The sequence below is a fragment of the Tachysurus vachellii genome, chromosome 17 (genome assembly GCF_030014155.1).
Source record: "Tachysurus vachellii isolate PV-2020 chromosome 17, HZAU_Pvac_v1, whole genome shotgun sequence".
Classification (NCBI taxonomy): Eukaryota; Metazoa; Chordata; class Actinopteri; order Siluriformes; family Bagridae; genus Tachysurus; species Tachysurus vachellii.
This window is the reverse complement of record NC_083476.1, coordinates 15,368,730-15,509,780: the sequence shown is the minus strand read 5'-3', so window position 1 is coordinate 15,509,780 and position 141,051 is coordinate 15,368,730. Positions and strand designations below refer to the sequence as shown.

Genomic DNA, 141,051 nt, shown 5'->3' with positions numbered 1-141,051 from the left:
ATAATAATAATAATAATAATTAATAGCCAGGTTTTACAGAAAGCCTTTAGTCTGTTACCAGAAAAGTGTGATATTGTGTCATTGGTACAAATAAGCAGAAGCAGTGGTGACTATTTTTATCTGAAATGGTTCTTGTACTGTCCATCTGTATAATGATCTACTAATTACTTAATGAATAGGATCATCGCATTGCCAGAACAGATGTCTTGTACATGCAAATGCAATTAATTCTTTCTGGGAGAGACTTACTCAAATGAAATCAGCTCTGAAATTCATTTAGATCCCTAATCAAAGCAGTTTTTTCTCTTTCAAAAGATGGCTCTCCTGTGTTTTTTTGATTCTGTCATTAAGAAAACTTTGGGCTCCCTGACTTCTATATATTGTTATTCAATAGAGGGACAAAGTCTAATGAGGAAATGACAAAAATGTAAATTAGTCATTTCTTTGATTGGAAAACCAAATAATTTTCACTCTAGGTTTAGGTGGGTTTTAAAAATTTGTTTGATTATGAGGACGTTTTATTGCTTCTTCTCGTTGTTATACAAGTTATTATACAATTATAATAACTTTATATAATGCTTTTAAAACCTTAATGAATTTATGGCTATGGCTTTTTTTTTAAAGTATTTTTTAAAGTATCATTTAATGAAATGTTAACTTGCATTCAGTTGACAACACACAAACAATTGTGAAAGGAGCAGGAATAGATATAAGCTTATAACTTTCAGTGAGCCAGAGTCAGTGAATGAGTGAGTCAGATATTTTCACTTTCCCAGTTTGCCAGCATGTACAAGCCAGTTAACTAAAACTTTTTTTTAGAATTAAACTAGAAAACTAGAATTTTTTTTCAATATGCAACAGGCAAAATGACTTTATAATCACCATCGAATGGAAAGAACAGATGAAGACACCCTGCTGCGATCAAAGAGTTGATTAATTATTGATTAATGATTACTGAAATGTGTAATAATGCACACTGGGGGCTCCAAATACATTCTTCCATTATCTTTATAAATACCTTCTTTGTGTTTGACAGTTATTTTAATACCGTAACTCTGCTCAGTGTGTAAAGATAAAGAAACATATAGAGATAGAGACCAGAAATATGTACACAAATGCTGCTGTGGTGTTTAATATTTCTAGGTTTTACAGCTGCTAATATCTACATTAATTCACGTCCACAATTTTTCCACATAAAAATATGAAGCAGTGAACGTTACAACCACAAACACAAAGTGGCACAAAATTGCGAAGTGGAAGGAAAATATTAAATGGTGTCCTTTTTTTTTTTTTTTTTTTTACAAATCTTAAAAGTGTGGCATGCATTTGTATTCAGCCCCCCTGAGTCAAGTGAAATTTTTGCCCATTCTTCTTTGCAAAATAGTTCAAGCTCAGTCAGATTGGATAAAGAGTGTCTGAGAGATCATCCAAAAATTAAATTAAGCACTCTGTATTGTATTTGTATTAGCCATTTCAGGATTTATCAAGTTAAAGTTTCAAGTTTCAACAACCGTATACTGTTTCACACTTAACTCTTATCAGCTTGATACTCAGCTTCCTATGCATTTGCTATGCACCTTAATGTTATCAGTTTTGACACAATATTTCTGATGGTATTAAAATGGGTGAAAGATTTATGTGAAATAATAAAGTGTACTTATTGTTCACTGGCTAATATGGACTGTCATTGTGCTAACTGTGTAAAAAGCTTTGAAAAAGTGAACTTGTTTTTGGTAATAGTCTGTAGGGAGGTTGGGGTGGTGTAAAGTTACAGAACATGTCTACTCCCTGTGCGTTACAGTAGACTGAGTCATCACTTCAGTTTAATTTAAAATAATTTCTGTAATGATGAATCAGTATATAAATAACTCTCTTAAATGACATTGTTTCAGTTTATGTATGTATTTGTGTATATACAATTATGTGTATACTAATAAACTACTTTTACTACTTCTACTACTACTACTACTACTACTACTACTACTACCACCACTCATAGTAGTACAACTACTACTGCTACTGTTATAAATACTTGTACTACTACTACTACTACTACTACTACTATGACTACTACAACTACAACTACTACTTCTACTACTACCACCACTCATAATAGTAAAACTACTACTGCTACTGTTATAACTACTTTTACTATGACTACTACTACCACTACTACTACTACTACTATGACTACTACAACTACTACTACTACTACTACTATGACTACTACAACTACTACGACTACTACTACTACGACTACTACAACTAATACTTCTACTACTACTACCACCACTCATAATAGTAAAACTACTACTGCTACTGTTATAACTGCTTTTACTATGACTACTACTACTACTACTACTACTACTACTACTACTACTACTACTACTAATACTACTACAACTACTACTACTACCACTCATAGTAGTACAACTACTACTGCTACTGTTATAACTACTTGTACTACTACTACTACTACTACTACTACTACTATGACTACTGCTACCACGACTACTACTACAACTACTACTACTTTAATGCTACCACACAGGATACAACAGAGTGTATAAATCTATACATGAAGACAAGTTCCTCTGACATTTCATTTGATTGTTATCTAGGAACGTATCCAACTTTACCGCATTCCAGATTACCATAAATATTTATCTCCATAAACACAGTCCAGCTAAATAACACCATAAAGACTGTTTCAAACTGATAATATAAAAAGAAATAATATTTTAATGTTTTATTGGTAATTGTATCGTAAAACAGTTTATAACTTTACTTCATACTGCAGAGTAATTTGTAAATGTTTTTTTTTGGTGTAGAGAAATGTGACATTTTTCTGTTATTGCTTTGTTAAAGCGGCTATAAATGAGAAATTAGGTCTTGAGATTTTGCTTCAGGCAGCACATCAATTTGTAATTTGGGTTTGACGTTAAATAAAATCAAATCCCACAGTAGATTGTAATTTTGCTTTTGGTCATACATGAATCTTTAATTTCACTACATGTTGCCCAGCAATTTATTATCATGATTATATAATTTATATATTAGAATACAATATAATTTATTCTTTATTATGTTTTATGTTGCAAGCAACATTTAATTTCATTTCATATGCAAAGCACTGAATACGCACTATTGCATGTTGGTTGATTGTTGACATTGTACATGATCTTAACTGACTTTTATTACAAAGCAGATTGTCCATTAGATTCAGTCACTGCATCGCACTCGTACGGTGTGTGAGTCCTGGGCTGTTTGTCTTTTTGGCAGAAACACAGACCAGCTGCATCTCAGTTGCAATTAGGTAATGCAATCTGACAGGCTCAGAGTCATAGACAGACAGGAGTGAAGCGGGTTACCGGACGATCTCTATACTCTACATGCTACACTTTCCAGGACACTGAACCTGAGCAAAGCCTGGTATCATCATAAACTTTCTGCTTGTGGCTCCCCTCATATACAGTACCACCCAGGATTGAAGGAGTCACAAGACTAAAATAATTAAAAAAAGAAAAAAATAATTTAGAGTGGCCAGATTGTAGGAATAGTAAGCACTTGTAGTGTTTTTAAGAGAGATTAAGCATGGCGGAATCAATCAGGAGTAAAGCTGGTTGTTGTAACGGATCCAGAAAAGCTATTAGGGAATAATACAATGAAATAAGATGGGCTTTTTATTTTTTTTAAAGAGCATTAAACCTCTAAAGCTCTAACACAATTACTTGTAGCCCTTAATATAAAGTGAAATAATTCTGGGACTTTGTCATAATGAGCTGTTCATGGCTGTTTTCCTTAATCTCATAATAGAACAGGAAATCACTGAGAATTTGTGTTACACTGACATACTTACATATATTCATATATCACAGCACTGTTCAGTTGATTAGTTTATTTATTTATTTAAATAAAAAGCCAGCAGATTATTCACTTATTTTTAAACATAATGTTTTCTATAGTCACAGGATAATTTTGCAGAGACGACTTGGTGGATGGTAGAAGAGGAATAAAAGACATGAGTATGTGGCGTTATAGGAAATCGATCAACTGCTACTTCATTTTCCTCCATTATAAATCAGACACAAAGTGGAGTTATTGTTACCACCCTGAAGTTGATTATTAATTAACTGACAAGACCTACTTTTTCCATGCAATATTCAGAAATGTCCATTGAAGCAGTTAGCCCATGTTATCACATTTATTATAGACGTAATACACACATATTCCTTCACCAGCCTCTTTTTGACTCGCTTGCAGAAAAAAAACACAAACACAGACACACACACACACACACAAACACACACACACACACACACACACATTTCATTTTATTACCAAGAAACCAGAAAATGGACAGTCCTCTGTCCTGAAGACCGAACTTACTGACTATTTCAAGCTGCTGACACTGGAGACTCCTTACAGATCGTAATGGTTGTATAGCTTGCCTCTGTATAAATGGGAGCCCAAAACGGTCTGTGTCCTATAATACATCCTTGTCGTTGATTTTCCTGGGTCCTGTGTTGACTTGCTTTCATGTATTACTGTCAAATAGATTAGCAGATAAACAGACAGATCCCACAGATGCCTGGCACGTGATATAAAGGTGTGCCTATAACCGTATGGTTTCACTAACGCTTGCAGGCCTTACTCAATTGTACCCCTTGGCCTGCCAAGACCCTGGCATAGACACCGCTCACACATTCACAGCTGCCACAGACCCCTGGCATAGCGAGCATTCACTGTGTCAGCTGAGCAGGGCAGGGCATTCTGGCAGAGAAACTGCGATGTGGCATCTTGTGCCACTCAACTCAATTCCAATCCTTGTGCGCAAGTTAACATCTGCAGAACAGTAAATAAAAGAGAGAGAGAGAGAGAGAGAGAGAGAGAGAGAGAGAGAGAGAGAGAGAGAGAGAGAGACGGTTAATTTCTGGATGGCTGCCATGCATACAGATGCTCCAGTGCGTAGCACCTGAGCCTAGTGAAATTGTTAAACTCTATTATTAACCACAGCTAAACCCTATAGAATGCAGTAACCCCATGATAGCAATGCTAATTATCCTAAATTGTATTTATAGCTTTCTATGTTTCTATTAAGGGAATTTACATTGCAGAGAGAATTCATACACCTGAGTTGCATGGCAACCATGCTGAGCAATAAAGCCTGTTGCCTTAGAAAGCTTTTTTCTGTTTCTGTAAATGTCCTTGATTGCTGGCTACATAATAAAACCCTGATTTAGTAAGATGTCTTAAAGTATTGTGTAGCTGTATTATGTGAATAGGCAGAATGTTTAAGCTGAGAAGATTTCACATCCAATCAGTGGGTTCTGCATGAGCTATACACATGTGCTGAAACAGAAGAAGGCATCTGTGTCCATGCCCGAATAATGTATTACCATCAACGCCCCTTATCCATTGTTCTTAAGATCCTAATAGCATTCCAGGAACGTTGTCCAGGTAGCGAGGCCTTTAAGACCCTGCCAGCACCCCCAGCTCGGGTCTGTGTCATGTTTCCTCATCAGAATGAAATTCTCATAACTTTAGCTCAGACCTGCTCAACAGATGGTGAAGGATTCCTCAACTGTCTTTCAAAGTGAGCACAACATATAAAATTTAATAACGTTAAAAAAACAACAAATTAAAAATACCTCCAAAAATCCCCACTCTGTCAAGATGGACTTAACTCTTTGATAGCAATGCCAAACAATACCAAGCAGAGCTACATAAAATAAAATAACATCTGGCTTTTAAGCATCTGCACATTATTTGAGTTTTACTTTCCCCCAATAGTTTTTATTTTTACAAAAATAAATAATGCTCTACTTTCTACTCACTGTAATGTCAGAATTAGCATCAGACTCCAATTCCCAGAACACATCATGGTTTATAAATATGGCTGCCACACAATGAAACACCCATCCTATGCCCTTTCTGCGAATTTACATTATATATTTATTGGCTGTATTGCATTCTGGAAACTGAGGTTTGATGCTAATTGCGTCTGTGACATGACCTTTAATTAAATGTAATTATAATAAATCATGAAATAAAATTTCATTAAAAACATATGGAAATCAGGTAGTAACTGCTGCTGTCTGAGTGAATATGATGCACAGACATATTCTATTCTATTCTATTCTATTCTATTCTATTAATGCCGCTATTGTATTCTGTCTGTTAATCACTGTGCCATTGTGCCAATGTTTTATTCTTATTTCGTTTCATTTTAGTATACAAGAAAACAGTTTTATTGTTGTATTCCATCCTATTGTTATGAGAGCCATGAGGGCTCCCTCTGCTGGCCACGTTATCATCAGGACTCTAATTCCCCCTATCCATTGCACCACCAACTCAGTACACCTGTTTTCTGTTTGTAATCACCTGGTCTATTTAAGCTCACTCAGAACTCTCTTACGACGCGAAGTATTGTTAGCCTGTCTGCATACCGAGAGTATTTCTCTGTTCTGTTTATTGCCTCGTTTTGACCCTGCCTGTTTTTCGTGTTTGTGATTGTTTGCTACCTGCCCTGACCTACGCCTGGATTATTGACTACTGCTTTTGGATTTCCTTTGTTGTTGATGTTTGCCTGGTGTTTTGACCCTTGCCTGTTTTTGGATTTTGCAAATAAACCTGCATTTGGATCTAACTGGTTTCACGCCCATGACACCTATTCAATTAAAATCCATTTAATTCCATATTCCAATTATATTTTATTTGGGGTTATTTATTTATGGTTAATAGTGTACAAATTTTTTGTTGTACACTATTCTACTTTGTTCTGTTCACGGTTGTTTTGTTTTTTCATGCTATTCAACTGAAATCCAACATTTAATTCTATTTCATATTGTATTTCTATTCAATTTCTATTCTATTCTATTCTGTTCTTTTAGCACATATGGTTCTGACTTAAGTTTAACAGATAAACTGTGTTCCCAGTAAATAAAGATACATATTACCAACAATGAAAACAAATTAATTCAGTACTTTAGAACCAAACACAGTCTGGAGATTAGCAGCTTTTTAACCCATAAATATGTATTAGCTATATGAATAACCATAATCACATTCCACTGTCACTTAAATATTCTTTTGGCTCTTTTTATCCCTTGGATTAAAAGACAAATACAAACATAATACATGCAAAGCAGAAAGATCCAAACCTAAAAAGGCAAGCAGTCATATTTAGTTCGAAAACTGCAAGTGAGTATAGAAATGTGCTCAAAACACAAGACATGCTACCAGCAGAAAAGTAAATGTTTTATGGCTTTAAGTCTTGTGGATTATTTATAATGTTCATCTATTGCTAAAAATGTCGTCATTCAGAAAGAGGAAGGAAATTGTCAGTTCAAGAGAAATCTGTTGTCATGAGATCCACAGTGTAATTCTTCTCAACTCATAATCATCTTAAATATTACACAAATGATTAGAAATATGCATACAGTATTATGCCCATTTAATCCTTCACATATACAAACTCTTAATCCTTTATTCATGAATATTTAAACCATCCCAAATTTCCTTCAGACTGAGTTCTTCCTCCTAACGAGTATGCAGCTGAAATGTCTCTTTGATTATGAATGTCATGAAGTATGACATGCTCTTATAAATTTGTCCTCCTTCCTTCTTTTCCCTGTAAAATTCAATTCAATTCAATTTATTTGTGTAGCACTTTTAACAATTTCCATTGTCTCAAAGCAGCTTTACAGAAGTATGGAAACAGAAGAGAGAGAAAAAGAAATAAATATATAATAATAATAATAATAATAATAATAATAATAAGAAGAAGAAGAAGAAGAAGAAGAAATAAGAATAAAAAATAAGTGAATATAAGAATAGAAAAATCTTTTACTTACAAATAAATAACTTTGACATATTTAACGTAACTTTCTTTTTACACTTTTGTTTATACTGTAACTTGGTAGTTTATCAATTTATACACTGCTTAATCTTTCTTTATATATTTTTAAAATGAAAGTTTCCATACTGCCTAATGTTTTACTTATTGCTGAGAAAGTTATTGGATAAGAAACTACTTTTTAACAAGCTGTCAAACTCAGCAATCACAGAAAGAAAACACACACATATGTTAGTCATATAGACTAAACCCAGCTTACTGGTTTACTGATGAGCTATTACATTAAAACCACTGACAAATAAGTAAATAACATTGGTTACTTGTCATTGTGGTGTATATATTAGGCAACAAGTTACCTTTTAGATTGTAAAAGCAGGAAAAATAAGCAAGTGTATTGTGATTGTGATGACCAGATGACTAGATTCGACCGTCTCCAAGAAAGCATCTCCAGTATGCAGTGATTAGCACTAAAATTGATCAAAGGAAGGACAATCTGTGAATCGGACACAGGGTCATGGGCACCCAGTCTCATTGATGAGGGGATATGGTAGCCTAGTGATTAAGGTGTTGGGCTACCAATCGGAAGGTTGTGAGTTCGATTCCCATGTCCACCATTCGATTCCCATGTCCACTGAGCAAGGCCCTTAACCCCCGATTGCTCAGTTGTATTAAAATGAGATAAAAATGTAAGTTGCTCTGGATAAGGGTGCCTGCTAAAATGATGTAAATGTAAACAATGATGTGGGGAGCAAAGGCTAACTCATCTGCTTCAATCCCACACAGCTACTCTAGCACAAATTGCTGAAATCAGATTTGTGCATGAGCAATACACTACTGCAAAAATATTTATATATGTAATGAATGTCAAGTCAAGGGTCAAGTCAAGTCAATGTATGTATATATTCACAGAGTCTTTTATATAGATTTTTGTAACCTACAGATTTTTACTGATTTTCAGTCCTTTTTAGAGCAAAATTCTTTCCACTGCTTGTTGTAAAAAAACACTGAATATCCAACAACACATTATCTTATACTTTGACGCAATCTGAAGCCAAGACAACACTGAATATTTTATTACCTTACAACTTTGACAAAAACAATTGGCTCTAATCAAGAGAAGGAAATGAATCAGACTGGATTTATGATCATACAACTGATTGCCTTACACAGTGTGAATAACTTCTAAAGGGAATAATGAAATACAGCCCAAATCAACCAATTAGCACCATCATCATTAATAACTTTACAAATCCTAGAGCATAAACCCATTTCATGATTTTAGGGCAGAGTTTTTAGAGACAGTACTGAACCATAAAGGTTCTTCTCTACTGCCAGCACAAACGCTCAAAACAAATCATTCTGACAGCAGTGGAATTTGGGCAAAACACACTGATATGCACTACAATCATCTACTAGATTGTTCTACTCTATGTGATATTTTGAATAGTTTTCTTGCAGTGCTCTGTACTTAATAATCCTTGTAACTTAACTAAATGTGACAAGTTGCCCCTGACTATAACACAGATCCAGAAACTGGCATGTTTTAAGTGGTGGGAAGAAACTGGAGAACCAGTGAAAGTAAAAAAGTGCACACAGACACTGGGTGAAATTTAACATAGACAGTATTGATCTCAGATCAAACCTGTGACCCTGAAGCTGTTAGGAAACAAAAAATGGATATAATCTACACCTTAAATCTAACGAATTCTACTGGTGGAAATTTTCTGTGATTAAAAAGCTCATTGTCTCCAATAAGTAACCTGAAAATAATTGCACACTTTTAAATAATGACCAGTATATTTGAATAGATCTTGTATATGTTCCTAACGGTATTCGTTACATTTATTTTACTATTAAAGGAGTCCTTGGGTCCCTGAGATACCCCTTCTAAATGAAGCAATATTTTACTTACATAAGCGAGAAGGTCTCTCAAACCTGGTTTATCTGTGCCATCTAGTGGTATTGAGGACTCCTAACTTTCTCAAATGTGGCTGTGATAAAGCTGGCATTTTCAGTAGTACCTGCTAGCAACACAAATCTTATAGCTCCATTGATGAACTAAAGAATCAACTACAAATATTTGGGATCGGTTTCAAATATTTGGGGTTGAGGAGTACTTTACATTCATCAAAACTATTTCAGTCAGATTGTTGGCAAAATAATTGGCCAAGGCAAGAAAATGCTGAACGAAAAATAAATAAAAGTTTTATTTAACTTTTAATCATGTGACTATAAATACACAGCTCAATACATCCAAAATCACACACACAAGAAAGCACTCACATACACACACACACGCACACACACACACACACACACAGTCCTGTGTACTGATGTGTACTAAATTGTTGCTTTGATTTTATTTGTTGCCTTACAGCACTGTAACTGCAGTATCTGTCATGCCAATTTAGTTCACTGAATTTACATGAATTTGAATTAAATTGAATTGAACTGGACTAGAGTAAGCTGAATTGAATTGAAATGAATTGAATAAACAAATAAATGATACAGACAGTGACCTTAGGACCTGATCTTAAGGTAAAACTATGTAGCAATGTTTTACTTTGGAAAGTAAACTAACAAATGTCAGTTTTTCCTTGTTAATGATTATATTTATTGATCTTTTCAGTATACAAGAACACTAGACAAGAACAAGAACACAGACACACACATGCAAACCCACCCACCCACACACACACACACACACACATACACATGCAAACCCACACACACATACACATACACACACACACACACACACACACACACACACGCGCGCACATGTCTAGTACATATATATATATATATATATATATATATAGGCCTCACACCTCCAGGGTTGGGGGTTCGATTCCCCCATTCCCCATGTTCTCCCCGTGCCTCGGGGGTTTCCTCCGGGTACTCCGGTTTCCTCCCCGGTCCAAAGACATGCATGGTAGGTTAATTGGCATCTCTGGAAAAACTGTCCGTAGTGTGTGATTGCGTGAGTGAATGAGTGTGTATGTGCCCTGAGATGGGTTGGCACTCCGTCCAGGGTGTATCCTGCCTTGATGCCCAATGACACCTGAGATATGCACAGGCTCCCAGTGACCCAAGAATAGTTCGATTATATTATATTATATTATATTATATTATATTATATTATATTATATTATAAAATTTGTGTATTGACAAAAGACGTGTCAGAAACTCTAAAGGAGAGAGTCTGAGGTATGAAGGCTACAGATATAAAAAAGTCACAAAAGAAGCAACCAGAAGTCATCAGCTTTAGGATGAGACAACACAGAGATTGCATCCCTGAGTCTGCATCACTGTGCTGTGCGTCTATAGGAGTGGATAAAAATAATCAGTGCTAATGAATTTGGTGCAAAGTCACATTTCTATGGGCGTCCGCCTAGAATAGAAGATGATGTGAGAGAACAGCTCACAGATTGCCATGACGTCAGTTTGTCACATTTTCCTCTGGTGTTACGAGAGGTGTAATACGTTTTATTTAAATGCAAGAAATCCCAAACCCCTTTGCTTGAAGCTCATTTATTCACTCTTAAATAAAATAAGTATAGAATAAGAATATAAGCTGGCTAGTATCTAAGGCTTAATTTTCCATCTTAGAATATTGCAGCTACAGGTCGAGAGGTTCAGATATGTTGACGTTAAACATCAGAATGTGGAAAAGTGTGATCTCTGGGTGTGGCTGTTGGTGCCAGGCAGGTTGGTTTAATTAATTCAGAAACTGGATATGGGATATTCACACTCTGATGTTGACACAGAACAGTGTAAAAAATTTCAGAAATTGTCAGTTCCGCTAGCAGAAACTCCTTGTTAATGAGAAAGGTCAGAATGACCAGACTGGTGAGGGCTTATAGACAACCTACAGTATCTTAAATAACACCTTTTTACAATCGTGGTGAGCAGAAAAGCATCTCAGGACTTAACATTGCCCTTGAGGAGGATGTGCTACAACAGTTTCACTCCTGTAAGCTGAGAATCAAGAGTGTTTACTTCCAAATTCAAAATAATCTGAATTATTGTTAAAATGTAAAATGTTCATGATGCACTTTCAGTACACCCACAGCTTTTCTAATACTAGCAGAGATAAAAGCACACCGAGATAAAGGTTGTGTTCTTTAACGATGCCGTTATCTGCTGGAACAGAAGAGCCTTGCGCCACCATGTTAGCAGAACTAACACACGTTGCCAGGTGATTCATTCCCACATGAGTTACTATTATGAGGACCAGCATGCAAGGACATCCCAAAGGACAGCATATCTTACAAACTGCATTAAGCCAGCGGTTACTATTGAGTGGTTAACAATAAAGCAGAGGCATTTAAAACCTGATGACTTTTTGTACTTCAGCATAACACGCTGGCTTTTGGTGCAGGTTTTGTTTCTGTGTTTTTAGTTTTTTTCTTCTTCAAGGCCAGGAGTAAATCTACAGATCAATAAAAGCTGCGAATTGTTAAAAACAACTGTTAAAGGAAGGTGTCAGGTGTTTATATATATATATATATATATATATATATATATATATATATATATATATTTTTTTTTTTATAGCATTCGGTGATGTACCACAGTAATTAGTAGTAATTAAATGTTTAGCAAAGAGTATACTGGATCGGAAACATTTCACTCATTTTTCAGCAAGTAAGATTTTCATCTTTCCCACAATTCTCATTATTATCTGAAGCAATATTTCCATTTTATTTTAACGTGTTTTTCCATTTTATTTTAATGTGTTTGCTACCCAAAACAGTACTTCATGAGCATGGGTGTTTTTTGGTATGCTTTCAGGAGATGGAAGCTGAGATAGACGCTATTGCAGTTGAACAGCTTTAATAATAATATGAACCAAACAATTAAAAAAACACTAGGCAAGTTCAAGAAGAATGAACAGGCTATAGTCAGGCAATCAGCAAAGCCAACCGACTGAGCTGGGCAAAATCACAGAGGGACAGAAATCAACCAGGTTTGAGTCTTTATTAAAGTGTGGATGTGTTCTTATTAAAAGTCTTTGAATAGTTTGGTCTGGAATAAAACATCATATAGGATAAGTATTATATAAGAATAAATATGAAATTATTTTTGGCAGACTTTTAGCAAAAAGTGTTTATTTCCCTTGAAATTTTCCTTCAAAATGTTTCTTCTTTTCCTAGACAAAATGGTGTTTCAGAAGTACCTAGATAAGCAAATAAACACTGAATATCCCTAATGCCTCGAGATTAAAAGACAGAATACTATCTTGTTTAGTTTCTTAGCATCATAGTTATTGTCCTGCATGGATAGGAGACTAAAGTTGTGATTCACCTCTCTCATTCTTTACCCCGCTATTCAGGCCTACTGGGAGCCTAGCACACACACTGTCTGTGACGAACAAGCTGGAAACCATGGCAACTGCGGGGTGGGAGCAGGCTGCCGTAATTCCGACGTGCGTGCACAATGACGGCCAGATTGATTCAGGACTGTGATTCATGTCTGTAGGTCCAGCAGGCCTCTTGATTCCAGCGCCTCCTCTCGACATGAGGAGGGCCTCACAGTGACTCACGCCCAGCCTGTGAGAGGGCCATAAAGAGAAGTACAGTACTCCATCTCTCTCCCCATGAAAGAGCGACAAGTTGTGAGTCACCACGTGGAATATAGTACAGACTGTTCCCAGGCTGCACATTTACTCAAAGGCTGATTTAAAGAGTGATGAGACAGCAGACCTATGCATGCGATGAGAAATCAGCATGTGGGTGTGGTGTGGGCTGGGATGTAGGTGGCAGCTGAGAAGAACATGTCACGTTCAGTGACAGCCATAAGGAGCAAAGTGTTCTGGATTATGTTATTCTGAAAAACTTTAAAGGTCATCGGTGATGTCTACTTTACATTCTGATCTCTATTACCCCATATTTCAGATAGCATAGCCTTGATTTTGGTCCTTTTCCCAAGCTCTCTCAAGCATAATTTTCTTAATTTTAAAAAGGGTGCTTGACTATTTTGCAGCATAAAGAGTTTGAGGTTTCTCTCTGTCTGCATTATCCTTCTGAATATTCTGTTTGCTTTGACTGTCTGTTTGTCTGCATGTTTGTTTGTCTGTGTGCAGGTCTGTATGCATGAACTCCTCAGTTGTAAATCTATATATTACACATAAATTATTTTTATATAAAGTATTTATTGCTTGTTTAAATATTTCATAAATAAGCTCACAATTTCCTTTAATATTAGTACAGTTCATATCTGTCTGTTTCCTCTGTCTGTCCTATATGGCCTGTATGAACTCTGTCGATGTGCCTCAGAATCAATAATCCCCAAATTACTTTTTTTAATTTCTTTTTTTTTTTTTTAAATGTACTCATTCATTTAACTGTTTGTGACCAGCATGCCAACTACGTTCCAGTGGACTGCATAGCAGGGGTCAGTGTGTTGATGTGCGCTCACTGATGGCTCACCGCTGCGAGAAGTGATATGAACATACCCACTACAGTCAATCAGTGAGTCACAACGTCCCCCATGGTGTCCAGACCAGAGGTGTCCATATCACACTATAAACTTAATTTACACTCACTAAACTTTTGCTTAGCTAATCATTTTGTAATCATTTATAATTTTTATTATTGTCTGTTCTATGTCTTTATGTTTTGTTATTTTGTTAGTGTTGATTTATATAGTAAGTAAGTTGGGCAAAAACACCCAGAAGACATTGGTGTAAATAAATGTGTTTTACATCTGCAATTCATCTTTTGGTTTTATATTCATCATCCACATTATTTAGCAGTTTAGATTTTTTCACTTGATCTTTCCTCCTTCCTCCAGCATCTGTAATTCACATGGGCAGGTTTCTGATTACATTTTAGCACTAATCAGTGTCTTAGTGCATATTCTATTTCCTGCTATGGACTGACTATCCACTTCGAATACATAATACTTTCTCTGATGCATAACCACAATAGCTCATTTTGCACAACTGACAGTAATATTTGTACCTTGCTTACTGAAGCTGGAGTAGCCCTTAGGGAGGTATCAAGCAGCCTTGTTAATATTCAGAGCTGTGGTACGGATTTGCATGAGGATCATGAGAGATGAAGCAAGCTGTGGAATACTGGCCAAGTGGGCATTTTGGCTATGAGGTTGAGGAGGAGCATCTGTTTCAGAAAATAAGGCCAGTAAATAAAATAGTCAGATGGTCTTAGAAATTGAGACTCAGCAAAAGTTTTAACAGATGATGCAGAATCGTTCTTCAAGTAACTGCATTTAAAAAAGTAGGTTATCACTGCTACAAACATACATACATACAGTTATCAAGCTTGTAACTTTAAACCTCAGACACCTATGAACCACAGTGCATCTGATATCTTTTGTACACATTTCTAGCCACAAGCTTCAGGATCTTGAAGATTGCAATGCAATCTGATCACATCCATGCTCTGGTTTCCAAGGAGGAAATATGAAAAATGCAGCACAATGAGCTTTTTGACGAAACATATAGTTGATAATATTATATAGTTGATGTCAATGAAGTTATCAATATTGTGATTGAAGATGGAATATGGGAAAAAGCCTGTGACTTCTTGGAAATCTTGTCCACATTTATTTACAAAACTACCAGGCATTATGGTTAGTGAATTCTTCATGACACATCTGGGTCAGGGTACTCTGGTTTCCTCCCCCGGTCCAAAGACATGCATGGTAGGTTGATTGGCATCTCTGGAAAATTGTCCCTAGTGTGTGATTGCGTGAGTGAATGAGTGTGTGTGTGTGCCCTGCGATGGGTTGGCACTCCATCCAGGGTGTATCCTGCCTTGATGCCCAATGACGCCTGAGATAGGCACAGGCTCCCCGTGACCCGAGGTAGTTCGGATAAGCGGTAGAAGAAGATGAATGAAAAACATCTGGGTCAATAACTGCAAAACACCTTTGAAGGGTTATTAGATTTGATGACTCAATGTCGGTCATGAGTCAAGCTTGTTGATGTTGTTTTACTTGTAACCTTTCTAAAAGAGAAACAAGTTCTAGATTGAACCTTTATGGGCCCTCCAAGTGTCCTTATTCCTGTATGCCAAGGACTAGTCTGGCAACAGAGCTCATATTCTGCATTCTCCTACTGTATTTTCTCATCTGCAAAAGCAGCCTTGCATTTTCCTCTGCATTAATCTGCAGTGCATTTCCCCTTGTTCTCTCCACTGTGTTCCATCTGAAGTGAAGCTTGTGAATTTAGACTGGACACGATATCTACAGTAGCCACATCACAAATACTGATCAGGTTGGCAATAGAGGTGATTCATTTTCATCTCCCCTTCTTAAGAGGTTTGTTAACGGTATAAGACGACCATCATTTAAGCAATCATGTGTTATTATCAGACACAGAAAGAGCAATTAAGAAAAGCACAGAGCTCAAACAAGCCTGAACAAACAGGGGCAATTAGGCATATGAAGGCAATCATTGTGCATTACTGAAAAGTAGAATTGGCTGTTTGTGATGTGGGTCAGAGGACTGCTTTTAAAACATGTACCACTCCAAGGTTCAGTTACACAAGGAAATGTGAACTAATTTGATAATACTGTTAGTTTCTGAGTGTTATAAGCATGAGGAACAATGCATGGCTATTTATAAAGCAATGGCTTTATGTTGATCCAAAGCACAGAGAACTCATTGTATTTACGACTCACTAGAAGACAAATATTAATGATAAGTTTCATAAATATTCAATATTGAATTATTCTCTGGTCATCACTGAGTCATTTCACTTACTTATACTGCCATAGAGCCATTTTTTAAAGAATTTATGATCTAAAAAAATTCTCGCAGATACAGATGCTTGTACAGTATTATGCAGGAAACCGTGTAAAAATATTATCCTTTATAAGCAATGCATGTTTTAGAGGAGTGAAAACAATTAGCCTTCAAAATACTGTATGCAGAAAGAAATAGTCATTTATTGAATATAGTCATATTTATGTAGTTCCCTTTATACACTGTAGCATTTAATATTAAGGGTAACAAAATTATCTATTTATTAAACGTTGTTTTTGGCATTTAAAAAAATGCTTTAAATTGTTTTCTTCTATCCTGTTAATCTTAATATAAAATGAAATACTAGATGAATCTGACTATTCAAGATGGTTTAACCTATAAGAATTTCCTTTGCAGTATTCTTTGGGTGCAATAATTGAAATTTTTTGTGAAAACATCCAGTGCTGCTTACTGTACAAATGGCAATCAGGCAATCGCCCGCTGTAACTCAACACACCTTTCTCATAGCGCTCTTGGCTTTATGCTGTTTGGTGTTGTTTCTATCCAATAGTGCTGCATTCTCACTGGAGCACTTTCAGTTCATCTGCAAAAAAGGATTTCCCCCATCCCTCCTTTGTTAGCATTATGATATGCAGTATACTTCAGGCTAAATTATTGTGGGTGTTTTTCAGATTGCTAAATTAAGACAAAATATGTTAAATAAAAAACTTTATGACAATAAGCCTTAATATAGTATAGATTTTTAACAATTTTTTCACATTATTATTATGGAAGTAGGGGGCACGGTGGCTTAGTGGTTAGCACGTTCGCCTCACACCTCCAGGGTCGGGGTTCGATTCCCGCCTCCACCTTGTGTGTGTGGAGTTTGCATGTTCTCCCCGTGCCTCGGGGGTTTCCTCCGGGTACTCCGGTTTCCTCCCCCGGTCCAAAGACATGCATGGTAGGTTGATTGGCATCTCTGGAAAATTGTCCCTAGTGTGTGAATGAGAGTGTGTGTGTGTGCCCTGCGATGGGTTGGCACTCCGTCCAGGGTGTATCCTGCCTTGATGCCCAATGACGCCTGAGATAGGCACAGGCTCCCCGTGACCCGAGGTAGTTCGGATAAGCGGTAGAAGATGAATGAATGAATGAATTATGGAAGTATGCTCTCTGTTAATGTCATATTTGTAATATTGGCAGTTAAGTTTAATCAAGAACCTCATAGAAAATTCACTGACATTCAGCGGCTTAAAAATTCAATCCACACTGATGTGCCTGATAGACTCAATACCATGTCAGTGCCATTGATGTGCCAAGAATGAACTACTATCCAAATAATATCTAATCACTGGTGATTCTGTGGTGGTCACTTTACAGTGGGGAACAAACTGTTCAGCAATTGTATTCTGTATATGCAAAAAGGCCTATATGTTGACATTGATAACTTGTGGTGATAATTGTTGAAAAAGCTCAAATAAAATAGAACCATTCAACAATGAAAGTAGATTTTAGCAAATGTATTATTTCACAAAGTCATGGCAATCAGTAATATAGTAAGAATAATGGTGATAAGAAATGATAAAGTGCTCTCTATGATGCTCTTATGCTGAATATAATTTTATTAAGTACAAAATTGGCTGCAGTTTAAATGGAAGAACATGATGAAATTCCCTCTAGGATGCTGCCACGTTGGAGAATCTGTGATGATGTGCATTTAGGGGGTCACTACACGTGGGAAACATGTTGTGTTGCCCTTAACAGTGCCACTACTTGTGAAGAATACATGATGCAGCGTCCTATAGAGTTCCCCTACATGCAAGAAAATAAAACAAAGTGCCCTCTAGGTTGCCCTTCCACAAGAGAATATGCAGTTCAGTGCTCTACAGCATTCTTCTAGATGTAGGAACATAAGGTGAACTGCCCTCTAAATGTTCTTATGAAACATGAGTTAATGTTCTCCAAGTAACCCTGTTTTTTTAATTCCACAGTGTGTAGGAGATTCCCTTTTTATCCTCCCCCAATTCCCCACACCACCCCTCAGACAGGCTGTTTCAGCTCCTGCCAATTTGTCTATAGTAGTACATAGTACATAATTCATTTTAAGCATGCTTTATTGTCAGCACTATTCCTGTGTATGTTATAAAAGCATTACTGCTCTGATTGTAACAGCTACTGTATGTTGTTTCAATTCTCATTAGTTGCATGGTATATTGTATTGATTGTTTTCACTTGGACCAAAGCCATCCTGTATGGCTGGACATATGGGTCATAGTGGAGTCTGACATCTTAACGGAGGCTGGCTCTGTCTTAGGATAATCCTTTAAGTACTGTTTGTTTTCTGCCTAATTAGGCAGAGAGATAGAGAGGTACAGTAGTGAGCCTTGACTCACCGTCAGCCTGTTAGTATCCGCTTATTGAAAACTGCCTCTTCTACTGTGAAGCTCAGCAGGAATCGTGTGTCTAAACTTTTCTCATTCTCCTGCTTCTCTTGGTTTACTGCGTTGAACTGCCTTGATGTGTTTGGTACATAGTACAAACCTTGATTAATGTGTTTGGTACAGTGACATAATAGTTATATGATTTATGTGGGTTGATTCGTTAACATTCTTTAATGAGCTTTGGTAAAACACTGAGCATTTAAATATAGGCAGTGAGTAAACAGTCAGTTCTGGAAGTTGATGTGTTGGCAGCAAGAAAATTGGGCAAGTGTATAGATCTGACCCTAGAGGACTGGGTCAAAGTGTCTTAAAAAAGCAGGTCTTGTGCTGTGTTCCAGTATGAAATGGTTAATACCTACCAAAAGTGCAAAGAAGGACAACAAATAAATGAGGGTTATAAGCACCCAAGTCTCATTGCTGACGCCTATCCACTGTCAAATGCACCTACAATGGGAATCAGAGATATAGATCTGGACTCTAAAAATAATAGAATAAGGTGGCCTGGTGTGAATCATGAATCATTGAATCACTCTCACTCACTCACTCATTTTCTACCGCTTATCCGAACTACCTCGGGTCACGGGGAGCCTGTGCCTATATATATATATATATATATATATATATATATATATATATATATATATAATAACAGTCTCAGTTACTTTTCACTGTTCATGCTATAAGAAATTACAAGGAGGGAATCATTTCTTTTGTTGCTTGCATCATTTGTATTCAAAATATTTATATGTTTAACGTATCCACATCCCAAAACTTGTCAAACCACACAAATATATACATAAATACAACTCCTGAAGACTTCCATAAGCTTCAATATATAGCAAACAGGCATTAAGTCAATTACAGGTGAGATCAGAAACAGTCCAGTAAACAGAAAAACAGTCTTATCTGTAGATGAACAAGAAGGTGTTGGAAGTTAAGGCCTGTGGCATAGAATCCAACTAAATCCCAGAGAGAGTTTCTTCAGCCCAATAGGCAGCATATTTGTCCAATTTCCTTTTTTATCCCCTACAGGACATATCCCTATGTGTCCCCCTAGTGGCCAGGATGAACTGTTACCAAAACTGTTAAACCCTGTGACAGGCAGGGACTGTTACAATATATATATGTATCTTCTTTCTCTCTTCTGTTTCCATACTTCTGTAAAGCTGCCTCGGGGGTTTCCTCCGGGTACTCCGGTTTCCTCCCCTGGTCCAAAGACATGCATGGTAGGTTGATTGGCATCTCTGGAAAATTGTCCCTAGTGTGTGATTGCGTGAGTGAATGAGAGTGTGTGTGTGCCCTGCGATGGGTTGGCACTCCGTCCAGGGTGTAGTTCGGATAAGCGGTAGAAGATGAATGAATGAATGAATTGAACTTAGAGGACTTGAAAATCTGCTATCTTGATACCACATGCCAGAGCACACGTTCAGAGTCTTGATTAAATGCCTCAATAGATCAGAGTTGTTTTGGTGGCACAAGGAGAACCTATATAAGGCATTAGGCAATTGGTTTTAATCTCACGGCAGATAGATGTGTAATAGTGATAGGGAAAAGTGTGCCCCCCTTGGACCACGATACCTACATGATATTACTCTGGCACTTCTGTGGTAAGTATATGTCAATCCATGATAATACCATTGTTTAATCACAATACACCTTTGACTGTATAACTATAAAAATCAAAGTTTAACGCTAAATATGTATATAATACCATAGTAACCATTCTGTAAACATAGCTTGCATAATGATTTTCTTAAGGGTAATTCTCAGTAAATTTGGTCTACAGAATATAAAGAAAGTTATATCCCTTATTTCATGAATCTGAATAAACCGGACATAAAGAATAATGAAGTATTTAAGTGTAGTCAACAGTACCCTCTCTGCTGTGGAGAGCTTTGGGAGTAAGATGACCCCCTGCCTCTGCCCATTCTAGTAATTAAGCTTGAGCAGCACTATAAAACATTAGCAATGGGAATGAGACATGCACTGCTCTGATTTATCACTCAGTTTCCTTTGAGAAAATGAGAATGGATCTGTGATGGAAGTCCCTGTGAGGATTACATTCCAGTCATGACAAAACCGTAATGTCAGAGCTGCTGATGCTGTAGAAAACATAGCGATCTGTAGTCAATGTAGTCAACCATGCAATGATAGAAAGATTGATTAGTGCTCTTATTATAGCACTTTGAGCACTTTTCATACAGTTCTTCTATAATATCAATTGAATCTAAAGAAAAACAAATAAAATTTCTGACTCAATTACTTACAATTCATTTAACAAGCTACAAGTTCTTTTTGTGTACTTCTTTGCTAAGCAACCTAATACAAAACAAGCACAAAGGTTAATAATTAAAATCAAACGATCTGTCTTGATTGCGATCTAATTTAAAGCTTTAAATTATGACTTTCACATTGTCTTACTTACAATTAGTTAGTCCTTCTAACCACTGTACCCAGCTCCAGTTTACAGAGTGGCACTACGTGATTTTATCTATGCACGTAAGAATGCGACTGGTTTTTGATGTGTGAAATTCATCTCTTTCTGTCATTAATATGCTGCCTTCCTATTAATCAAATTGGAAGAATTTTAATGCAGCCTTAACTGAATTACAGGCTTCTCAGCATCCAATTATCTTGGATGACTTACGTAGCAAACGACAATGAGCATGCTGTGAGCATGCAAAGTTTCTTCACACTTCCCTACCTCAAAGATAAGCAAATTTGCAAATGTGTCTGCTATCTGGTGAATTAAGATAAGCAAACTATTTTTAATCTATATGTTTTTTTAGAATCTTGACGTAGGTTGATGTAATTTTATTTGGGTATTTTTTCACACGGTAACAGACATTTGCAGCGTATTTTCTGAATTGCATAGTAATCGATATGTGTTGTGTTGAGTATTTGACTAATTCTTTATTAGCAAAAGATAAGAATTGAGATCATCTAATATGATACCATATGGTAGCTAACAAATTTATCTAGCTGTTTAAAAAAGCTACTAAACATTCTAATGAAAGCTAACGAACATATTTGAATATCCGCCTCAGTCATCTCCCTGGTTCCTTTGTCAGGACACTGATCATTGAGTCGCATTTGCTTTCTAGAGAATCCCACAATGCACTGCAACAACAAGGAAGCATTGATGCTATGTTCCCTTACAGGAAATGGCATCATATTTTCTGAAACCTCTCAGCTTAAAAATTTGGTACAGTAGATGAGTTCTCTATGAAAATTCAAGGTTGCCTCAACTAGCCATCATAGAACTGAAATTGTGGTCTGTTGAAGTAACTACCAATGCTAGCCTGGCTGACTAAGTGGCTATCATTAAGTTTTGATATACATATAGTTTATATGACAAAAAACATGTACCTAAATGAAGTCTGGGGCTGATTTCTTTCTACCCCAATCTGTAGACCTTCTTATCAGGTATCAGGCGATTTCACAGGCTGAAACAGCCACAGAATTTGATATTTTCATGTCAAACATGACACATCATGAACAACAATGAACATGAACAAGATATTTTATTTAATCTATCATCCCTTTTCTCCCTACATACCTGGAATGGAAGAAAAACTAAAAGTAGATCAACTAAGCATGCAAAGACCCCAGAATAACCAAGACAAGGATGGGTTCCCTTCTGAGTCTAGTTCCTCTCAAGGTTTCTTCCTAATATCATCTCAGAGAGTTTTTTTTTCCCCACCGCTGACCTACTCATTAACACTAAATATTAAAAGTATAATTTACGTCTTGAATTTAAATGCTTCTATAAAGATAATTTGTGACAAAATTCATTTCATTGTTAAAAATGCTATACAAATAAAACAATGACTCGTTTTTTTTGAGTACCATTGTTTTGGAAAACATGGCATGAATCCACTAAATGTTTATGGGCATAAAACTTAAACATGATAGAAATTGCAACCTATACATACGATACTACATATCTGCTTTTGTGTGTGTGTGTGTGTGTGTGTGTGTGTATGTGTGTGTGTGTGTGTGTGTGTGAGATAGCACTGCATCTTTCATATTATGCCATAAGTCCAATCTCATGATATTATGTTTTGCTCAACGAGTTTCACTACTTAGCTGTCAATAACTATTACTGAATATTGGCTCATTGTGCTATAGAAATTACTTTTTTATTAATTGGCTAGCATTAAAATATTGCGAGACATTTCTAGTAATTATGCTGTTCTTCTGTCCCTCTATAGCTGTATTCCTTCTGCAGTATACTTGAGTCGAGTACAGATCAGTATGCACCACACACTTACTCTATTCACCAGACCATAGACTCCCATCAGTCTGTGGGGCTGCAGTTGTTAAACCTATAACATTCTCTTTTATCTGACTAGTATGCTATGCCTGAAAATACCATCCCTTCCTCACAGAAATGTGCATGTATTTAATAAGAGATGTAAATACACCATGTTCATTAGTGTTGCAGCTGTATGATCATGGTGTTATATGACTTATAAAATGACTTAGAAGCAGCTGCTGTGGAGGTGGGCGTTTGATGTAACTCGCACTCCATAGTGAATGAGTAATAAGCAAAATAAGTATGGAGGAGTTATTTTCAGCTTCTTTCGTTAATGATCACTTATCAGTGGCTGCAGTGACGCTGATCACACTAACAGTGTCATCTTCATTTTAAAGGGCAGTTTGTTTTAATGACATTCAAGGTGAGAGAAAGGAATATATTTATTTTCTTATGTACCTCAGACAAATGCATAACTGATATGACAGCATGATCACTGTTTATGACTAACATGTAATAATTAAGTAATTAAGATTGAGTGAGGTAGGTCTATGAAGGAGTAAAGAGTAATGCTCAAATCATCACATTAGCATTTTAATAAATACTTTGTCACATACACAATTTAAGAAAAAATCAAAAAACCTTTTATTCCAGTCAATTCCATCCTGGCCACCAGCTATTTGAATGAGCTTCTGAGCTTCTTCCCACAGGCAGCAGCTCTCATTAACAGTTCAGAATATGACACCTGTGGAATTGCACTGGTAAATAATTCAGATATGAAATTCCCTGCCAAATAAGTATATCCTGCTGTTGAGTATACATTTAGATTTTGGTCTTTTTAAACTTAAAAACTCAGGTGTGGAAGGAAGGAAGGTGTTGTTGTTGTTGTTGTTGTTGAACACTAACTCTATGTCCCTGGAAAGAGGTTATGGCTCTGACACGTTCTCAACCTGAGCTCAATCACTGAAGTTTATTATTGTTCTTATTCTACGATGATTTTAGAAATGCTTTTATAACATTATAAAGTGTAGTTTTATAAGAAGCTACATGTGATGCATTAGAAACGCATCCACAGTTTGCAGGGTTCATGTGTCCCAGCTACCGCTTTTAGCTGTTGTATGATCCGTGAGAGCTGGCTGGAGAGTGGGATTTGGAAGCTGGCCAAATTTAGGCAAAAAATGGAGCAGAAAAAACAAAGATGTAATTACTACTGATGCAGTAAATTGAAAAAAAAAAAAAAACTAAAAGTAGTAAATGAAAATGTTTTTTGACCTCAATCTGTGTCTCATTTCAATACTGCAAGCCACTAGGTAAAAAAAGGAACAAACTAGACCTTTCCTGTCATGCATATGGATAAAATCACTTTCTAAAAGGTTCTTTTTATTTTTTTATATCTCACTAACAATGATAACCATATACTGGACTGTAGGTTTTTTTTTAATCTCAGTTGTCTCTATCTCTTTTGTGCAAAAATGGTTTTTCAAGACTTTTTAGTTACAGAAATGCAACAGTCTGCTTCAATATGAAAATAATCATGCAGACCATGTGCACTTGTATGTATGTAATCAGTGTTTGAGTGACAGCAGTCAGCATGGGTCTTTCCTAAGGCAAGGAGAGATGCTGTATCCAGAGGGAGACTCCGTCAGGACCAGTGTTCTGCTCTGCCACTCAGGCCGTTGTCTGTTTTAGAGCTGAGTGCTGGGGCACGTGATCATGACTCCACTGTCAGATCAGTAAATTCACCCTTCATGAGTGGGCTGTCAGGGCGCTGTGAGGGTGGCTCTGATCAAGGTCACTGGACTCAACCACTCCCACAAATTTGACCTTTTTTAACCAATTCAAGATTCTTATTTGTCACATACACAATTATATAGAGCATATATAACCAGCAGTGAAATGTGAGTCAGGTCCGCTCCATGGACAGTGCAATTATTTAAAAAAATAATAATAAAATAAAAAATTCACCAATGTTCCTCAAATAACAAAGTGTTAAATGTGATTTAATTTTCAGTTAAATAAAAAGTTAACAAAGTTTAATCAAAATGTATTCAAATCAAAACTCATTATGGGGCAAAATAAGATTTTTTTAAAAGAAGATTACTTTTCAGATTTATGCACTCTGAAATATAGTATCGTATGGATTTATTGTTTTTTTTGCCTGAAATAATAAAAAAAAAAACCAAATACACAAATAAGCAATAGCCTGTTTAATAGCCTGTTTTTCCACCAGTTTTAACATTAAACGCTCAGATGCTCTTGTAAATATGATCAAAATGGGAGAGATTATACAATTCACAAATTCATAAACCTATTATTAGTTATTAAGATACTCACAAGATTTTTGTATTGAACATTTCTGTATTCTGGCCATATAAAATGGCTTTTTATAGGATTCAAAGCTGCTACTATCTTCTGGAATAAAGCAACACTAACAGGACAAACACTAAACCAGATTTTACAAATATGGGTCTTTGAGGTAGTGTTTAACAGCCTGTTACAATAAATGTATGTATGTATTGATTTCTTTAAACAAACATTTTTAATGAGTCTAACCTCCCAGAACTAACTTATTTAGGATAAAACTCTAGGAAGATATTCTTGAGAAGCATGCTCTCCTGCATGTAAACTTTGAAAGATCGTGCTGCTCCACTGTCACACACTGCCCACAACAGGTACATCACGTTTAGCACCCATGCTGCTGCTCACATTGTTAACCTTTCAATTGCTTAGTCAGAGGTGTGGCGTCATTCTTCACAGCTTACACTCAGCATGTAAGAAAGTATTTTCACCTAGAACTACATGAATTTAATCTTGATTAATTAACCAACGTTTATTTGTGACAATCACACAGTACTGTAAATAGACACTACTGTAAATGTTCTTTTTTCATTTGGTTCCATTCACCCTCCAAAGCTAGAACCATTAAATCCTAGGAAAAAAATCTAGGACCCTGAAGAACTCTGTGGAAAACCCACCATGCAGCTTAAAATACACTATATTTCAATATGTCCTTTTGGGGAAACCCTTAAAACAGGTTTTCAAACTAGTGTACACTTAAATTACCATTGATTTTTTTGAGTGAAATCTCTTTTGCTTTATTCATATTTTCATATTAATGTTACAAAATGCTCTAACTATGCAATTAAGAGAATATTTGTTATTCTACTCTTTTTATTGTCTTAAAATGCAAAAATGGACATAGGTGCCCATCTGTCTACCTCCTAGTATATAGTTCTTGAACCACACTGAGTAACTCTATTTCAGTGGAACAAATGAATAAGAAAATGTAATAAATATGGATTTAAAGTCCTGACAGTTAATAATGAGGTGAAACCAAATTGCTGGATGCATGAGCATATGGGTAACTTCTTATAACTATATAATAATAACTATATCATACGTTTTTTGGTCAAAGTTTTGAGAACTCCAGCCATTAATGTTTTAAATAAAACCAGACAGTTTTCTTTATTTTGAGAGTCTCTAAGTTGAACCAGTGGTGAATTCATTGGCTGAAATGTTCACTGTTGCTCTGACCTGAAATTTAAACACGAATCATTTTAAATCTACATTTAGCAAGTGCATTCTCATACCATTTATCTTCTACTGAGTGGTTATGTGATCAGTCAAAAAAAAAAACAACAAAATCCAATTCTTTCTATGTCTCTTCTCAGGACATTAAACAAAGCTTTGTAGCAGATCTGTTTCCATGTGTATGTAATTTCAAGTGTTGATTCACTACATTAGTTTCCCATGAGTCATCACTGAGTGGGAAGAATTGTGCATCATCTTCATACACACAAACACGTTACATACACATTAGCTCATTAATTAATTGTAGGCTGATGTGTCTTATAGCTGTTGATGATAAGTGTTGACAGCTAAATCCACTCCCCAGTAAACAAGAACAAACACTTGTAAAGCTCAGAGAATGCAGTTACAGAATAAGATCATTTTTAATGTACTAAATAAAAATGAATGTCCAAGAAACTGTAAAAATGTGAATTGTGAAATGTGAAATTTATTGTGTAGTGGTCAGATCTAATGTGAAAAAAAACAATGAATAATGTACAGTACAGAGCAGCCCATTAACTAATGATTGTAGCTAAATATTTAGCTGTGTAACCTTTTATATGTAAAGCCTAGTGATACAAAGACATTTGAAAATTTCCATACCCTCGGATTGGACTCTGCTAATCTAATCTAGTCTTGAGAAATATTAGCCGTGTATCACAATTTGTGTGTCTGGTGCTATTGGTTATCAGAAAGGATTCCAAAGTGGAAAGTAAATGACCCTTCATGTGAAATCTTCTCATTTAATATCTTCTCCAATGACAAACAAAACAAACAAAAATACACCATAAAAAATACTTATAGAATCTAGTCAATAAACATTATGTAACAATTTGTGCGGTAAAAAGTGATGTCTTTCAATTTATTTGGGTAGATTCCATCCCATGTATGTGTTTTATGTTGTAATTATTACCGTTATCATATAAGTAGTGCGGGTTTACCCAAAAATGAACCCATCATGTACTGTATTTTACTTAGTACTGATTAGTATACTTAAATAATCTTTTATTTTTTAATGATAAATAAGTAGGTGGTGGGATTATTTTTTTCATGAGCTTGGTTAATGTAAAATACTTCCCATATCCCATGTTCTGTGGTATTACAATGTAATGCACTCACTGTCCAGTTTTAGGGCCGTGTATCTGAGAATGCTGATCCTCGTTTTTTCGAGCAATAGCAAAATGAATCACATACCTGTGGTCTGTCAATAAGAGTTATAAGCCTGTAGTCCTGGCCTGAGGGCATAACACAGGAGATGGAGCCATAAAGGATGACATTTGTATCAGCATTAGGACAGATGAGCAGAGAGAAATTTATGGTTATATTACAGTAACTATGGCAATAAGGTGTACTGGCAAAGGAGAAGGTAAAGAAGGATGAGAAGGCTGTTGTAGGTAATTCCCTCTCAAGTAAGCAATATACAGAATTTAATTTAAGGGTCTTTGCAAAGAAGCAGTACAAATTTCAAAAGCTCAAAGCAGATACTGGATGTCCACTGAGAAAATCTTTATGCCTAATGAGGCTATATTTCAATTCAATTAAATTTAATTAGTCTGAATGCAACTTTACAAAAGCATAGAAACAGAGTAAACATTTTAATAGTTTAATTAAGCTACTATTACTAGAGGAACCAGGCTCAGAAGAGAACCCATCCTCATTTGGGTGACACTGGACAGTAATTAATATAAATATAAATAATGTCCTTTCGACAACAGTTTGTATTCTAAGGAAAAGTGCTTCTGAGGAATTAATAGGTCAGGGAAACTTCTGAGTTTATTACAGACTCAACACTAATTCCTTCCTGCCAAAGTCTTCAAATGTTCACCGATCAAGACTATACACAAAGCTGACAAACGCAACAGACGTTTCTAAGACTGTGTGATAGCCCTCAAGTGGGCCTATGCATAGCAGTCCCATGGATCATGGGCTGTTCATGCAGATATATCCTCAGCAGGGTGCAACACCGAGAGAGAGAGAGAGAGAGAGAGAGAGAGAGAGAGAGAGAGAGAGAGAGAGAGATTTTAGTTATGCTTGTAATCATGTGATGGTTAAAGACAAAGTACATTATGTGCAGAGTGTAGGCAGGGACTCTGGCAAGACTAGCCATAACAGCATAACTAAAAGGGAGAGCCAGAAGGTGACACAGACATGAGGGCTTCCTGAGACATAAAGCATCCAACCCCTCCATAGTCAGCAAACATTAGCAACTTGTGAGATTTGTAAGGTGACAGCATCCAAACATCCCAGTTCACCAAACAGACTATGCCCTTGAAATCTACAGATCTGCTCCTTTACCTAAGAAACACTATTCATAATAGTGACTATTAAAACTAAGCAAATGTGTTTTCAGCCTGGATTGTTTACTACTTGAGGTACTACCAAATAGTCTGCAAACTTTGATCGAAGAATGTGTGGTGGATCATAAAAAAACAAAAGATTTCTCAGGCACTGTGGCACAAGAACATTCTGTTCTTTATAGGTCAGCAATAGTATTTTAGAATTATTGTAGAACATTTTTGACTGGGAGCCACTGCAGTGTGATAAGTTCATATATTCTGGTCCTAACTAACTAGTGACATCATGTTGTGACATCATGTTTCTTATCTTTGCAATATTTATGAGATAAAAGAAGGCTACCCTAGTGATATTATCTGTGTGAGCTTTAAATGATGGACTGGGTCAATAATCACAACAAGGTCATTTACTGCTGCATGTGTTGAAACAGAAAGACCATCCAGTATTACTCTGTAATCAGAAAGCTTCTGGCTGCATGTGGTACTAGTACAGGGGTGTCCAACCAGTCAGAGACCAAGAGCCACATTTTTTCTGTATTACTGCAAAGAGCCACATCATACACATGGGCACACATGAACATCTTTTTTCCCCTGCCATTTTGATCTTTTTTCCCCTGCCATTTTGAGAGCGAACTTGACACAAATTGTTTACTCAAATGATCTTGCTCCTACTGGGAAACTCACATGCGTGTTTGATGAAATTACCGTATTGAATTCAAGCGAAGCGAACACGCATATTAAAAAGACACAAACACAAACTTCGATATGACCATAAGAGCCGCATGAAACCGGGCAAAGAGCCGCATGTGGCTCGGGAGCCGCGGGTTGGCCACCCCTGTACTAGTAAGTCAAGTCATGTCAAGTCAAGTCAAGAAGCTTTTATTGTAATTTCAATCATATATAGCTGTTGCAGTACATAGTGAAATGAGACAACGTGTTTTCCAGGACCATGGTGCTACATAAAAGCAAAGACAGAGCTAAGGACTTATACGACAGTACAATAAGACTTATAAGACAATACAAAAAAGACAATACACAAAAGACAATACACAAAAGACAATAAACAGAAACAGAGTCGACCAGTGTAGATACAGTAGTGTATGTTCAAAGTATGAGCACCAGTTAAGCAGGAGAAGGTTAGTAAGCACCCACACACAAACTACTGGCCTCTGATCACAACCCCGATAACAGGTCATTTACTATTTTAACCAGTGCTGTCTCCGTACTATGAGGAGGCTTATATCCTGACTAGTCCTAGGTATGTATGAGCATAACTTCTGTGCTAAAGGGGCGGCTGGATATTGGCCTTTAGTTAGACAGAAGGCAGGGGTCGAGGACCCTTTTTAATGTGTGACATTAATTAGGTTTTTAATAAGTAGACACATAGCCAGCGCTACGGGAAGAATTTATTCTTTTTAGAAGGGTTTCAGTAGCTACTGGTATTATCTGTTCAAAGAAATGTGTAGAGGTAAGTCATCCAGTAAGCAGGTTGATAATACTGATAAATCATTGCTGCTGCATATTGATGCTTTTCTACAGTGGTTTACTCCTAGTTCATTTTGCTACAGGATTAAATAAACATTTGGGATTATTTTTGCTATCCTCAATTATAGTGGAGCGATACACTGATCTAGTAGCACTAAAAGATTTTTTTGTAGCTTAGAAGGCTTTTCTTCCTTCCTTCCTTCCTTCCTTTCCTTGTATCTAATTGTTTACTTAAGTATTTAATCAATGCTTTATCACATTTCCACGTTAATTGTCTTTTTTCTTTAGGGAAATGAATAGAGCACATTGTTAATGGCCAACGGCACGCTCACTCTCTTTTCTCAGGAAACAAAATCCTTTCTAAATGTATCTGCAGTGTCATAGAATTTCTGAAGATTTTTAGACTTTCTAAGCATGAGATATTTTGAAGCTTACGTTTTGGAGACCACTAAAAATCACGTTCTGAACAACCTGACACATACAAGAACTAACATACACCAGTTTCTCCATTTTATCTTAACCAGAATATTGACTAATTCAGTCGCAAGTCTCTAAATCAAACAGATTACATGCTGAGAAGAGGAAACATACTTTCTTGTCAGCTTTTATGACGCACAATATGCGCCAAGTGATAGATTATGGCCCCGGTTTATAATATCAACATGATTATATGATTACAGCCTCCCAGTATCAGTCCTGTAGAGCTTTTAACTCCCCATGCATTTCCTGTAAAACGCAGCTTTCTCTGCGTGAACTGACATCAGTCACTTACTGTACCTCAGTGAAGGCAGGACGACTGATTCAGACTGATAATTTCTCTTGTGGGAGGCACAGAGCTGCAGTGAACTTTCACGACAGAAACCCTGGACTTATTGTGTCTCACACATCCTACAAGCTGCAAGGGTCTCTAAACTGGGCTAATTCATACAAAATGTACTTCGATGGTCACTGGGGATGTGATATTACATTTTGGCCCAGTTTCTCTGTTTAGCCTTTGACTGGACAATTTGGCTCATATTTTTTTTCACCTTCCCTTTCAGTAGCTCACTACATTCTGCCATCACTGTCACCCCCTATACCACCAAATAAAATCCAATTAGTCTTGGCTCCGACAGTAAATATATACCACAGAGCTGAGAAGCCCACATTCATCTTCTTAGGGTGACAGCTCTCTGAGCGCATTGCAGGCCTGGCGGATGGAGACAGGCATGGGGATGAGAAGCAAAAGAAAATCCTTAAATACTCTGCACCTGCCTTAATTTTAATACCATGAATAGGCAGAGAAACTATTTACTACAAAAGAATGTATTTATTTTTCATGCTTTATGTGTTATGTTTGAAATTAACAGAGTTTTACAAGTCTATAATTAAGCAATTTATTTATTATGCCACATTTTTCCCGTGGACAAAGATTAGAAGGTTATTTTGAAGATGCCCTTGTATTTACAGACTGAACCATGAATTTTAACATGAGACATTGTGGTTACATCAAACTTTTTTTAGACAGTATCACTGGACTAAATAGTGCTTCTTGCACAAGCTGGTTTTGTGCAAGAAAATTAGACTTAAGTTTAGAGTCAGAATTGAGAAAATCTTTTATGTATGGCATAATTTAAAAAAATAATAATGTTGCACGGGTTCTACACACTGCCTCATGCACAGACAGTGATGTGTACTGTTTCATTTTTGTGTTTAAATCAGACCAGTAAATGCAGTATTGCACTGTAAATAAAGAGGTGCATATGCGACACAGGGGATGAGCATAACACATAATATGTTTAATTTGAATCTTGTTTTAATAATGTTCATAATACATAAACTGTATTAATAAACTGGGATGCTCTTTTAATATATAGGCTTTTTTATGATGTCGAAATATGGTCAATAATGCAATTACATGATTGCATTATTGACCATATTTCGATATCATAAATAGTTTACACTGCTCCACTGATTGTATCTAGGCAACCGCTAATCCTTGAATAGTATTATCTTGTGTGTCTTGAACCATATTCCTACAGAGGACTTTGATAGGACAACACTAAGGATGACCCCTGCCCAATTTCTCAAGTTAGTACTAAAAAGTGAATTGAATTACTTGTGTGCATAAAAAATATCATGTCTATCCTTAAGCTATGCATCTTTTACTATTCTAAATATGTTTTTAAGACAGTTGTCATAAATATATCACAAGCCAGAAACACAGAACAAAATGTCCTTCCTGAGAGCCTTTAGAATTGTGGTGGAATTAACATAAAAACAGCATAAGAAAAAAGGATAATAACATAAAATGTGAATAGCATAATTTGAAATGCATTACAACATCCTTAAAAACCTGCAGTTTTTCTCTACCTACACATATGCCACTGTTATTTCTTTACTTTGATTCCATTTGTGGAAATATTACCAGGTACCTATGATTTATATCATGATGCTTAGCATGTGCTGAAAACACAGGTTAACATACACCAGTTTCTCCATTTTATTTCTCCACACTTTTTTGGAGTTTACATATAATAAGTGACGCTGACAGACTTGCCAATTTCACCTCCATCCTCTGTCATCCCTCATCTTCATAATGGCAAACAGGACACAGCAGCTTATTGCCTGAGTGAAAATAGCCCCATGTTTCCCCTAAATCACCCCTGTGCACACCAGAACTTACTAACATGCATGTAAGCACATAAAGGACATTGAACAATGCAGTACTGAGCTGCTTCATATGCGAAAGTCTCATGTTGTTAAATCTAACATGATTTTGACATGGCCGCATGCCATGGTGAAGATACAGTAACACAAAATACTATATAACACACAAATATATGGATTAAATCATAACAGAGAATGCTGTTAGCAAACAATTTGCGGTTAATTTCCTGTAACCGCACATCATGAAATGGTTTATTTCACTTATACAAGAGCAATTTTTCTTGATTATTTATTTAAAATTAGGTTAGGTTAGGTCAACTTTAATGATTATTTATTTATTGAAAATTACATGTCAATTTTTCCCACTTTTATATCTATATTTACTGTTGTAGATCATCTACAAATCAAGCTAGTTCCTTCTATTGCTTATGTTACAGTGTCTATAAACCTATATATGTATATAAACATATATAATGTTAGCTTTGATTGTTAGTAAGCGCTGACAGTGGAACATCCTTCCAAAAATGTTGCTAACAAATATTTCCCTGTGAAATCTATGCTTTTTTTTTATTATTAATAATTTTTTTCTAAAATGTCCACCATTTAAGTCCATGTGAATGAGCGAATGAGTTTCTTTAAATGATATTGTATTTAAAAGCACATTAATATAAACCTGTGATGTGACATGCTGCAGGAATTGAAAACGAATCAATACATTGTGCCCAATTTGAATAGATTACTCTGTTGCACTGTTGTATTAATTCATTTACTAAGCAGCTCTGTGGATGTCATTATCCACCACATTGAGATTAAGGCCATGCCTCTCCTAAGGGTACAATAAAGGCAAATACTCAGGAAGTGGATTTTGACTCAAAATGTTGTTAGAAACAGCTAATTTCATAATTACGCAAGCGCTTATTGAAGTCTTTGTGTCAGAAATGAAAAATGATCTATTGTTTGAGTGTGAGGAAAAAAAAAAACACCTCTTCCCAAACCTGGCAATGAACCATAGCATCTTCTTGCAAACACCACCCACACACATCACATACCCTTAGCTCTTTACTTCACCTCAACCTTCATTCTAATATGGAAATAAAACAAACAAACAAACAAATAAACAAACAAACAAATAAATAAATGACTGCAAAACCTTGATTAAAAAATAAATGACTGCAAGACTGGCTTGCTATCCAGTGGCATACGATTACTGAGATAATTATGAGAAAGTCAATAATCAATAGTCAGCAATGTCAATGGTACATTAAAGTCTGAAGAAAACTCAAGTGTTGGAGATGATTTCCTGCAGATGGAAAGACCACTGCTTGTATGAATCCATCATACTTTATATCAGGCACTGTATTTGCTTGTTTGAGTTAAGCTTGACATTTCTAAATAACAGTAATTTAGTCTCAGTTGATTATAAACCACAACTCAGATAGAAAGTCTGAAGGTTTAGTGATGTACAAAACAAAAAGCACCTTCTCAGCAGGGTTCAAGATCAGGGCTAGAACTGTGTATGGCTTTATTGATGATGATGATGATTACTGTCTGCAAATATTTAGTAAATAATGGCAGCTCATGTAGTGCTAGAAAACTGTTAGAACTGTCTGGAAAAAAAATGACGGATTCACACGTACCAACTAAATATGAATAAAAGCTTTTTAATTCAGCAGTGTACTTGAATTAACACTTTGTTGGAAAATATTCTGGATGGATGATGGTCATTGGTTGTTTTACATTTTAATGAAAGATCAGAATGCAGAATGTGTATGTATATGTATTCTATATTTTCTGTATATGTATGCCTGTATGTTTGATTTTTGCAGGTGGAAACAATCATATTCATGCACTATTTATTGTATATATATATATATGTATGTATATACAAATATTCTTAATGAAATTTATACTGCTGACCAAGAAACAAAGTCTCACACATGAAGCTTATACTAAGGGTCCGACACTTTCAATTTCAGCTTTTAAAACTTTTTCAAAGTTTTTCAAAATTTGCATATAAGGATGTGATCTGATTGTGAATTTAAGGCTCTGTAGCCAAGTTAAATGTTTAAAATGTGTCAGATGCTCCATGGGCAGTACTAATTTGGGGCTGCAAATATGAAGGTGTGGTTACGGTTGGTGGTGGTGGGGGGTAATGATTTTACACTTGCTAGCATGTCCAATTTGATTAAAATTTCTCTTGTTGTTTGTTGTTTCTATATTGTGTGATATGAACTGTTGATCTTCCTATGCAGGGCTCGGGGTGACACTCAGCCAGTGAACAAGATTTGTTTTGATCCCGTCTACACATGACCTAGTTTCACCCCCCCAAACTCCTCAAATCTAAAATTCTACAGCCAAATTTGATGCCAAGCTCCGCTTGGGTAACCGGATGAAGCTTTACAAGCCACTGGTAATGCAATTATTTGCTCTGCCCCAGTCAGACTATAGAGAGATTACTTTGGCTTGGTTGACTTATGTGAAAAGTTTTATTTTAAGATGGCTTGTATTATACTGAGAGAGACATTGAAAACATCAGTGCCACTTAACCTCCTTTATCTCTTGCTCTCTCTCCCTCGCTCTCTGTAGAGCTTTCACTGGATTACATTAGTCTTCAGTTGCTGTTGAAGGTATATTTATAGCATTAGTCATCTTGATATCATGTCACACCATGCTGCATTAGCAGATAAAAAAGTGAGTGGAAATATAGAATTACTTCTTATTCAACCAATGGAGATGTAACAGAACGAATATATACATAATCAGGTGTAGATTGGTGAACTCGTTGTAAAAAATATAAAAATAAAGTTTTAAATGAAGTACTGCAAGCTATAGAATGCCTCACACAAAGTGGCATGATGACTGGAGAGCTCTCTTGAAACTCAAACTCTTGCTTGAAGCAAATTCGCATCTATGTCTATCGCATTTCAAAAGGGATCAGGATGTTCTTCCATTGCAGCTGGATATAGCATGTGGTGTCTTTTGTCAATAAACCATGCATAACAAGCCAACACAGTCAGCAATCATGCTGTCATTACTATAGCTTGTTATGCTGCATTCAAAAGTTTGACAGTTCATTATTGCCTTGTGATTGTAGAACCAGCAATAAAGAGGGTAAGAAACATAATCATTTATTTTAGGTAAACCATGTAGCATAAATGTTTAATGACCACGTGTGTGATATGTGGCTGCATTTCAGGCTTACTTAACATTCAGGCTTACTTAAACAGGATAACTGGAAAAGGCAGCTCTATGAGAGAAGACTTTAAGAATGGCTAAAAGGTTCATGCTCCTGAAGTTTATTCATCCTTATTATCCACCTTCAGAATCCAAAAGTCCATTGCACAGCACCTGCACACACCATGTACAGTAAGGTGTACATGTTTTGGAAAGTCCGAAAACCGAAAGGAAATGAAAAGACTGTTCTTACAGTACTTCCTTTCCTTCCTAAAAACTTTATTTCATTCATTTCAGGTTTTAGCATCTGGGCCTGAATCTTGTGTGTTATAAGTTACTGAATAATTGACAATAGTTAGTGAAAATAATTAGAAACTGTGGGTTCATAGTACTCCAAAGAATCTGAATGGTAATAGTGTAACTACAGTAACTCCCAGTACACTGAAGGTAACATACTGTACAGTATGTGGGAATGATATAATTTAGCTTTACTGACTGCCACATAAGTCTGTGTTTTTTCTGAATAATGCTAGGCATTGTTGTATTTGTCAAGTCATCTCTGTTTATCATTTTATTTAATCCACTGTGTAAGCAAGGATAAGTGACAAACCTCCTTGAGGGCTGCTGGCTGCCCTTTTGAAATATGCAGATCCTCTAATGGAGAGGAAAAACAGCAGTCGTATTGGCGGTACCTCTTGGAGTTACACAAAGAAAGCTTCTTAGCAGTTCAGTGCTGTTTCTGAAATTTGCCTTTGCTTGCCAAAACTCATGAATTTGAATTTATGAGGAATGAGCACTATAGTTTGTAGACAGAGTGGGTAGACTGATGGCTCCAGGGTTCCTGGTTCTATTTGAGCTTGAATTACTGCCTGTGTGGAGTGTAGCATGTTCTCCAAGTGTCTATGTGAGTTTCCATTGGGTTCCCTGGTTCTCTAACAAAAACATGCTGGGAGGTTAACTGGCTAATGCTAAACTGACCCAAGCTGTGAATGAACGTGTGAATAATTGTAAGCATTTTGTCCTGCGGTGAAAATGATTTGCATTCAAGTTACATCCCCATTTTCCAGTATTCCCAGGATAGCGTCCAGATCTAACACCCAGACCAAGTCATTTACTGAAAATGAATGAATGAGTTAACATTTTATGGACCTATCCTGCTTACCAGGTCAGGGCATTCAATTTGGCTTTTTGCTCAACTCAAAATCTTCAACCAAATGAAAAATTCCCAGGAGGGAAAAACACACAAGCTTTATATTTTGTTACAAATCATTTTAATACAAACCTTTTTCTCAGAGTGTAGCTGCAGGAATATTAAGTTCATGTAATATTTGATGCCACACAAAACCAACGTTTGACCATGGAATAACTTTTTGTGCCTAGGGTGAAAGTTTTCACTGACAAAGTGAAATTTTCAGTGAAATAAACCAAGCAATAAAAAAAAAGGAGCAGGAAATAACAACCAAAAACATGAACATTAGCCATTGCAGTTTCTGTGGCAGACCTTTGGTTAGGGCATTAGCTGAATACCTAAATACTACAGAGCTTCCAGAAAATTATTTCCAGGAGTTCTCAGAAGTGTCTGATGAAGCATAAACCAAGCATAAGCTTAATGAGCTACTTAATCAATACTGATGTTCTACCCTTGGTGGTCACCCTGCCAGGGATTGATCTGCATGGTCAGTCAGTGTCTCGTGGGGTTGTTGTGGATGGAGCCACCCAGAGACTGTCATGCCTTCTTTGAACCAATGTTGTGTCAGTCAGCTGTATGGTCTGGTCTTTATCAGCAATCAGGTCTGTGCTGAACTCAGAGTTTATGATGACCCATTAGTTCCTTAGGAGCTCTCAGTTGCACTATTATAAACTGTTGTGGAAAGGACATTATTTACATTTACATTATTTACTGTTCATTGTCACCCGAATGAGGATGGGTTCCCTTCTGAGCCTGGTTCCTCTCAAGGTTTCTTCCTCATAGCTTCTCAGGGAGTTTTTTCTTGCTGCCGTTGCCACTGGCTTGCTCATTGGGGATAGGGATAGATAAATAGTATTTTAAATTTTAAGTTAATTTTTCAAAATTAATTTTAAACTTGGGGGGCACAGTGGCTTAGTGATTAGCACGTTCACCTCACACCTCCAGGGTTAGGGGTTCGATTCCCGCCTCCGCCTTGTGTGTGTGGAGTTTGCATGTTCTCCCCGTGCCTCGGGGGTTTCCTCCGGGTAATCCGGTTTCCTCCGCCGGTCCAAAGACATGCATGGTAGGTTGATTGGGATCTCTGGAAAATTGTCTGTAGTGTGTGATTGCGTAAGTGAATGAGAGTGTGTGTGTTCCCTGCGATGGGTTGGCACTCCGTCCAGGGTGTATCCTGCCTTGATGCCCAATGACGCCTGAGATTTCCCAGATTTCCCAGCACAGGTTCCCCGTGACCCGAGGTAGTTCGGATAAGCTGTAGAAAATGAATGAATGAATGAATTTTAAACTTTAATTGTATATATTCATTTATTTATTTTTATCCTTATTTTTTCTTCTTCATATTAAAGATATATTTCTTTTTTTCTCTCTCCTTCTGTTTCCATACTTCAGTAAAGTTGCTTTGAGACAATGGGAATTGTTAAAAGCGCTACACAAATAAATTGAATTGAAAATATGAGTCCAGCATTGACTCTGACAGCGTATGTAAAGTAGTACAATCATAGAGCTACCCCGTTCCCAGCAAAAAGTCGATTTGTCTTTTTTCTCCCATCATTAGATTTCACAAAGACATTACAAATCCAGAACCCACTGCAAAACTTAGACCTACAATTAGCTGACAAACTGATTTGTTTGGGCTCAACAGACTACACAGTTACTAATTTTATCCCCTGATGGAGATAGAGATGGAGAAAAGTTTGTGAAACAGTACATTCAGTATCTTTCTGCAAAGTCCATATGAGTCATAATGTATTATTACTCAGTAAACATGTAGGCTTATTTCAAAGAAAGGCGTTGAAGATGTAAGAACATGTTACTAATGTTGTACATGTGTAGGTAACTATGCTTCAACCCAAATAATCTAGGGAAGATACTTAACTCTTTATATCTTTTCACTGAGCAGCTCTGATGGAGGTGTTTTTATTTCAAGGCCTCAGAGCAATGTGTGTCATTGAGAGTGGGTCGATAAGGACAGCTTTCAAGGAAGTTTTCAACAAGAACATTTTTTTTAATAACATGATTATGACTACATGAGTACACTCTGGAGAACAAATCTTCCCACTGCGATCATGAATTGTGCTGATTCATGTGAATTACAGCTCATATAACATTAAGTTCAAATGCTGTAAGATGTGACGTGTATAAAGATGCGACTGAGGTTAACAATAATGCACTGGTTCTAAAATGTTATCGTTTTTATAGTAAGCACTTACACAATGATTTGTATTTCAGACACCATATATAAATTAGACAAATTAGATGAAAAAAAATTAATATATAAGGATTAACTTGTTTCATGGACATTTCACATCATTAAAGATAACTACAATGGATAAATTAAATATTTGACTTTTTTTTATTAATTAATTAGAACATGTAATTGTCAGCAAATACCTGTGACATAAAAGGGATGAACATTTTATGGAGGCAAACTCTTTCACATCAGCCTGAAACACCCCCCTGCCAATGATTATTTTCCTGTAACAACATGCCTCCATGTTTTTATTCATTTTTTTGGAAACTACTCTGAACTCAATATTGAACTTTAGAACAGGATTTCCATTTCAGAGACGGTTAGCTTACTTTTTTTCTAAAGAATCCTAGTCAAATTTCATAGATTTTTGGAATGAACCAAAAAATACAATACAAGTTCCTTATCTTATATTCCAGAACAAATACTCTTTAATCTGGCAAAGTTTTCTAATATGCTTAATACCCAGAACACAAAACCAGTGAGTCATTCAATATTTTAGTAATGCAACCACATCTGGTACTTTATCTGCTTTATCGTCTGGTTTACAAAACCGACACCTTTTATTTTGTATTTAAATCTTTTTCTTCTTCTTTAAAAATATCTAAACTTGATTTAATGAAAAAAAATCCTAATAAACATATTTATAAAAAAGAAGGAGTGGGTGGTTGGAAAAAAATTCTGCATTCCTTCTCACGGACTACAGGCCAAAGTTCACTGCAGAATTCTCTGAAACTAAAGGTTAGTGTTTTATATGAACACACACAAATGTGTGATCAACACACACACAAACTCGCCGGGCCTTTACTCTATGTGTTTTATTCTTGTGCTAAAATTTGTAATCTGTACCTTAAAGACCTGGCTTCAGGGCATTGTTAACACTACTCACTCTCAGCAAACAGAACATATTTCCTGCATTGAGCTTAATAATTGTATGAATGATGGTTGTATGTACAGAGACATAAAATCTTAAGATGAAATGCTTCAGATGATATCAAACATTAAACTGGAACAGAAAGCCAGAGAAATTTGTGAATGCAGCAAATTATGGAGCATTGGAGATAAGCGTTGATTCCTCTTGCCATTAACTCCTAAAAGCATGTTTAGAATTATTAAGCGCTGGCAGGAGACCAGGGTCCCCATTAAAAACACAACTAATTCAGTTATATAAAATGGATACATCTACAAATTCATGTTTTGCAATTGTTCCAAAAGGAGCAGATGGGAAAATATATCTTAATGAAAAACATGCATCTAATTCTTCGGTATTAGCTTCTAAATAATTATTACTCGCTTAAGTCTTGGCTTATTAACTTAATGATGATTAACTTTGATTAACTTAACTTCATGTTATTGCTTATGATGTTTTTATTAACTTATAAGTTATATCCCCAATAAGAAAATGTACATACTGTTTTGTTTTTTGTTTTTTTTAAAATCTGAAACACAATATAACATACAGTAGATATAACGTACATAGAGATAAAAGAAAAGGAAAAAAGAAAGAACATAAATATAAAAGAACACGCACAAATGACCAACAATTAAAAGCACAGGAAAAGAGAAAATTTAGTGATGTTTTCTTACAATATTACTGATGGTTCATTACTTGTACAAACAATAAACAATAACAATAAAATTTACATTATGTTAAAGTTTGGGTAAATTTTTTTTTACTTTTAGAACAATGCAAGAAAGTTATCTAGATTATCTTTAATCTAGTGCAAAATGAAAAATGCACAATTCGAACAGCAAACATGGCTTGGCTTATTGAGTTCATTTTAGGTAAGGAGGAAAAAATTAAGTTCATGTTTTTGTTTATTTGTTTGTTTTTCTTTGTTTGATGTTAGACCACATTTGCTTTATCGGCTATCATCATTATTTCAAACGTATAAGAAATGAACAAGTCTGTGTTTGATTCTAAAAGAAGAGATCATTTGCTAATGGAATTCCAAGACCAACACCATGCCTCAGGCTCAAGCTTCAGCTATAGAATAAGTAAATAAATAAACCCAGCTTTTACATCCAGTATACTCATGCTTGCAGGGGATTTTCCCTTAACAAAAAAAATCACACGTGTCAGGTGATCATACAGTATGTTGTTCACGTGTGGCTTTTTTTTGGGTAAAATGCGATCCCATTCGGAAAAAAATGAACTCAAGTATGACATCTAAAATCATTTGAACAGCATGTGATCACATGTGAAAAAGTGCTCTACGTTTGAAGAAGGTGTTAAAACAGAGAAGGTGTGACTTTTCTCTGTACTTTTAGATTTCACCACTTGACCTGACGCTACAGTTTCCCGTAACAGATCCTCAGATGCTTTGCGTAAAGTGCTGCTGAGGAACATGACCGATGCGCAGGGGTTTGGGAGAAGACCTTTAAGTACTCCAGCATCAGTGACCGGCACTCCTGCAGCTTTCAACCAGAGTTCTCTAAACGGAGAGATCAGGAGAGTACACAGACTTGTGAGTCGCGCGTCTCCGCTATTGCGCATGATACTGCGGCGCCGCGCCGTTACGCGCCGCAACTCACCTTGAAGCGGAGGCTGAGCGCCTTTTACCTCACGAACGACGCAGCGGTAGCCAATCCACACCCATCAACCCTCCCACGTCCACCAATGACATTCAAGCGGGGGCGGTGTCAACGAGCTATATTCTGGGGTTTGGTTTTACGCCGGCGTCGCTATCCAAAGGCGCGTCGGGCCGAGTCGCGCTGGTGCAGGTGCAGAGGCTCTTCCAGAGAGAGAGAGAGAGAGAGAGAGAGAGAGAGAGAGAGAGAGAGAGAGAGAGCGTGCGCGAGAGAGAGTGATAAGGATGCGAAAAGGAGAGAAGGGGAAGAAGAAGGGCGAGAATGAAGGGAAACGCCGGAGGAAAGGGTGCAGGGCATGAGCAAAAGGATTTCAGCAGCTGCCAGTGCGTCTAGCATCCCGGGGGCTCGTCTATGAATGATTTATAGAAAGGGGTACTTTGAGATATGATGAGCTCTCTTACTGGCTGGCAATAGTACTATGATTTGGTATGTGGCCACTTTGATAGCAAGTGTGTTCAGCGCCCGAGGAACGGCCGCTCAAGGTGAGTTGAAGTGCAACGTTTGATGCCCTTCTAAGCTCAAGTTGCAATTTTCTTCCTGTAAACCCTTTAACTTTGATTTGTTTGATTATTTTTTTTCTTTTTTCTTTCTCCAAGATATTGCTTCAGTTATTCATAACCTGCAGATTTACTACTCTGATGAAGTTGTGCGATTTCTACAATTGTGCGAGTTAAACAAGTACAAATCTTTTAATAGATCAAATACAGGTGAAAATATTAGGAAAGCATTTAGTCAAACTAACCTACTATAAATAAATGTCATGGCAACCTTTGGTATGTGGTCCAGCACTGCAAACTCCTTCTGCACCGTGCACCTGTGCAGCCTGCACCTGTTCTAACACCATGATGTCATTCAGTTGTATTTCACCTAACAGATGCCTCCAGATGTTGGACATGTTTAAAGAATGACAAAGCACCAATAAGCATGAGGCATCTTTTCTAACATACAGTGATAACCATCTCATCTCAAATTTTCCTTACCTGATTTTGTTGAATATTTAATGAACCCTCTTTGATTGTGCCCTCATTTGCTTAAAAAAATACTTCATTATGACTTTAAAGATACTACATTTAAACAAAGTTGCATGCTGTTTGCTAGATGGGATTTGAGAAGAAAGTGATGCATTTGCTTTTTTTTTTGAACGATGGACTCATGTAGCCCTGTAGTTGCAAATTCGTCCACCAGAGGGCTAAACTATTGCAGATGATAACTAGCTCTAAAAGGGTCAAATTGATCTGTGAGATGTTCTTACATTGAACATTAAGCAGTCTGGAAAGAAAATCTAGCTCAACTTCTTTATTATGCATTTGCCACCATAAAGAAGTAAAGAAGTTATTTACCTCAGCTGGCATGATGTGTCACCTTATCTCTAACTAAGGGAAGTCTCTTGCTGTGCTGTGCTGGCCGGCCACGCATGGTGTTGCATATGCTTCACATTTCCCTCCTGTGTGACCAGATGAAGCGGCCACCTTCTGCTCTTGCACTGCTGTCTCAAGCTGTCTTCTGGCACACACAGCTCTCCGGCTATAGTCCTGGGCATATGCCCGAGCTCGGGTCTCTGTTTTGCCTTGCTGCTTTTTTTTTTTACTCTGTCAACACAAAAGCAGCAGAGCAGCATTCTCAACCTCATAGAGCTGATGAGTTTGTTAGAATGAAGTCTGCTAACTGGGGCCAGTTTGCTGAATGGCACCAGACTGCACTGCACTGCACTTGTTGAAGCGTCTCACAGCACAGAGGGAACAGTGAATCTTTAACCATGATGGGAACATATGCCCAATAACGTCTGTTTCCCTTAAATTGATTATGACTAATCTGTATGCCCAAGTGAATGGATCCAGACATGATACACTGAGATGCAAGCACTTTTTGAGTGGCATCCTATACTGGGACTGGTTTTGATTACATTAATGTTGCACAGGGCAGCTGAATTTGTCCAAATGCCATTCTTCGCTTGCATATGGATCAAGTCCTGCATCTCATTTGGCTTTTAATGTTTTGTAATTATGATTTATAATGTTAGCTCTACTCCACTCAAATCACTTGCAGCGAGTGTACCAATCAAACATTGGAACGTGGCTGACTTGCTGATTGCACTGAAAAGCTGCAGAATACTAACCACAGTGGAGAAAGCTGAGGTAGCTAATTTCCCAAACGGTGTTGGCTCCAGTAACTGTCAGTGGAGAAGCTTAAGGGAATAAATCTGAACGTAGTCATGTAATAGGACATCAGATTAAGATATATATTTGTCCCATAAGTAACAATGTCTGTCTTGCTCAAGGTTTTCAAAATTAGATCTCTCAGAGCTATGACATTGCTAAGGTTGATGTTTTAAGCTTTAATACACATACATTAATGGTGTAATTATCTACTGGATTGAATCCAGTTTGGTAAACAGAAAAATTGTTGGAGTTCTATATTTTAGAGGCACTGTAGCTAGGGATGAACCAATCCCACTGTCCATGTTTAATATATTAATATCAGAGCCTTGAGTATTGACCAACATCCAACAGTGATCCAGTGAATTTCTCACAGTGGTTGAACCGAATTATTTTGTGTGGACTTAAGACAAACGTGCTAGACATGTAAATAACATGCTTTCACGGTATGTCACACAGTATGTCTGTGAATCATATAAGACCATTTGAAATCCAACCCAATTTCAGTCCAGTGTCTCAGGAAAATATCACACTCCCTACCGGTACTCTGTATTGGATAATAACGCCCACTACTATAGTGATAAAGGGCAGCAAACACTGACAACTTTAGTTTAGGCCTTGTGGTGCACTGTGAGTAAAATGATCTAATTTTCTGACTTTTATCATCAGTCTATTATATTATTAGTGCAATGAATATAATCTTCAATTTCAAAACTTTGCTTAGAACCTCAGATACAGTCCTGTATCTGTATGAGTACTTTCATTTTAAAGCATCAACAGCAACAGACCTGATACAACACACCGGAGAAGTATTTAATTCTTCATGAGCTGTGTAATGGAGAATGGGAGAAAGGTTAATCTTACACAGTATTGTATATATTAAATTTGTAAAAATACAGGGTGTTGTTAAGTATATACGTAAACCTGATTGTTGAATTTATTTTGGGTTGGACTGAAGGACTGCATTTTTAGAACCTTATTTGGCAACTTTATGACCATTTGGGAGTGTCATTAATCTTTTTATAGCATATGCTTGCAATTCTTGGAGCATGCAACTCCTCAGTTAGCTATGTTATATATAAATTATAATATATGCAAGTATTAGTCATACATATAATATATGAATATATGTTAATTTTCAACTGGAGCCCCAAAGTGGTCCAGCGGCAGGATCCCGCTCTAGATTCCTGGGCAGGGAGCTAATCCAGCCACTGAAGAGTTAACTCTCAATGCCAGTCCCAAGCCCGGATACAAACGGGAGGGTTGCGTCAGGAAGGGCATCCGGCGTAAAACAAGTGCCAAAATCTAATATGCGAACCACGTGATCTGCTGTGGCGACCCCGAACAGAGAGCAGCTGAAAGAAAAATTTAATTTTCTGGGATGAATAAACTATCTATCTATCTATCTATCTATCTATCTATCTATCTATCTATCTATCTATCTATCTATCTATCTACCTACCTACCTAAATATGTACATTGTATATGCAGCAGTATCTAGATTGCTTATGTATAATATACAGTGTATGTACATATTACATTATGATTTATAAAACACTCTAAATCTGTAATAAGCCTGAGATAATACAGAATATACAATATAGTTTAGAGCTGCAGGATGATTACAGGTAGTAAAACATCAGTGCTCTAACAACGTAGTGTGGAGTTCAGCAGGGTAATGGTTGTGGGGAAGAAGCTGGCCCTGAGCCTGCTGGATCTGATTCGAATGTTCCTGTATGTCCTCTTGGAAGGAAGGAGGTTGAACAGTTTGTGACTGGGTGGGTGGAGTCACTTATGAGGTTACATGCTGTACTCGGACATCCAGTATGGTGAAAATGTTCAAGTGACTAGCAGTAGGGAGCCAGTGATGTGGGTCTCATCACCTTTTTCAGGGCGTCATCGAGGGGCAGCCATACACGCCATACAGGAGTTGCTTTCAATGGTGCAGTGATAGAAACATTTTTTAAAATTCTGAGGAGACTTTTTTCTGTCTCCTCAAGAATTAAAGACATTGTTGTATCTTTCTAACCAGAATCAAAGTATTATGAAGCCAGGTTAGATCCCATGGCATTGAGCACCTTCATATGGCCTTTCTCCTTGTAGTTTTGTTAAGTGAGTATCTTAGCAGTCTGTGTGCTGTCCCTGGATTCCATTTCCTCCTTCTCAGCACTTCAAAGACCATTTCCTGTCTCTGATACACTTTCTCCTGAGCCGTCTGTCTCTAGTCTGCTGCCACAGCCCGAGAGAGAAGCATGTGTTCCAGCAAGGTCTCCCATAGGGACTGTGTGAAGCTTTGATTAATTTCACATACGGACATCTAAACCCTTCATTTGTATTCAGACTTTTCAATCTGTTTGAAAGTTACAGATCTTTCCTTATGGCTTTGAAAGTGGGTAGAAGTGCAGGTCAGGTTCTTTGCCCCAATTCTTAAAATTAGGCAATATTGGCATCTTACACACAGTTAGAATCATATCTGCTCATTTTTCACTTGGATGTGTTCCAGAGTTTCCTCTAGAAGTTTTAGAAGTTTGTGAGACTTGTTGGGTCTGCTTTCTAAGTGTCCATGAAATCAAAATTGGTGTTTCATAGATTTTACGCTTTATCTTTTTTATATGTAAACCTAATTGTTATGGAGACTATATCAAGTATATCAAGAAAAAAATGCAAAGAATTAATTGACGATATGTCAGATTGTTTTTATTGCACTTTCAGGTTGTCTCCATTAATAAGAGTAAGTACTGTCATTTTATCAAGTAGCCCAATATTTAATGAACCCTAACCCGAAAGCCTATAAACCTAGCATTCAGTCATAGCAGAAGCCTCCCAATTATGACCTCGACCTTGGCCCACAAATAACTGGCACAACTCCAAACACACTTCGTTTTGTAATCTTGTCAAAGTCATGAGGCATGGGTGAATGTGGTTTAGAAAAATCTTCCAAAAAAATCTTCTTAAAGAGACTTTTCACTGTTCTGCATTTTTAGCTAGTTAGCTCAGATAGTGTGAAGATGGTTGAGATTTCGCAGTGCTTGAAAGCTATTGGCTTTTGTGTAAATCTCTCAGGCACTTCAACACTTTGAAGCACTTTTAACTTCCTGTTTCATAAGGACATGTGTATGGAACATACTGAATAAAATGCCAGCAAACTATCTAATATATTTAATATGTTCTCAATCTGTGAATAGGTCTCAGAGCACTCACATTCTGGTACCAGGCCATGTATCATAAGAACCGTGCTATGCACTATATACTGATTGATACTGATGGTTTTTGGTAAATCTCTTTTTGGCTTAAGGCTACAATCACTTCTATAAAAACCATCAGCCCACATGACAGCCAACTGGTATGTGGGACAACACTGACCCAGGATCTCCTCCCACTTCTGCAGCTCCTCAGTCATGGCTGCACATCATCAGCTTTCTTCTCCTGGTGGCTAGGGTCAAGAGGAACCAGTGAGCTTAAACACCACTAGTAGATGTGTTGTGTATAGACCCATTCCGAAGCACACCATGGGATTTGGTTAATTATTCATGACTTTTCACTGTTGTAGTAGTTAAGGTCAGTGTGTTACTATTTTTGTCTCCTTAACATGTGAAAGCGCTCCTACCATATGCAAGAACGAGCCATGTATCTGTATTATTCATGTCTAGTCAGTGAATTGATGTTGTTATAGGCCATGTTACAGGAAACATTTCTAGCAATGTAGCCTTTATTAGCCTTTAAAGCCATAACATTTCTAGCCTTTATCACATTAACCGCCATGACACAATCAGGGATTCAAATAGATACATTGGAAATTGATTAGAATTTATCCATCCATAGAGTCAGGAAGTAAAGTCCCTCCGAGATTTGGCCAGTTTTATAACATAAGCTTTTTTGTTGTTTATGAATGGATAGAAGAGGATGTTTGCTGGTTAGTGAACATTGTCTCTGTTCCACATTGATGTCTTGACTCATTCAGCATATGAGGTCACTGAATTGGTGTGCCAATGCACATGGTGGCCTTTGGCATCGTTGGCATGGTAATCCTCCTGCACAGAAAGTCACATGACGGTACTTGGCACATTTAAGAAACTCTTCTATAAATATAGCTAGATTGACCATTTCTGAGAACATTTCTTAATGTCCTACCTTGTATAGAAGTAAAACATTTACCTTGCTCGAACTTGTCCTTGACAGTCTTCTTGACGTGGGTATTAGTAGAAACATAGGTCCAATAATAATCTCTTCTGTATTAATGTTATAGTGTTGTATCATGTGTTAAATCTGTAATTCACATAAATGCTGCAGCGTATTGAGTTTGTGTTTTTAAATAGAAAATAAATCCTCAAGTTTGTGGGCTTGTTGCTTGGGTAGGCTTGTCAGGTGTGAGAGCTGTGATGTTAGACATGATTAATGGAGAAGTGTGAAGGTGTTGCACATGCTGGCGTAGGCTGTGTGTGTGTGTGTGTGTGTGTGTGTGTGTGTGTGTGTGTGTGTGGAGGAGGTCAGTATGACTCACAGAGTAGGAGGTCAACCTGCCCAGTTGAAACAGCAGAGGAATCCTGTGGGAAACTGGATAGAAATGAACTAGCTCCAAAAAACTCGGATAAACTTAGTTGTTTCTTTTATGAGTTGAATTTAAATTTAATCTGGAACACACTGTCTGTTTGGCATGCTAGTATCTGTCATGCTACTTCTGCGTTAGAGCATTAGTCATAATCCTTCAGCCATATTAACCTTTCCTATTGCCTTCTGTGCCCGTTTCTGCATATTGTGGTATGTTGTCTGAAGGCTGGCAATGATTACAAAAATCTGTATTGAAACTTTGTGTATTTTTTAACACTTTTTAGCCACTTGAGAGAGATTTTCACTGATCCTTTGGGAATGCAGTGTATGGGTTGGCAGAAATAATCACTCCTGTTTAGGTACCTAAAGTAACAGGTGCTATTCATTTTATTAAGAATAAGTGCAGCTGTCATTTTTGGTAACGTTGCCAAGAATGCATAAGCATAGTCCATTATTAAAGGAAAAATAAAGTGGAACGTTAAATAAATTATAAGTTTTATAAATAGACCATTTTCTGGGTGGGAGATATTGTATACTCTAAGATTAATTCTTCATGTTTTGTACTCTTGGCTACAAACAGTTGCTATAATAAGGAAAAAGAAATCACTGTTCTTTATGGATAATTCAGTAGCCTTGTGTATGGAACAAGCTGATTACATGCCAGAACCATTAGTTTTTTATTAACAGTGGCCTTGCAAACAAACAGCAGCAGTAACTAGATGTGTTTCTTTCTGACTGAGGTTTATGAAAAGTCTCTACTCGTTACTGAATTTCATAAAACAGATTTACTTTCGAGGCATGATCTAGCAAGTCAGTGGAACAAATAGCTAGGTGAAAGCACTGACCAATGGACCTCAAGGCTGTTATGCGAATCTCTTGCTTGCACAACATACAGTCATTTTGCAGTGAAAAAAAGCTCAAATATCTTTTATGCATGATGTGAAGAGAAAACCAATGCTGAAATGTCGCCAGCGACTTGGTTTCTTTTTGTCAAAGGCACAAACATGACTTGCTACAGTCATTCAGTCATACTATTTAACTTGCTAACTAGCCTTACATTCTTTATTATGGTATATTAACATTTTTAGCCATTTTTAAACATTTATGTTCCAAACAACCAAACATTGGACTGGACAGCACACAGGAGATTTCATTTGCTCGCTATGCTAACTAATGAATTCATTATTTTTTGACCCCCTGCATAGAAAAATAAAAGAAATGATGGTCTACTTGGTTAATGACTTTACTACATACCATGTCTTTGGACCCGGGGAGGAAACCGGAGTACCCGGAGGAAACCTCTGGAGGTGTGAGGCGAACGTGCTAACCACTAAGCCACCGTGCCCCCCACTTATATATACTGTTTGTTATGAAAATCTAATGATATATAAATTCAAATATCCAGTATAAATTTGGGATATTATTCAGCCATCATTGACACCTCCATGACACTTAATCGCACCATCAGTACTTACTGAAAAGGCGGATATGACATACAAAGGAAGTTAAATGCAATGGTTTTGTGTGTTTTTCTTTTTCACTGAAAGGTATCACAACTTTTCTTTTCTACAGTAGAACAAAACACACATTCGAAACAATGTAAAATGTCAAAAATATTGAAACTGTAACTAGAGTCTGTTGGAGTGAGTATGCAATAGTTTGCCCCACATTATTTGTACTATGCCATCGAAGAGACTTTATGATGTAATGAATTAGTCAGCTTTAATAAGTTCATCGTCAAGCATTTGATGGCGATTCGATTTTGCTCTCCCATCTAATATCACAACCTACCATCAGTAGTGCAGGATAAACATATCGTAGGGTGAGTGACATAGTAAGACCACAGAAACATCCTTTATGTATGTAACTGGTTTGTTTTTTAATGACTGCAGGATAGGACAGTCGCAAGGTAAGTCATGTTGAGCCTTATGCAGATATGTAGATATTTGGGTGTTTGAGTGATAAAGAAGGTGAAGGTGAAATAAAGGCCAGATTTCTTGCTGTTCTTGTTCAGTAGAAATGATTTGGCTTCTACTAAGAGCAAGAACACTACTTTTGTGCTGTTGCTGCAGCCATTCTAAGTGGATTTTCTCAACAAATCATTCTTTTTTTTTTTTTCATTTGGCAATCCTGATTATGGGGTTGCGCTGTTTTATAGAAGAAAAACACAACAAAGCAGAAATGAATTTGCTTTGAATTGTAATGCATGAAAGATTTATTTCTCACTGTACAATTCTAGCCAAGTACAGAAGCAATTTTTAAGAGTAGAAGCGTTTCACACACGTCTGAAGTAAAACTGGATGGAAAGATGACCAGAATAATAGATTGGTGGAGATATATATATATATATATATATATATATATATATATATATATATATATATATATATATATATATATATATATATATATATGTGCTTTACATACAGTGGGAAAATATATAAAAGTGAAGTAATATCAGCAGGTACCTAAAGTCTTTTCAAGTATTTCTACAAAATCTCAACAAAAGCTTTATTATCCAAATGAACCAATACAGAATTGTAGATATAAGAGTAGATATGCTCTTGGTTATTGCTTATGTCTAAATTACATTTTATGCACAACATTAAATTACACCAATCTGAAGGTAAAGGCAAACCTGATGGGAAGCAATGTTGGGGAGACTTATTTAATGTTGGGGAGACTTATTTAATGTTGGGGAGACTTATTTAATGTTGGGGAGACTCCCTAATAACCAGGGTTTGGTAGCTACAATAACTTTACTATAACTACAATGTTATTTCTCAAGATATATACATATGTATAAATATACATGTACCTGAATGCGTGCTATATTACGATTTCAATTATTAAAATCCTGTCAGTGTAATGAAATGTTATTAACGAGAGTCATGCATGAGTAATGTAAAAGTACACCACTGAAAATACTGTATGCCTCATTCTTGAGTAAACTAGATGGAAACAAATGTCTTGTTTAGAAATGACTTCCCTTTTATATATTTTCCCACTGTATGTAATCAGGTTTGCCTTTACATTCAGATTGGTGTAATTTAATGTTTAGACAATAATGCTGTTTGTCTCAATAGTGTTTTGCAGTTTTGGATTCAGCTCTATTTGAAAATAGAAATGTGTTTGTATTTTAAAAGCCTGTATATAAAGTCTCTGTTGCAGAAAATGTAATTTAGACATAATCAATGACCAAGAGCATATCTACTCTTATATCTACAATAAAGTTTTTGTTAAGATTTTGTAGAAATACTTGGTTCAGCATGCTATACACAGTGCATCAGAATAATGGTTTAGGAGGAGGTTGTTTTTAGAAAATAAGTAATTGTCCTTGGAGGGGTTGCATTTTAACTAAATGTCTCATGAAGGGATCAGTGATTCATTGAGGTACGGCAGTATTGATGGTAATGGGTGTGCTTTCTATACACAAACTATAAAGACCTGAAGTACCTGCTGCTGTAGGGCCTTTGTGTGTGTAATGATGTAATAAATTGTATTGTTATTTATTATTTAGTTTACAATGTCAGAGTAATATGTTTCTTAAAAACATTAGCTTTTTATTGGACACAATAATAATAATAATAATAATAATAATAATAATAATAATAATAATAATAATAATAATAATTGCTGAGCATGTCTGGAAGCAATTTGTATTATTTGCATGTTTTCGTATGTATTAGACAGAGAGATGGAGTGTAAAGTTAGCTATCTATGATCGATGGCTAGCTAGCTAAAGAGGCAGATGCATAAGGTGGACATGCATGTTTTTCAGTAGCTGATAAAGTTCATATCTTAGTATGTCGGTTGTTGATTAATGTTTGGTAGTAGTTTTTGCACATTATCTATAATGTCTAAGACTCTGACAGGCAGTTAGAGCATTCCAGACTTTTTCAGACTTAATCAGGTTTAAGGACATTTATGTGTGCTTTTCTATGAAGTTTTTCTTTTTCTTCATTTCATTTGAACCTTAAGACTTGTGTTGGTGTGTTGGTGTCTATCTAATTATCTAACTTTCCCATGCTTCTCATTTTCAGTCATTCAGACATGTGACTTTTTTCTTCATGTCTGTCATGTCTGTTTCTGGCTTCAGTGCACAATGCAAACATTGTGAAACGGGTTGAAAGACAGCTAAAATGAAATGAATGACTTTAATTTGGAAGTACTCTTAGACCTGCAGTGACATTATAGAGATATTTGATGTTAGCAAACTTACCTTTCCACTAAACTACCTATGTTATAGATGTGTCATATGTAGTAATATGTACAGTGTTGTCGAATATGAGCAGAAATGAAAATGAATCTTCTTAATGAAGTACTGTACAGATAAAGTGATGCAGTGTCACAACCTGATGCGGTCAGTCCCATATTCATATTCAAAACGGCAGAATGTAAATCACTTGAAAGAATTTGAAGTCACTTGAAACAAAAGGATATGAGGCAGAATTATGGCTGTGTTGTTAATATGAAAACCAGCTCACAACAATATTAATATGGAAGCAAATGCAGCAATTCAGATATTGTAACTGCCTAAAAAATGTATTAGAACAAATTTGGCCTACTGTGTGAACAAATCCAGTGTTCATTCATAAACAGCTACACAGTGCGAAAGATTCTGATAAGGGAAAGTGTGTGTGTGTGAGAGAGAGAGAAAGAGAGTATGTGTGATTTCATGAGCTCAGCATGGTGGTAGGCAGCATACTGACCTCCTCTTCCTCTCTTCCCACCCCCTCGGCTGGCCCGCTTCCTCCTGTGGCTCATCTTTCAGCTGTTCATTGATGCAGCGCACTCAGCTTCCTCCAACCCGGCTCCTTCACATCCATTAATTATTCATGCCTTGGCCATGAGATACTCCAGTACAGTGCTCCATCCCCCCTGACCAGAAAACTTTCATTCATTCCTTCCCTCCCTAGTTCAAGACCCAGCAATCAATTCAAGTCAAGTCACATTTCTATCTGTGCATCCATCTTTCCTTGTCTCTCTGTCTTGAAAATTAGATCATGATGTGTCCATGTCTCAGGGCGCAAAGTGCACTGCAGTGGACCTTGCTATAGTTTGCTTGTGCCGGTCAGGACACGCATTGTCACTTCCTGAAGGTTAGCGTTGATGGATCAGACGTCCCTGAGCTGCATCCTCATACTGCAGCTCCCTCCCTGCCCTCTCTGAACTCAAATTAGCTGTTCTGTAATAACTGCATCGCTCCTCTCTCTGAGCTCAGTCAGCTGTACACTGCCTCTTGTCTGGGCCCAGGGCAGGTCAGTGCATTGTGTAGGGCCTCCTGTATGAAAGAACAATACATACTGTAGAAACATAAAGCATGCTTGTCATCACTTGACTTTGGGACTATAATTAAGGCTGTGATTTAGCTTTTGCCATTAAGGGCTGTGTGGGAGGATGTGGAGGCAGACACTTTTAAGGTGACACATTTGGTGCATTTGTGTCCGTCAGCACACAAAGTATAAGCTCCAGTATGGCTCTTCTAAAGAGAAGTGCTGTCTTGAAATACTACCAGTCACTGTGTTTAGAGCATCTCATTGGTCTTTGCAGCCAAGGACGATTGTAATTGAAAATTCCATGGACTCCCTCAGTAAAAGATTTCTTAGTCCACCTATTGGAATTAGCCCCATTAAATTAATTTCTAAATGAACTTTTCACTCACAGAACACATTTTTATTAAAACTGTTTTTAGATTCATGTTAGATTCACACAAATGAATCAGATTCACACAAACGAATCAGATTCCCACAAATGAAGTGAATGATACATGAATAGATATATAAGTAAACATACAGATATAGACAGACAGACAGACAGACAGACAGACAGACACAGAGAAATAGCATGTAATATTCCTATTTTAATCAATTATCTCGCTTTTCTGGGATGCTTTGGATATTGAAATACCTTAAACAATTTTATCAAATTGTTTCATATTACTTTCCTTGTTTTTAATTATTACATCCTCACTGGAACTAGCTGATTAATTAAAATTTATTAAAATTTTGTATTTAATAAAATGAAAATCTATAAAATCTTTCAAATCCCTAAGGTAAAAATGGGTCTTTTGGTGGTAAATATTTATTAAATTGATAATATAATTCAATATTTAAATTTAAATTCAATATTTAAAATCTAAGTACATATACTATTTTCCATTAGTATTTTATATTTAATAAAGGTTATAATAAAATGCAACAGTACGGTTTGTGAGCACAGCTACTGTATATATCATGATATGTATTTTTTTTGTAATGATACATCAACTGATGCTAAGCTAGGGCACATCATCAGTGATGTTCCTGATCTCATTGGGTGTTTCGGGTCTTTCGAAACATCAGACACCCTCCTTCAGGTGACCCAACTGAGGTTGATCATGCCTCAGCTTGTGCCCTAGCAGCATTTGTCCACGGATCTGCTCTTTTGATCCAGAGCCACCTCGAAGCCTTCTCTGCAGCCTCTGTGCTATTACAGATAGCCCTCCTTCTTCTCTCACCCGTGATCCCGAGTGCAGTGTAGGCCCTGTAGAGGGACTGCCCTGCAAAGCCTCTGCACCCCACCTCCACAGGTAAGCACCTTGCCTTCCAGCCTTGGTTATGGCAGTCGTTGACGAGGCCTTCATATTTCGCCCTCTTCCGCTCAAAAGCTTCCTCCATTCGGTCCTCCCATGGCACAGTGAGCTCCAACATGACCAGGTTCTTTGTTCCCTCAGATACCAAGACAATGTCAGGTCTCAAGGTGGTATTGACGACATGCTGGGGGAACTTAAGTTGTCTACACAAGTCCACTTTCAGCTGCCAATCCTGTGCGGTGTTCAGAAGCCCTGATGTTACCCTGGCAGATCTTTCTGGTTTCTCTCCAGCCCTGATGAAGCTGATGGTTTGCTTGGGGTGCTTTGACTTCCAGCAGTTGTTGATAGTAGCCTGGATGTTCTCTGCAATTGTTTTAAGCACCTGGTCATGCCTCCAGCGATACCGGCCTTCCCCCAAAGCTCTTGGGCAGCAGCTCAAGATATGCTCAAGAGTTCCCTTTCTCTGGCACAAGACGCATCCTGGTGTATCGACCAGACCCCAGGTGTACAGGTTGGATTGGCTAGGGAGGATGTCATAGACTGCCTGCACCAGGAACTTGATGCGGTGTGGCTCTGCCCGCCAAAGGTCAGCCCAGGTGATGTTCCTCTCCACAGCTTGTTCCCATCTAGTCCAGGCACCCTGACGTACCATTCAGACTGCTTTGCTGGACCTTTCCTCCTCCACCGCAGCCCTCACCTCACCTTGAACTAGCTGCCTCCGCTCCTTCCCCCGAGCCTTGTCGAACCGGGGCCCTTGAAAGGTTCCTAGCCCAGCCCTTCCTCTGGCCACTGCTCCCACCAGAACACCACGGCGCAGCCGTGACTCTGCCTGGTCTACTGCTGGCTCTGCCCTCGATTTCCTGCCAGTCTTGACCACTACCCCTGCCCCGGAGACTTTAATGTCCCTAGACTCACTGTACTGCAGCACCTCTCTTACGCGCAAGATCTTGAACTCCTCTTCGATGGATTTTAGAGGGAGCTGCAGCTTGCAGGTGTTTCCGTAAAGGGCGATGCTACTTAAGCTCCTCGGGAGTCCCAGCCATCTCCTTAGGAAGCAGCTGACTCTCCTTTCCAGTTCTGAGATGGTGGTAATCGGAAACTCATACAGGAGCAGAGGCCACAGTATCCTTGGTAGAATCCCATGTTGGTATACCCATGCCTTAAACTTTCCAGGGAGCCCAGTTTTATCGACATTCTTCAGCCACCTCTCCAACTCCTCACAGGTGTTTCTGATGGATGTTGTATCCCTGAGGCTTCTGTCGAAAGTATTTCCCAGGCTTTTAACTGGTTTTTCAGACAGGGTTGGGATTTGTATGATATGATATGTAACATATATTTGTTTGGTGTAGAATGAAAATTTAAATATTATTTAAGCAAAGAAACACATATTGATGAGTGATGGCTATGAGAGGGAGTGACATTGTTCTAAAGTGTAAAACCTTAAGCTGATTTATATGCAGTAAAAAAGAAATTTATTTTTTTTCCTGCTGCTTGAATCCGTACTGCATTAAACGCTGCTGTTGGATGTCTGCACTTCTCAAGTCCTATAACAGATCGAATGCCAGGATTGACCTGAGAACAAAACAATGACAACATTATTCAGGAGCCTCAATGTTTATCCTTTATCCATTTATCCATTTAAAGCCTGAACGAGAGGCAGTTTAAGCAGAAACACGTCCTCTGTGGTCTTCCCCGTCCCAGGGAAAAAAGTATGAAGCATGAATAAGTCAAACATACAGTGAGAAGGTAAAGAGGCATTGGGCAGGGAATAACTGTCAGATATAAATAGAGAGATGCATTACCAGCAAATTGAGCTGCAGCCTGGATAAGGTTAGTTGATGCTGAGATTGTGCTGATGTCATATGCTGAACTGCTTTGCCTTTTACTCCTGCATAGGCTGGTGGATAGAGAAATGCATTTTTATTTCATATTTAAACTCTGTATCAATTCTGCATTTCATTTCCAACACATAAACTAATGAATGAGAGTGCTTTCAGAACGACGGATTATTAGCTAGTGGCCATAATTATGTTGGCTTTGTAGAGTTGGCTTTCCTATTTAATCTTAGACAAAAATTTATCAAGAGAAACTCCTCCTAGGGCTTTTGAGCCACATGCACCAAATTGGGATATGTTGTAGACCCTGGTCTGATGTTTGTTGCTATTACTTTTGTAAGTGATCCTAGTACCGGGTCTCAAATTTGCCTTTTTTCCCATAGACTCCCATTATAAACTTTGGAGGTTTATAACTTGGCAACCTTTCAAACTATCTACACCAAACTCGGCCAGCTCCTTTAGGGTGATACTCTGAACAGAGTTTTAAATTGGTGTACCGACTGGCCTTTCGGTTGTCCTGCAGCCCCGCCCCAAAATATGCAAAATCAAAACTTTTTACAACATGGACATGTGACATATCAAAACACTCAGCACAATGAGGGGAACTTCCTCAGGAGAATTCGGATGACGTCACATGCTCGTCTCCACTTGCCTCCAAATGTTTTGACACCCTATCTTTCTGTCCACTTGCCTCCAAAAGTAACACTGACCCTTATGTCCACTCGCCTCCAAAAAGCACCGGCCTTTGCGAATACTTGCCTCGTCAAAGCCAACATCAAAGTTTGTCGCGAGGAACTTTACAAATCTAGTTTCAAGATTTGATGTTTAAAAACAAATACAAGTTTGCAATCATGTAGCAGCAGTGCAGTTCAGAAAACCATGCAGTTCATCAGTTAATACTCACATCAACTATCATAAGGGGAAATAAATGTTATCTTAGTGACCTGTTTTTTGCTGCCCGGTGGGTTGATTTGGGAATTTCAGAAACTGTTGATCCCCTGAGAGGTGCAACAGTCTATAGAGTATATGCAGAATGATGCAGGCAAAACACATTGAAGAGCAAGACTGTTTCGAGCTGTCAGGAAAGCTCTGGTAGCACAAACAGCTCTTTACAATTGTGGTAAGCAGAAAAGCATCTCAATAGACAAAGCTGTTGACTTTTGAGGTACAATGAGCTACTAAAGCAAATGATCACATTTGGTTCCTCTGTTGTCATCCATGAACAGGACTTTGAGGCTACAATGGGAACAGGCTTGCCAGAACTGAACATGATAATAGGCCAGTTGTAGGTAGAGGGTGGAAATGCCAAAGAACCCATTTGAAACTGGGCAAGTTCTTTCGGCTTTCACAAGACAGACTAGAAAATTGAAAATCACCGTAACGTCACAGCCCCAGACTTCAGAGTAGACGATCTGTATTGTGTAACGAGTGGGATGTCCTTTTATTTCCAGATTAGCTGTGTGAGACACTTTCAGCAGTGAGTCAGCTTGTGTGTGGCCTCGATAGTCTGTGCTGCGTTCTAATCAGATTCAGTCTGCCTCTTGTATAGCTGAAAGTTTGTGCAGTTTTTGCAGGGATTATGACTGAGAAGGATGCTTTACTCAGGAAAAGTTGTAGAATAAGAGGATTGGATACGGTTAGCATTTCTTTAAAGATATAGGATTTGAGGCTTGTATGTGCCATAGATCTCGAACATGTCCACAATCTCATTTATTAAAGAATGCTCTCCAGCGTTAGATCTGCAGCCTTCTTTCCATTTTATAAAATAATATAGGATATAGTGTGCTTTAATAGCAGGGATTGTGCCTCAAGTGAAGGGGAATAATGGTTACCAGTATAAACATGATTATTTTCTAGGATGTCAAGAATTGTATTAGTCCTTATAAATAATTAGGTTACACTTTTTATCAAGTTATAGTTATATTTTATGTGGAACAATATAGCAGCTTTAAACACTTAAAAAAATCAGCTTGTCAGGATACATGTGTTGAAGGTACAGCTTTACTCCTTGATTTTACAAAAAGCTGACACTGGAGACTCCTTCCATAGATGCTAGAAACGTCCGCATACAAAAAGCTTCACAACCTCATTAAAATCATCAAAAAAAAAAAAAATGTATACAGCACCAATAATTGTGTTCTCCATCTTAATTAAAAACAGCTTTGTACACTTTAACAGCTATGGACACTTTACTACTGATGTTAGTACAAATACAATGGCCTCCTGATGTAAATGTGCACAAACCCAAGTGTTTCCAGTTTCCAGTAGAGCGCTGTTAAAACAATAATGTTGTAAAACCCTATTGATTTTTTCCCCTTTACCATTACCAGATGTCGCCAAGGAGGTAAGTTGTATTGATCTGAGTGGTGTGGTGGAGCTCTTTTTTCCCACCCAATGACAAGTCCAGCAGGAATCCATCGGCATACCAGCTAAAAGCACTACAGTTGTTTTATTTCATCGACACTCATGTCCACCCCAGCAAATAATAGGCCTGCTTTGCCAATAAACCGCTCATTGAAAATTCATTGCACGTACACTTTTAAAGAAATAACAAAAATGATCTTTTACAGAATGTTTTCTAAACACAAACAATTTAGAAATAATAATTTTCTTTATTGGAAATTTGATGGATTAGTTTAATTTAGTCTGAAGTAAGGGACATTTTCCATGTTGGATGTTTTAATATCCATCGAAAAGCATGAGTACAAGAAAATGATCCTCTATCCAACGCTATTGTGACACAAACAAATGTAGCATATATTTTTTTAATATATGATCACAAATATTTTTTTAATACTTCTTTTCACGACCACATCTTGATATTAGATTGGATATTTATTTATGTTTTTGTTTCTAACAAATCCTAGATGTGCTCTACATCTTTTAGAGTTAAAGTAAGCTCTATTGGAAGACTTCCTGTTGATGGAGCATCTTTATCTAGCCTTTGATTACCCATTAGCAATTAAAAAACGACAGTCGCAGCGGCTTTTAAACCTCATTAGCGAAATCCAATATTTTGTTGCTTTCTCTGCCTGACTGGGTATTGAATAAGCCTCTTACATCTAACATCATTACCAAAAAGAATCACAGCAAAAGTGGCAGTGGTAGTGGTTGGGGGGCATTTGGGGGTGGAGGATCAGACAGTGCCCTCTTATGGGGTTTGGAAAGCTGCATCTTAATTTTCTGTCTCCCATCTGGTGGGTTGAGTACCCTCAGTAGCCTTTGCAGCATAGGCGTACAACAACTTCCAGATATTGGAAAGAAAATTGCTGTGGTTATAAGATGTGAGTATGTGTCGAACAAATTACACACCAAGCGCTCAGGAGCATGATTCTTTTCACTTCTGTGCTTGCTTTATATGTATATATGGCATGTTGTTTATCTTAGAGGGCTGAGGAGAGCCTCAGAACAGGGGATCAGGTTACTTTCTCAAGCTGACCGAATTCCCCCACAAAACACAAATACCATGTATTGTTGATGACAATACCAGATAAGTATTACATTAAATCTAATAATTCTGCATTGCAACAGTCCTCTCGCTATCTGGGTTAACATTCAAACCTTGACAGTTCCTTAACTTTAACTAGAGATGTGTAATCCCACTCTCATGTGGAACTCTAGTTTAGTAGATGCTTTAGTTTCAACCAGATTTAGTCCAAGACTTCTTAAAAAGGCAAGCGAACTAATAGAAATTGATTAAGCCAAAAAAAAAATCTCTTTCTGTTATTTATATTTGTATCTCTTTAGAACACAGTATCTGTTTTTTAGAGTAATAAATTATTAATCGGTTGCCTTCCTAATGTGCCTGTAGTTAAAATAGGCCATCAACTTTGACTGGAATTAAGAGAACAATAAAGCTTTTGACAGTAAACCCTGGAGGTGTGCTTGGCATAAAATAAAGGATAGTTATACAGAAAATAAGTCGATCCCTTCTATTCAGTATGGAGATTTTAAATGAAAAGTAGGTGCCTCTTTCAAGAAGGGCTGTGGTTGGATCCTCTAACAGAGTAATGATCCAAAAAAGATGTCCAAATTCACACAGACGTGGTTGAATGATCATAGAATCAAGCTTTTTCTTGACAGGCCATTCCTGTCTCCATTGAGAATATTTGGAATGAGCTGATCTCGTCAAGCTATAAGACTTGATGTCGGGTATGTTGGCAAAGAAAGGCTACACACAGTACTACATGTAGGAGGTTGTAGGGAAGTGATTTCTTTTTCAATATATGTTTTAATCATTGGATATTTGCCATTTCTGCCATTTTCTTTATTATAAGGTGTCATCAATAGGAAAGTGGAGCTGGCTGTTTTCTGAATATTAAATAAATGTGTTGAGGTGTATGTTTTGCTCAATTTTGTGAATGATGTCAATAAACTACAGTACTGTATTCTAAAAAAGGTTTAGCAAATGTGGAATTACAATAAAAAAGATTTTGTAATGTTACAGTAAAACTTTAGAATAGTTGCTTGACCAAATTTGCTGTCATTCAGTCCAAACATTAAGCAAAGCTAAATCACAAGAAGTGGATTAGGTGTTGAATAGAGAGGATTAATCCGGTAGGCCTTATAGCTGGCTGATTTTCTGGAGATTTTTGGTGAGAAATATCCTTGTAAACTCACCGTCCAGTTTATTAGGAACATCTGCTTACCTGCTGATTCATGTAATTATCTAATCAACCAGTCCTGAAGATGCAGGTAAAGATTTTCAGTTAAATACTTACTTCATACATTAGACGATGAGAAGAAAACTGAATTCAATGACACAGATTGTAGTATGTTTCTAAGTACTTTAGGTATGTAATTTTTAGTCGGTAACCTCCTAATTTCGAGGTCTAAGGTATATTAGATTCACACCGTGTCACATTATTGCCATGCAATGTTTACGGAGAGTGCAGAAGTAGAACTATACTGTAAACCATGAAAAGAAAGACAAATAAAGTTAAAGTCCAGAGTGACTTATATTTTTTATTTCAATTTATACAGCTGAGAAATTGAGGTTTGAAGACTTTGCTCAGGTGCCCATCAGTGACAGCTTGGTGGACCTGCGATTCGACCTTCCTATCAGTTGTCCAGCGCCTTGACCACTACACTATCACATCACTGTGCCACCCAGAAAGTGGTTTGTAAGGTTCTAGAAAAGCTTTAGATAGTATTTAGCAACCCCAAATTCACGTAAGAAAAAAAAATGAAAGCACAAGTTATTACCAGAGCTATTTAAGTAGTAACAGCTCAACTAAGCCAATGGGTGATAATCTGAATGAAAAAGCTTCAATAAGACAATCAAATGGACTGTCAGGAGTAATATGTCCTTTGTAAATGTGCATTAGAGATGACAGCAGGTTACAGCCTGTCAACGTGAAGCAGATGACTTACACACTAGTGCAAATCCTTCATTGCAATTATAGTTCCATCAACCCTTAACATTTCACTCAATGGTTATTGCTGAGAACTAATTTATGGTTATTTATAGAAGCAAGGGGATCTGGTATTTTCCTATTTCAGGCAAATCATTTGAAAGTGTGTGTGTGTGTGTGTGTGTGTGTGTGTGTGTGTGTGTGTGTGTTTTTATGGGGAAAGTCATTAGACTCGATATGATGTTCATCAATAACACAAAAAGGGTCTGTGTGGTAAATAAGAACAAGAGAGTGTTCTGTCTGTTTAATTTAGACAACCTAGATTTTATTTACTTGGTTCTAGTAAATCATTCATTAGCATGAATAGTGCAGGACTAAAAAAAGCCACGCTAAGAGTCTTTATTTGAGATTTTCCACGGATCAGCGTGAAAATCCAGAGCAAGGGTCAGGTCACATGCAAACAATTATCAAATCCATAATATCTGACCATCAGTGACTGAAATACAAACTATGGGAGAATAACTACGGAAAACTAGGCTTTTATCAATTCAAACCATGGCTAATAACACTAGAAAGACTAGCAAGAAAAAAAAACACATGGCAAAGCAGTTATTACTGCAGTAGGAATTTGTCTTATATTATCAGCTGGTTGTACATTTACTTGACCATTTTAGCAACATTTTACAATGAATGTTTGTAATATTTGTTCATGATGAGAATTTGAGCCCCCTCTGTAGGATGTCTCTGTGAATATATATAATCATCTCTCTCTGTCTCTTATTCTCTTCTCATCTTTCCTCTCTCACTCTGTGATCGAATGGTTCATCTCCCTCGTGTCTTTCAGTGTAAACGAGAGCAGTCCTAAAGGAGCATGGAGAGGAACTTGTTAACTGGTTGTTGCTCTCATCTCTGTGTACAGTGAAGTCATACCTTCCATGGCTTGTTTTGCTCACTGGTGATGTCATCGCCAGCCAATCAGCAGGTGGTGCTGCAGTAGGCACTGGATGCAGGGGGAGTCTGGGGTATATGCACAGGGATGCTCTAGCAACGCGACTCTTTTCATCACTACATCATTACTGGGGCTGGATGAAGGGAGAGAGAGATACAGAGAGAATGAGAGATAGGCAGAAAGAAGCAGAGTGAAAGAGACACAGCATCAGCAATTCAGAATAATTAATAACAGTGAGCTTCCTCTTTTGACCCCACAGTTTTAAAATGTGCTCAATATGGAAATGAAATTTCTAAATAAGGCAACACTGGCACACTTCTTTCTTTCTTTCTTTCTTTCTTTCTTTCTTTCACCTGCTACATCATACGGGTTCTGTTTTTAACCCATCCAGGCCTTTACTCTGTGGTTATGTGGTTGTGCTATGGTTATGCTCCTGCACTCTGTAACTATTGCATATGCTGTGGTAATTATATCAGTCAGTATTTGATTTAACATTGACCTCTAACCAAGGTGAGCCACATTTCTGCAAGGAGTGAGGAGTACGCTTTAGTATCCGACGCTCCAGTTAGAGGAGACTCTATTTATCTGTGTCTGTATCATTGATTCATATCTCTGCAGGATTTAAAGAACACGCTGATGAAACCGCAGTATTGTTGGGTTTAAAAGACTTGCATGAAGCCGAATAATTCGTGCTTTTGAAATGACTACTATGAGTAGTCTTGGAACAAACAACTCTTGCAACAAACAACACAGACCCCAATTTTTTCATAGTATTGTTTTTTTTATTTGTCAGTATTATATCACCACACTGAGGAATGCGGTAGCCTAATAGTTAAGATGTTTGAGTAATGATTGTGATCGTGAGCTCAAAACCCAGGTCCACCATGCTGCCACTGCTGGGCCCCTGAGCAAGGCCCTTAACCATCAATTGCTCAGTTGTATGAAAATGAGAGAAAATGTTAGTGACTCTGGTTAAAAGTGTCTGCCAAATGTATACATTAGAAAATGAGACACAGTCTCTGTTGGTAGCCCAGTGATTTGGGTGTTGGACTATGATGGAATATTGTGAGTTTGAATCCCAGGCCCACAAAGCTTCCACGGCTGGACCCTGAGTAAGGCTCCCAACCCTCAATTACTCAGGTGTATAAAAATGAGCTAAAATATAAGGCCTTCTGGAAAATGGGTGTCTACCAAATCTGGTTGATCAGAAGATGTCAATGTTGTATGGCAGAGATCTAAATAATTAAACGATTTCAGTATATGCTGTTATTTAAAAAAAAAAGCAATCTGTTCATGTTGATATGACATGAAGCTTCTTGTGAGGAGGAGTTTAGCGCAAATTTGTCTCATTCCAGAAAGAAAGAAAGGAAAAGAATCCTGCTGAAGCATTTATTGTTTATATTTGCTTTAATGTTTATTTATTTAAATTTATTTATATATTTTTTTAAACCAGATCTGTTTGCTCAGTATTTTCATAGTGGTGCATGACTGGCTCTTATATAGTAACGTGTAATAAATTGTTGAATACACGCTGAATGTGTTTCATAGTATGCAGTGTGTAAAATACCCCTTTTACCCCTTTGTATTTTGTGCTGCAGGTGCCCACGGAGTCAGAGAAGAGCCCCAGTTTGTGACTGCCCGTGCTGGGGACACCGTGGTTCTGGGATGTGACGTGTCCCACCCGCTCAACGGGCAGCCCTACGTGGTGGAGTGGTTCAAGTTCGGAGTGCCCATCCCCTTCTTCATCAACTTCCGCTTCTACCCTCCCCATGTGGTCCCGGAGTACGCCGGTGAGCCCCACTATCACACGTACTTTGTATTCTCTTAAATACACACATTAGCACATCCTGCACAGGTTAATTATGACCATGAGATATTGACATCTGAAAGTAACATCAAATCACAGATTACGTTATTAATAATACATAACACTACACTATCTTATGTACACTCGCTCAATTGCTGGTTTGCGCACCACACTCCAATACCTCATCCACCCGATGCTCTTAAACTATAGTATATATGTCCTTGTATATATATGCCTTTGTTCAGAATCCTCTATTTTTTTTTTTTTATTGTCCTGTAAAGTTTTTGTGTCATCTGTCTGATTGTCTTTTGTCTCACACTGTTTGTAATAGGTTGCACACGATGCACTTTATGTAGCTTGAACAACACTTTAATCCTTAGCTCTGTGTTGTTTTATGTAGCACCACAGCCCTGGAGAATCGTTGTTCCTTTTCACTATGTATTGCGTCAGCTATATATGGTTGAAATAACAATAAAATCTTCTTAAATTGACACTTTCTCTGTACCTTTAAGATTTATACGGTTTGACAAAAAGTAGTTTTGCGGTCAACAGGAAATGACATAGACCCACTTCACAAGATGAAACAGGGCTTTTATTAAAGCAGCAGTATAATAATTAGACTGTTAGATCGCTTGTCTAGAAATCTGGCTTTGAAAGGAATGAGGACCTCTTCATAGCATAGCAGATTGAAATTGAAGTAAATCAGGTAAACTGTTACTGGAATTGTGTGGTTAAAAAACTATATGTTAAAAATAATGTTAAAATTTACTTTTATATTGAATAAGGAATAAAAGACTTGAGGAAGGGGGGCACGGAGGCTTAGTGGTTAGCACGTTCGCCTCACACCTCAAGGGTTGGGGGTTCGATTCCCGCCTCCGCCTTGTGTGTGTGGAGTTTGCATGTTCTCCCCGTGCCTCGGGGGTTTCCTCCGGGTACTCCGGTTTCCTCCCCCGGTCCAAAGACATGCATCGTAGGTTGATTGGCATCTCTGGAAAATTGTCCGTAGTGTGTGATTGCGTGAGTGAATGAGAGTGTGTGTGATTGTGAGAGTGAATGAGAGTGTGTGTGTGTGTGTGTGTGTGCCCTGTGATGGGTTGGCACTCCGTCCAGGGTGTATCCTGCCTTGATGCCCGATGACGCCTGAGATAGGCACAGGCTCCCCGTGACCCGAGGTAGTTCGGATACGCGGTAGAAAATGAGTGAGTGAGTGAGTGAGATTTGAGGAATAGAGGACGCTGCTACAAAAAATTTAGTTCATGTTATGGTGGCTGTAGCTAACGTTTAGTCAAGCGACAGCACAGCACAGTATTTTCTTTTTCCACGTTTTTTTCTTTTGATTTTCTATTTCCAGAAAAAAAAACAATTTAGTTCCACCATGTCGAACAAACTAAAACAGCACAAAAACATGAACAGAACAGAACACTGTCAGAAACTCTGGTCTCTGATCAATGCACCTCTAAACAGTAAAAGAATAAAATTCCAGGGAGAAAATTCTGTTTCAGAAGATGATCAATTAGTCGATAAGTTTTATTCAGAGATCCGGGATTTTTATCCGTGTTGAAGAATAGGGAATGTAGCATCACAGAGCTGCAGGCAGGTTGCTGAGGTGCAAGACTTTTCATCAGAACAAAACCTTCTAGATTAAACACGATCTCTTATTTACGTATCGAGATTCGGAATTACACCACTGATACAGATCACACACAGAATGGACGTCATTTGAGAGCATGTCGGATTTATGAAAGCCAAAAAACTAGGATAGCTTATCAGACGTCACTCGAGGCATGATATGCAATTTTAATGGTTCAAGCTCACAATGAAGGGTAATAAGAAGGAAGGAACTTTTATCTGTTCTTCACACTGAGTCCTGGAATCTCTACAGACTTTTTCAACAGCAGTTTTAACATGTTTCTCAACATTGAGTACAATGAAACGATATGAAACGTTGTTGCACAGATTAAGACGTTCCAGTAGCAACTGAGCAGTGATGCAGCATATTATACAGACTAGGGTTATAGACTCGATTATTGGCATTGTTTTCTAGTTTGTTTTGTAATGTAGATTTATTTTTTCTATTGTTTTAGCGAGTTTACTGTTGGGAAATGTTTCGTCTGTTCCTTATTGTACACTTTTTACATAAAAACACTTTGTCTGAATGTGAGACAAGGGTTGAAGTGGATTCACCATATAAACAATCCCTTTGGGTGAAGTCAGAATCAGAAATTTTGGTAAATATGGATACAAATAGCAGTGGTTCATTTCACACTAGAAATGTGAGAGGAGGGAGGCACGGTGGCTTAGTGGTTAGCACGTTCGCCTCACACCTACAGGGTCGGGGTTCGATTCCCGCCTCCACCTTGTGTGTGTGGAGTTTGCATGTTCTCCCCGTGCCTCGGGGGTTTCCTCCAGGTACTCCGGTTTCCTCCCCCGGTCCAAAGACATGCATGGTAGGTTGATTGGCATCTCTGGAAAAATTGTCCCTAGTGCGTGAGTGAATGAGTGTGTGTGCCCTGCGATGGGTTGGCACTCCGTCCAGGGTGTATCCTGCCTTGATGCCCGATGACGCCTGAGGCACAGGCTCCCCGTGACCCGAGGTAGTTCGGATAAGCGGTAGAAAATGAATGAATGTGAGAGGAATGTAACTTTTAACAGCGTAAGTATATAAACATTCAAGTGAAATTAGACATTTTAATGACACATGGTTTTATTAAAAAAAATATATATATTCATATTTTAATTCCTAAACAGGCAGGATTAGTGGGAATGGGGTTGAAAACTTAAACATCTGGCAATTCTCAAAGCTTATTACATCAAAATATCAGAAATATTTACAGCATCAACAAAAGCAGGTGAAGATACACATATTAATGCAGACATATAGAGAGAACATACAGTGTTCAATATTATATACACAGGAGTAACACCCCACCCCCACCCCGACCTCACCTACCCACACACACACACACGCACCCCACTCACACGGAGCAAAAGTGTAACTGTGCAAAACACTGTGCAGGAGTATTTGGATCAAGGTGTTGTATTAAAATATTATTAAACATAAATATGAAGCCTATTAAGTCTTGAGCTTTGAGTGTTTGTTCTAGAATTTGTTTGATAATTGTTAAAGTTCTTGAAAAGAAGCAAGTTGTGGTTTCAGCATCTGGTGCATCATGTTTTATGTGCATGTTTATATTACAGAGAAAAGCAACAGCAGGAATCCACTTACTACCGAATTCTGTTTTCTTTTTATTTCCTTTCTAGCAAATACTTCTAAACTATATTTTATATAGTAACCCTGGTGACAAGAACCACTTTGGAGCTTTCACAAATCTTTTATCTCAACTCCACACAACAGAACACTTAGTGCACAAGTGAAAAGAGTGTGTGTGTGTGTGTGTGTGTGAGAGAGAGAGAGAGAGAGAGAGAGAGAGTGTGTGTGTGTGTGAGTGTGTGTGTGTGTGTGTGTGAGTGTGTGTGTGTGTGTGAGTGTGTGTGTGTGTGTGTGTGTGTGAGTGTGTGTGTGTGTGAGTGTGTGTGTGTGTGTGAGACATTTGGAATAACGCATGTTGGTCTTATCCTGTAGACAGAGTAACCCTGTATGTGGCTCTGCAGTATTTCCACTCACAGTGCCGTCAGTGTAGAGTTCATTGTAAAGTTTAAAATAAAAAGGGTCTTATGCTATACAGTTTGGTCAGTGGGCTCTAAACAGCTCTGTTCTTTCTCTCATCTGCTACAATCGGCTGTGTTATAACGCATACTTCAGAACAAGACATGACAGTCTTAGCATCATAGCCATGACACAAAGGATGCGATTATCTCTAAAACGACGGAGGACAAACTAAGTACAGTTTACAGTTCAATAGAGACGTCTCTTTGGTGCCTGAACATCTGCGCACAACAGATGCCATGATATACATCTGCTCTGGCACAAGAAATGAATGCACAAAGTTCTGTTCTCTAAAAGGGATACAGTCACCAGTGATAGCATTTCCGACAGCGGAACACACACAGCTTATCTCTTTATTTCTTCATAAGAACCAAAAGAAGCAACAGTGACTATATAGTTATCCTTGAATTAAAAAATATGATTCTTTTAAAAATTATGAGATGTAAAAAAAAAAAAAACTGTAGTGTTATGACAATGTAAATGGTGAAAATGTCCATGAATTGTAGTATGTTCAGCGTGTCCTAAAATAGACTGGTTAAAAATTATTCCCCTTTGCAGAGGGACATATTAACAGAACACCAAGTTACCATGTAGTTTAAAAGGAAAGGAAGGATGAATGCAAGCTCAGAGTACTGACCTCTGTTATCCTTCCAGCATGTCTCTACCTGAGATCTTTCTTTACCCAACAGCGTCTGTCATTGTCGGTCCTTTGGTTCTGTCACCTCTTTATCACTGCTGTAAAAGCATTCCAAGATATCCCATTGTTCTTGAGCAGCTGTGGCCCATTTCCAGCTCTGCTGTATTGATCTGCAGGGCACTAAAAATTGGCTCCTCATTTTCTCAGATGAACTCGAGCATACTGAACTAGTCGATTTCCTTCCGCACTTGTGTGCAAAGCTAACATTTTACTGGTGCCACACGCATATGTTTTCTTAGCCTAACTGCATACAGTGTAATCCGACTACATTGATCAAGAAAAGTTATGGCTGCTTTTCTGTTAAAGGAAATACATTTATGATGTAGTGCATCAAGGATATTTTACAGAGTACTTTGAGTAACTGAAGTGTACAGACCAGGGTCTGGATTCATAAAGATTCATAAGAATGATCTCAGAGAACTAATTTGGCTTAAAGGTTTCTAAAAACTGGGAATCTGATCTCAGAGCAACTCTGAGCAAGAAAAATACAACAACTTTTATCTTAGAGAGGCGGCAGGGCCAGTTTGACCCCATTACTAACTATGATACAGTATGTTGAAGACTGTAATTGAATGTCCGATTAAAAAAACAGGAGTGCTTTTAAAATCTGGTCTATTATAAACCTTCACTTTGTCTCTATGTTAAGATAAATGTACATTTTTTGGGCTCGTATTCATGAACTACTAATACAAAATCTTTAAGCATCTGAGGTGTAAGTTGTAGTCAGTTATATAAGCTGTTGGTCTTAGCTAAGTCTATAGTCTGAGTTCAAAGAATTGCTAGTATTTTTTTTATAATTATATACCAGTTAAGGCATTAATAAAATGTCAAATAGACTTTGGTGTTCATCGCATTCAGTTTTTGAAGTCACTGCTCATTTCTTTTAACAAAAATACTAATAGAAATAGTTTGCAGCTGAATTTTAATGCCCCAATTTACGCACACTCATAAAGGAAATAACTGCAAATATGTGCTTGAATTTACCTTTGAATCTGAATAAAGTCTGAAAATCTACACTGCATGCCAAACTACACCAAGAACATAGTGTTTTAGTGCTAACCTGATGTCTGTGTGTCCCTGTCTCAGGAAGAGCTAGCCTGCATGGGAAGTCATCTCTGCGGATTGAGAGGGTACGTTCAGATGATCAGGGCTGGTACGAATGCAAGGTGTTGATGTTGGAGCGGCAGTACAACACCTTCCACAATGGCAGCTGGGTGTACCTTACAGTGAATGGTGAGTCCTGGCCCTTCACTTAGGCCTGAATCTCGAAATCTGACACAGTGGAAATGCTGATCTGCTGTCAGGTTTGTATAATAATTCATCTTGGGTTAGGGTATGAGAGACTTATCATTAACCAGTCCTGGTGTCTGTGGGTAACTTTAGTCCAGGGAATTATAGCTGTGAAGTTCCCGTTGTTTAGAAGACAGACATTCCCCTATAACAGTAACATGTTCATCACTTCCTGTTGGTGAACCTCTGTTTTATTCTTAAGGGCCAACCGATGCATTGTTGGCTTAGCGGAACTTTGGTAAATGAGCCCTTTGTATTTCTGTGTAGACCTCAGGAAAAGACTTACTGATGTTTTTGCAATTTTTTTTTAGATCGTAATAACGAGCACTAATATCTTTGCATAGATGACATAGAGCAAAGCATAAAGACGCGTTCTCTCTCTTTGTGGCTTTTCCTGCATCTCCTGACTGACTCAGTTAGGGTTAAAAGAAATGAGTGCTGAAACTGAGACGTTAACAGTCACGGATATCAAATCTGTATAGAGGAAAGCGCAGGATTCAGAAAAAGGTGTGACTTTAGACATGCCCCATGTCTCTAGCACAAGATTATAGGTGGAAAGTCAGTTAAGGCATAAATACTGAGAAAAATTCCCTTTTTAAGTCTCTGAAGTTTTTACGGTGGATCTGATGCACTGCCATATTGGTTTGTATTGTTTCAGTCATACTATCTAGTTAACATGTAAGCTATTTGATTAGCTCTCTCTCTCTCTCTCTCTCTCTCTCTCTCAGTTTGTTGCAACCAGTCAGAGTTTTTCAGGTTTCTGCGGCTGTCTGTTGGGATTACATTTCTAAAAATAGTGAGATTTTTCTCTTAAAATTCATGAGCTACGAGTAATGGTGTGTTAACTGCAAAGTTGTAAATGTGGCATGTAAATGCTAACAGTATATTTGCTCAGCCCTGTATGCTGTTGCCTTGAGAACCACTTTCCTCTTCATCTTCACACTGCTTCTGTGCAGCATTTTTTTTCCTGTGATGGACATTCAGCTCTTTGAAACCCTTTGCAAACATCTGCTGGGAAATCTAATTCTGTAATTACACAGGGAAGCAGACAGATTTTGCCTATTGTGGCCTTGTATTGTGGATGTTGGATCACATTTCTAAATCTGGGCAGCTCAATCTCCTCAGCGTGCTGTTACAGAGGTGAGGAGCCACAGCAGCACCGACTGTCTGTCTGGGGCCAAATTGAAAACCACTGAGTTTGCCTTATCAGCTAAGCTCTGCGACAGAATGCGAATATATGAGACGGAAAGAACCTCGCACTATCCTGTGTGTGTGTGTGTGTGTGAGAGAGAGAGAGAGACTTCTGTGTGTTTGTGTATTGTAGTCTGGTCATAAATCTGGCAACTCAGCACAGACAAGAGTGTTGAGAGGACAGTTAATCTGCGGTGTGTGTGTGTGTGTGTGTGTGTGCTTCCTGCAGTGTGTCTAACACTTTAATATCAGTACTTGTCTCTAAGAGCTACAGTCAACAGCTTCGGTCATACTTTTGCTACAGCAGGTTACACGGCAGTATCACCTAATTGTTGCCTCTTTTATATTGAAGCTGGATATTTTTTCCAGATTTCATCCATAATTTGGAAATCATAGGCGTCATTTAAAATTGATTACTTTTTTTTATCTGTAAGTAATCTAATCAACATTGTTGCAGATCTTGAGCCAGTATCATTGGAGGTCAAACATCATTGATTCAGAAAACCGCAAACGATAGAATTAAAACTTCGAAGTGACCTAGAACTTTCCATATGGGCATATGATGACAAATGTAATGGAGCATGCTGACAAATTAAGGCTCAAACAAGTCATATTAAATAAGATGTATTAAATCTACGTGCCTAGAATTATTAGAACAGAGTACTATCGAACGGGCAATTCTGATTGGTCAGAAACTGTTGATTAATTTTCTATTACATCAGCTATAACAGTAGTTCTGTCTACACTGTAAATGACATAATTATATTAATGCAATTGTTCTTATATGTTTTTGACTCCATAGTGAAAACTTACACATTTTTATCAAAATAAATGGATTTAAAATAAAACGGTACAGTTTTCTCTGAGCATAAAGCTGATAATGCAGATAAAGCTGTTACTTTTTTTCCAACATGGAACAAGAGTTTATGCTTTTTGGTTTTGCATGAAGATAACAATTTGCTTCTTTTTTGCATTTTTGTCTTTATGAAAGAGAAAACAAGAGAGTGGTAAGGGAACAACCATTTATAGCTGCTATAACAAGTGTAACAGACACAAATTTGTTTCATGGATGATCCACAACACTCGGCGTAAACATAACGTGTCATTCTTTTTCACTCACTCTCTCTCTCACTCATTTTCTACCGCTTATCCGAACTATCTCGGGTCACGGGGAGCCTGTGCATATCTCATCGGGCATCAAGGCAGGATACACCCTGGACAGAGTGCCAACCCATCGCAGGGCACACACACACTCTCATTCACTCACGCAATCACACACTACAGACAATTTTCCAGAGATGCCAATCAACCTACCATGCATGTCTTTGGACCCGGGGAGGAAACCGGAGTACCCGGAGGAAACCCCCGAGGCACGGGGAGAACATGCAAACTCCACACACACAAGGCGGAGGCGGGAATCGAACCCCCAACCCTGGAGGTGTGAGGAGAACGTGCTAACCACTAAGCCACCGTTCCCCCCCATGTGTCATTCTTTAATATGGCAAATTGTTGTGAAATACACGGAACTGCCAGATTCCATTAAGATTTTGGGTTTTCTTATTTCATCAAAATCTTGATGTTTCCTGTCTTTGTTTGATTGTTTAATGCAACAGTTCTAAATGTGACTTTGCCTCTGTCACACCCATTTCTAAGTTTAAACATTTTCTCCCTTCTAATTTATTTCATGAAATGATTAGTACAGTAATGTTAGTTTATTAAAAAAATCAGTTTGCAGAAAAAGTAGCCTATGGGAATAAATCAGAACAGGCAACACTGTCAAGGTGATAACAAGAAACACCAGATGCCTTGATATAAAAAGATGACTTGTCTGAAGTTCTGTAAACTTACAAAAAAAACAAAAAAAACCTTTTACTTTTAATGGAGAAGCTTAAAATACCTAAGTGACCCACCTGAAAGAGACCCAGTGGAAAACTACTAGTCTAGTGTGTACTCCAGGATCCAAGACACTTAAAAATCCTTAACAAGTGCCTTTATGTCAGAGAAGATATTTGATAGCTGTAAGCATCAGTCTCTGCTGTGGAATTAGTACTGGCATGCAGAATTAATACTGTTAATAATGTGACGTTGATACAAAAAGTCTTCTTTCTATTCCTGCAGACTGCTGTGCTTTGAAAAACAAGATTTTACATAACCTTATGAATATATACATGTGGCCTGGTGATGAATTCCCCGGAGCCTGTGAGAGGGATCCTCAGGGTGATGGGTAAAAAGGTGTGCATCAGGCTGTGCTGTGCTAATCGCGGAGCGGTTACTGCTCAGCACAGTGAGTGCTTCTCCACCAGGCTGTCACTGAGAGCTTTTGATCCGCAGTAGCTTCTGCTCCCTGTCTCAGAGATGCCACTGCCGCTGTTATATTGTTCCTGTGATATTCTCACCCTCACACATGCTCTCCAGCGGCTTAAGTGTGAGGGAGGAGAGAAGGGGGGTGGAAATGATGTAATGCTGCAGGGAGCAGGCACTCGGGAGATTTGTGTAGGTGAATGTGTACGTGTGTAGATGCATACACACGGAGGCATGTTCATACGGCATCGATTAGTGAGTGTAAACATTAGCTTCTGTCTTTAGTCACTGAATTAGGCTTGTTAAATGCACCATGTTAAGTGAACCATGACGATTAAAATGTTCTTGGATACTGTATGTGAGGCATAAGCAATGAAGCCTAGAAAAACGAAGCCTAGTTTTAATAGGATTGGTAATGGATTTTCTGAGCAGAGAAAAGCCTTTCAAAAGTTACGGCCTCTTCCTCACAAGATTGTTTGTATTGAAGACAATTTAATTTTTTTAAATACTTTAATTTGTTAAAGGACAAAATAAGATATGCCCTTGATTAATAGTCATACAGATTACACTTCCTGATTCAGTGTGATAGATGTGCTAAATAATAGATAATCCTATCTTCCAATCATCCATTTTTTTCTACGTAGTTTATAATGTTCAGGGTTGTGGGGAAACTGGCACATGTCCCAATTGATTCAGGTCACAAGGCTGGGGACGCCCTGGATGGGGTGCCAACCAATCGTACAAGCCTCTTCACACACTATGGACAATTAGAGATGCCAGTTCACCTTCATCACAATTAGAGATGCCAATCCACATCTTTAGACTGGAGGAGTAAGGAAAGTGCCCAGAGGAAACTCCTGAAGCATTGGGGGAACACCTAAAACACGTAAAGGTGGGAAATGGGAACAGGACAAATAAAAAAAAAACTTCATGTCAAGTATAACTCTGATTAAAGTCATTGAAACACTTTAAATTGCATCAAATATCTAAATAAAAGAGTGTAGCTCTGATAGTGTACTATATTTATAAAGTAAAAGGTGTGTACATATGGCAGACTGACTTTACTATGTTAATGTAAGTCATGATTTTGATCATTCTTTTAAATTATCTTTCAGGTACTGAGACAAAATATCAAGAAACTTTAATACCTGCCATGTGGTGGCATCAGTTTTAGCACACACGTACAATCCACAATCCAGAAAATGTATTTCAGTTTTAGGGCATTTTTAGAAACATTCCAATTATCATATTTATCAAGGCTAAGAAGACTAACGAACAAGACCTGCTAATTTGCACATATAAAAGGTGCACCCTCTGCAAGGTATTTTAGATAATCAGCATTTATTGAGATTTCTCATGCAAACTATTAGTAAATAAAAAACCCAGAGGATGACTGAGAACTGCATGTTGCTTTTTTCATTTCAGTTCATTTCTTTGCACTGATTAAAAATGGTACAATGTCCAGTTCCCAGTTTAAGTGTCAGCTCATCTCACAGTTTCTGTGGATCTTTCATACCCAGACTTCTGGCACTGACACAGTAATGTATCACAATTAAAATTTCACAAATATAACAAACATTGCAATGATCTTCTTTTGTTAATATCACTATATCACTACAGATGTGAGTAATATGAATGTCAAATCCCCTTAGTGTAAATGAGAGCTTCTGTTGCCATAGAAACCTGGATAAGCAGTATTAAAATGAACTTCCTATTTGAAGGGTCAGAGAAGAGAGCAAAGTGATTAAATCTGTTCTACCGCAGCAGCAAGTCAGCGCTAATCCTGTGGGATTGAACAAGAGGGTCACCATTGTTTAGACTGACCCTTAAACAGGATCAGAATTGTATTATGAATGGGTCTACATGGCGAAAATGTGTATTCCTCATACAGTGCAAGAGCCTTTTTTAATACTGTATCTTTCATTAGGACACACTTGCATGAGACAGTACTATGTTCATGTTGCAGTGAGAGGATTTTTGGAGGATTGTGACTTTTAGGACTGTGGAAAATTACATTACCAGTCACCAACCTCATAAGAATGTATAAGAATAAGAATGTTAACAAAGGAAATATAGTATTGGTATCATTTGCAGACTCTAGTTGTTCTTGCATACCAGACTCTAAGTTCTCGCATCCCACCCCGCTGCTGCGATCCCTCCACTGGCTTCAGGTAGCTGCACACATCAGATTTAAAACACTGATGCTGGCCTACAAAGCCAAAAACAGACCAGCTCCCTCTTACCTCAAAGCCCTCATCACTCCTCGCACTGCACCCCACACCCTCCGTCCTACCAGCACTGCTCAACTGGATCCACCATCTCTCAGCGTCAGAGGCAAGTATACTACAAGACTCTTTTCTGTTCTGGCACCAAGGTGGTGGAATGAGCTTCCCCTAGGGGTCCGGACAGCTGAGTCACTGGCTATTTTCAAACGGCAGTTGAAGACCTACTTATTCAGGAAACACTTCAACTAGCACTTCTTTCTCTATCTTTTGCATTTATAAAAAAAACAAAACAAAAAAAAAAAACTTTGAAACTTTTTCATTGTAACTTTGAACAATGTTTTAAACTCATGGTATCTTAAGTATGTAACCTAGTGAGCCAGCATTAATGTATCCAATGATAGAGATTTAAGCACTTATGTATGTCGCTCTGGATAAGGGCGTCTGCCAAATGCTGTAAATGTAAATGTAGTTGAATGAGAGCTCCAGATACTAGAAATTAATCAATAAGATGATGTTTAAAATATGTCTATTAAATGTACACATTAAAGGTGTAAGTAATTTGGCTTAAATAACATAGAAAGTAGTATTTTTTCAGGTTGTTTCTTGCTTTTATAAATTTAGCTAAATTTTGCTAGCAACTTGATTTTATATATATATATATATATATATATATATATATATATATATATATATATATATACATTTTTGAGCTGCATCACAGGGCAACCCCTCTACCACATATCTATTCTCACAGATGCGCAGAGTTAGCTAGTGTCTGTGTTATTAACAGGGAGGAGAGGGAGATAGTTCCCTTCCACTCATAGCCAATTTTGCTTCCCTGGCTTTTGGTCACTTGATGGCTGTGGCATTTTTGGAATTTAATCTCACAAGTTCAATGATAATATTTATTCATACATATTTTTGCACATATTTATGTTCAAAGCCATGGACTGTATCTATATCTCTGACCTCAACAAAGTTTTGTTTTATGTTTGTGCTTCTCATTAATCAGCTAGAATTAGCAGTGCTCCAGTCTGTCCTGTAGAAGTTGTAAGGTTAAGTTTGAATGCTAATGTAGCCACTAAAGCAAGCCTTCCATACAAGTTTGCAATACACATACGCAAGTGTGAGGCCATGTTGTTTGTTGTGCAGATGTCAGATGAGCAGGCCGTGTTGTGGCAGCAGCTGGGATTTGGTCTTGTTGATGTTGACTCTGGGAGCTCTCCATGGTGCTGATGGCTTCACAGCCTGGTGTAAGTGCTGAGCATTCAGCTGAGTGGGTCTGACCATATGCTGCAGTCACTTTGCAGATGGCTTTATGGGCAATAGCAAAGGCCACAGTCCACAACAGACAACAGCAGAGCACTGGAGAATAATGAGTAAACTGTGTTTAAAATGTGTCATTGGCCACACTGTTATGTGGCTCTCTATATGGATGTTCATCTTCCTACACGATACTGTGACATTTTAATGGCTTTAGTATGTGTAACTCATTTATGTATTGTCATTTGTGCAGACAGGTGTAAAGGCAATCTGTACAATGTGATTTGGTTTTGTTCCTTGTAACCTGTGCATAATTTCCCTAATTCATTCCTGGCAACTAAAAGGAACACTATCCAAGATGACTAATATGATGTATTTACATATTTTAGTACTAAAGTCATACCATCTTCTGTACATCTCATTAGGGATGTATAATATTTTTATTTATGTGTTTATTTATGTGTTTATTTATGTGTTTATTTATGTGTTTATTTCTTTCTTTCTTTCTTTCTTTCTTTCTTTATTTATTTATTTCATACATCAAAAAAGGATTTTCCCCCCCCAATTCATCCATGTATAAAGACATGCCACAACATTACATTTCAGCATAAACATGATCAACTTTGAAGTACAACTTGGCCATTCTACTAAAAGCCTAAAACAAAGTAAAATGAAAACCAAATCAACATGAACCCCATTAACACATCAGCACCTTTTTGTGCCCAGTGCAGTCTCCCCATTCACAGTCTGCAAAATCTTTCCATGATTCATGTCTTTGCTTTATGATATGCTGCATGGAAGGCAGATATGAGCCAACAGTCTGTGAGGATGAACATCAGTCCTGGGGAAAGAGGATTTTCCTCATAATGACTTGTTTGTAAATGCTGGATATGACATTTGCATTTGTCTGTAATTAGTTCTGGGTATCAGTTCCAGATCTCCTCTCTCTGCTGGCATTGATGCCGCTTTATTCTGCCCTGCATTTATGTTTATTTAGAGCATCTGGCTGCTCTCTGCTGTGCCATTGTCTCACAAAATGTGCGATTTGATGTGCGGTTTTGATGGTGACGAAATTGTTCCCTTGTGATTATCAATGTATTTTGTTATGGCTTTTCTGAGAGCAAGTAATTTTTTAGAGACATTTTATGCACTTCATCTGCATACAGAATAATGACTGTGCCAGTGAAAGAGAGAGTTAGAGGAACATCGCCAGTTGCAGTGGCAGGAACACCATGAGATGCTTATGAATTAAAAGGAGCTCAGATGCTCTTCTTTCTCTCAGCATTCCTGAGTAAACCATTTCCCTCGAAGGAAGTGCACAACAGCTCGTTCCAAACACTTCTTTTATACTTATTCGCTGTTGTATGAGATGGATTAAATTGAAATTGAAATTTATTTGTGAAGCACCTTCAAAAGCTGTTATTTATGTTCTTGCAGTCAGTTTGGTCATTTGTGTACAATTACCATTTGTTCACATGAGCAAGCAGCATGTTGCTTATGTTGCTTGTCTGAAATTAAATAATGCACTAATCAGTGTGAAATTGGTTTTTGATTTATGAGTTACATAAGCTAGGCTTTCTCCCAGCTTCACTGACAGATTATCAAGTCAAGCTAGTTATGTTTACTGACCAGAGCCACCAACGATCCTTCCTAGTCCTTCCAAGCTTCATGTTTTTTTTTCATCTCTATACACATTTAATACAATGTCATATATGACTGGTTAATAGGACTCTTTGGTTCTTTTATATTTTGTGCATTAAACAGTGAACGTAAACTAATTGCTGGTAGGAACTAAAAGATGTGAGAAGGGAACTGAAGAAATGTGACACCACTTTTCAAATGGCAATTGTCACTTGCTAGCCTGAGGCCCCCATCCACAGGCCATGAGAACTCCCTGAATGGTCTAATGAGGATCAAATTGATGTAAATCTTATACAATGACCTTCACACTCACCAGATCTCAGCCCACCTATGGGAGATTTTGGATTGTGTGTGTGTGTGTGTGTGTGTGTGTGTGTGTGTGTGTGTGTGTGTGAGCGACTATGCTCTTCACCACCACGATCAAAATACCTAGTGAGGGAATATCTCTTAGGAATTGTAGAATTCATGAAAGCTATTTTGGCAGCTTGGGGTGTAACAATCTCTTACTAACACATTTTATGTTGTTCTTTCCTTTTTCCTTTGCATTTAAAATATCTGTTGATTTATTTACAGTCTTTTACCAAGTTATTGGTGAGGGTTAGACTAAAAGCAAGAATTAGCTGTATATACATTTAATACATTTACAGTGGTTGGGCTTCGGAGTGCATTATACTAGATTATTATTATTTCAAATATTAGCTAAGGGGGGGGCACGGTGGCTTAGTGGTTAGCACGTTCGCCTCACACCTCCAGGGTCAGGGTTCGATTCCCGCCTCCACCTTGTGTGTGTGGAGTTTGCATGTTCTCCCCGTGCCTCAGGGGTTTCCTCCGGGTACTCCGGTTTCCTCCCCCGGTCCAAAGACATGCATGGTAGGTTGATTGGCATCTCTGGAAAATTGTCCCTAGTGTGTGAGTGCGTGAGTGAATGAGAGTGTGTGTGTGCCCTGCGATGGGTTGGCACTCCGTCCAGGGTGTATCCTGCCTTGATGCCCGATGACGCCTGAGATAGGCACAGGCTCCCCGTGACCCGAGGTAGTTCGGATAAGCGGTAGAAGATGAATGAATGAATGAATATTAGCTACCGAGAAACCTGCAGTATGTAAGTGATTATGTTAACAAACCATAATCATAATGTGTGTTGTGAACAATCTGATCAATATCAGTGGTTGTTTTTTGGTTGTAGGTGAGTATTAAAATGAATTAATACTAAATTGTTTAACTGATTAAATTAGCAGATAAATAAAGTTTTAAATAAAGTCTCAATAAAGTTTTACAGACTGTACAGCTTTTAACTGCCAGATAATAGCCTCAGTTTGATGAGCGGAAGCTAACATTACCTATAAAAGTTAGCTACAATAGCTATGTAGATAAACAGACTACTTTTTGTAAAGATACAGACTAATTTTTGTTAGCTAGCTTATCAGTTTCACCATGTGTCACTTTGTTGTCATCAAGACTGTTGTGATACACATACTAGCTACAAAACTAGCATGCTTCAACATGGTCTCTGTGTTCATACACAGCCAAAAAGCTTCACAGCAGATTGGCACAGTGGAGGTGTTTGGATAAAGTTTAAGTATAAGGGATAAGTGGAATAATCTGATAAGAGACCATTTCACAGAAGTACAGTTGAGCTTTACAGTTCAGGAAGAGATGCGCATATTTATTTAAAGTGAATGATGAGAAAGATGAAGACCTAGGTATGACCAGATCCTTCCAGCCTGCTTTTTATAATCTTTAAAATCTCCTTCAGTATAACCACAAAGCCTGACTATAGCCTAGAACCTATCTGTCCCTGTGATACAAGCTTCTGATTTTATCTCTGCCTCCTGCTGAGACACACACACTGCAGGGAAATGATGTTCTTCTTCAGTGAAGTAGATAGAGTATTTAATATTTATCATCATACCGTGGCATATCTCTCAGTCTGGGCTGCTAGTTTAACTACATTTCTCATTTGTCACATGGTCACGATTAGAAAGGTGGAAAAAGGTTTTTAACAGAAGTTTTGCCACAATCCTTTGGGTCTCTGGGCTCTGAGCACATTGTAAAGGCTTCCCTTTCTTAGAGGACATTTATATCACGTGTAAAGGAAAATGTAAACTTCTGAAATATCATTTTGATTTTTTAAGCACATTTTCCTTCATAAATCACTATTCGATTATTTTAATACAACACACTAAACTTTTATTTCATATGCATTTTTTTTCGTAAAGGGTATATAAACTTTTTTACTGATCTATAAAGTATTGCACACCTAAACATCAATCTACTGACAGAGTAGTGGTTTCTAAAACTCTCTGATTTTATATAACTGTAGAAAATAGCTGGTGTTTTAGCATAGTGTAGACAGCAGAGTAGTAACCTGGAGACAGTCTGAGATATTTTTAACGCTATGTGTGGGGCAGTTTACTTTTAAGAATTATTTGTATATATTACACGCAGTGTGTCATTTTTGTTTTACTCCACATTCGTCCTATTTGGTCACCTACCTATTCCCACCCTCTAGCTAGGTCTTGTCTATCACAGATCAGACACCGACCACATGCTTCTGCTGAAACGTGTGAAACCAGCTGCTAATGCTGCATCAGAGGGAATCTGAACACATAGAGGAACAGTCAGTCTGCCCTCTTCCACATACAGTACATGAGCTCACAGACACCCACAGTTGACATTGTCACTGAGATTGCGAGGGAAGGCAGAGTATGCCATCCCTCCCATCCAGAGAAGACAGCAAAATCATCTTTTCTTTACTTTTGCATTCATTTATATATAAGCTATTTATCCAAAGTGACTTAAAAAGTAGGAAATACAGGCAAATTTAGATATATCACGCAGAGGACAGTGCAAGTGGTGCTGCCAGTGGTGCTACTATACTCATTCATTGAGTAGGAGTGTAAGAGATTGTCTAAGTGCAGATATTTTTATCTTTATTTTGGACGTTACATTGGGGTTAAGTAAGTTTTCACTAAAGAGGTGATCTTTAGCCATTTTTTTGAAGGTTGTGAAGGATTCTGCTGACTGGATTGAGGTTCTTCCTTATTTTTCTCCAGGACAAAAAATGTCTATGACACTGTTGTGATTTGTGATCTCCTGGCTTCCCAAAGCAGTGTTTTTTTTTTTGTTTGTTTGTTTTTTTAAGTTTTAACCTGCTCTTATCCATTTTGCTGGCATGGGTTTGCATTTTATTGGTGATGCACCAATGATCTGTTCAGCTCTGTTTGATGCCTTCACAGTAATCTAACATGAGAAGGATATAATTAGAGACACAGAGAAGCACAGTAAGAGGCCACTTGTTCCAAAAGCTCTATTTAGCCTCAGCAGATAGCCCTCTTTATTGACACTGCAGGTGCAGCCTGACTGGCACCAAACACAACCTGCTGGAGCCTGCTGTGTGTGTGTGTGTGTGTGTGTGTGTGTGTGTGTGTGTGTGTGTGATCAGAGAAAGAGGGACTATAAAGCCTGACACTCTGCTGTGTATGAATAGAGAAGCTGCTGTACCAGCACTTTGATTTCTGCCCACTGCAGGTGTAGTGCCAAGTGGATCCGATGGCTGATTCAGCGAAAAATAAGGCATGTCTTATTTTGTCTGCGCATGCCCCGGTGTCAAGTGAGATCACTGGAAGGCTTTAGAGCCCAAAGCAGGCCATAGGATCAATAAGAAACTGTGGCTGTGCAACTGCAACACACTCTTATCCAGGGCGTTTTTTTTTTACACGCTCTCTTGTGGCCGTCAGCCTTTTGTGGCCGTCAGACGTTCTGACAGATGCTTATGAGAGAGTGTGTGTGTGTGTGTGTGTGTGTGTGTGTGAGAGACACTTTTTGGAGTGTTGGTGTTTAGTCAGCATTGCAGGTCACTGCTGTGGGAGTATGTGAGTGTTTCTGAAGCTGAACAGAAAGCAGATGGAGTTTTCTGAGAGGACAGATGTCTCTGCTTCTCGGCCTCATCGCCTGTTCTAACATGTGAATCTAGTAAAAGAGCCTCACTCGCTTTCTGCATTACAGATACAATTAAACAGAAGAAAACATCTTTAAAGTTGTGTGGCTGTTACAGTTTGTATATCATTCAGAGGGTAATATGCCCATAAATGACTGTATTACTTGAGGCTTGGCCTGGCTGATGTGTTATCAAAAGTATAATTTATTAACATCATGAAATACCATTTTAGCGTTTAGCGTCATAGCGTTTTTACAACAGCATTGTTACTCAATGTATTCAGTGTTACATGTAAACATCTAAATTGAATTTAATGTTAGTATTATGATGGGCTATTCTGGGTTTAGATGGGTCTTGTTGAGTTTAGATGGGTCTTGTTGGGTTTAGATGGGTCCTGTTGGATTTAGATGGGTCTTGTTGGGTTTAGATGGGTCTTGTTGGGTTTAGATGGGTCCTGTTGGGTTTAGATGGGTCCTGTTGGGTTTAGATGGGTCCTGTTGGGTTTAGATGGGTTGTGTTAGGTTTAGATGGGTCTTGTTGGGTTTAGATGGGTTGTGTTAGGTTTAGATGGGTCCTGTTGGGTATAGATGGGTCAGGTTTGGTTTAGATGGGTCCTGTTGGGTTTAGATGGGCCATGTTGGGTTTAGATGGATCCTGTTGGTTTTAGATGTGCCATGTTGGGTTTAGATGAGCCATGTTGGGTTTAGATGAGCCATGTTGGGTTTAGATGGGTCTTGTTGGTTTTAGATGGGTCCTGTTCTATTTAATGCTGCTTACGTTAAGAAAAACTTTTTACATTATTCTTCACAAATACAGTTTATTCAGTTTAAGACGTACATAATAAGTGGTTTCAGAGGTAAAAATCTATTTTAAAAAGGTACCTTTTTTATGCTAAGCTATGGTGTTCTGTAGGGATTTTGTGTGAAAAGTTTTTAAAGAAAAGAAAGTCAGGTAGTTTTAAAGAATAAAATAAGGGTAATGTTATTTTCTAAATTGTTAGTCGAATAAAGTGGTCTAAAGGTGATTTATTTTATATTTTCCTAAAATCAGCCTTAAAGGATGTTAAAGGGATAAACATTAAGCGTTAACGGGTTAAGCCTGTTTCTCTTGTGTGATGGTGTGGAGAAGTCCCACATGACTATAAAAATGTCACAATGAAATTTATTCGTATCTGCAAAAATGAATAAATATCATAATATAATATAATATAATATAATATACATTATGAACAACATTTACTTCCAGCCAACTTGGTTGATAGACAGACAGACAGACAGACAGACATATAGATAGATAGATAGATAGATAGATAGATAGATAGATAGATAGATAGATAGATAGATAGATAGATAGATAGATAGAAAGAATTTAATTGACATTTCATAGTACAGGTACATAGCAATGGAATGGTGTTTAGAATCTAGCATCTACAGTCTAGTATTAATCTACAGTAGTATTAGCATCTAGTACTAATGAGTAACTCCTGGATGCAAGTTGTAGACCAGACCCTGAACACAGCCCATTTACCTTATTCGTATTTTAGTCATGTGGATATTACAGCAATTTTAGTCAATTCAGACTGACTAAACTATCACAGAATGTTATTCCAGTTCATTACTGAAGTTTGTACGTATATTAACATTATTCCAATGAGCACATTTTTTTGCACGAATACACTTTTCTAACTTTCTAGAATTATATAGCTGAGCAAAATAGACACTAAGGTATAAAAAAGCCCAAGGTATAAAAACATCTTATCACAAAATAACTGCAATCCAAATTGTTACTAAAGTTAGCAAGCGAGAATGAGAGGATGTTTCTCCAGCATTAGCAGCATCAGCATACACACTCAGATCAGAGAAGACAAGGGTGTAGTCTATCTAGCACCTTGTTTGCAACCACAGAGGTGCTTTCTCACCTCGCCTCTCGCTTCATAATTCTAGCATGTCTTAATTCATTCTCTTGTAAAAAAAGTGAGCGCACAGAGATTTATTCGCCCAGTTCTGACATTTCATCTGACATGTGCTGAAGAAAATGATATTTTACATGGTATGTATTATTATTTATTATTTTTTATTATTTTCTCATTTTAAGTTTTTAATTTTTCAGAGGACAAAATGTCTGATGATGTCTCTTGTTCATCTCACTTTTGGTCACAAAGTAACATGTAACTGAGTGAATGTTAAACTGCTTTACTGTCTTTCCATGTGGTCATAGAAACTAGAACATTTTCCAAGCGTTGAATAAATTGTTCATGATTTAGCTGTCTCTTAGAAAATCCAAAATGTTGCAAGTGCAAATGCAGGGATTAATATCATGCACCTGCATTTGAATGGATTGATCTGTAGCAGATAGTGGGCTGTATGTAGAATATAAACGTTTAAATAAGTCTTGTTGTGTTACAGCTCCTCCAACCTTCACGGACACACCGCCACAGTACGTGGAGGCCAAAGAGGGGGGCAGCATCACTCTTAGCTGCACGGCGTTCGGCAACCCCAAACCCTCGGTCAGTTGGATACGGGAGGGTGAACAATTACAGGACAGCGCTAAGTACAAGGTGAGAAGAACTTTCCCTTCTCAGCTACTAATATTAGCTATACAACACACATTTTGTCATTTTATTATTTGGCATGTAATAGGCAACTTGTTATCTTTTTGTTACTATGAGACTTTTAATTATGCAATGTCTGGAAAGCTGCTTTGGTACTGAATAACATCTTGTGATTTAGCTCCAGCTCCAGCCAAAATAGCATGTTGATAAAGTAGCTAGCTACATTACAGGGTACTGAAAAACTAGCCAACTATAATGAAGCTACCTTGTCAAACTGCAAATGTTTCATTTTATTAGGCAGCACATTTCATCCATTCATTCATCTTCAGGTGGCATTTTAACCTAGGAGTACAGACTTGCTGGAATGGCAGTCCATCGAAAGGGTATTACGCTCATTTATACATTGAGGGAAAACGCAGAGGAAACCTACGTGGACACAGAAAACAGGCAGTAGTCCGAGCTAATGTTTAAATTGTGGAGCCCAGGTCTTGGAAAACATAAAGTACTTGGAAAACACAAAGGGTTTATATATATACAACTCTTAATATATACATTTTAGCTAATTCACCTTTCTGTAGTTTTGCTTGATTTGCATTATTTGTACAGATTTGTGTACAGGCACTCAAACGCTGAAACATACACCATGCTATACTGTCATGTTGATTTAATTGAGCCATGAATGTTCTGTCAGGGCTGAGTGTGTGTGGCTTCTTGCAAAACTGAAAGTGACACGAAACCCTTTTTACTCTCGCTTAGACAGATGGACATGTGCTAAGCTCTCTATCATAGTCTACAGCTTCATAGCTTCATGCTCTGTGACCCTGTGAGATGGAAAACTCCTGCTGAGTGTAATACTTGATTCAGAGTGAAGAGAACACATCACAGTGAGTGAGTGTGTGTGTGTGTGCGTGTGTTGTGTGTGAGTGTGTGTGTGTATCCACAGACAAGGGCGCAGATGTGTCACTGCACATTGTCTAAGCAATTTCTAACTGCTAACTCTTTCTCTGTGTTCCATGTCAGCTGTCTTTTTTTTTTCAGACAGATACATATTGATCAGATGAGCTCCTACAATTGGAGTTGTTTCAGCAGAGTCACTAGTCCTCTAGCGGCTGTCCCTATGAACAGTCACTTTGATGTGGTCCTTTGATTGACACACGTCCCTGTAGAGTCTCCACTCCAGCTGCCACTCTTGCAGCCTGTGATAGGTGCTGAAATTGGAAGTGACAGATTTAAAGCTGTTTTCCACCACTTTCAATGTCAGCCTCTGCCTTATTCTCTTTTTCTCTCTCTCCATTTCTTATGCACTTGTTCTGGCTTATGCTCTGCCTTTCTGCCTTGTTTGTGGTGTTACTCCTGTCACATATCTCGTAGTTTTGCCTCAATCCCGTACAATATGTCACATGATTCAGTCAGGCTATTAGGTTAGATGTGCTAACCCTGTGCGGTCATTGGTTTGTTCCACAAACGTGTGTTTGTTAGCATTTTAGCTTAATGGTCTGAGTTTCAATGTGGTTTCCACTTTTAGCTGTATATAGCAACTGATTTTGGATTGCCTCATGGCTTGTGAATTGATTGTGTATTACAGAAACTCTGGTACCAAGTTTGTTTCAGACACTTTCTGTTTTTATTTCATTTTCAGTGAATGTGCAACTTTTAGATCGGGATCTTTTTAACTATAATTTTGATAGCAGTTGAATGCAGCACAGGTTATAGAGGGTGAATGGGGAAAATAGTTTAAACTGAATAGATAGAATTGTATGAGGCATAATTAGCTATGAGGTTTGGAATTTTAGTATAGTATAGTGTTTGTTTAGTATAAGGTTGTCAAAGATGGTGGAAGCAAAATCTGGTGAAAAGCCAGATGCCATAATAGCAAAGGGAGAACAACTTTGGAATTGGATGTTGCACAATCATATAAGGGCAAAATTTGTCAGGTATCTACATACGTTTGGAAAATACTGTAGCAGACCAGATAAACATGTGAAAACATTGTCTGTAGTTGAGCGATTTGAGATTTGAGAGAAAAAACATCAGGGCTTTTGTTTCTGCTTATCTAATCACACATATGCTACTTAGCTTTTAGAAGCTCATTGGATCAGAGACTATCTACATTAATAAACTGACATTTATTCATAGATTTTTTTATTTTATTTTCCCTCTTTAGTTTGATTTGTGATCTGATATTGGCGTTTTTAAATGGATAGCTGAAGCAGAATGTTTAAAGATGAACAGAGAGAGAATGTGCTGTATATGTTTATTCTCCCTACTTTACATTCAAACCAGATTCTTCTGTTACATGCTTCATAAAACCCAAACCAATACTGAACAAAATATAACCGCTTTCACCTGAACTGTCAGCATTAAACTATCACTATCACTAAAGTTATCACTAACAGGTATGTAAACTAAGCATGTTAGTTGCTTATCTGGACCAGTAAGCAAGGAAATTTTTGTCACTGGCACGTTACAGTTTTACCTGAATATCGTTGGTATACAAGTTTAAAACAAAATGAAAAAAATTTAATTAGCTTAGATAACTATTCCACTCTTACATCTAGGACTATAAATTCAGTAACATTGACTGAGGCAGTAGCGTTGCATGGTCGGTTATTTTTATATATATATTTTTTTAAACCTGGGGTGAAGTACAGCCCATTTCTTTTTAGAGAAGCTAAATGTGGCTTTGTTTCTGCATACACTGTGAGAACGGTGGACTGCACACTCATATACCCTTAATAGGAATGCAGCGGTGGCACTAATGGCATGCTAAATGTAAGGCATCTGTTTATAGATACTGTAGACTCAGCAAAGAGAATGTCAGAGTAATGCACGGTGCAGTCTCTCATTTTATATGGTGTTTGGTTTGCAGCAGCACAATGATCAATGATGTTTTCATACTCAAAGCTGAATTCTGGCTAGAAAATGGGAGCAACAGGCTTTTTTTCTTTAAGACTAAACGCTAAACAACCGATGAAGGATGAGGTTTTGATGAGAGGCGTGTTGCCATGCATAGCTTGTTAGTTTGAGTGACAGCCAGAATTTAGCTGATGGAGAAAGAAACTCAGATCATATTAATAGAGAAGATGGAGAGACAGAAAGGTTGGATATTTTTATTATTGAATCTATAATTTCCTCAATAGGCTGTAGATGTAAAAGATGTTCTGCAAAGATACACACACTGTTTTATAATACTAGATTTGTATTAATTTAATGTGAATCAGTGACAAAGACTGCAAACAAATTTACTGGAGTTTAAATTAAAGCGTAATTATTAGCTTTGCTTAAAAGTGTATTCTTGACAGTGTTTCTAACCTACATTATCTGAAGGAATAAGTGTGGATGTGTAAAAGAGATTTATGGCACAAGGTGGGGGACATTATGGACATGGTTCCAATTCATCACAGGGCACAATCTCACACATACATTCACACTACAGATAATTTAGACAATGACAATGAGCCTACAACACATCTTTGGACTGGGAAATCCAGAGTACCTGGAGGGAGACCACTGGAGCACATGGAGAACATGTAAATTCCATGGACACAGGGCAGATGTGTGAATAAAACCCCCAACCCCTGAGGTGCAAGGCAAATGTGCCAATCACTAAGACAACATTCAACCCCTCCCCTCACTTGTACACCATGCTCCCTTCCCCGACGCTTGTATACATGTAATTCACTAAGCTAGCATGAAATCCACCCAAGCTAGCTATAGAACATATATAAAACCACCCATCTGATCAGAAAGCAGATGCTTTCTTACTAAAAATACATTTCCTGAGGGACATGCTTGTGTGTAAAATGCAGCTGTGCAGTGCGCTGAGCCTAAATAAATCTCCCTCTTCTAGATTTCCTCCATGTATTTTACTACCATGGTGTGCTAACATAGAACAGCAAAGTCACTGGAACTTTAATCTTGTAGGAGCAGAATGAGTATCATTTATCTGGATCAGGAGCTGGGACTGCAAACAACTACAATGAAACAAAAAGCATGGGGAGAACAAGAAACATATAACTAACCCCGATCGGTTCATCCCATGTTGCTTGATCTCCCTTTAACTTCATCAGAAAAAGTGAAGATGCAGCATATCAGTCAAACCTATAAAGATATCCATCAGTCAGACATTCATATAAATATCCTGAGATCTTATTGGGTTAATCTCATTTTACCTCCTTGCCCATATTGGAATGAGTAAATGCTCTGCTTTTTTTTGAATGACCAGTAGAATTGATCTGTTTTAGTGGCTTTAAATGGTCCAGATGATTGTCAGACTACAGTATATACAAGCAGCACTGAGATGGTTAGGTAAGAAATTTCTTCAGTATTAGAGATCATTAAATCTTGGCTGAAATCAGTAACAGACTACTTTATGTAACACATAACAAGTGTTATGCATGTTATGTGACAGATTATACAATATGAGTATACAAAATGAAAACGACGTTATTCTGCCTACATCATCAACCAACATGATCTGGTTGTATAAACTGATGTAATGTCCAGTTTCTGTCCATTATTTTTCTGGGAATGCATGAAGGCAGGTACGCTCGTAACATTACATGAATAAACGTGAGTATTTTATATTAATTCATTTTAAAGTCTAGTATTTTTCCCCTCCTTTTGGTGGATTTTATATGACTGTCATAAAGGCAGTCACACAATAGGATCCAAAAACAAAACTTTCTGACTGAGAACCTTTTCATCAGTTGTCTTTGATCTTAGCACTAAATTGGCTGCCAGTGAGAACATCACATTAAGACCAGTGACCTTATCTTGTCCAAAGAATTGTTTTATGATGTGCATTTGTGACTGGTACAGCTCTATTGGACTATAAATCATGCCAGGCTTTAGGCTCATGTCAGTGTGTGTGTGTGTAGTGTAGTGTGTTGTTGGGTCTGCTGTAGTCTAGCCAGATGTCTCCATCTGGTTAATTAGAGTAATTACTGTGTCGCAGATTTCTGCTGTTTTGAATAAATGGGCTGTACTTATCTATGTTCTTGCCTGTGTGTGTGTGTGTGTGTGTGTGTGTGTGTGTGTGTGAGTGTGTGTGTGAGAGTGTGTGAGTGTGTGTGTGCCTGTGTGAGTGTGTGAGTGAGTGTGTGAGAGTGTGTGTGAGTGTGTGAGAGTGTGTGTGTGTGTGTGTGAGAGTGTGTGTGAGTGTGTGTGTGTGTGTGAGTGTGTGTGTGTGAGAGTGTGTGTGTGTGAGTGTGTGTGTGTGTGTATGTGTGTGTGTGTGTGTGAGAGAGTGTGATGCCTTACATGCATTCACCCAGCTCCCAGCTGCTTCAGACTATCGTCATGTGTTGAAGCAGCCAACTCATAGTCTTCGAAGTTTAAAGAAAATATTTTGCACTCTCACATCTACGAACCGTTTATTATTCAATTACAATTAATAGTAATGGTGATAATCTTTATCGAATGACTTTAAGTACATAATGTCACCATAATGATAACTCCTACAAAGAACTACATATGATAAAAATATACATATGGGAATAAAATAAATGGCCCAGTAACTCAGTAATTTATTCATCACGAGTGTTGATTCTGCATGGATTACCAGAAGGTAAATGATGTCACAGTTCCAGATTGTCAGTACTGGAGCACTGTACTGACAACAGCTAATTACATTACCAAGCTTGATTTCCTGAAGAGGTATTGGCAGGTCACACTAACTGCCAGTGCATCACATGTTTCCGTGTTTGTAACCCCTGAGCATTTTTTTTGTAATATCCTGTAGTGGTGTTTGACTTGGGTTAATACTCCTGTGAGGTTTCAGCAGTTAGCTGAATCACTAAAATGATCAAATCAGCTAGTCATCTGCATGTTCTGATCATTCAGACACTTTAGTTGCAATGTTTCTAGAGCAACAAGGCATTGATAGATGAAATGTTTATTTTCTGTGAACTGTTTATCATTCGGAAGCAATAAAATCACAAATAATTATGCCTTAACCTTATCAATACAACAATTTTTGTTTTAGACCAAAATATAAAAAGCTTCACTATGGAAGCCTGTACGATTAGGGATATATTATGAAGGGATATATTTAAAAAAATCTAGGAAAATGACTACATAATACTAATACAATAAATAACCTAATAACTAAATAAAGGAATAGATATATTACAGGCCAAAAACAGCTTTCAGCATCCAAAAGTGGAAAGTCAGTTTAAAATCTTTCTTTGCTTAAATTTTTTATGGCCTCTTGGTTTCCTGGCTTCGTTTTTGGCATCTTGGTTACTTTGTTGTTGTTTTTTTTGACTGTTTGTCAGAACTGGGCACACAATGGCAAGCTAAAGTTTTTCCCAAGATGTCAGGGTTTCTCATATCTCAGGCAGGGATTTAAACTAATCTGCCTCCTCGTCTTTCCTACAGAGGGCAACCCCAAAGTGGCCCTCGGGGTCTTTTTATCTAAGTGTTGTTACACGATTATGTGGCAAAAAGGAGAAAAAACATAATGAGTCCTGAGAGGGAGGCTCACTGATGGTAAAATGCCATCCTTTTATGCTGATATTAGACCAGGATTGATGCCTTTGCAGGTTGTGCTTAAGAGTTGAAATCTGAGAAAAAAACAGGTTATAGATAAACAGATAAACTTATTACCTTGAATGTTGAGAAATAAGAGAAGGACTAGTTTTGGTATCAGCATTACTTTCTTTACCTGTATGACACAAACCATGAACATACTTATTAGCATAGATAATTATTCAGATATGTGTGCTAACTATTTATAGATGCAAAACACCTCATGGACATAACTTTACTTCTCATTGTTTTTATCAGTGTCATTTTTCATTTATATGCATATTGCTCTAAAGCTGCTTTGTGACCATTTCTATTGCTGTACAAATAAAACCGAAATTCCTGAACTGAGCTAAACTGTTGAACGTGAGGAATGAATCTGTGCCTATGTATGTTTGCTCTGACAAAATAGTGTGTATATTAATGTTTAAATATCTTTAGCGGTTCAGTGCGTCAAATATCCAAATCTGTATTTGGATTTAAACCTGAAGTGGAGATGGTTTAATTAAGAAACTATGCTCAAGAAACAGTGTGAATTATTGAGGGGTTGAAATTAATCTCTGAGGAAAAAATGTGAATTTTGTTCAGTTCCCCAACCTATCTACTCAATTACTATATGGAACTCACTTGCTCATATATATTCCTTGACCATGCAATTACTAAGGATGAATTAACACTACATGCATTGCACAGCTGCTCATGTTTATGTAGTTGTGCAATGCATTAGAAAAACAGTAGTGCATCTGCTATTTGAATCTGTAGTTGTATCATAATGTATGTTATCTGTTCATTCCAAAGTATACATTTGTACTGGTTCATCTGTACTGTACAGTATGTTAGTGAGAGTGACTGGTACTGATATCCGCAACTTTCACATGGTAGCCAAGCTTAAAATGCATTTACGGAGCTACATGCATTCTATACAGTATGTCAGGCTTTAAAATTATAATACTTATGTTTGTTAATGCTTTGCTGCATTTATTAAACAAAATGCCTAAAGCTAGTGTATCTCATCAATGCAGTTACATTAGTCAACAGAAATATATAAAACAGATTGTTTCACTTTATTTATCACATTGCTGTTGAATTCAAACAATGTCTAGATTTAAACCCTGACCTGCATTATTTTGGTCAGAGTTGCAGTGGATTTAAAGGCTCAGGATCACTAGCCAGAAATAGACCCTGGACTGGATGCCAGTTCATCGCAAGCAACCACAAACACATATGCACCCTCATTCACACATAGGGACAATTTAGAGACTGGCCAGTCTACCTACTGGCACGAGAAACTGGAGGCCACCCATATAGTCAGGCAGAGCATACAATACTGATTAAACGGCCAGTCGGTGAGGTTGGAAAACAATTCAGTTCACTGCTGATTTTCACCTCAAAGCATTTTATTATATAAAGAAATAAATGGAATAATAATTAGTATTATTTAATAATAACAATACCATTAAAGTCAATAAAAAAAAGATTACAAAAGAAAACCATTGAAATTTCCTCTGATCATAAAACATACCTTTTCCTCTGCCAAACCTGTGTTAACAGTTGATTTTATTTTATTTCAGGTTTTTTGGAAAAGTTTTTTTGCCCTTTATTTACACTTATGGTGTGTTTCATGTAAATTAGATGTAGTTTGGGGTGTGTTGTATGCATATGATATGTAAATAATGAACTAGTTTGCATTCAACATTCACGCAGCTGAAGATGATTCATCATTTGCTATCAAATCACACAGAATATATTATTTTCATGAATCAGATGTGACTCATTCACGTATCACTCTCTAAAATATAATCTTATCTGTGCTATTTTATTGTTTAATTGATATTGTATACCACATAAATGTAATATGAAGGCTTGAAACCGAATGTAAACTAAACCTTTCCTGCCTTTGGCCAGTGGGTGAGGTTTCTAAGAAGCATGTGAACCATCAAGCAGCTGCTATAGTATTAAGTCGTCATTTAAATATAATTTCCATCAGGAACAATAACAAGAGACAATAGGAACAATAGAGACCTTTGGTATTGGTACCAAATTGGTGGGACATGGTAGCCTAGTGGTTAACTACCGAATGGAAGGTTGTGAGTTTGAGTCCCAGGTCAACAAATTTGCCCCTGCTGGGATCCTGAGCAACTCCCTTAATGCTCACTTGCTCAGTTGTTAAAAAAATGTAAGTCGCTCTGGATAAGGGCATCTGACAAATGCCGTTAATGTAATGTAATGTATTCAATAATGCTGGTGGAATCTCCCTGATGTGTTAGTTACCGAGAATCTCAAAAGACATGCTTTATTAATTCTCCTGTAAACGTAATTGTTGTATAACAAATTTTACTCCAGAGAGGGAAGGTCATGGTGATAAGCCTTCTCTTTATGTTCTGGATATTGGGAGAAGTGCAGGAGTCCTTCAGGGACCAGTCCTGGGACCAATTCAGCTTCTACAGTGGAAAGCACTGGACTTTACTACAGTGGAAGGTGCTTTGATAGTCACAAAGCTCTTCTACATTGGTGCTGGTAACAGCTTGAGGGGACTGTAATAAAATAGGAATGGCGTATCTGTGGGTGTATGAGAGAGAACAGGAGCACATTGATCTTTAACTCCCTGGTGGAGTGGCCTGGTTTATTTGATCTCTCTTGCGTTGCCCCTGCCTCTTTTGCTCTCTTTTTGAGTCATGATGTAATAACAAATACTTTATGTTTTTGGCTAATTCCCTTTACTACATGTTTCACTGACATGTGGAATTGTGTATAATGTATTTAATGTATACTGGTACTTTTTTTTAGACCAAGATAACAGAGCATTCATGCATTCCTACTCATTCCTATTCCTGACAGACAGTTTAACATATGTTTAGTTTACGGTGTGCTTGTAACTATAATCCTGAAGAAAGGATCCTTAAAGCAACCGTTCATATGATCGATCCAAAATATTGTTGAATGTTAATTACTTAAAGTTACTCAAATTCTTTGCCTTATTATTATTATTATTTTTATTAATACTCTGGAAAGTTGTGTCATTAATTATTGAGTCACATCATTGACACATCCTCTGTTTCAACAGGTGAGCGATGGCAGTCTGACGGTGTTGTCCATCAGCCGGCAGGACAGAGGAGCATACACGTGCAGGGCCTACAGTGTACAGGGAGAGGCTGTCCACACCACACGCCTACTCGTCCAAGGTAGTACAGCTTGACCTCAGATCATTCCCTTAGCACGTTCATGTATAGGAACATGATTTAATATCTTTAAATACCATCTGTCAGAAAAAATGTACTACTCAGTGATGCTAATGCAGTAAAGCTGTAAAACTACGGCTATTTGGGTCTAGAGTGAGACTGACCTCTTTTACAAGAAATAAAATCTCAGTATGTATCTACCAGGGGTATCTATGATACGTATATAGAAAATGGCAATTATTCCGTGCAGAGTTACACATATGCTACATCTTTGGCTTAAACCTTACAGTGAAGTCTTGATTTTGTTCATGCTCAAGACCACAAACAAAGTTTTTTAGACTTAACCAATTTTAGAAACTTAACCAACGTACCAGCTTTATCCGGGGAATACATGTACATGAGTTTAGAGGTTTTCCCTCAGAGATCTTTGTGGAATTAGCAGAGGTGTGTGTGTGTGTGTGTGTGTGTGTGTGTGTGTGTGTGTGTGTGTGTGTGCATAGTCAGAGATCTCAATGAGCTTAGATAACAAGTAGACAAGGATCAAGGATCAATCAGAGGCATTTCTATATTAGTAGGTCAAACACACTGACATGGGTTGAAGCCAACAGAAAGTGAGAACATGGACATCAAGACTCAGACAGACCTATCTGACAAGATTTTGTAAAGAAGAGTGATAGACAGAGGGTATAAGAATCAAACACAGTACACCTAAATACAATCAGTAACAAAAATCTAAATGGCACATGAACCAAAGCCCAGGGAGAACTAAGCAAGTGCAATACAAAGTGAGTGATAATACAAAGAAAAGACCAGTGAAGAAAAGTTGCAGAGATGCAGCAATTAGCCAGCCGTTTTCCTGTGGGATTTCAGCGCATGCAGAGCAGACAGGATAGACTAGCCTAAGCACATTACACATAAAGCCAAGAAAGGGTTCAGCTGGAGAGATGTCTGAGAGTGGAGACTCATTCACTCTGTGGCTTACATAACCCATTCAGCATGCAATTCATGAGGGAAAAAATGAATGAAAAGGAAGGTTCACACTGAATGCTAGACTGAACTGGAGGTGACTGTAATGCTCTTGTATTGAAAGGGGTCACTCGCATTAGCATTATTATATTATATTGTGTTGGTTTAATGCACACAGTGAATGTGTGGCATGAGTTCATATGTTTGTGTTTCTGCAAGCTGGTGTAAGCAGATTTTTTGCTGAAGCGCCAGTTTGTTTGCATATCCTGGTAAGCTCTGTATCTGTATTGCTAACAGAAGGGAGGACATGCCACATTATATAAGTTTACAAAAGGTACACTGGGGTGAGCACTAAGCCACACACATGGGACAAACAAACTTGCAGTAAAGATATTGAAATTGAATGACTCTGAGTCTTCTTGTTATCCGTGTCCTTTCGAGCCGGTTTCTGTTCCTGGGGTGATGCTTGTAATAAAAATGCATACTTTTCTCTTCTATAATAAAACTTTATATCCAGATGGCTTAGTTTTAACATGAAATGAGCGAGTTGACCTACAAACCCAGATGTTCTCCTGACATGTGGTCATATTTTAGATTTAATCTTTACATATTTTAGATTTTTTGGTCAGATTTTTATTTATTAATTTTTCTTTTATTTTAATGTTTTGCATTTAATTATGCGCATATAAAGTATGTGTAGCTGTCATTGTAATTGGGCATTATAAAAGACAATTTAATCAGTATCTAAGCTCTATTTCTTCTTCTAATGGGCTTCCAGTGGAGACAGTAATTGTCAGTATGTAAAAAAGAAAAACGGGTGCGCATGCGTTGCTGGAGGTTTTTCAGTTTGTGCAGGAGGCACTGAAACCTTCATGGTTACTGGGGAGCTAGGAATAAAAACCGAATAGCTTGGACAGTAAATCTGCTTGTCTCAGCTGCCTATACGTATTATGCTCATAGGTAATGGGGTCATATTGCTCTCACAGGCGAGAAGGCTTATAAATCACCAGTCTTATGCAGTATATTTACTGTGTAAATGTATCTTTATTCTTGACTGAAAAGGACAGCATACCTTTAGTGTATCGCACTATACCTCGATTCTTGAAAGATTTTATGGTTTAACATTACACAGCTGCATTCAGCAAAGATTAGAAGCTCATAACTTATCAGCATGATAGCTTTCCATCCTTGGATGAACTGGAATAAATCTGAACTAAACCTGTTCTGTCTCTCATTTCGGCTTGCAGGACCTCCATTTATCGTCTCCCCTCCCGAGAACATAACCGTGAACATATCCCAGGATGCATTCTTCACCTGCCAGGCCGAGGCGTATCCTGGCAACATGACGTACACCTGGTTCTGGGAGGAAGATAATGTCTTCTTCAAGAAGTAAAGTTATGATCGGGTTCATTACTGTATCACATCTCACTGCTGTTGTGCTGTGCTGTGGGGAGACTTCGCTCTCTGTACACTATGATCATCCTCATTCAGGCTTCAGGATTCCTGGCAGCATGAATGTATGCTACACATTTACACAGCATGTTCCAGATGTAGTCAGTAAGCCAAGACCTGTTGGATGCCTGAGGTTTCTTTAGATTTGCACAGAATCCAAGTGTAGCTTTTAATAATAATAATCTCATACTAAATAATTTAACATAATTAGCATGTGTAATCAGTCATACGAAATTACAATAGTACAATTTAGCAAGTTGCACTAAGGGGGAAAATGATATCCCAGATAGATCTGGTGTTTTGGTCCTTTCTGGTCATACTGTATCCTAAACCTCCAAAACACAAATCCTTGACATCTTACTGATGAATTAAGTGCATTTTCATGCAGATACAGTATATGTAAAATCCATTAAATGCATTGCAAAACTAAAGCTAAAACCAAACATGTCTTGGCTAATCAAATGCATTTATTGTGGAAATGTTAAAGATGTAAAATGTTTAGTTGTAGGTATAATCTGGTTTAATGTTTGGACTTTTTTATTACCAGGTTGTCATCTGGTTAATTATCTGTGGCAGCCTGGGAAAACCCTTTAGATGGTGAAACTGACATTTTAAGTCTATTATGTATAATTGTGAATACTGCAGGTTTTTGTGAGCTGAACTATGTTTCTCTGATGGACATACTGTATCACTACCACTTTTGAATTTCTAGCAATTATAATTTTTGATTCCTTCAAAAAAAAAAAAAAAAAAAGGAAATTACATTTAAAGACTTAATTAATGGTGCTTGCAAAGCAACATTATTACTATTGTGCTGGAAAAAACTTCGGCACGTAGCTTTTGTCCTAGACCCATGAATGACTTTGGAGGTTTATAACTCGGCAAGCTTTCGAACTATCTACACCAAACTCGGCCAGCTCCTTTAGGGTGATACTTTAAACAAACTTTTAAATTGGTGTACCGACTGGCCTTCCGGTTGTGCCGCAGCCCAGCCCTCAAAATATGCAAAATCAAAAAACTTTTTACAACATGGACATGTGACATATCAAAACACTCAGAACAATGAGGGGAACTTCTTCATGTGTAATTTGATGACGTCACGTGATGTCACGTGATGTCATGTGAAAATAAAAAATTAGCACAACATGGACATGTGACATATCAAAACACTCAGCACAATGAGGAAAACTTCCTCAAGAGTATACAGATGACATCACATGCTCGTCTTGACTAGCCTCCGGGATTTTCCACGTGCACCATTCACATTTTCTTCAGGAAATGTACGTTCTAGTTCTTACTGTGATGCAGAAGCATTGTGAACATCTTTACAGCCCGTTATCTGACTGATGAATTGGTTACACATGTTTGTTTTGCTATAGCACATATTCTTGTTTTTTGTCAAGAATATAATAAATATTTAAATATACCAGAATTTGTTTCTCAGAATTGAGCCACAGTGACTTTGTCAGGGCAGGACAAACCAACCTGTAGTGTGTGATGATTCTCTCTGTAACTTCTTACTGCAAGTCTACCTTTTTTGTGTACCTGTTTGAGAGAGAGAGAGCGAGAGAGTGATACTGCTTGACAGAGCTTGCAAGACACTCACACTAATGAGTGTAAACTTGATGCTGTTGAAGCAAAAGCTGCAAGTCTTCCTCTATACCCTGGTTCTACACCCCGGGGCAGTCTACAGAGGCCCTAAAAACCAGGATCCAAGAGGAATTTGAACTAAGCTCCAGGCTCACGTTTCTTACAGTAGAGCAGAGTAGAGTAGAGGACTTTATTAATCCCCAATGGGAAATTTGGTGTCACAACAGCCGCAACACAAGAGCAACAATGAGGATGCAGCAATGCAGCACAACACGTAAAGTGTACAATAAACATAAAAATACCACAGTAAGAAAGAATTAATATAAAGTTATTTAAACATTGGGGTTAAGATTTCTGTAAAATATTGCGTTAATGTACCTTAGACTTTGAGCCGTGTTGAGCAGTTGTGGAAGTATGCTTGAATAAATTTCAAGGACTTTCGGTCTATGCTTTTCAGCGCACTTTACAAAAACTTTACAAAACAACATAACACAGTAAACAGGTCTTTCCTAGACTCGCAACATTCGCTCCGTCAGGTTCAAGTCCACGCTTCTGGGCATGTGTATGTATGTGGAAGTGTGTGTCGTTCACAAGCTCGCTGAAGCAGAAACATATTTCTTTCTTTCTCTCTCTCTCTCTCTCTCTCTATCTCTCTCTCTCTGGTCCCTAAAAGAACAAAAAGACACAAATAAATAGACTCACAATAATAAGATACAGGTGAGAATCATCATGATCTACCTGTGGCACCGGTTCAACTCGTCTTTTCTCCCTAACACTCAGCACCTCACCACCACAGACATCCACTGGGTTTCCCCCAGGCAATCACACATACACATCTTATAACAAGAATTATGTTAGACTTCCAACGTAAAATCTTGTGACATGTAATTTGGAAAGTCAAATTTACCACTTATAAGTAGCTCCATGACACCACAAACACAACTGAAGCATGGCTGATGGAGTTTCTGGATCATCATCACATTGTACACATGCAGCAGTGTATCTGGTATTTGCTTCAAGATCACACAAGCTTCCTGAATTCCTCACACATTTATTTGTAGAGTCACACTTATCATAGTCTAGACAGCGCACTACTGAATACTTAAATGTCAGCTGATATTTGATCTGCTTGGTTTAGTAAAGACTGCCTACTTGCAGGTTTTTCACAAGGATAAAAATATCCATTAAACCATATTCTGTTTCACAGGGCAGATTTAGATGTAGATGGTTTTCACTTGCACACGTTAATTTAAATCATTTGTTATAGCTACATGTAGTACTGTACAATATCGATTGATTAATTCAGATTTCCACAGATCCAGGAAAATATCTCAGAATATCTTTATATACAGTAGATATATGCATTAATACAAGTTGAGTTGAATTCTCAGATCTGATTGGTCAGAAGGGGATGGTAAATCTGGCTGAGAAGGAAATCACAAGTTTCTATTAATTAAGGCTGTATGACATTATCATTTATATAGCAAGTGATAGTATATGCTATCTTTTTCATCCCTTTGACATCCCACACAAAAGTGGAATTCTAGGAGCAACACACTCCTAAAATTCCACTTCTCATAAGCTGACATCTCTCAGTTTTCCAGATGCTGAGAATGTACATAGGGCTGGATTTCTTTTAACCCTTAAGGAAATGAAGAATTAGGAAATGTTCTGCAGACACAGACAGTTTGGCTGTTACACTTAATTACAGTATGTGTCATTATCATGTGCATTGACTTGTCCACATCTTGAGAATGTTTGGAAATCAAACTTGTGTCAAACATCTGTCCATTAAAAAAAAATATTAGAGAAAAATATTATATATTATTATATATAAGATGTCTTTCTGCAAACAGAAAAAAAAAAGTTTTATTGATGGCTATTCACAAATCACTACGATAACGATAGCTTCTATTCTGAATCACAGTCATTTTTCTATTAAAACAGAATTAAAGGACATATAAGCACTGCTCTGGGTTTGATCTCAGTCTGAGCTTGCTCTGATTTACAACTTGAGTAGAGAGTGATCCAGGTGTGATACCAGTCTGAGCTCATTTATGTTCTTGGCTGATCTTTATTGACCAGTCTGATCTCTGTCTGAGAGTGAGATTGCTCAGTACTCTGACATCCTGAAATCCCTTCTTCTTGCACCTCTTGACAGCATAGAGCTTGTGTCATTATGTGCTTCACTAGCACTGATTATAAGTAGTGTAGCATGGAGCTATCCTAAACTCCCTCATGCATGGCCAGCCTGTACAATATATGCCATACAAAAAAGGATTTTATGCCTTTTTGTTGCTCTGCGGGAAGCACAGTGCAGAAGAGTGACAGAAAGCTGAAGCATGAATAAAGCTCACTCAGCTGTCTGTTTTAGATTTCCCAGCACCTCCTTTCAGGATTTCCCAGCTGGTGCTTCTAGGATTGGTTTAAAAAAAAAAAGATTAGAAAATCAAAAGGTTTTAAAGAATCATGGAACATAGTGTACTTATATTGTACTATATCATATCTGGGAGAATAATATAGATAACAATGAGTCTGTTTCATCCAAAATATCGCCCGAAGTACAGGAAATATCTTCTTCAAACTTCTTCCAGTTCTTAAAGTACTGTCACAGAGTCTTACCAAAATGATTCAGGACACAGAATGACTTACTGGAATCAATAAAATAAAGATAAACATTGTAGTGTTTTGTGGGTAGCCAGTGTAGATAACAGTTTTATTATTATTTTATTGTCTTGTTTTTTTTTTGGCCAAGGTTAATTTAGTATCACACACGAGGTTACTGGAAAACAATCAAGCGTTGTTTGTGTGATTAAGCCATTCGTTTTAATTATCTTCTACCACAGCAATCTTTAAAAAGTCCATCATCTTTAAAATGACTGCATGTAATGTAAATAATGATTTACAAAGATATGGAAATAAAACCTGCAGATTGTCTCGTCACTGCAGAACCACTTGAAGTTACATTTACAGCATTTAGCAGACACTCTTATCCAGAGTGACTTACATTTTTTTTTATTTCAGTTTATACACCTGAGCAATTGAGGGTTAAGAGCCTTGCTCAGGGGCCCTGCAGTGGCAACTTGGTGGACCTGGGATTCAAACCAATGACCTTCCGATCAGTAGTCCAACACCTTATCCACTGAGCTACCACATCCCACAGCCGTACCTCTGACTGTTACAAATCAATGACCCATATAATAAACACTAAATATACGTCTCACAGAAAACTTCACCTTATACACGATGACATATTTTTAAGATGTGTTTACATGGAGTGTTCACCATCCAAGTCCCTGTGTTAGATGTTACTGTAGAAATGAACATATTGAAAAGAGTGTATTCATTGAAACCTGTGATTAATGGAACTATGGTCAGAGCTGCAGTTAAAAAACATTAATCGACATTAATTAAGTATTGCAAAACCATTACTTTTAGAAACAAATGATCACGAGACTTTAATAGTGTGGATTGAAACAAGCATATAAAGATGCAGTAGAAAGATTCCATTATATAAACGTTTTAATAGAAATAAACACTGGATATCAATCGTGTTTTGGCTGATTTGTTTTGAGTTTTTGATTGACATGAGTGTATTTTCCAGCACAGCAATGGCAATTTTACTGAATGTTTTTGTCATTTTTCTCTTTCTTTCTCCAGCGATCTGAAGCGCAGAGTGAGCATTCTGATTGATGGCTCCCTCATCATTGCCCAGGTGAAGCCAGAGGATGCTGGGAAGTACACTTGCAGCCCCAGTAATAGCCTTGGTCGGCCCCCCACTGCGTCAGCATACCTGACAGTGCAATGTGAGTCACGCCAGCCACATTGCTCAGACGCATTTGTTATTATTATACATTTATATTCATCCGCAAAGGAACCTCTATGCAGTCGTACAGTTCTAAATATCTAACAGTAACAGTATTTGATCACAAGCTGCACGTGACTGATGTCATCTTTACAGCCTGCCAAACAATTGTCCATAATCACTGACTCCATATGAAAGTCTACATGAAGGAGAAAAGCCATTTTGCTAACCATTTTTGAATGTCATATGCTGAATGTTCAGATGTTTTAGCATATTTTTTTGCTTATTATATTAATTGGCAGCAGTTCGTTAGTCATTTGGGACCATTTTTGAGCCACCGCTTGATTAGCTCTTATGTACACTGTGTAGCAGCTGCACAGAGGTTACCCCTGTCATTGTCCCCACACTGGCCTTTTTGCTACAGCCCACCACTTTCTATTTGCAGCCTGCAGATTGGAATGACTCTTTCATTCCCTGGAGCCTGGGCTTGATTTGAAACAGTGACCTTGAGTCTATAAGCCAGGCGACCAGTCAGTCATGGCTCATGTGCGCCACACTGATGGACATGTGTAGAGGAATTCCGTGATTTGGTCAATCACTGCAGGAAGCTTTTGTGCCTGAAGCTTTTGCAGAGATGGCGTGGTGACTAGTTGGACAAGCGAGCACTGGAAATGTCCAGAAGAGACATGCTATTGGTGGTGACTGGTATCCAAGGCAACAGACATTTTGAACTTCAGTCTCCAGTGTGAGATTGGCTTGTGTTGGTTTGGAAAGAGAGAGAGAGAGTGAAAAGGGATTACATCATAGTTTAGCTGAGCTGAGGCCGAGAATGAGAGCGAGAGGGAGCACACTCTGCCCAGAGCTCATCCTCCCTCAATCTTTCATGCTTAAAAGGCTAATCATCAATCCAATAGCATAGATTTCTTTAGCGTTAGCAACAGCTCCCTCCTGGTCATCTTATTGAAAACCTAAACAGCTGGTAGAAGCACCTTAAGGTTTTTTTTTTGTGGAGAATCCCATGTAGCTTTAAAAAAACGGAGATGTGTTCTGCAGCGAGTGACACTTTAATGATGAGCCCAGGTTTATCTTCACCAATCTTCATATCCATCTGTCTTTTGGGTTGTCCGGTCTTCGTCAGCTCAGACCAACCACGCCAAACCTGTCTCAGATGCCAGCAGTGTGGACACCATGCACATGTGGAGAGAGAAGTAGAAAAAGAGACAGGAGGGGGAGATGTGGATAGGGGTGACATCATCCTATGTGGAAACCCTCTTCTCTGCAGTGACGTCACCTGCAGACGCTTGGCAGCAGTAACAGCGTGGGTGCTGGCGACCCCAATAGACGACTGGCAGCACTGCACTCCACACTGGCTGCTACATTTAGCCCACACTTATATTCCTCAACGTCTTATTCCTCTCCTCTCTTATTTTCTCCCTGTGTACTGTTTATTCTGGCTTCTCCTTCTTTTCACTCTTCCACCCCCCGTCTTCCACATCTGCTAAGAATAGAGCCAGGCACTTTGCCAAGAATAAGGATGGATCAGTGGAGTTCTTCAAAGTATTCACACCAGCGAGATTCACTAGGGTGTTGGGAGGTGTGAACTGAAAGGCAGTGAGAACTTCATGTGGTACAACCAGTTACATTGCTGATAAATGTTACTCAATTCTTTTTTTCCATTATATTTCATTTGCCACCAGTGTTTGTAAGTGACAGAAAAAAATCATATTAAATGAGAATTTGAGCTACATTGGCCACATCAAGTCATGAAGTCTAATTTGTGTGCCATATCTGCAATTTCTTTTTCTAACCATATTTAAAATTTCTGATAAAAGACCTCCAGAACTCTGCACCTACCGGTCAGGTTGACCAAACAAATCAGATTTCATGTGAAAATGAGATCAAATCAGATTTTTTTTAAATCTATCATTCCATTTGAGGCACTTCTTGACATTAGGAACTAGAAAAACAGGGAAGATGTAAGCAGTGATGTGGTGATCTGTCTGATTACTTTCTGTAGAACCACAGAACAATATGTTCAGAACAATAACTAGACAATGCTCATTTTCTGAAACATAACATAATCTATCGCAAGTTCTCCATTTTGGTTGTTAGCTTACTGACTTGCATAGTTAGTATCGCAACCAACGCGAATAAGACAAGAAATAAAGTGAACTTGGTGATTACGTGTATAATTCTGTAATAAACTTTTTCAAAAGTTAACATTTATATCTGATGTGTGGCAATGGGATTGTGTGTAAAATGATCAGATCAGTATGAAAATCTGAAACCAAGTAGTTTCTTGCCTCAAGAAGCTTACAAGATTGAACTAATGAGCACTTAAACTTTTACCTAATCATGTTCATGTATGTGAAATGGATTCTTATTATGTACTATTTCTCTTTTTATCAGTGCTTTTCAGTGCTCAATTTCATAGCTGTTTGTGTATTCTGATTCACCGTGTAATTCGTCTTATTTCCTCCTGTGAAGTGATCAGTGATTTTGTGTGTGGTGATTGCTTCTTGTCGGATTTTGTAAAGTGTTTTTGTGATTGAAAAAGGCACTGTATTAGCGAAAATATATTTTAGATATAAAACACAACACCTCCAGGGTTAGGAGTTCGATTCCCGCCTCCACCTTGTGTGTGTGGAGTTTGCATGTTCTCCCCGTGCCTCGGGGGTTTCCTCCGGGTACTCCGGTTTCCTCCCCCGGTCCAAAGACATGCATGGTAGGTTGATTGGCATCTCTGGAAAATTGTCCGTAGTGTGTGATTGTGTGAGTGAATGAGTGTGTGTGTGTGCCCTGTGATGTTTTGGCACTCCGTCCAGGGTGTATCCTGCCTTGATGCCCGATGACGCCTGAGATAGGCACAGGCTCCCCGTGACCCGAGGTAGTTCGGATAAGCGGTAGAAAATGAGTGAGTGAGAGAGTGAGAACACAACACAGTTTAAGAGATTCTGTTGTACTTCTCTTTGTTTGCTAGTCTGTAATCTGCTTTCTAATCTATCAGGCATGACTGGTTTTAAAACATGATGGAATTTGTTATTCATTTGTCTCTTTATCATTATACAGCAGTTAGTTCTGGTCCACTAATTTGATTGGTCGAGATGTGTTCCAAGAGTGCCTGTGTTTCTTATAAACTCACTGGGATGTTGCACATTGTTTTTTTTCGCTCTACTTGTCTGTGTTCATCAAAATACAATTCCACTTTTTATTTCAAACCAGTACTATAGTAGTGTTAGCGATATCATCAGAGCATATGTCAAATGACGCATTTCAGGACCAGTACCTTTGACTTGAAATATAAAAACTTCTTAGATAAAGATTCATTTTTTTTTTTTTGTTTTTTTTACCAGAAGCACCTTCCAAATGTGTAAATCCAGGACAATTAATGTTGGTTAATTGTCCAGCACAATAAATGGCAACAGCAAATAACCCACCATTAGAGCTACCAGGGGTTTAGTGCTTAATGACTGCTTACAGCCAACTTTCTCTCAATAGTAAAGCAAACTTCCTTCTCATTCTCACTTTATTGCTCTACCTATATATGTATTTACCAGACCCTGCCCGTGTGGTGAACATGCCACCCGTCATTTACGTGGCCATCGGACTGCCGGGGTACATCCGCTGCCCGGTGGATGCCAACCCACCTGTCACTTCAGTGAAGTGGAAAAAAGACGGTCTGCCTCTCCGGATAGAGAAGGTTAGTCAGAACTTGCTTCCTCAAAGCTCATAGGCAATATTTTTATGCTTTCTGCTCAACCTAAGCCATACATTGTAGAACCAGGCATTAGAAATAATTAGATACTTTTCAAGCACACTGTGTGAAGTGGAACTGACTCAGAGTTTAGTACTGGATCTCCTGTATCATTTTTTCAAAGGCGGATGATTCACCGCTGATTCAGAGAATGTGAATATTATTATTGTATTTTTGAAATGTGCATATTTAATCATTTATTAACTCTCTCTTCTTTTGTTACTTCTTTACGTGTTTGGAGTAATGGATCTACACTTCCTGTTTCAGTATCCTGGCTGGAGCCAAATGGAGGATGGGAGCATTCGAGTGGCTGAGGTGACAGAGGACTCTCTTGGCACCTACGCCTGCGTGCCTTACAACGCCCTGGGTACCATGGGACAGTCCCCTTCCGCCCCCTTGGTGCTAAAGGTACTCACATACGTACCTATGTCCATTCACGCATACTTCAAGAACATGTAGTGCCAGTACATTCTTTGTTTATTATCTAATCTGCACTGTGGATGTCATCTGTGCCCTAGTGTCATTACTCAATTTGCATCTGTGACATTGACTTGATCTGTGTGTCTGTGTGAGTTCTCCATCTGCACCCTGGTGCTATATCTCAGTGTGCATTCCTGATTCATAGCTTAATCTGCATACATTTGTCATGACTTAATCTGTGTCCCTGATCTATGCACTATGTTGTCACTATCTATACATCCAGTTAAAAATATTTTAACCCTGTGTCATTAAATCATTTGTGGCTCTATGGTACTCACCTGGTTTTTACCCCATGATATTACCTGATTAGATCCACCACGATCATCCACTAAACAATAATGGTGTCTCTTGGCTCTTGCCGTATACTTGCATGCCTTCCAAAACCCAGATTTTGCTCTAATGCACTCTCTGTTCATGTGTAGGATCCCCCTAAGTTTCTGGTGGTTCCAGGCGGAGAGTACAGACAGGAGGCAGGAAGAGAGCTTGTCATCCCCTGTGAGGCAGAAGGAGACCCATTCCCCAACATAACATGGAGGAAGGTAACACTGTTCAAAAAGTCCCTTCAGAAAGTTGTCTGTAAAATAAGAAAGTTATCTTATTTTTCCAAGTGCAGCAATCTCGGCCATTTCTGCTCCGATCTCTCAAAATGACATTGTAACTCATTCAATGTGATGAAACAGTTCTCCTTCTCCTTTTCTTTCCTTTCCCTTTCTTCTCCTTCTTGACTTTTCTCTTGTATTCTTGTTCTTTCTCTGTCTCTCTTTCTTGATCTCTCTCTCTCTGGCAAAGGTAGGGAAGCCCAGCAGGGGCAAGCACAACGTCCTACCAAGAGGCAGCTTACAGTTCAAATCTCTCAGCAAGGAGGACCATGGGGAGTGGGAGTGTGTCGCTTCCAATGTTGCCACGAGCATCACTGCCAGCACGCGCCTCCTCGTAATCGGTAAGAGCCAGCACATTCAGTGACTCAAGCAAATGACGTACACTGTGGGCTAACATTGCATTTCCTGTGTGATGATCAAGATTGTGTAGAGTACAGCCTGTTTTTTTTTTTTTCTTTAAAGGTGGGTTTGTTGTATCCACATTGTTAGAGGAGCCAAAAGTTCAGTTTGTAAACTGCTCCTCCTGGCAGGAGTAATTTGCCGGGTCAGCGGTGCACAGCATTTTCATTTGAATATTGCAGATGAGTAAGTGTTTACTTTAGCTGAAAGTGTATACAAGTTTGCAAACAGTCTACTCTGATCTGGGAGAGTTTTTTGGGGGTCTGGAAGGGAGTACTACACAAAGCTGAGGTTACTTCATGGGCAGGAGCCAGGCTTTCACTCTGCTGCTCTGTGGTCTTGTTGGTGGTACAATGTGCTTGTAAATGCAAATAGATAGAGCACTGTGGTGAGAACTCTGAATAGCATGACTGGCAGTATTTAACCTGGCAATTTGCTGGAGTTTAACACCTGCTTACTCGGCCAGCTTGTCTCTTAAATTTGCCACTTATCTATTATATCGTCGTTGTCGGGCGGAATCCTCGTATCTCAAAAAATTAAAAAAACGCCGTACCTTATCTGCAGTGCACAGGGTTTAGTCCGTGTTGCAGTGGATTGTCTTGCGCTAAATTTCTGTCCTCAGATGAGCACCAGAACTAGCGGGGGTCAAGATTTTTTTTTCTTTGAGCCCAGTGTTTTGAAGACATTTACCTCAGAAGACGTGTTGATTCGTTGCGACTGAGATTTGCGCTCAAGCTATTTTCAAGACTTTAGATTGGTTAATAACTTGTAAAAATAACAGGCCCACGTGGGGACTGACCAATAGCATCGATATGTGGAAAAATATGAAATTGACCAAATTTGGACATACGAGGTTTCCGCCCGACAGCGACGAGACATATATATATATATATATATATATATATATATATATATATATATATATATATACATATATATACAGTATATAGAGAGATAGATAATCTGTCTCAAAAAAAATATTCTCAGTTTTGTCATATAAGTCAGGGAAGTCATTTTTAACTTTCATCAGTGTTATTGCCGATGTGTCTGTTTCTAAGAGTCTGTTTTGACACAGTGTTCACTCCCCGCAGGCACAAGCCCTCACGCCCCCAAAAACATCCATGTTTCGGTCTCGACGACCTCGGCCAACGTCTCATGGGAGCCAGGCTATGACGGCGGCTTTGAGCAGACATTCTCAGTCTGGTACGGCCATGTGTGAGTGATCCCAGCATGCTTTGCTTTTTGCTTCCTTTCCTAACTTTTTCCATCGGGTAAGAGTGCTCATCCAGGATCATTTTCCAGGAGTGGTCAAAAGTGATCCTTGATCAGCTCTCTGGCTCTGAGAGGTTTGCTACATATGAGCCTTGAGTTTCGTTGCTGAACGGATGCTGGTGTTGAATGGGGGTCGACATAGGTAATCCATAGAATGTGCATTGGCAGAATTGGATTAGTACATTCAAGTAATTATACCCACTCGATCAAATTTCAATTGACGGAATATAAATGAAATAGTATGACAATTTAGTTTTCCAAGCTTACTATGATGATTGCACATTATGAATGTAATCACTCTAGTCAATTTGGGTTTTACAGAACTGCAACAATAATAAAATGCTGGGTCATTTCAGGCAGTCCAGTGCCAGCCATGATTTCTGGCAACAGGATTACCATTCACCAACGGTGCATAACCGTAAAGCTGTGTCGAAGAGAACGGCCTAACACGACCACCCATGGTGTCGTTCTGCATACAAATCACCGTATTAGGAAGAGAAGGATAGTGTGCAATTATTCTTGCCGTTAAGCACTATCTCCCAGTGAAAAGTAATAACAGATGCAGGTTATTTGGGGGGCTTCGGAAAAGTCCTGTGCCATATGCCTAGCCAATAGGAACGACATTTCCTCACAAAGAAACCATGCTCAAAAATAAATAACTGCAAAGGACGTAAGTGATTACTACGTGTGTTCGTCTGAACACACATAACGCTTTACAAGAAAGTACATCTAATCAGAAGCATCTATTTACATACACTGTATGGCCAACCTGTTTGTGGACACTTGACCATCACACCCATATGTGGTTCTTCCCCAAACGATTGCCTTAAAATTGGAAGCACACAATTGTATAAAATATCTGTGTATGTATTAGATGTACAGTTTGCTTCCAAACCTGTTCCAGCATGACAATGCCCCTGTGCACAAAACTCCAAGAAGACATGGTTTGCCACGGTTAGAGTGAAACATCTCAAATTGCCTGCACCGAGCCCTGACTTCTTGGGATTAAGTAGAATGTCCGATTCCACCCCAGGACTCCTGACTGACTAATCTGGCTGTACACAATTCCCCACAGCCACACTCCAAAATCTACTAAAGAGACTTCCCAGAATAGTGGAGGATACTGTAACAGCTAAGGAGGACTAAATCTGGAATAGGATTCAAAAAGCACATTTGAGTGTGATGTTCTGGTATCCACAAGCCATAGTGTAGCTCAGGTCTGAATGACCCAGACAAGGTTTCTCTATCCAGTTGTAACAGAAATGCATGAATTTAACATTAACGTTCAGACTTCTTTCACAATTCAGTGAAACCCACAAGTTCTTCTACATAACTGAAGCCGTACCTTCGAGTATGTAAGTATAGCAAAAATAAATGACATTTCAACAGTAAACCTGGGATATTAAAAAAGCAATGTCATATCTGTATTATTTGCATTACAGTCAAAAAGTAGATCATGTGCTAGAAGAGATTATAAGGTTCTTTAATGTCTTTTGCCCTGGGAATGACCAGATCCATCTAGCCAAGCTGTTGCCTGGGCTTAATTAAGTAGCAGCACGCTTCGTGGCTGACCTGCCTCCATTTCTTCTTGCTCTCTATCCCGTGCCTGCTGCCTGCGCTTGCCCCCCGGCTCTGCTCCCACCCTGCTGCAGTCATCAACGATATTCCACACGAATATCACCATTCTATAGCTCTGTGTCCTTTCTTTCCTATAGAATGAAAACTTGCTTCACAGTGCACTTGCAAATTTGTTTTTGTGGGTCCAAGCAGGTATGATAAATAAGCGAAGTATGCTACTTAGTTCTTATTCTCTTGATAATGTTTTGGTGGCTGCTCATTATATATGGCTAATAGTATCTCTTTAATTACACTATGATGTGCTCTTTATATCTGTTAGAACCCCAGAATGAATAATCCATAATAATGTTCATGCAGCAAACCAAGACACCCTCTTTATTCATGCAAATATAAAATAAAGACATAATATGTGCCTATTTTGCCAGTCGTTTATAACCATCCTGTTTTATAATATTTAAATCCACAATGCTGTATTTAACAAGCACACTGCAGTTTTAAAGTGCCAGTTACCACCAAAATCTTGATAAGCTGAATGATCTGGGAAACAAATATAAGGAGTAATGTGAAGGACAGGAATGCTTTGGAAGGCCATTCCTGCTGGATTTAAGTGATTGTGTGTGTTTAAGGGTCAGTCACAGGCACTGACTGAGGACAACATCAGTATTCACTCTGCATGCTCTCTCGTCCAATCAGATTAAGACCACACACCTAGTCTCTGAGTCTTTCCAACAATGCAGAATAATTACAAACACACTCTTACAGACATATATAAAGGCACTTTTGCTTCCTTGAGCAGCTGTTTATGTGGCATCATGCCAACAACCCCATGCCATAAGCTAAAAGAGCAGCTTCAGGAAGAGGCCAGAGTGTTCGTCCTTCTAACTGCGAGCTGTGTTCTGTTCACCTTTCTGCCTCATTCTGGCTCCGGCATATCCTGGCCTGATTTGTAAGCAGCAGGTACCCTACTGAGCGCAGACCATTGCCAAGAACTGACTAAAGGTGTTGGTGGAAAAGAGAAACTCAATGACTCATACTTTAAAGGTTCTGTGTGAATAGCCTTCCTCTCTAACCTTTAAAGATGCCCTCTGTGGCTCTCCACAGCAGACCACGGCAGGCCTATTGATGTAGGCACTTGGCATGTTGTTGTCACTTCCGGTACATCAGAAAAGCATTGATAGCTGACCCCTGTGGTGGGGTGAATAACCCATACACTGAAATGACTCACTCTAAAATAGGAAAAAGGAACAAATGCATTTTGTGTGTAATGTAGTTTTTCAGATTTCTCAGTCAACAATTGATATTCTTTGGCCTGAATTGTTTTGTTAGCCCGCTGGGCAAGTTTGTGCCTAGCAATCTAACTGATTATGCTAAAAAAGCAACAAATTGTGATGCACTGTGTGTTCTGACACCTTTGTATCATAGCCAGCATTAACCTTTATAGCAATCTGTGCTACAGTTGCTCTTCTGTGGGATCGGACCAGGCGGGATATCCCTCGTTCCCATACACAGTGAGCCTTGGGCACCCATTAACCTCTCACCAGTTGGAGTTGCCCTGATCAGTTGTCTAGCCATCAAACTTTGGCCCTTGAATTTTCCTGCTCACCAAGGACACATCAACTTTCCTGGCTAATACAGTATATCTAAAATAAACTCAATATCATTCACTACACCTGTCAGTGGTTTTAATGACATAGCTGACAGGTATGCATACTGTGTGTTCAGCAGTAGTATTAATATATCTGTGTTGCTGAGATCTTTAAACATCTCAGTATAACTGGTGGGTTGATTAATATCCCATTAACCAATAAAATCCAACCAACAACAGTGCCATGGTCAGAAAGTGACACTTCTAAAGGGTAGAGGACAATGAAAACAATTTGTATTGTTAGAAGGTAGGTTTGTCTAATTAAAACATTGTACCTGATACACTTGTGTCACCACCACACACACTAAAAAATATAGGGTCACTGGTTGTCCTATGGTGATCCTGGTTGTCCTTCCATTGATAGAAATGATACAAATGCATTGATAGAAATGCTGCTCACTTTTTCTCCTTCTCCTTACTCTCCCGGATGAATGATCGTGGTTCGGCTCGTGAAATAAGACTCTGATCCGTGAATACGGCAGACAGTATATCAGAGCTGAGCACGCTGTCAGTAAGCGCATAGTAAGCACACTTTGATTCATGCCCATTCCTGGGCCCTTGGCCCCATCATACACGCATTCACAGTTCTCCATGCATGTCTGTAAACCAGATTTATAACTGTGTTTACTTGCTATCAGTAACAGCGCTTAGAATTCCACGACTGATCCTAATTTGCATTAACGCACTTGTTCTGACTATTGTTCTAATGCACAAATCACTTCCTGTTCTAGCTCATCCCAAGGACACTCCTAATTGAAAGAGCAAGGCTTTATGTAAGGCACTTACAATATGAAGAAGTATTTTGTAAGGCACTGGCAGATACATGCTGTTGTTGCTCTGTTAGAAATCTGGCAAATTCCTTTGCACTTACCCTAAGCTAAATAGACCCCGTCTTTTTGTCTAGCTTCAGGCAACGCTTTCATCAATACTGTGAGTGACATGGCGATCGATATCTGAGGAGGTGTGTGCCTGAGTCTGTTTGTGTGTGTAGGTTCAGAGCTAAACTCCTTTTTCCCTGCACATGTGGCTCCCCCTGTAGGGTGAAGAGAGAGCAGCTAGGTTCGCATGACTGGCTCTCCATGCCTGTGCCAAGTGGACAGCACTGGCTGCTGGTGCAGGGCCTGGAGTCTGAGACGGCCTACCAGTTCAGCGTACTGGCGCAAAACAAGCTGGGCACGGGCCCCTTCAGTGAGGTCGTCACTGTGAACACTCTAGGTGGGCATTTTATAAAGTACCTGAAAAAATGATTAAGTATTAAGTATGATTCTTAATATTAAGTATAAAGAACTTTCACATGACTTCATATTTACTATATAAAATATGCTCATAACAAAGGGATCAAAGATAGATCCTACATAGTGCACCATATGCCTGATGGCCACAGATTCTTTTACAGAAATACTGAATGACTTCTTATATTTTTGTTGTAAATTGCAGTTGCATTAAATTACAAAGTTTGCAGTATTGACTGCCATTAGTAAAGGCCAGCAAACCTTACATCTGAATGTAATTTTGTGTCATGCTAAAAAACTCACTAATAGATTTGGTGGTTTAGTTCAACACTCGTACACCTCTATAGACCTACTTGAAAGAGATCACATGTTAATTAAGGGGTTTAAACACACCATGTTTTTGTTCACACAGTATTTCCTATAAGTACCCCCGAACCTCTGGTGCTGCTTACCCCACCACGGTGCCTCACAGCCAACCGGACACAACAGGGAGTCCTGCTAACGTGGATCCCTCCAGCCAATCACACGTCACCGATCGATCATTACATCATGGAGTTCCGTCTCGGCGAGAGGTGGGAAGTCCTGGATGATGCAATCCCTGCAGGAGAAACGGAGCTGTTGGCCAGAGATCTGATTCAGGTAAAAACGTGACTGATGTTAGCTGACTGAACAACCGACATTGCAAGATCCTATAAAGGGGTATTAGCAATTCATTTCTCAGCCATGTCCAGAGAAAGTGCAAAATCATCCTTTTTTTAAGTTGCTTTGTCACGCAGCATATTTACATAGTGCTTACTTGCTGTATATTCGTCACTGGGGACATCCATAAAGGCTTCTTGTCTCTCTGAAGGTCCTGGGATGAAGTTTTAAAGGGCTTTAGTGGTAAATTACAATTACAAAACTATCCACATAAAAGGGTCTTGGGCTGTTTTAAAATTATGGCTCATTCTTACCATCTTTATATTTACACCTTTTATCCTCATTTGAAACACAACATGAAAACAAAATAAAAAATCAGCTTATTTTCCCACTAAAACTAATTCTTTAAATGCATCTTATCTTAATGCGCTCATTACTTTTCTCATCTGTTTATGTAACCTTGAATTTATCTTATTCTTTATTTTAGTATTTTTACATAATTTACATATGATCAAATTATTTATTCTTCCTCTATTGTGTTTGAAATTGTTTATTATTATTCTAATAATAATTATTATTATCGGGTTGAAGCTCAACGGATTGATCCTCAGCCCAGGTCACTGTTTGTTTCCTTCGGTTTTTGCAGTTTTCTCCCAACTCCTAAAAGCATGTCAGTAAGTGGACTGGCTACAGTAAATTGTCTGTAGTTGTGAATAAGCATGTGTGAACATATGTAATGCTCTGTGAGTACACATATAGACTACACCTACTGTATTTAGAGTGTAGTTCAGTGTTGTATAAAGTACTAGAAAGCAATACTTGAGTAAAAGTACAAGTATCGTACTATAAAAAGACTTTGGTAGAAGTGAAAGTCACCTTTTGGAATATTACTCAAGTAAAAGTTTTAAAGTATCTGATATATACTGTACTTAAGTATTAAAAGTAATTTTCTGATATTTAATATACTTAAGTATTTGAAGTAAAAGTAAAAAGTAAAATTTTCGGTAGGCATAAGAGCAGGGGCAGTTCTAGGATTTCATCTTTAGGGGTTTTAGCCCTCCGTGAGAATTTAAAACAAGAAGAGTTTTATATTATATATTATATGACTACATAGTAAGCCAAAAGTTATGGTATTATTAAATGGCAAAAGTGGACACCAAAATTTTATGCATGATGCCAGTCTTGAATCAAATCAGTTTATGTATGTGTGCATTCTCTACAAACAGTGTGTCTAATGAATGCAGTCATTGATAAAAAAAAAAATTCACAAGACAAAGACCAAATCAATAAATGTTATTTTTATTTAGTATTGAATGGATTGTTTGAATCAATATTTTGTTTGTGCTATCAACTCTGCTAATTTCCGCCGATTAACGTTATAGATAAATGCCTCCATCTCTGACTGCGCGTGCCTGTTCTTCTCCGTAGAGCGTGCGGAGCGTAATGCAATCTAGGAGCAGTGATTCGCCAAACCTCCCTTATTGCAGTCGCACACATTTCTTCTGATTTTATTTTGTAGTAACGAGTAACGAAGATGCTTAGTGGAAATATATCGGAGTAAAAGTATACATTTTATCTAGGAAATGTAGTGGAGTAAAAGTGAAAGTTGACATAAATTTAAATAGCGAAGTAAAGTACAGATATGTGAAATTTCTACTTGAGTACAGTAACGAAGTATTTGTACTCTGTTACATTACAACACTGGTGTAGTTCAGCCTCATGCCCAGTGTCCTGGGGATAGACTCTGTTTTGTCATTTGTAGACTTTTCCTCAGTAAATACTGAAGATTCACAGAGACATTTGATCCCAGCGACATAGGAAATTGTTTTTGTTCTCTTGTGTGATATCAGAATTAAGATTAACACCTGGACTGTGTGTTTACAGGAGGTATGGTATGAGTTCAGAGTTATGGCAGTCATGGAGGACCTCATCAGTGAACCCAGTAATGTAGTTGGTGTCTCCAGTACAGGTTAGTGGAAATGTTCACTTCCTCTGTACTTTACAACAGATTCAATGGCAATTAAAATGCAAATTAGATACATCTGCAGATTTGGTGATACTGTACTGCCACCTGCTGGATATAATGCTGTACTACAACAATTTGGATATAAATATTCATTCTTTTCAAGTATATCTGCAATTCAGCCTTTTCTTGTGTTCTCACAGAAGAGATATTTGCTTAAATCATATTTCAAAAATGCCAACACACAATGTTATTCACATAACCACTGTATAGTTTTCCAAAATATATGGGAAACATTTTCTGGTTGGGAAACAAGTGTAATTGATTGGTTTTGGTTTGTTTAGTTGTTGTTTTATTTACCATAATATGTCTTTCTGGGGTTATGGACAATGATATGATTATAGTCCACTGAGGAAAACACGATGTCACTGTCGTGAAATGTTAATAAGACTCAGCTGCCACATGTTAGCAACTTTAGCCTTGTAGTTTTTGAGTTACAAGACTAATATTGCTAATGTTGCTAATGTATGGGAATGATCTCAACCAACATTTTTTGTTATCTAAGTATGGATCTTATGCAAACAGGCCAGAAAAGCATAGAAATATGTATAGGGTCTTTCAGAGACATGAAGAAAACTGAGGTTTGGAAGGATATAGCAGAGATTGCTGGTTGTTCTTGTAGGTTTATATAGTGTAGCTTGCTTTGCTGTCAAATAAAGCTAGTTCAAAACCTAACACATAAAATGTAAATCAAACAAACAGTTTAACCCTGACTAGTGCCTTCTTTTATTGACTAGCTCATTGTACGCACATGATCGACAGCAACAACAGTCTCTACACACCCACAAGAGACAAACCAAAGTGATCAACAATACGCTGTGTCCCAAATGACATACAATACACACTATACACTTAAACTATGCGCCGTGTACTCTACCATCACGTTTTATAGTCTTCAATGGAACACATACACTTCTAATTTAGTGCCTAGAAATCCCACACATTTTATATATTTTATATATTATATACACCTTTTAATAAACAAAGCTGTGTGGACTAAGTGCATGAAATGTCAAGCATTCCATACATTTTGTTTTCAGTCAAATAAGATTATCATCCAGGTACTTAAAATGCACTTCTTCTTGTTGAAATCTTCAGTGTGAACACACTACTCACACTGTTTATACTACAAAATGGCACAGAATAGTGGTAAGTATGTGATTTGGGATGGATCTATAATACTTCTGTTAACACAGTTCAGGCCTTGGATCAAGCAGCAGTTAGTCTGAGTTCAAGAGATATTAGAAACCTGAGTAGAAATGGAAATTATGTATAATTTACGATAATACCTGTGTAAAAATGTATGCTGTTTTACTAAAAGAATGATTATATTATACAGTACATTCAATATAGGATCAGGACAATAAGATTCTTTAATGTCTTGCCATAAATAATGTAAATATGTTTTAGAGTTTAACAGAACGGGTTACATTTTGCCTAATGCTCACAAAACCCCAGAATTATTCATTATTCAGCTTCTAATTACATGATTCAAGTACTATAATTATGGTAATGGTCCATTCGAGGCAAAATAAGCACATTATGCTAATAGCCTATTTATTCTCAATTCGAGGTTGATAAACGTCTGACTTTTTTGAAACTGTTCAGTGAAGGATCTGTTTACGCTGCAGAGTGCCAAGGATTTACTGTAACATGCACTACTCAAGATTATTGTCTGCTGTCTATATTCTCATTACAAGTTTTCAATAAATCCTTACAATCCTCACTATGAAAATCCATCCTATAAAACTACACTAAAACGGACAACATGATAAATTCAAGTATTAAAGTATAGGACAGTATTTACTGCTGTCTCTATGTACTCTCCCAGCGTGTTTGTCCTAAGACTGCCCTTTGTGTGTGTCAGACTTCTTCCCACCGCCAGACGTGGCAGACGAGGGGCTGGCGCGGCCGGTGGTGGCGGGCATCGTGGCCACCATCTGCTTCCTGGCGGCGGCCATCCTCTTCAGTACACTGGCAGTCTGCTTCGTCAACAAGCAGCGGCGACGCAAACTCAAGAGGCGACGAGGTGAGTGGCACCCTCACGGGTCACACGGTTTTTCCCATCACATCTAGGCCTGTGATTTACACTGGAACACACTGCACTACTCATCAAACACACACTCGCCCACACTAAAAACTCTGTACAGAACTTAAACACTGTGATGGTAGTGTTGTGGAATGATGTGTACAGTGAGGATTGAAAAAAAAGATGAAAATTGTAGAGTAATGACTGTTAGTTTCCACTGAGAGTGCAATTCTAATACAGAGCTTAGAATAAACCTATCTTTATCTATTTCTATATATTTACCAATCTTAAGACAGATAAGGTAGACAGGAGGATAGATAGATAGATAGATAGATAGATAGATAGATAGATAGATTTTCTAATAATTATAATTTTTATTTAATGAAAAACAAAAATGTTTGAGTTACATTTATCTTTTCACCCATTTCTCTCTTGAAGTTGTTAATAATAATAATAATAATAATAACAATAATAATAATGATAATAACGATAATAATAATTATTATTATTATCGTTATTATCATTATTGTTATTATTATTATTATTATTATTATTATTACTAATGCAGTACAATAATAATGCACTATAATAACAGAAATGCACTTTGTCATGTCATGTCCCAAAAAAACAAAGTTAAAGCTTTACTGCTGACTGTTATGTGCTGTTATGTGCAGACTCCCTCCGTATATGCTCAATAAATTCTCCTTACAAAATGTATTATCCTATCTGTTATTTAAAATAAAAATATTTCTGACTAATCCGATTAAACGATCTAACAGCTCTGTGCTATGAAACCTTGTTAGGAGGCAAGACTACAATTTTCAATAAAGCAAAACTCCATTAAAAAAAAATCAATAATTCTCGTAGCTCATCCCTAAGCAAAGAATCCAATACATATACAATACATAGTGGAGGTGTCACATCTTATGACTGTATATCTATAATTCCTGATGAAATATTTACTTATCTCCTTTTGTGTTTTCTTCTTTTGTCTTTGGTCTTGCCTTTTTTAAATAGATCCCCCTCTTTCAATAACACACACCAGAAAAAGCGTGGAGACTCCGTAAGTAACCACTTAATCTTCCACCTCTTTCCTCAGTCTCTGCTAATGTAATGAGTAGTGTGTCCCAGTGCAGGAACCTGACACACCTCCAGTCATTTCCAGCTTCTCTCAAACTAATTACTGGTCAGAGTGAAACCAGTAACTCACATAAAGTGGTCACGGCGTTCATTTCTTCGAGGCCCAATTTTGTTAATGCTTTTCATTAAAGTTGCCTTGACTGACATCATTCAACACATTACTGAACAAAATCATGAACTTCAAACTGTCAAACCTTAACAAAGCAACAGGTATAGAACATTAACATATAGTTATTGACTGAATAAACAGACAGTACAGGTGTATTATGTTACATTTAACAAACATCAGTTAACGTACCTGCTTGCTTTCTGGGTTACTTTGTTAGCATTCTGCATGCAGTAAATTGTATTTAAGACAATATGAGATTTATAATTTACAGGTAGTTATAAACAAGGATAATCAGATAACCCGAATACAAGGCAAGGGTTAAAAACAGGGAGTACAAAAAGTTACAAAAAAGTCAGGAAACACTCCTGAGTGTCTGTCATGTGTTTGGTTGCTTTGCGCCGTGTGTTTTGTTTTGATTCATGTCCTGTCTCCACCCTTGTATTGCCAGTGGTCGTCTCCTCACGTGTCCCGATTACTTGCGCATGTTTTCATTTCTCCATTTAATTAGTTCGTGTATTTATATCCACATGTGTCTTTGTTCTGTGCGGAGTATATTTCAGTGTTTACTGGCTGTTTATACTAAGTCGTTACCCGGTTAATAACATGGTCACCTTATTTGCCTTTTGCATCACCTTTACCTGTTTCCCTTTCTCGGTTTGCCCTCATGTTTGGATTTATCTACCTGCCGCTCTCGAATAAACACTTTAAATTACTGTACTTGCATCCAGCTCAGGTTTCCGCTCCTGACACATGGACCTGATGTAGCATGAAATACACAATAAAATAGAGATGTGAAAGACAATAAACATAGGAGAGGTGAACAAAACAGGACAACAATCCAGTGACAGCACAAAGATGGAGACAGAATCAAATCATTAACAAAGACATGGCAATGTAATCAAAAGCACAAGATGTGAAACAGTGAACAACGTGCTGAAATCTGAAACCGAATTTCAGTATTGTTGTATTTGGATGTTTGGAACATGAGGAGCTGTGTTGCTATTTATAAATGATTTAGTACCCCTTTAACAGGCTTAGAGAGATGGACATTAGGAAAGTCTACACAATCTTTTACATACAGTTCTCTTTAATGGTTCAAGTAGAGGTTTAAATCAGCAGGTTTATTTGAATTATTATTATTATTATTATTATTATTATTATTAGATATATGTCTGATACTGTTGCTAGGTATGACACATTCTTCTGAAGCTTGTGATTGGTTGTCCAATTAAAAAAAGCAGCACTTTTAAAACCCGGTCTATTATAAGCCTTTACTTTGTCTCTATGTTAAGATATTTGAGTCTATATCGTTTAGGGAATACGTTTGTAACCGATCATATTAGAGATGTGCTAACATCTGTATGTTACAAATGTAATAAATGTAATGTAAATGTTAACATCTCTGACACAGCACAGAAATGTCATAGAGACAAATTATATCATTTCTGTTGCTATGGCATTTCAGCTCTGTTTCGGAGATGTTAGTGTATCTCTATCTCTAAATGCCATAGCAATATATGTGTCAGAGCTGTGTGTGTTGTCTCTTATATGATATAGACAATCTAATCTGTAGCATCTTATTATATTAACCAACATTTATAAGATTTTTTTTTAGAATTTTGTCACTAGGAGCAACTCTTTGCGTTAGGACTTTTTATGAATATAGGCCCAGATCTTTAGACCTTAGCCTTGAATTCCTGTTCTGGGCTGACAGGAGCAGAACCCATTGTAGTCATCTATTGTCGTGTGCTTATTTGAGTTCAACCTTTCAATTGTACAGATGAGCAGATGTACAGGTGGTCAAATGGTCAGTGAGTGTATCTCTGGTCATGTAGTAAGCTGTAATGTTTCCCATATTTACTGTAGCTCTGGAAGGTTCTTATGTGTCTCAGTACAGTACGGATTCAGGATGTTTTTGCTGTTACATAAGTCTTCTGTGTGCTGGTATTAGAATTGACACAGCAGAAAGCAACTTGCACTGCACAGGGATTTAATGGCATAATGCTGTCATGAGAGCTCTTCATGAAAGGAGCTAATTTGCCAGTTATTCTAAGGCATACATTTTTATTTTACCTTATGGGTAGATTGAAATGATCCTTTAATTAAGAATACACTTTTTATATTCCTCCAAGATGTTCTCTCATTGCACATATGTTGCAAATGATTACAACTGCTGACTGATTTTTAAGCATCGTTACTCAAGAGACTGTAAGTTTTTTCCGTAATGAGCTTGTTGTCATAATGCCAGTGTCTGCTCTGGATGGCACGCATACAGAAATGGCCTTGGGTCTGATCATACTTACATGAGCAATTTTTCAAAGCTAATTTCACTAAGAGGTTTAGTTTGACTCGAAACTGATATATTTTATGGCCAAAACTTTGTGGACTTTGTGGACAAATAGTCAGTCACATCCATATGTCCACGTGGCCCCATTTGCTGTTATAACCTTCACTCTTTGTTGTAATAACCTCTACTATTGTGGGAAGGCTTTCTGGTAAATCTTATAGTGTATCTTTGGACATTTGTGCTCATGCAGCTACAAGAGGTACAGAGGTCAGGCTCTGATGTCTGTATTGCAATTCATCCAAAAGGTGTTCAGTAGGGTTGAGGACAGTGCCCTGTGCTGGGCACTTCAGCCTTGGCACACCATGTCTTTGTGACCCTCGCTTTATACACAGAAGCATTTATCAAGGTTCTGGCCTCTTGGATCCAGTGAAAGGAATAAAAGACATCCGAGACAGTTGTGTGCTTCCAACTTTTTAGCAACAGTCTGAGGAAGAAATATATGAGTGTGATGTTCAAGTGACCATGTACTTTTGGCCATATCAATATAAAGTGGCATATTGATTTATAATTGAAGGTTTAAATGAAGTTAAGGTAAAAATACAGCTTCTTAGAAGTTCTTTCTCTAGTCTGGGAAAAATCTCAGATTTGTTTTATTAGTTGTACACTGGACACTTACATCTGGTTTATCAATAAGAATGGACAAAAGTGCATTTGTTCATTCCTTGAGTGTATGATTCTCTAATTTGTGAAATCTTTTTATTTGTCAGCAGTGTTACGTTGTAGCTCCAGTGCAAATATTCAAGAAACACACCAAACGTGTCTTGATTATTCGATTACATTTGTGCTATAGGGGAGAATTGTATGTTTCATTTTTTGGGAAATAGCAGAGAAGCAAAAATGTTTTTTTCTTTTTTTTTTCTTTTTTTGTGCAAATAGAAAAACAAATTTGGATGATTCTCCTGTTGGCAGCTGTAAACGTGAATTCTCATGGTAATTTGTCATAGTAAATGTGCAATCTCTACTCTGCTTTGCTTTGAAAGATGCTGCTTCCAGGTATAACACTGCTTTTCTTTTTTCTGTTTTATTATACACTAGTATACAAACCTTCTATTGTTAAATGCTTTTAAGCTAGTACAGGTAATATACAAGATTTTCTTTATTCACCATTAGGAAAGCAATATCATCTCATGTTGAAAAAAGGTAATGGTGCTGAGTTGACTGGAGTTCCCTTCGATCGTATTTTAGTTATTTTTCCTCTCCCATCTTGGTGTTTGTCACTCCTCCTGACTTGGATATATGGAAGCTAAACAGCATTGACAACCTTCATGCTCCCCACCCCTTCCTTCTGTTTTTGTTATGTTTCCTGTCACAGGGCTCCTCTAACCCCCCTGCCTGGTATAGAGCCCTTGTGGGAGGAGAGCAGGCTCAGGCGCCCATCTTCAAGCCGTCAGTGAGTGCCTGTACCTTGCGCAGCCGAGCGTGCACCGGCTTGGCCGCATGTCCTATGGGCACGGTTGTAGGGGCGGACATGCCAAAGAACTTGCTTCAGCCCTTTATTTTTTCACGTTTGCCTGTCTCACATCCATCCATACAAATGCCTAGCTCTAAGCAACGTGCTGACCTTTCGGTGTCTCAGCTGTTGAGTTATGTTTGTCCAGCAGGAGGCGATGCTTGGTCATGGAGTTGCCATGTGACCCATTTTTAGAAAATATATATAAAAGCAGCTGCTTTCTGATGCAGTGATAAAAGGATGCTTAATTTAAGTGTTTGTAGTAGCCTGCGTGATTGTACATGCAGTCACCACATTTTCACTTTTATTTAAATATACAGTAGATCATCCATATATTACTGGTTAATTCAGGTTGACTGAATTAACTCCATGCCTCAGTTAGTGTGTAAGGGTGAGATATAGGGCTAAGCTTTTATTCTCCTTCGAGGACCATCTTATTCTGCCTGGCTGAGCGTCTCTAGGCCACATTCAACACGCATCTTTTCAACCTCTAGGTTATTTTCACCCCACAGATTCTCACTGGCCAGCCTGCTGCTTCTCCATACCCTCATGCCATGTAATATTATTTCTGCAGGCTTCTGGACGTCCCTGATCAAGTTGCACAGTTTTGGGTTTAGATAATGAGTTATTTTAGTAATAACATTACCAAAACTGCTAAGGAATATAGCACAGGAGATACCTTACTGTATGTCCATTATAACATGGCAAGAAATTATCAAAGATTTTGTGTGTTCTTGTTCTGTACTGCACTACTCTACCTAACCAATGCAGATTCTCTACCTAACCAATGCAGCAAAATGCAGCATTTGTTTTTTAATATTAAAGAATATTAATGTAGAATATTACCACATCCTTGAACTATTATCATATTATCAAGACTGAAACCTTCATACATGTCTAAATGCCGGCTAAACTGTATACCAATATTATGCCTTTATTATCATAGAGCTAGACTTCTTCGTGTTCTCTTTTTTGTATGAAAACTAAAGAGATTGGTGGAGCGGCCTTTTGCAGTCATTATGCAGCAAAGATCTGACGTATGTTGCTATAAAACATTTGGCAGGTTCACAAAGAAAAATATGCTTAAAGAATTGTCCTTTACACTTTCTTTTCAGCTTATAACTAGCTGTTTATTATTAGCCTTACCTACTTACATTACTTTATTATTTATTAATACTGTAGCATGAACTATGTTATTAATTGCTTTTGTAGTTTTATTGTTATTGCTTTCTTTTTTATCTTTATTATTATTATTTACATCTTTTTCTTTTTTTTTTACAATTTTTTATACTAATTTATTCTTTGATATGCAAAAATTATATTTTATTGCTTTATTTCCATCTTTTTCCACTTTGGAAATTTCAATGTATTAAAGATGCAATATAAAATCAGTTTAATAAAGAAAATACAGAGATTATATAAATACTGATTTGAGCTCCTACACTTTTAATAGCTCATTGGATAGGGTGTTATGAATTAATGTTATGCTTTAATTTTGTCTTCTATTGTACATTCTGTTTGTGTGGCATTCTGGGAAGCTTTGTTCACTGCATCACTAGTGTCAGTGAAGGACAGATAATTTGCCAGCTTGTATTTCTGGTACTACAAAACGAACTGGTTAGGCTTATGTCTGTTTCACTATGACACGAAACCAACAACTTGATCAAAGCCTGACGTTCACTGCATGAGGAAATCATATTCAGCTAGCAATTAAAACATTTCTACAACACATATGTTTTCTTAAATCGGAGGCATGAAAGTGTGCTATGGGCAGAAAATCCAATTTTGGTCAAAATATGCTTTTTTATAAAGTCTGTTGTATAAGCCTGTTCCATAATACTAAATTTTAACCCCATAAATATTTTATTTGCGGTTTAGGAGGACGCAGTGAAGCTCTCTAGTGTGTTAACCTCATGATGTTCATATCAGATTTTCAGATTTCGATGCTGACCGCCCTCTGAATGGCTGCATCTATCTGACCAAAACTCCACTTCACACCAGAGCTTGACCACGAGCAGCATACATTCCTGCATCAAAACCTTGATTGTTTTTTTTTTTTTGCAATCTTATTTTGATTTATCATTGTGGTGATCTAATGTTTTACAGATTTCACTTATAAGTGTACATGGTAATTGAAGAAACACATTTTGACTTGTTTACACTGCTTCCTTATCATGTAGTACAGTACTAGAGGCTTTGAGCCTGTTCTAGAGCCAATGTTTCGTGCTAAGTACTATTGCTTTTGCAGTTTAAATGTATTATGTTACACATTTCACACACAATGTGAAATGGCAGTATCTGCCGTGGAAATTTGACCTATTTAAACAGGTCAATTTCAAATAAGCTTCTTATTTCTTTCAACACCTTTAGTTTCTTAATTTTAATTTATGAACAAGTTTTAAGCGTTATGATTCATACACTTTACAATAATCGCATCTGTTCATTTTTAGTCTCTAATTAGTTGTAGCTTTTACTCATTCACGTCCTCATTTAGCTCAATCAGCTGCAAGAGCATGTGCATAATGTTGTGGGTAAATCTGCTTTTGCTGCATTTCCTCATGTATGAAGATGATTTGTGGTTATTGTAAATGTTCAAAGCTCATACATAACAATCATAATAAAAATAAACTGCACTGTCATTCGGGTTAATTAATCGGGTTAAGTGTAAGACATTACACAAATGACAAACGTCAAGCTACATTAAGAAACGGTTTTAGTTCACACACACAAAAAAAATTCTGACCTGATGTAAATGAGTAGCAGATAGCTCTGATCCAACATTGTTGATGAAAATAAGATTCTCCTCTTCTGGTGTTTTGAATCATGGATGATATCACTGACTTCAATGTTGGTCATCGGTAGGCAGTTGCCATGGAAACCCAGTATCGTCACTGCAGCCAGCAAAGGCACAAAGTGTAATGATTCAGCAGAAACAAGGCTTTAGCTGATACTATTAATATTAAAATAATTGCAGCTCTGATATTCCTTATTTTTCTGGGTGATTGTTTTATTGTGTTTACTGAAATAAAATGATTCTCCTTGTCCAGAATCTAATATTGTTTTTCTAAAAATGAGTGTTTATTTGTTAAGTGTAGACACAATTAACAGTTATTTAAATACAGTTTTTATTAATATTGTTAGTTAATATTAAAACATATATAGATATATTATTTAAAGAAAAATTATTATTATTTTTTTTTCTGGTCACAAGGATTGTAAGGCAAAACATAAAGGTATAATATTATGAATTGAAGTCTGAGTATATCTCAGCAAAATTTTACTGTTACAAAACAATAGAATGATTTAAATGAACTAAAATATATCTTAGATTTTTCAAACATTGAGAAGAGGCAGATAATTTTATTTATATTAATTAAACTTATCTGGGCCCTAAAGAAAGTCATAGTGTTAATCTAAATTCAGGATTACTGGTCTGAGTAAGGGAAATGTTCCTTCAACTGGCTATAGAGTATAATTTGCTCTAAAGCATCATAATGAGACTCATTAATGAGACTCATCAGAATTCAATAATTCTAAGAAATGACACAATGCACACAAACAGTAGGCCTTAATACAATAAATCTGTTAATAGAAAAATTAGTAAAGTGTTAATATCTTGGTAGGTGGCATGTTGGTTCCATCCTGAGCTTGTGTTAATGAAGATTCCTCTGGGTTCTTAAGTTTCCATGCCAATACAATGTGAGTGGATGGATAGGTTACTCAAAATTACCCTTATGTGTGAATGAGTATGTGAATATGGGTAATGCCTTGTGATGCCCAGGGTTGCTGGGAAAGGTCCACCAAGAAACTAAACAAGATAAAGTAGTTTCATTAATGACAAGACATTTTAATATATATAGCAGCTTTCGTAGAAGAATTTGCATGGAACTCACATACCCTTTTTCCTCTCAACGAAAGAAATTCAAATTTCCTTCAGTGTCTGTTGGGTCAGGTAAATGATTAAAATTGTCTCTGTGTTGATGTATGGAATACTTGGCTTGAGGTTATAATATAAATCAATAACAATGGTTACTATTTTATAAGCAGCACTACAGGTATTTGCTTGCCAATTGTCTACCTTAGCACTAACGTCTTTTAAGAATGTCAGCAGAAGACCTACCTGAGGAAAGCTTAAATTATTTTCATACATGATATGATAAGCTTTTTGACATACTGTCAGAATAAATTCTGATAAAGTTGCTGCAACTAATGGTTTCCCTATCTTTCTTTCTTTAGACCTTCTTCTGGAAAGATGAGTCCGGAGAGTGTCCGATCCATGGGAGCTCCATCTGAGTCATCTGAGGATGGATCCCGAGCTAAGAAAAGTCCTGCCAAGGAGAAGGAGCTTTCCTTATACAAGAAGACCAAAAGAGCAATAATTAGCAAGAAATATAGCGTATCTAAACATGAAGCTGAGGCTACTACACCTATTGAGTTAATAAGTCGTGGGCCAGATGGTCGCTTTGTCATGGATCCCAATGATATAGACACACCTGTCAAGCCTAGGCGTATTGAGGGCTTCCCTTTTGTGGAAGAGTCAGACCTTTACCCAGAATTTCGACAGTCGGATGAAGAGAATGATGATCCAGGCCCCATGCCTCCTATGATGGCAACTCTCAGACCCCATCAAATCTCTCCCATTTCTTCCAGCCAGGAGTCTTACTTGCAACCCCCAGCCTATAGCCCCCGCTTCCAGAGGCCAATTGAAGGGATGACCATCATGGAAAGCAGTCGACTTCAGGCCATGGGGCAGATCCGTGGTGCTCCTCATTTTCGAGCCTTTTCCCATGGCCAGTTCTACTTGGGCAGCTATTTGGGCAGTCCTGGAGAACCCGAGCCTCCACCTCCTTTCTACATGCCAGACACCAGCCCACTTAGCTCAGTAATGTCTTCACCCCCTTACCACATTGAGAGGCCTTTTGGTCGTCCACCCATACCAGAGGAAATCAGCGAAGGAGAGATTCAGCACTATGCAGTCTCAGGCTGCTCCCTTCCCTTGACACACCCATCATCCCGTTCTCCAGATATCTGGCAACGGCCTGATTTCCCCTTTGCCACGTTTGAGGGTCCTCACTTCATATTCCCACCCCACCACCCTTTGCAATTTCATCGGGAACCTTCTCTTCCACCACCCCTCATTCTCCCTCCTAGTGCTCTCCCACCTGCTTCCATTCATATACCCTCTTATCCTGGTATTCTTCAGCTGGAGGCCCCAAAGAGTCGGCTAGGCAAGTCTCCCAGCAAAGTGAAGCCTCAGGGCCTTCCAGCCAAGCATTTACCTATGCAAGAGGCACAGAGTCTAGGGCAGCTAAGACACACAAGCCACGGTATGGGTGTGCCGGTATTGCCTTACCCTGACCAAGCGTCTCACATTGTTGGTCCTAGCTCATTTGGAAGCCTGGATACCCGTTGGTATGAGTTAACGCCCAGACAGCCCCGTCGGATGGAACCCAGCATGGTGGTACTCCAGCCTTCCCGTCTCTCCCCCCTTACTCAAAGCCCGATTAGCTCTCATGAGGGTTCTCCAGAGATTGTAGTGCGTCCCAGGCCCCGTCCTAGCATTGTCCAGCCTTCCATTCCCCCTGAGATGTCTGAAATAACCCTGCAGCCACCTTCTTCTGTTAGCTTTTCAAAAAGATCCTCACCTTCTTCTTCCCCTGCTCAAGTCCAGGGAAGCCGACGAGCAAGTCCTATTTACCGCTCCCACATGGCCTTTGGCACCTCAGCAACAAGCTATCCATCCCAATCTCCATCACCCCCCATGGAAAGCAGCAGCATTTTTGGACAGATGGCAACCCAGAGGAGGAGTGAGGAGATTCTGCCATCAGAACCCTCTCCGCCCCAGCTATCAGCTTCAGGGTAAGTTCCATGGGGTTACAAAAACAAAAAAGTTCCTTGTACTAAAAAAGTATAATAGGCAATTTACAATATACAAAAAGTAGAACAACTTCCTAACTGCCCATGAAGGTAGAGCAGTTTTACCTGTGTTTGCTAAAGAAATTAACTACATCGAAAGTCATGTTTTCTTTTCTAATCTGCCATCAATGCCTTACATTTTGCAAACCATTCAGAATCATTTTCTACATAGATGATGTTGTGCTATAACTTTGTTTAACTAGCTCAGTCTCACTGATGCTGCTTTTCATGTCAAACATCAACGTTCATTCATAAGGTCTGTGAAGCACTTAAAGACACTTGTCTGAAAATTTATTGTATAGCTGAATTGATATTAGGGCAAACCTAAGCTCAGGACAGGATGGATTATTTGCTTCACAGATATGGTGACAGACCTTTTGGGGCCCAGTCACTCAATGAGTGATATATTAAGTCAATTTAAAATGCAGCACCAAAGCCCCTTAAAAGCCTGGAATCAGAGGAACACCACCACTGGACCCCAGCCTTTCCATTCTGTGTCATTCTGCTTTACCCTGCCTTTCACCCAACAGGAGGAACCCCCGTTCATCCCAATTGACTTTTCTCAGTCAAAATAAAGCCCTGTTTTGACTAACTCCAGGCTTTTTAGGATGACTTACAGTATGTATGAAGTGGAGATTGATTTAGATGTGTCCAGCGCAGCAGGCACAGGCCTCCTCTCCTTAGTAATATGACTGCATGATTGCTTCTCCCACACCTCCCTTTCCTCCACCACTCAGGTCACCCCAGCTCTGACTGCCAGGGGGAGGCTTGTTGGGCGAATCGTGTTGCAGGGACTGTCCGCTCTCATCTGTTGCAATGTCCTCATCATCTCAATTAGGGGCAGTTGGTCATTCTTGATGACTCCTGGAGTCTTACCTGCTTTGTTTTTGATTGATCTCAGCTATCTGGGCAGCGTTGTTGTGACCAGGTCCTCTACACCGCAATAGGTAAGGGTTGGATCCATGTCTGAAAGGGGGGGGCAGCAGGTGGGGCTTTTATTCACCTCGTTCTTTAAAGGGGAATACGAGTCTGAGAGTCTTGATTTATTTAGTTTGCTACACCAACCTGCATTTTTATTCTTTTTTTTTATGTTATGAGTAGCTATGCATTTACGTTCTGCAGTCTTAAATCCTATATGCATTCTCATCTTGGTATGCATATATAAGTTTTCTAGGTATTAAGGAATATGTCACAGATCATGCGGTCAACATAAACTTTACTTGCTTTATCTATGTTTTTTTCCTAAATGTGAAAAACACAAAGGACATTTAGGATTGTGATCACTTATTTTGCTTGTAAATTAGTGCCATGAAGGCTTTGAAATGAAAACAAGAACAAGTCTTTGTAATTGAAAAAACTCTTGTACCTACTTGTATGAAATTATATAATAATTACACAATATATCAGTTATGGATTAAAAGCATGAGGTATTTTAATCTTTGCCTTAGTTGCAAAGTGCATTGCATTTTGTTATTGTTACACAATAAAAAAAATAAAAATACGAGCCCCTTTAAGCACTCTCATCATCATAAATCCAAATGCACATGTGTTTACTTATACATTTGGACTGCAGAACACTCTCCCACTCAAAGGGAGAAAGTATACTTCCATAAAAGCTCATGCACTTTGTTTTGTAATGGGGAAAATACTACTGGCTCTGGGCACCGTAAAAACATTCTCTTTTTATTTGTGGCTTTTGCCCAGTGAAATGCTTTTCAGAGTATTCCCCTTTAAAGTTCTGTTCCATGTGCAAAATTCCATGCATGCCATCGCTAAATATTGCTCTTCAGTTGAAAAAACAAACAAATATCTGATTAAATTCTTGTTACATTTGTTGTCTGAGTGCTTTGTTTTATTTTTCATTATGTGACTGTTCCCAAGTAGCCATTTCCCCTCCCGCCATCTCTCCCCCTGTCAGCATGGTGAAGCCCATTGTAGACAGTATTCATGTCTATGAACACATTTTTGAAGATGCTTTGTCGCTCAGCTGTGATTTTCCCCCTCTACTAATGGCTTCTAATTTCTCTTGGCAGCCCCAGCAGATGGAAGGGCCTTTTATAATGCTCCTTTTCTTGTTTCACCGTGCCTCGTCAGAGCCGTGTGTGCGCGTGTGGCTGAGTATGTGGGCTGCATTTTAAGTGCCTCCATACTGTATTTGGATGGGAAGACTGTGAATACAACCTATTTTTAAGGAAGTTTAAGGATGCATACTTTCCTTTCCACAAAAGTAGACATTATTATTATTATTATTATTATTATTATTATTATTATTATTATTTCTTAATACCATTATATTTTGTTCTTCAATAGTTTCTTCAAAGTTCTCTATCATACCACGGTATTCTTAGTTAATACATTGTAGTATTCAAGTAATGTTCATCAAGCTTTGTTTTTCAAAATTCCTCTTTGCTGTGAACAGTACTGTACTAATGAGAAAGCACCTGTACACCTCTATAGGCCTGAGTATACCTCTCTTTCCACTCAAATAACTTCCGGCTCCATAATTGTCATGCTGAACAAACTGGCCGATTCCGAGAGTGTGGATGTCTTGGACTGGTTCTTAGGCAATCTGGTGCGCCTATAGCTTGGCACTGAGAGCAGTAACTTGACAAGGATTGGGCCAAGCCATATGTGACCAGTGTCTTATCAATAGAAAGGCACAGGACAGCTTTTCTCCTCTGTGATAGCCCTTTGCCCTTTCTTTGTTCTCTGTGCAGAAAACGTCGAGGTACGCCGGGTGGTCCTGCAGGGTCTGAGAGGATAGAAGCACTGAGATATCAACGTGTCAAAAAAGCCAAGAAGGTTGCAGTTAACAATAACAACTCCAAGGCCAGAAAAAAAATGGGTGAGATCTCACTCATTATGCTTTTTTGATAGCCGTGTGCAGTGGCGATTTAGCTTTTTTTGAATGGTGAAAAACACAAATGGTCACATGGGACCTTATTCATTAAAGTTGCATTGAAATGAATGCGAATTTGAGTGCCTATAAGGACATGCAAATGTTTACATTTCATGAAACAATTTTATGATGAAAAAACAAGCATTGAGCATTTGAGCATTTGTGTTTTCAACAATCGTTGAACCAGTTTGAACTGCGAGTACTGTATCATGCACCTACCCAGAAGTCTCATTTAAATATCATGCATATGACACACACAACTTGATTTACATTTATACACATCTAATTTATGCAGGCTCTGTGATAATGAACCAATAAAAGGAATAATTCAGTTATCTATATTTGTCAGATTCAGTTATCCATGAACTGAGGAAAGAAATAAATCAAGTGTGGAAAAATACTTTTAATGAAGCTGAGATTAGACTTCATCTGCCTGGATAATTTGAAAAAGATCCATATTCGTGTTTCCTATATCTTAACCTATACTTACTTCAGGTTGAGGTTCCTGTGTACACGGTCATAATGTTTACCTTTATTTAATATTTATTTTCCATAATATTTTCCAACCTTTATACTTAGTATACTTGTTATATTAATCGATGATGATGGTTCTGATTGTATAATTGCAAGTGAAGCTTTTTTAAGAGTGTTTAAGCATGAAGCTCAATTTCACATGCACCCCAATTAGATTGGGTAAGTACTGTATGATCATATAGATACACCAACTATCAAACTGATGAATAAGGAAACTGTACTGTAGACTCGTTTAATGATCGGATTTGACTATACGCAGCTTTGATGAATAAGAGCCATTATGGTAATCATATACTCAAGTCACAATTTAATCAGTGTAGTAGTTGAAGGGTCCTAAATTTGGGACTAGGTTTGCTATCTGCTATAATAGGAACACTTGGGTACCTGTTCATTCCTGTGGCAGCAGCACAATGCATAAAATCATGAGTGTGGTGACAGGAAATCTGTATAACAAGTCAAATATCCACATTTCACAACCATGGTGAGCAGAAACACATCTAAGAATGCAAAACATGTCAAATCTTGAAGTGGATGGGCTAAACAGCAGATAACTAAAACTTGTCTTCCAAGAGCAGGAATCCAGAAACAGGCTCACTCAGACATCGGCATGGTTGTAGAGACCTGGTGTGGTCTTTATGTGTTGTAGCACCTCTGCCCATGTTTAGGCATGTGAGCATTCTGAGAAGCGTTTCTGATCAAGAGTGTTGCAAGGAGTGGTTATTAGCATTACCACAATGCGTAGCAACACAGTCTAGCTAATCTCCTTTGACAAACTGCCACTGAAATGAACTGCATTGGATGCACTGGATGCTTTTTTGTTTGTTTGTTTGTTTTATACACACCATTCTATGCAAACTCTAGTGACAGCTAGATCCCAGCAGTCTGCCACCACCAACCATACCGTACTCAAAGTCACTGAGCTTAAATTATTTCTCCATTCTGATGTTTGATGTTCATCCTAACTAATGCTTTTAACCTGTGTCTGCATGATGGATCATGCATTGCACTGCTACTACATGACTGACTAATGGGTTTAATTGCATGAATGGGCAGGGGTACAGGTGTTCCTATTAAAGTGGTGAGTGTATATTGCCTGATATATTTGACAAGGCTTTCTATTTTTCAGGCCTCAGTCAAGTAGATTAAATACATCATTTGACTGTGTGCAGGCTCCAACAGCACAGAGCTGAGGTGTGAGTAGTTAGTGTTGAGGTAATCAATGCCCTTCTTAGCAGCTTTCCTAAACCATATCCTAAATCTGTAATCACCACACACACACACACACACACACACACACACACACATATATATGTGTGTATATATATATATATATATATATATATATATATATATATAAAATAATAATCAGAAATTCATAAGATAATCATTACTTTGTATCTGACCTTCCCTTCACACATCTAATAAAGCTTTCTTACCCATATTACTAGACACTCATTTTATTAGACACAGACAGTATCTGAAATGACATATGATTTTTAAATAATTAAATTCATTGCGTGGGATGTAGTGCAGGAATTTGGAAAAATCAGTACATTTTTTTCTTTCTAGTAAAGGATAAGATTGGACCATGTACGAACAGGGATTGGGGGATAAAATAATAGGAGAAATTAGAGTGCTAGAGGAACAAAAACAAATTCTTAAAAATATATCATATTATTTTAGACTTTATATATTCTGTTCTTTATATATTCAGTTTGATTGTAACTTTTTTCATGGCTCTGTATCCTCAAGACACAATCGCTGTCTATGCACATGTGTAACCTCTTGCAGCACACATGTGCTGACTCACATCCCGTTGTCTGGATTCAGGTGTGTCGACCTCTCAGACCCAGCAGCCCCACACCTCTCAGGTCCTCCTACCAGAAGAAGCTCTCTACCTCCGCAAGAAGAAGAGGAAGTTGACCAGACAGGACCCGTACACTCGCTTCTCCGCCCTGCTGTACCGCCGTCCTCCACAAGATGACCAGAAAGCCATTCTGGCCAGTATGGACATAGTGGACCCAGACCACGCCACTTTCCTGTGAGGGCCCAGAGAGCAGGCCACGCTCTTCCCAAAGCCCACTGGTTCTGCACTGAGTTTCCCACCACCCCAGCTGTGCCCCATATCTACACCTCATCTTTCCATTCATACTTTTCTTCTTTTTCTTTTTAAAAACTCTCTTTTCACTAGATAATGCTAGTTGGTAGTGTTCCAAGGTTTTGCTCCAGTGCAAGATTACCTCAAACAGAGAACTAGTATCATTACGATTTAGGTTTATTTCTCGTCCAAATGAGGCATGCCAGCATCCAGGCTCATGCGTGTTATGACTCCTCACATTCCTACACCTGTTTCATTCTGCCAGTAGTCTTACTCTGTCTCAGCAGAACACAGGGTTCTCATGCGTAGGCCAGATATACCTCAGAGTCACCCGAGACTCATCAGTGCAACACTGCTGTACAGGCGAAGACTCTGTAACTTCCTAACAGTTAAACATTTGGTGCTGGTGCTTGTTTTTATTTTCTTAAATATCTTTAGGCATCATTCATGTTCAAACGAGAAAAATATTTCAGGTCTTTCAAGGCAGAATGACTGTTATGCTCATAATGGTATTATGTATTAATATACTTATACCACAGCACTGTTAAATTCTCTTATCTGTTTGGTCAGGTGGTGATTAATTGTGGCTCTGACTATAGTTCTGGCTTAATTCATAGACTCATTCTAATATGCAAGAATTTCTGTAGTAAAACACTTATACATGGACGTCTATGGCAGATAATAAGAGCAGTAGTTGATTAACTGTTGATACAGTGATTTGCTCTGTTAGGAGACTTTCCAGTGTTAGTGATTTATATTAATCAGTGGTAAAGCTGGAGCATCAGGCATCAGGCTTTGTCCAGTAGATAAAGGTGAATGGTTGTTTCTCTGTTATAATTTAACAGGAACTAACTTGTTTGGGATGTTTCTCAGCATGAAACGTAACTTTGAACAAATAAAAATGCACGTCTAACGTCCTGTAACGTGTTTGCTGTGGTATAAGAGGAATAGAACATGTTGGGATGTGCTGTTATTGGAAAATTATAAACTTTGGGATAGTAAGTCGGGCCACATCACGACACCGCATTGTTGATTATGTTCATGTAACAGCATGCTCCATCAGGTTTTATTCCTTACATAATATGCATTGTGTGTGTGCAGTGTAGTCGTTTTTCATTCATCTGCTCCTCCATGGATTTGGAATGGTCAGTATTTCCAGTACTTTATGGGGGAACAAATTCATTCACTCAAAGCATTGTTCATTATTGTTCTTCAGATGAAAAATGACATCAATACTGTTCTAAATATTCTGAATTAATCCTGAGAAGGGAACAAAAACATTATCCAGAGATGTGCACAGGTTACTTTCCACTACAACCCAAAGCTGCTATGGCCATGTGTGTGCATTTTTCTGGGTTGGTGTCTTCTCTAAATAAGTCTATTGCATTGGAGCAAAATCTTGGTAATCACTGTGATGTACTGTCTTACGGCGATCCTAACTTATGGTTTTCTGAGCTACTATTAAAAAATACATAGTGTGTACCATAAATTAAAAACAAAATACTACAGTTTCCTTAATCAATAAAATTCTTAAGTATAATGTACTGTGAGAAGGAAAGGATTTTGTGCCATAATTATACTGTAGTATTTTTTTCAACTGTCCCTCCCTCTCCCTTTTATCCAAAAAGGTGTATTTATGCTAAAGTTGGGCTCTTGAATGCTTGGCTCCATTTATTTGTCTCTTTCTCCTTTTTTTCTTGTTTTTTGTTTTTTTTATTTTTTTATTTCCAATGGAAACCTCCTGCCTTTGTGGGCCATTTTTGTAGCTTTTATTTTGAGGGTTAACCTGGCTGCAAGTAAAAGCAGCACCCCAGCTCCTGTCTCTATCCTCTCTGGAAAGACATTATGGGAAATGCTTATGAGAAGACCAGGCTTTCCCATGTGGCCAAAGTTTTTTATTGTATATCTAATCATCCAAGGGTGCTTCTTTTCTACTGGTTAATGTGTATTCTCACTGTCAGGACAAACATATCTGTGCTCATGTATGTTCACTTTGGTGGCCAGTCATTTAAGGGGGATTTTGCTGGTGGTGGTCAGCGATGGTGCTCTACCTGTTTCACATTAATTTGTAACCGCTGAAAAAAAAAAGCTCACAAGGGTGTTGGTTGCTTAAATAGCATCGGTTATCATAATGGGGACTCCAACTTTAAGCTAGGTTGATGTTTAACCTTAGTTTTGGAAATTGATTGTGTTGGTTCACAATCAATCCCCCTCCCAAAGCCTAATCAGTACAATACAGGCGTATTCAACAGCCTATTTTGGGTGCTATCAAACTTTGGGAGTCTTCAGACTGTAATCACTTGAAATTGCTTAATCTCTCTAAGTCGATCTTCCAGCAGATTTGGCTGCTGCTTGTCATTTGAACACCACAGTATTTGACGTTTTAGGATTTCAACATCATCCAAGCGTTGGATCAAACTTTCTATGTTTGCTGTGGCATCTTGGCGGTCAATACCTACTGTCCATCAAAATGCTTTTTTTTTAGCATTAAAATGTCCTAATTCATACTTGACTTACATCTGGGTGCTGAATGTGATCACCAGTTTGCATTTATGATTTTAGCTACATTGACAATACAAGCTGGGGTGTACCTCAGGCGTGTAAGGGCACTTCCTTTAGGCATGGTTATGAGGATTTAGATGTATTCTATGCTTGTGTGAGACCAGCGCATTTCAAGTGTACCTGTGTAAGCGTTTTTAATGATTTTCTTTCACCTTGGTTAGGAGACTTATTGTCAACTAGTCATACATCATTTGGAGCTTTTAGATATACTAAGCACCGAGCGTGACACTTTTCATTTGGCACAAAGCGTTGCTATTGGTTCAGATCACACCACTTCTTTTGTTCAGTGAATGATTTTTTGGTCTTTGCAAAGAATATCAGTCTTTGCGTTTTAATGTCTGTAACTGTTGTTCCGTTTGTAATTTAAATAAATGTCCGATTAGATGACAATGACCCATAAAACATGTGGCAACACACCTTTAGATAGATCTACACAATAGGTAGTTCCTTTCAAAGACGTGCTCCTCAAGTATTTACAAGACATTTAACTGGGCAATTTTTTGGTCGACTATGGTGCTTTGTAAAAGATATAGAACTATTTAATGAACTAAATATTGTTATGTTTCTTTCTTTTTCAAAAGAGTGATATAAAAAAAAAAGAATATCCAAAACGCTAGGAATGTACTGTAATATGTCAAAATACTGTATATAATAGCATATATTGCACAATGTATGATAAAATTTTAGGAATTTTGAATAAATTGGACAATATATGCACGCAACTAAATATATTCATAAAACATATACCCATATTTTGAATTCATTTTCTAACAATGTGTTTGTATATTACTTTTTCATGAAGGTTCCACTACTTTAAAGCATCCTTAAGATAAATTTCCATTGACCCTGGATTTCAAGACGAATTTGTCAATTATTTTTTGTTGGCAGGATATATTTTTTTTATTATTATAAATTATTATTTTTGGTTGTTTGGATCATTATAAGCATTTAAATGAGAAGGCAGGATATTTTTTTTTTTTAGATCAATGATCTATAAACTGAACAGTATCTTCTGTAGCACCATCAAGTTGTATTTCCACTTGTTGTGTAATTAGGCTGTGGCAGAGTTTGTAGGCTCTTAAAAGATAAACAATGCAGCAGAAGATTTGTTAAAAAAAAAGAAAAAAAAAGAAAAAAAAAGAAAAGAAAAGAAAAACAAGGCTTTAACGTGATCAAGTGAACACTTGAGCTCATTATTCAGTAGCATTGTAGCTAGTGACAATGGCACTGACAATTTTGACCTTCTGGAACTCATTGACTTTTTTTATTGCATTGCATTTATTTTATATTGAATTTATATCTGTTCACAGAACAAGCATTCTATCACTTTACCATGATTTATTTCAACATAAACATTTTCCATTCCAATTTGCGTTTGTATAATTTTGAATAAACCAACCATCTTAGTAAAGCTTGAGTCTTTGTTTTGATTGAACACAAATCATTTTCACTGTCTTTTTCTTTTTCTTTTTTTTTTTTTAACAGCCATGTGTAATGTCATGTTTATAACTCCAAAATATCTTTCATTTGATTGTTTCATGAAAATATTTCATTATTTAATTTTAGATCTGTTTATTTGCTGGATGTATGTTAATTTCGATCATTTAGGTCTACACTTGGAAACCCTTGTTCTAAGGAGCACTGAGCTAAAATCCCCTCTATAAGGCTTCACGAATGAAATCTACAAGAATATATGCATATGGTAAATGTACATTTCTCTACCGAGCCTCAGTGTTTAGTGAGGATTTTTATTTATTATTATCCTTTTATTTTAACAGGTCTTGGCACTTTCTCTGTTATCTTGTAACAGATAAAAATGTATATATATATGATTAGAGACATGTTTAGCATGATCTTTTGTTTTTATTGAATGCTATTATCCGGAGCAGATATGTTTCAGAATGCGTGCTCATGAAAGATGATTGTGCTAAATGAAGCAGATTATTTACTAATTTTTTTTTTTTCATATCACTTACAAGCGATGAAGAAATGGTGGAATATTGAAGTGATAACTGGGCAAAACATGTCAAGATTATTTGTTATCACTGAAAAACATTGACTTTGTCATTTGGAATGAAGAAAAAACCTTTAGAAGATTTCAATTGAAATTTTGACCTCAAAATAATGTGATTGGAAATGACTGTATTCTCAAAAGTGATGGTATTTTAAATTGGGTGTTAGAATGTGATCTACAATCAAAGGCAGAATTTGAACCAGTTCTGCTGTATGGCTTTAGCATTTTTTATTTAGTTTGGTGGTACTAAAGTGTATGGTACTTTAAAAGTGTTGCTGGAGTGTTACCTTCAAGGGAATGTCTTCTGTATCTTTTACATTGGAGGTCCATAATTGGACATTAAGGGCCACTGATG

General features: G+C 37.8%; 1 protein-coding gene across 3 annotated transcripts; it reads left to right on the top strand.

The window, feature by feature from the left end:
• Nucleotides 1-42,599: 42,599 nt before the first annotated feature.
• On the top strand, nucleotides 42,600-140,075 carry igsf9bb (immunoglobulin superfamily, member 9Bb). Of its 3 annotated transcripts, none has more exons than XR_009649797.1 (20): nucleotides 42,600-42,953; nucleotides 65,486-65,677; nucleotides 71,145-71,291; nucleotides 86,312-86,463; nucleotides 96,050-96,167; nucleotides 98,378-98,519; nucleotides 103,833-103,978; nucleotides 107,535-107,677; nucleotides 107,999-108,139; nucleotides 108,634-108,750; nucleotides 109,001-109,151; nucleotides 110,301-110,412; nucleotides 114,744-114,919; nucleotides 115,349-115,575; nucleotides 117,460-117,544; nucleotides 119,466-119,627; nucleotides 120,645-120,690; nucleotides 128,910-130,532; nucleotides 131,327-131,536; nucleotides 133,307-133,383. XR_009649797.1 is itself a non-coding variant. In XM_060891423.1 (20 exons), exons 1-20 carry the CDS (start codon nucleotides 42,890-42,892, stop codon nucleotides 136,065-136,067), a joined length of 4,287 nt encoding a protein of 1,428 aa, XP_060747406.1. In that variant the 5' UTR covers nucleotides 42,600-42,889; the 3' UTR covers nucleotides 136,068-140,075. The 3 variants fall into 3 exon arrangements, 2 of the variants coding, with proteins under 2 accessions (XP_060747406.1, XP_060747407.1); XM_060891423.1 differs by lacking the exon at nucleotides 131,327-131,536 and adding an exon at nucleotides 135,853-140,075 and having other exon boundaries at nucleotides 133,307-133,434; XM_060891424.1 differs by having other exon boundaries at nucleotides 131,491-131,536; nucleotides 133,307-133,426.
• Nucleotides 140,076-141,051: the final 976 nt, after the last annotated feature.

Bases quoted from the DNA above. Each gene is read 5' to 3' on its own strand.
- igsf9bb (XM_060891423.1), top strand. From the start codon at position 42,890: ATGATTTGGTATGTGGCCACTTTGATAGCAAGTGTGTTCAGCGCCCGA. The intron at 42,954-65,485 runs GTGAGTTGAAGT...TTTGTGCTGCAG, and splicing joins CCGAGGAACGGCCGCTCAAG to GTGCCCACGGAGTCAGAGAA. The intron at 119,628-120,644 runs GTGAGTGGCACC...TTTTTTAAATAG, and splicing joins CAAACTCAAGAGGCGACGAG to ATCCCCCTCTTTCAATAACA.